General features: G+C 44.1%; 2 protein-coding genes and 1 pseudogene across 9 annotated transcripts in view; 1 reads left to right on the forward strand and 2 right to left on the reverse strand.

Moving 5' to 3' along the window:
* Positions 1 to 6,104: 6,104 nt before the first annotated feature.
* Positions 6,105 to 74,090, reverse strand: LOC106605074 (teashirt homolog 1). Of its 7 annotated transcripts, XM_014200351.2 has the most exons (5): positions 73,955 to 74,056; positions 72,348 to 72,514; positions 71,618 to 72,190; positions 60,130 to 60,209; positions 33,138 to 37,894 (listed from the first exon to the last, which is right to left on the reverse strand). In XM_014200351.2, exons 3-5 carry the CDS (start codon positions 71,686 to 71,688, stop codon positions 34,434 to 34,436), a joined length of 3,612 nt encoding a protein of 1,203 aa, XP_014055826.2. In that variant the 5' UTR covers positions 71,689 to 72,190; positions 72,348 to 72,514; positions 73,955 to 74,056; the 3' UTR covers positions 33,138 to 34,433. The 7 variants fall into 7 exon arrangements, 5 of the variants coding, with proteins under 5 accessions (XP_014055826.2, XP_014055827.2, XP_014055825.2 ...); XM_014200352.2 differs by lacking the exon at positions 72,348 to 72,514 and having other exon boundaries at positions 73,955 to 74,090; XM_014200350.2 differs by lacking the exon at positions 73,955 to 74,056 and having other exon boundaries at positions 72,348 to 72,649.
* On the forward strand, positions 74,058 to 79,091 carry LOC106605076 (prostaglandin reductase 3-like; annotated as a pseudogene).
* Positions 79,092 to 121,498: 42,407 nt separating this feature from the next.
* LOC106605077 (zinc finger protein 407) overlaps positions 121,499 to 144,179 on the reverse strand; it is a 158,443-nt gene continuing 135,762 nt past the window's right edge. For both annotated transcript variants that reach the window (XM_014200354.2, XM_014200355.2), the window contains exon 9: positions 121,499 to 123,799. In XM_014200354.2, coding sequence (XP_014055829.1) covers positions 122,904 to 123,799 — 896 coding nt within the window. In that variant the 3' untranslated portion in view covers positions 121,499 to 122,903. The remainder of the gene's footprint in view (positions 123,800 to 144,179) is intronic.

The raw sequence follows: 144,179 nt of genomic DNA on the forward strand, positions 1-144,179 counted from the left end.
TATACAGGTAACGAGCTGAGATTAGGAGTACACTCTTATTAAAGGGAGTGCTCCTAATCTCAGTTTGTTACCTGTATAAAAGACACCTGTCCACAGAAGTAATCAATCAATCAGATTCCAAACTCTCCACCATGGCCAAGACCAAAGAGCTCTCCAAGGATGTCAGGGACAAGATTGTAGACCTACACAAGGCTGGAATGGGCTACAAGACCATCGCCAAGCAGCTTGGTGAGAAGGTGACAACAGTTGGTGCGATTATTCGCAAATGGAAGAAACACAAAAGAACTGTCAATCTCCCTCGGCCTGGGGTTCCATGCAAGATCTCACCTCGTGGAGTTGCAATGATCATGGGAACGGTGAGGAATCAGCCCAGAACTACACGGGAGGATCTTGTCAATGATCTCAAGGCAGCTGGGACCATAGTCACCAAGAAAACAATTGGTAACACACTACGCCATGAAGGACTGAAATCCTGCAGCGCCTGCAAGGTCCTCCTGCTCAAGAAAGCACATTTACATGCCTGTCTGAAGTTTGTCAATGAACATCTGAATGATTCAGAGGACAACTGGGTGAAAGTGTTGTGGTCAGATGAGACCAAAATGGAGCTCTTTGGCATCAACTCAACTCGCCGTGTTTGGAGGAGGAGGAATGCTGCCTATGACCCCAAGAACACCACCCCCACAGTCAAACATGAAGGTGGAAACATTATGCTTTGGGGGTGTTTTTCTGCTAAGGGGACAGGACAAGTTCACCACATCAAAGGGACGATGGACGGGGCCATGTACCGTCAAATCTTGGGGGAACCTCCTTCCCTCAGCCAGGGCATTGAAAATGGGTCGTGGATGGGTATTCCAGCATGACAATGACCCAAAACACACGGCCAAGGCAACAAAGGAGTGGCTCAAGAAGAAGCACATTAAGGTCCTGGAGTGGCCTAGCCAGTCTCCAGACCTTAATGCCATAGAAAATCTGTGGAGGGAGCTGAAGGTTCGAGTTGCCAAAGGTCAGTCTCGAAACCTTAATGACTTGGAGAAGATCTGCAAAGAGGAGTGGGACAAAATCCCTCCTGAGATGTGTGCAAACCTGGTGGCCAACAACAAGAAACGTCTGACCTCTGTGATTGCCAACAAGGGTTTTGCCACCAAGTACTAAGTCACTTATTTCTCTCATTAAAATGCAAATCAATTTACAACATGTCTCTCATCCTGTCTCTCACTGTTCAAATAAACCTACCATTAAAATGATAGACTGATCATTTCTTTGTCAGTGGGCAAATGTACAAAATCAGCAGGGGATCAAAAACTTTTTTCCCTCACTGTATATCAATATGCACAATGAAAAATATTTAGTTATGGACAGGGTATCCATCAATATACAGACAGACAGACAGACAGACAGGGACGGAGGGAGGGAGAGTACACCGTCTGTCTCAGCCCTATCTGTTACCAAGAGCCTCATCCACCTCTCTGTGGAAAGGATGGAGTCCAAAAAAATGAGAGAATGAATGAGGGATGATTTAAAGGAGCAGGTGTAGTGTCTCGGAGAGGCCTTGTGCCTACTGAGCGTGCCCAACAAGCTGCAGAGAGTGAGGCGTGTTGGATCTATAAGCAAAGTATTTACCCTGCCAGTGAGTGAGAGAGATTAGCCTGTACAATAGTGATTTATACACACACCCAGCAATCCATTACCCCTTACAGTATGTATAGCCACCCTCTACCTCCCTCGGTCTCTCCCTCTCTCTCCCCTTTCTCCCCCCTCTCTCCCTCTATCCATCCCCCTTTCCCTCCCCGCTCCATACCTCCCTCCCGCCCTCTCTCCCTCCCTCTCATACACTCGTTCCCTGTAGGCCCTGTCAGTGGGGCCCCGATTCCCAGTTAGCCTCCAGGTACGATGTTTGATCATAGTAACTACTGACTCTGTCCCCTCTATTTCTTCTCTTTGCAAATACATTATATATAAGGCAGGACAGCAAGAGATTTATGATAGAGAGCAGAGGAATCATATAGAGATGGATTAAAAGCAATGTTGGATAGATAGATAGACCTCCAACCCAAAGACCTGCGTTGGGGTTTATTTGGTGCTTTGACAGGCAGATTGCTTACTTCAATATGGGACAGGAAAGTGATGGAGAGGGAGAGATGGTTTGACACACAAATAAGGATAACACGAGTAGGAGAAGTGTAAGGTACAGGCATAGGTGGAAACTATTTGAAATGTTGAATGTTGAATTACAAAGGCAGAGAAATGGGTGCAAGTGTGAAATTGTATGACAACAAAGGGACAACCAATTAGTTTTCGGGTAATATTTTGAAGTGTAACAAAAATAAAACTGTTGCTGTGGCTCATCTTTGACATAATGTATCATCATCTTGTGTTGGGATCGAGAATTCAAAAACAAACGAAGAGAGGTGGGGGGGGGGCTCCCATGTTGCGCAGCGGTCCAAGACACTGCCTCTCATCGCTCGAGGCGTTGCTACAGACCCTGGTTCAATTCCAGGCTGTATCAAAACCAGCCGTGATGGGGAGACCCATAGGGCGGCGCACAATTGGCCCAGCGTCATCCGGGTTAGGGTTTGGCCGGGGTAGGCCGTCATTGTAAATATAACCAATATGTAGAATTAATTTAACCAACAACTGATATTACTTACATCTGAAATTGTTTGCTGTGGTTAATCCAGATGACTTTGAGTGCCATGTCATCAACAGTTTGTTAGCTACATTCCTCCAGACACTAAGTGATAACCGGTGGGATGTGACAGATTACATGAGTGTCTGTTCATTTCATTGTAAAGCCCCTTCCCCATCTCTTCTGTAATTGGCCAGCCTCACCACAAATACAGTGTGACAGCTAAAAGCAGCAGACAAGTTGGGACACTATGCTAATTGTGAGACGTCATTACATCTTTAAGAGAATGTCTCCTGGGCTTGATAGGAGATGTGTCTAAAGCCATATCACACACCCTAAATCCACCATATCCCCCCTATAAGCCCCCCACTCACCACCATTCCCTGAACCCCCCAGCCCCCGAGCCCTCCAAAAGCCTGGTAATTGTGCAGTCTGACCTAGTTAGCCAGACAGACTAGCAGCATGTCATATCATCTCAACAGGTAATGATGCTCAGTGATGCTAATTCAGACCTTAATTGTGGTGGCAGATCTGGTGTGTGGGGCGGGGTGTGTGTACGTAAAAGAGGGCTGGTGTACTCTCGGATGAGGTCAATGAAAATGACCTGTCATGAACACACACTCAGTGATACTCTGAGACAACCCCACCCTTACAAAGAAATCACATGAAAGAAATCAAATGGCTTTCAGTGTCACGTCCTGACCAGTAAGGGGGTTATTTGTTATTGTAATTTGGTCAGGGCATGGCAGGGGGTGTTTGTTTTATGTGTTTCGGGGTTTTTGGTTTATGTTCTATGTTAGTATATTTCTATGTTTGCTCTAGTGTGTCTATTTCTATGTTTAAGTTTCTTGGGTTGACCTTCAATTGGAGGCAGCTGTTCCTCGTTGCCTCTAATTGAAGATCCTATTTAGTAGGGGTGTTTTTTTCCTGTGTTTTGTGGGTGGTTGTTTCCTGTTTTGTGTATGTTGCACCTGACGGGACTGTTTACGGTCGTTTTGTTGTTTGTTATGTTATGTACGTGTTGATTATGTATCGGTGTGCGACAGGTTATTGTTTACCCGGATTATTGAGTACGTTGGTTTTGGAGTTAGTTTTCTTTAATAAATACTCCATTTTTTACCACTTTGGTTTCTCCTGCGCCTGACTTCCCTGCCACCTACATACACAGATTATGACATTCAGACACTTGAAGTTTCACATGTTTATTTTTCACCACTTCTAGCTACATCCTGGTCCTCCATCCAGGGACCAACCAGGACAGACCCTGCTTAGCTTCAGAGGCAAACCAGCAGTGGGATGCAAGGTGCTATTTTGCTGGAATGAATGTGCCACAACTTGCAACATGAAATGAGGCAGCAAAGCAACATAACCAAAGATAGGGAGAATTGCATAAAAAATGAAAACGACTTTTTTTGCATCCATTTACAGTACATTTGTTCTTACATTTCAAAATGATTTCCTTGCAATATTTTGTTTTGCTATCAATACTTTTGGGTTTATGTTTTGCTTTCAATATCATTATATTTGTTTGCAATACTTAGAATGTTGTTCTTGACTTCAAAAGTTTTGGTTGATATTAATGGCACAAAAGTAACTCACTCACTAGAGGATTGCATCATATAATAACACTATTACTCTCTTTAAGGTGCTTAAAGCGGCAGACCTTCATTGAATTATTAACAAAGTGTTCTCTCTGCCACAGTTTCAGTAAAAAGCTGAGGGATGGGGCAGGAGACATGCAACCACTCTCAAGTGAAACGCTGTGGATGCAAGGACTGACCATCCATGATATCAAAATGATGGTTTTAATCATGTTTTTAGGCTATGCAGTGGTTATTTACATTTCATTTCTTTACAAACAGTGGAGTCAAACAAGCTTACATTTTGGGTTCTGGATGGGGTGACCGTTGAACCAAAATCATGAGACATTTATACGTTATCTTCGTCAAGAATCAATGGGTACATATCGTTAATTGATAAGTCCAAAAATGGATGTAGCAACTAAGAATTGCCCCTTTAACAGGCAGTGACCTTCCTACAGCAAAACTATGCTGCCATTTTAACGTGATTCAATAAACTTGCCCCGCGAAAACGTATTCTACCCACTGTTACCCAAATGTCCCGCAAATCATTCCCTTGTCCTGCATTTGGGCATTTTAGACGTGGTCACCCTAATTCCACCGGTGGAAACATTGTTACTGCAACATGTTAACACCATCTTTCTATAGAGAATAGAACGTGAGATTTTCACGTGAATGTTTTCACCTGATGTGAATTGTAGTTTCACATGTGAAATACGTGGTTTCACATGTTAAAAACGTTCACATGTGAAAATTAGATACTGTATGCAGTTTCACATGTGAACGTTTTTAATATGTGAAACTACAATTGACAATTCACAAATTACACTGTAATAAACCCTAACACATTTACTCAGTCACACGCACAAGCCCATAAATAGGTAGAGTGTTCCAGAGAGATGCACACAGAGAGAGACAGAGAGTGACACACAGTGAAGCATGCAGCATTCATCTCTCCGTAATTTAACCACAGGGACCCCTAACCGCCTTGACCCTTAATAGCAGGAGCTGTCAATACAGACAAGATCAGTGAACCTAGGCCAGCGAGTCAGACTCCCTCAGCACAGGGAGGGAATGTATGTGTTTGTGGGTGTGCGTGCGTGCGTCTGTGCATGCGTGCAGCCATGTCTGTGCGTGTGTGTGTGTGTGTGTGCATGTGCCTGTGTGGGTGCATGTGCATGTGTGTCCTTGTATGTGTGTGTACATGTGTTGCTGCTTCACTCACACTGAATCTCAACAGGAACAGCCATGTGTACCCACTCAGAGGAGAGAAAAGAGACTGAGACTTATCCACGGCTTATCCATCTAACTGAGAAAGAAAGAGGGAAAAGTACTCCCTGTCAAGTGCAGTCAGTCTGTCTAGGTTTCTCTGCCTCTAATTGAGATTAAATTCAATGAAAAATACAAAAAAAAATACAAAAACTAAAAAGAGAATCATCAAGCCGGTAATAGGATTATTGGTTGTTGTTTGTTTGTTATGGATGGCGGATTAAAAAGTAAACCGGGGTTAAATGCAGAGGAGATTAACGCAGCCGTTAGTTATCGCCCGTTTCATAAAATTAGCACACGCAACAGACTGAGAGCTCATTTGCATGTTGAGATAACAGCGCCATTGTTGTACGAGTGTTGGCGCTAATTAGAGGTTGTGCGAATACTGTTATGATGAATTAAACCCTTCATCATTAACACTGAGGAGAACTCGCAAATTATTGGAGGGGAAAAAATATTGAAATCCGAGCTTGAAGGAGTATTTACATGATGTCAAGTTGACTGACATCAAAATGGAGGGAGACGAGGCCGGTTTACCCTTTGAATAATATCAAAGTCATTAAGACACAAGTTGAAATGTTACGTGGTTAAATGACCCTCGTGGTTGACCTATTTTCTGTGTGTGTGTGTGTGTGTGTGTGTGTGTGTGTGTGTGTGTGTGTGTGTGTGTGTGTGTGTGTGTGTGTGTGTAAATGAGGAGCTGCGGTCTCTCGAACTGGTCCTTCAAAAACATCAGGGAATGAATATAACTAACTAGCATTAAGACAGACAGTACAGTATGTTATGCAATATAAAGAGTAGGCTTGCTAATTAAAGCCTTCTCTCTGTCAGTTCTGCTGGATAAACACTTCAAGAACCTCTAGAGACAGTTAGACAGAGAATATGGACATGGAAATATCCTCCGTTGAAACATATTTAGTTAAAGATGACAATGGTGTCAATCTCCAGGAAAAAAATTATTATGTTGATTTGGCTCTTCCTTTGTTTTCAGTTATAGAAGCAAGCCACATAGATTGGATACTGTATTGAGCAGTTGCTTAAAGAGTTTTGACCATAGGAATAGACATATATTAATATTTTTATCATTTGTACATACATCACTTCAATTTACATTTCTTCCAAACAGGCATTCAACCATGTAGGGGTCAATAGCGTAATACTAAACAAAGCCATTATTTGGGTGAGATTTTGTTCTCCTAATTGTGGTCTGGTGTGTTGTTGTAGTGTTACTTCCTTGTCGCTGTATCCATCCAGTCCCTCTATGTTGTGTTAAATGGCCAGATGAGAGGCCGCAGATGTGAAGGCCTTCATGCCTGCAGGCGTAGCTGACCTCCGCTGGCTGCCTGTGACGCCTCTCCCCGCTAACTAGCTCCAGGCTAAAAACAAAGAGGGAAGAGGGGGGAAGAGGGAGAGTTGCATGGGGTAAAGACTTAATTTGACTATTTTGTCACAAAATGTACAAAGGACTGTTCTGCACTGTAACATTTTACACACTGTGTTTAATCCCATTCTGTCATGGCTAACAGGAGGCTAACAGCAAGGGCATTGTTTTCCCTGGAGTGTGGCCCAGTAGTTAGCGATTAGCATTTCTGTTTTCTCACCTTGCGTATGGCCTACACTCTTCTTTATGTGTGATGAATCAATATGTTTATTGACAAGAATATGTTTATTGTCAACATGTTTATTGACAATGTTACGTTCTCTTTGTTTTAGCCATTAGACTGACTGAGCACTGACTTTCTTCTCACAAAATTGGACCTGGTGTAGAAAATTCATTATGTAAATTGTTGAGTTAAACAGCTATACAAAGCCTTCACAAAGTAGTCATACCTCTTGACTTATTCCACATTTTGAATTCAAAATGGATTGAAAAAAATGTTTCTCATCCATCCACACACAACACTCCATAATGACAAAGTAAGAACATGTTTTTAGAAATGTTTGCAGATGTATTGAAAATGAACACAGAAATATGTAATGTACATACTGTAAGTATTCACACCACTGAGTCAATACATGTTAGAATAACCTTTGGCTGCAATTAGAGCTGTGAGTCTTTCTGGGTAAGTCTCTAGGAGCTTTGAACACCTGGATTGTACAATATTTGCCCATTATTATTTTCAAAATTCTTCAAGATCTGTCAAATTGGTTGTTGATCATTACTAGACCACTATTTTAAAGTCTTGCCATAGATATTCAAGCAGATTTAAGTCAAAACTGTAACTCGGCCACTCAGAAACATTCACTGTCTTCTTGGTCAGCAACTCCAGGATAGATTTTGCCTTGTGTTTTAGGTTATTGTCCTGCTGAAAGGTAAATTAATCTCCCAGTGTACAGAGGAAAGCAGAGTGAACCAGGGTTTCCTCTACGATTTTGCCTGTGCTTTAGTTCCATTCCTTTTGTATCCTGAAAAACTCCCCAGTCCTTATTGATTACAAGCATACCCATAACATGATGCAGCCACCACTATGATTGAACATATGGAGAGCGGTAATCAGTAATGTGTTGTATTGGATTTTCCCCAAACATAACACTTAGTATTCAGGACAAAAACTGAATTGCTTTGCCACATTTTTTGCAGCATTACTTTAGTGCCTTGCAAAGAGGATGCATGTTTTGGAATAGTTTTATTCTGTACAGGATTCCTTATTTTAACTCTGTCATTTAGGTTAGTATTGTGGAGTAACTACAACGTTGTTCATCCATCCTCAGTTTTTTCCTTCGTTTTTTCCTATCACACCTGAAATCCCTGAGTGGTTTGCTTCCTCTCAGGTAACTGAGTTAGGAAGGACGCCTGTATCTTTGTAGTGACTGGGTGTATTGATGCACCATGCGAAGTGTAATTAATAACTTCAACATGCTCAAAGGGATATTCATTGTCTTCTTTTTATTATTTTTACCCATCTACCAATAGGTGCCCTTTTTTTGCAAGGCATTGGAAAACCTCCCTAGTCTTTGTAGTTGAATCTATAAGGGAACAAGGCAAGGCCCAAATGCAGACACAGGAGGCAGATGGTAGAGCTCCGATATTTATTATAACAAAGGGAGAAGGCAAAAGGCAGGTTGGGGACAGGCGAGAGTTCATAAACCAGGTTAGAGTCCAAACAGTACCAGACGATAGGCAGTCTCGAGGTCAGGCCAGGCAGGGGTCAGAAACCAGATCCGAGTCCAAAACAGTACACGGGGATAGGCAGGCTGGTAGTCAGTGGTCAGACAGGCGGGTTCGGAGTCAGGACAGGCAAGGGTCGAAACCAGGAGGACTAGAAAAAAACAGAGACTGGGGAAAAATAGGAGCAAGGAAAGCCGCTGGTTGACTTAGCAAACAATACGAACTGGCACAGAGAGACAGGAAACACAGGAATATATACACCGGGGATAATAAGTGACACCTGGAGGGGGTGGAGACAATCACAAGGACAGGTGAACCAGATCAGGGTGTGACAGAATCTGCGTTTGAAATTCACTGCTCAACTGGGGGACCGTACAGATAATCGTATGTGTGGGGTACAGAGATGAGGTAGTCATTAGAAAATCATGTTAAACAATACTATTGCACAGAGAGTGAGTCCATGCAACATTTTTACTCCTGAACTTATTTAGGCTTGCTATAACGAAGGGGTTGAATAGTTATTGACTCAAGACACTTGAGCTTTTAATTTAAGAATTCCACTTTGACATTATGGGGTATTGTGTGAGCCAGTGATTAAAAAAACTCTATTCAATCTAATTTAAATTCAGGCTGTAACGCAACAAAATGTGGAAAAATTCAAAGGGTTTGAATAATTTCTCAAAGCACTGTAGATGTTTTTAGGCTTTGTATGTTCATATCTCATTTTAATATCTTCTTTTTCTGAAGAGGAAGACAGCATCAAATGAAGAAGATGGGAGATCTATGAAGAGAAAAACCCAGGTGTCGATGTTTGAGCTGCCACATCCCCTTTGAGTGACAGCCAACAATATTTCCAAGGCTTCCTAGTGCGACGCCAAGGACAAACTGCACTGCACATCACATGCTGGCTGAGACAGCACACATCACACGGCACACGGCCACTGATCTCAGCGCCGGAGGCCGCCAATCAAGCACATCACAAAGCGCTGACAGCGGCCAGGGCCAGAGACTTAACCCCTCGCCTGCCAGTCTGAGACCACACCACACACACACACACACACACACACACACACACACACACACACACACACACACACACACACACACACACACACACACACACACACACACACACACACACACAGGCACGCATTCACACACACACGCATGCACACACACACAGACAGACACACAGTCTGAGCCGATATGAATCTGTAGTCCATCCCAAACCATGCAAACTGACCATCGTTACAGGGATCGCTTTCCAGGGTGTAGTGATGTTGTCGTTTCCAGCTGGACAGAGTATTATCTCCATATTCCCACACTCAGTACTTTACCAGTACCATTACATAGTAACATTAGTAAGACCACTCATCTAACTTAATTGGGTATGTCAGATAATGCATAATAAGATATTTTGTGTGACACGTACATAGCGTTTAATGGGCCTGATGCTTGATGCAGTGGTCTCATATTGTTTCCCTTACGAGAGGGATTTTTGATGTGTTGCCAGGCCTGGTGTAAAAATAACTGAAGTGACAGGGTTGTCTTGGTTGTCACTGTTGTCAGGCTGGTGCGGATTTTCACAGCCGTGGGTCGTTGGTGTGTGTGCGTGCGTGCGTGCGTGTGTGTGCGTGTGTGTGGATGTGTGTACGTGTGTGTGTGTGCTCATGTTGTGGGTGACATTGCTGATCGCTGTGTGATGAGAACCTATCATTGTCGCGATGTCAGAGTGAGGGTGGTAGAAGGGCCTTTTTGGCATGTGTTTCTCCACACCTTCATCGGTGTCTGTGGCACTCTGTGGCTGGCTGGCTGTACATAGGGAGGGATGAGAAAAAAAGTATCATGTTGGAGCAGTCACATTGGCTGCGTCCGAAATGCCACAGTATTCCTTAAATAGTGCGCTTCTCTGAGTTCCCTCAGACTAAGGCGAGTTTTGTGGTCAGGCGTACTCACCATGGGAACCATTGTCTCTGCCTCTCTGGGAATTGTCAGGTGATAATACTAATAGAAATGTGTCTGTTCAATTAGTTACAGTGTATTACAAGATTCTGCCATTCCAGTAAAGGTAGGTAGGGTTACTTTCATCATTGCTAGCTATCCCCCCCAACCCCACCCTCACACACACACACACACACACACACACACACACACACACACACACACACACACACACACACACACACACACACACACACACACACACACACACACACACACACACACACACACACACACATTCACCTGACAGGGTGAAGTAGAATTACCCAGTAAAAGTGATAGGGACGTGACAAGCAGTCCATTAAATCAAACCCCAGACGCTAGCAGCTCCCCTCCTTCCATCACTCTGGTGATGAGGCCCCCATCAATGTGGCCATTAAGTGGATTGTCTGGCCATGCACAGACAGGCAGCACATATGTTACCAGGCAGATTTATTTATAATGTCGCCATGAGGAGTAGGATATCAACATGGCTCTGAAGAGAGTGATAGCCTTATAGGAATCGTCAGAATCGTCTAATTTGCTCAGATGCAGTTTAAACTCTATTCCTTCTTTGTTCAGACAAATGCAAAACTTTATTGACGTGTCAGAGACAAGGTGGCTTGTCATGGAACAGCGCCACTGTGTTAAAAACGCACGTTTCACAAGTGAGAAGGCAGTTAACCTTTAAACAGATGGATAATCCCAAATGGCGCTATAAAATGAATAGACTCTAAACAACCACGGTGCACTCACGAAACTGACCATTTCTGTCACGGTCTTCACTTTCCCAATGTGTCGTCGTCTCCCCACCTGTGGCCACTGTTTTAATGTACTTTCTGTTCCAAAATAATACTGTCCAAAGTTATGTTTGTCAAAACATCCTGGTAACGTGAGTTATTTCTTTATGTTAAATCTGTAGCTACCAGGGTTGGTCTCAATCCCATTTCAATTCAGTCAATTCAGGAAGTAAACTGAAATTACAAGTCCAATTCCAAACAATGTCCTTATTATCATTGAAATTGACCACAAATGATAGTTAAGCCTTAAAACAGACCGAAGTGTTAAGGCTTACAAAATACCCTCCATACTGTTGGGCAGACCAGCAAATGGAGGGTCACATTTCCTATTAGCTGCTATTATCTATGCTAACATGCTAACAGCAGTGGGCAGGTGCTAGGATTGCGGCCTTCTATTCTAGGCCTCGAGGCCCCCACATCCCCACATCTCTATACATCCAGGGCCTGGGTCTGACCAAACCGGCCCCGGGGTCCCTATCTAACCCAACCTCCCCACCCCACTCCCTCTAATCTGGTTACTGGGGCAACGACAAGGATTAGCCGTGTGACATGGGAGGGGTTTCTCTAATGAGACTGCTCATATGCATAATTCATGTAAACATGATGGTGCGGGAGGGGGGAATTGGGGGGGGGTTGTTGAGTACAGTCATAATGGAAAAATGCGTACAAACACACAGTGATGTCTGAATAAACACTTCAGTCAGTCACTGGAGCAGAGATGAAATAGAGTGAAATAGATTTGGAGGGGAATGGAATGGAATAGTCTGAGGTGTTTTTACAGCAAGGGGTGTATTCATTTTTACATTTACATTTACGTCATTTAGCAGACGCTCAAGACATTCAGAAGGTGCTCAAAGCAGATGATGACCATTGAAATGCAGTGCTCTATGGGGGAATTCTGACCCGAGTTAAGCGTGCGTAACTTCCATTTTTATGTATTAAGTATTCTAACCTTAAATTTAAGGCATGAGAATAGCATGCTATTCACCCACTATTTGTTCGGGGTGGAGATTTAAGAAGGTCTGTCAGAGGTGGGTCTACAGAAAGACGTATTCTTGACTCAATTCCTTTACAATTCCACCACCTTTACCGCGCGATGAAACCATGAATAAGGTCGAATGAACCTGCTGTCAAATAAACATGACATGTACTGTCGAAGGCTATAGTTTTAATCCTAGGCCCTCATCATTTGCAAGGATGAAATTTTGAGACCCAGGCTTTCCACAGTTATATTTTAAATGTTGTATTATGTTAAATATTAGCCACTATCATGAGCCACCATCAGTAATACACACATATATCTATACTGTAACTATCACTTAAGCAATAAGGCATGAGGGGGTGTGGTATAAGGCCAATATACCACGGCTAAGGGCTGTTCTTATGCATAACGCAACGCAGAGTGCCTGGATACAACCCTTAGCCATGGTATATTGGTCATATACCACAAATCCCAGAGGTGCCTTATTGCTATTATAAACTGGTTACCAAGGTAATGCTGTAAAAATACATGTTTTGTTGTACCCGTGGTATACGGTCTGATATGCCACGGCTGTCAGACAATCAGCATTCAGGACTTGAACCATCCAGTTTATAATTTAATGTAAGTTTCCTTCATTTTGTAGCCTACATTTTGCATCATTCCATTCCATTCCGTTTGCCTTTCTTTAACGCGTTCTCTGGAGTGATGCATCACACTTCACCATTTGGTAGTCCTACAGACGAATCTGGATTTGGTGGATGCTACCTGCCCCAATGCATAGTGCCAACTGTAAAGTTTGGTGGAGGAGGAATAATGGTTTGGGGCTGTTTTTCATGGTTCGGGTAGGCCCCTTAGGTCCAGTGAAGGGAGATCTTAACACTACAGCATACAATGACATTCTAGATGATTCTGTGCTTCCAACTTTGTGGCAACAGTTTGGGGAAGTCCCTTTCTTGTTTCAGCATGACAATGCCCCCGTGCACAAAGTGAGGTCCATTCAGAAATGGTTTGTTGAGATCTGTGTGGAACAACTTGACTGGCCTGCACAGAGTCCTGACCTCAACCTCATCGAACACCTTTGGGATGAATTGGAACGCCAACTGTGAGCCATGCCTAATCGCCCAACATCAGGGCTAAATGGAATAAAGTCCCCGCAGCAATGTTTCAACATCTAGTGGAAAGCCTTCCCAGAAGTGTGGAGGCTGTTATAGCAGCAAAGGAAGGACCAACTTCGTTTTAATGCCCTTGATTTTTGGAATGAGATGTTCAAAGAGCACGTGTCCACATACTTTTGGTCATGTAGTGTGTATATATATATATATATAGTAACAAATTGATTTGTCCCCTTTGCCTGATATATGTAGGTCAACAACCATTTGTTTCTTTCATTTGTGAGTTATTTGCCTTTCCCCATGGTGATTGATGACAAAATGAATTTATATGCGCGTTACTTAATTTTTATACCTCAGTGAAACAGGAAGCCATGGAAGGCCACAATACATTTTCTTAAACTGAGAATAACTTTAAAAAGTTGAATGTTAATGCAGATTTTATTTTGTTTGATATTATTTATAAGAATCTTTAGGGTGCCAATAATTTTGATATCTATCTTTTTCAGAATTTTGTTTTACTTAAACAAAGAGCTCTATATCTGATTATACTGTTGTATTAGTATACAACACTATAATTTTGTCATTTGTATTATTTATTTTATCCAGTGTTTTTTGCTAATCTTTATCATGGGTGCCAATAATTTTGAAGGTGAGTGTATATTCCCATGTGTGTGTGTCTTTACGTGTGTGTGTGTGTGTGTGTGTGTGTGTGTGTGTGTGTGTGTGTGTGTGTGTGTGTGTGTGTGTGTGTGTGTGTGTGTGTGTGTGTGTGTGTTTTGTGTGTTTGTGTGTGTGTGTGATTATATGTGGCTGTGCTTGTTTGTGTATGTCGCTTTTCACTGGACATGACAAATGTGTCGCCCCTTCAGTGTGGTGTAGCTACAGTACGGAGATGCCCTCCTGCCACCTCCTCCACCTCACCCCCCTCTAACCTCCACCACCGACCTCACCCCCCACTTTCCCCCACCGCCAACTGCATAATAACCCCCTCTGTCTTCCCTGCCAGCGCCCATGTCCAAACCAAGCACAACAGATCAACAACTCGGCATGCAGATCGTGTCACAGGATAAATGATGTGCAGCGTGTCAGGTTCATATGTGGGCTTGGGCTTGCTGTCCATGACATGTGTCAGGGAGGCCCTGCGTCTCCCTCCGAACGCGCTAATGACGTGACTCCGGGTAGCCTCCCTCCACACCCCACTCGATCCCTCCACCCCCATCAGCACACGTTAGACAACGTGTCACTTCCAGGTGGAAAGGACCCTCTGTTTTGGGGGATACAGACGGACAACGACTGTCTGGTCCACTGTGAGCTAGGGGCTAGTGATGGCTGAGGAACTCCACATATACAACATGACACATTATCCCCTTTTTTGAACAAATCAAACCTTCTCTCTCACACACAGACGTGTGTACACACAGACACACGTGCATGTGCACGCGCGCGCACACACACACATACACACACTACCTTGACTTCCCACACAGGATGGCTGCATCGTTTATTAATGCTCTGCCTCTCATTTTTTTTGCTTTTTGTCTTTGTATGCAAATCCTGTCTGACTTGTCTGAATTATGTGTGTCTGTCCGGGCTCCTCTTTGATTCAGAGTGACTGAGGACTGTACACATGGTGATTGCCTCCACTGGGCCTAGTCTGAGCCTTGCATAAGTAATTGAGATGTCAGTATGCGTTCTCATATTCCCACAACAAACTGTAGGAAAACATGCATTGTTGAAGGTCATTTGAATAATTCCTTAATGGAAGGGAGGCCGTTGTTTTCGGGAATGCATGAAAAAGGAAATGTCAATGATCAAAATTAACCAGCATCATATCTCACTGATGCAGCGGCAGCAGCGGTGATTCCTGGAGCACTTCTCTATTCGCGGGGTGGCGGAGTGAATGGATGGATAAGTGTCTCTGTGCATATCAAACATAACAGAAAGCGCAGTGTTTTCTCAATGGTATTTTTGGTAACACAAATTGGTTTCGAGTCATTTTCTACATTGACCTCCTTGATATAAAATAGGAAGCGACAGGGACATGATGTATCTCATATTCAGAGACCTCTCAAGAGGTCAATGACTAAATCATACACCCACAACAGATAATGGGAAATGCATCATTAAAGATTTACTGTATATGTTTTATACATTTGGGTTTTGACAATGTGTCACCCCGGCACCACTATTTATTACCATAAAAACATCACTGAAATCATGTTTTGTTATTTATTCTATATATGTGACCCGTTTCAAGAAGCTAGGTGTGTGCCCCATGTCACTACTTAACACTACTTTTTTAAATCAAAATTAGTATTTTTTGAGGCAGAAAAGCCTTCTGGAACATGTGAACTTTAATGTGACTTAATAGAAAAATGATATGCCATCTGTAAATATGAATAAAATTGTTAAATTACGAGCTTAATTGGCTGAGATAACAGCTGGGCTGGAAAAGCTGAGAGATCATTTTGGATTGGTCTGCCATGTAGCACACTTCTGTCTATAACATGAGCTGCTCAGTATGAGTAAATATTCCTTGCTACCGCAGCTTTTTTAAAAGATATACCATTAGCCATGGAGATCTGCAAAAGTGGTGCTACTGCTCTCAACAACATTGTTGGCCAGAATTTAGCAGTGGGAAAAAGTTGTGATGGACTACTTTCTGCACACAGTCAGTGTAAACCGTAGTGACTTGACACAACAACGGGCCAAACATGCTGTAGCTAGCTACAAACCAAACGGAAAAGACAAGCTGCCATGAAGCGTTCATCCATGTATATGGGTAAGAGTCTAGCTACATTTTCAGATATCATATGTTTCTAATTTTGACAAAGTTGTTTTCATTGCAAGTTAAAGCTACTGTTCGCTAGCTAGCAAACGTTAGCTTGCTGGCTCGCTAGCTAATATTGCTGGCTTGCTAGCTAACATCACGTGTATGATCTGTGTAGCAATATTATTCATATCTCAGAAATCCATTTGCATTGCTAGTTATAGCCTAATGTTAGCTAGCTATCTAACATTGAACCTAGTTGGTTAGCATTAGCTACCTGCAGATTCATACTCCAGCATTTCCTGCATGGTTACTAGCTATGACAATCTGTTTGTACTGTAGCTATGGGTTGGGATTATGGTTCATTGCTAGCAAGCTGCATGTCTAAACAAAAGACTCCACTTGCAAGAGAATGATTACATGACCCATCAAGTTAGCTAGGTATGTCTGGGGGTGATTACGGCCATCTATTGTATTTCATGAACATGTGTACATGTCTAGACAACAGTGACCCCTCCACTTAGCTAGATTTGGCTGGGGGATGGTTATAGTATTGTCTGGGTAAGCATCATCTAATAAATATAAAATATTTATACAACATTTGTATCTAGACACTTTCAAAGTCAGATTAAGATATAGGCCAAGAACTAGATGAAGTTTATTTTTATCTGGAGGCTACTACTTTTACCACTTTTAGTCTTGAAATCTTTGGTTGTTACTACACTACCTTACTTACTGTGTTCAACACATGGCCTCAAATGTGAATCCTTTAAGAGATGGGTGGGGCTAAGGCTTAAGAGGGTGTGAACGATGCAGAATATGTGTAAACAAAGACGAGCTATCCAGTAGGTGTACCAAAACATTCAAGGGCCATTTTCTCAAAAGTGGGGTTTTACGTTTATCAACTTCCAAAGCAGAATTACTTTCCCATTGTTCATCAACTGCAGTGTATGATATACCATTTTGTAGCTCTGAGTCTCTACTTTTATCCAATGTAAAACACAATTTCAAATGTTGCTACATAAATCCGAATTGAGGTGGTCGGTCACATTTATCTAAATCAAACGGTCAAAATTATTTGAAAAGGAAAAGAAAACACATCTTTGTCTTGTATTACAATTATATTTAAAGAAAGAAAGAAATACCTATTACAGTTTTTGTCAATCGTGTACATGCAGTATTTGGAACAATGTTGTTGATTTGTGTATGATGGCGCCAGAGGGGATGGCTGCTTTTTTATTGTCTCTTAACCAACCGTTCTATTTTGTTTGTTTGTCGCATTGTTTGTAACTTATTTTGTACATACTGTTGCTGCTTCCGTCTCTTATGACTGAAAAGAGCTTCTGGACATCAGAACAGTGATTACTCACCTTGAATTGGACGAAGAACTTTTCTTTAATGAGTCGGACGAGAGGGATTTACTCTAGACACCCAAACAGGCCCTCATCCCCATCATTCGAGAAGAGAATGAGACAGATATTTCGCGGAAGGAGATCGGGGAGCCTTGTGAGGATCAGGCGATGAGTGGCTAATCTGCCTTTGCCATCCCTACTGCTAGCCAACGTACAATCGCTGGAAAATACATGGGACGAACTAAAAGCACGTATATCCAACCAATGGGACATTAAAAACTGTAGTATCTTATGTTTCACCGAGTCATGGCTAAACGATGACATTAATAACATACAGCTGGCGGGTTAAACACTCTATCGGCAGGATAGAACAGCAGCCCCTCTGGTAAGACAAGGGGTGGCGGTCTATGTATATTTGAAAACAACAGTCGGTGCACGATATCTCAGGAAGTCTCAAGGTTTTGCTCGCCTGAGGTAGAGTATATAAGCTGTAGACCACACTACAGAGTTTTCATCTGTATTTTTCTTAGCTGTCCACATACCACCACAGACCGATGCTGGCACTAAGACCGCACTCATGGATCTGTATACTGCCTAAAGCAAACAGGAAAACGCTCATCCAGAGGCGGCGCTCCTCACCGGTGACTTTAATGCAGGGAAACTTAAATCAGTTTTACCTCATTTCTATCCACATGTTAAATGTGCAACCAGAGGGAAAAAAACTCAGGACCACCTTTACTCCACACACAGAGACGCTTACAAAGCTCTCCCTCGCCTTCCATTTGGCAAATCTGACCATAATTTTATCCTCCTGATTCCTGCTTATTGAGGAGTACATCACATCAGTCACTGGCTTCAAGAATTAGTGCATCGATGACGTCGTCCCCACAGTGACTGCACGTACATTCCCCAACCAGAAGCCATGGATTACAGGCAACATCCGCACTGAGCTAAAGGGTAGAGCTGCCGCTTTCAAGGAGCAGGACTCTAACCCGGAAGCTTATAAGAAATCCCGCTATGCCCTCCGATGAACCATCAAACAGGCAAAGCATCAATACAGGACTACACCAGCTCCGACGCTCATTGGATGTGATAGGGCTTGCAAACTATTACAGACTACAAAGGGAAGCACAGACGAGAGCTGCCTAGTGACACGAGCCTACCAGACGAGCTAAATAACTTCTATGCTCGCTTCAAGGCAAGTGACACTGAAACATGCATGAGAGCATCAGCTGTTCCGGATGACTGTGTGATCAAGCTCTCCGCAGCCGATGTGAGTAAGACCTTTAAACAGGTCAAAGCCGCAGGGCCAGATGGATTACCAGGATGTGTACTCGGATCATGCGCTGACCAACTGGCAAGTGTCTTCACTGACATTTTCAACCTCTCCCTGTCTGAGTCTGTTATACCAACATGTTTCAAGCAGACCACCATAGTCCCTGTGCCCAAGAACACTAAGGAACCTGCCTAAATGACTACCGACCCGTAGCACTCAACTCTGTAGCCATGAAGTGCTTTGAAAGGCTGGTCATCAACACCATCATCCCAGAAACCCTAGACCCACTCCAATTTGCATACCGCCCAAACAGATCCCCAGATGATGCAATCTCTATTGCACTTCACACTGCCCTTTCAAACCTGGACAAAAGGAACACCTATGTGAGAATGCTATTCATTGACTACAGCTCAGTGTTCAACACCATAGTGCCCTCAAAGCTCATCACTAAGCTAAGGACCCTGGGACTATACACCTCCCTCTGCAACTGGATCCTGGACTTCCAGACAGGCCGCCCCCAGGTGGTAAGGGTAGGTAACAACATATCCGCCACGCTGATCCTCAACACAAGGGCCCCTCAGGGGTGCGTGCTCAGTCCCCTCCTGTACTCCCTGTTCACTCATGACTGCATGGCCAGGCACGACTCTAACACCATCATTAAGTTTGCCGATGACACAACAGTGGTAGGCCTGATCACCGACAATGACGAGACAGCCTATTGGGAGGAGGTCAGAAACCTGACAGTGTGGTGCAAGGACAACAACCTCTCCCTCAACGTGATCAAGACAAACGACATGATTGTGGACTACAGGAAAAGGAGGACCGAGCATGCCCCCATTCTCATCGACAGGGCTGTAGTGGAGCAAGTTGAGAGCTTCAAGTTCCTTGGCATCCACATCACCAACAATCTAATATGGTCCAAGCACACCAAGACAGTCATGAAGAGGGCACAACAAAACCTATTCCCCCTCGGGAGACTGAAAAGATTTGGCATGGGTCCTCAGATCCTCAAAAAGTTCTACAGCTGCACCATCGAGAGCATCCTGATCGGTTGCATCACTGCCTTGTATGACAGCTGCTCGGCTTCAGAGTGTAGTGCGTACGGCCCAGTACATCACCGAGGCTAAGCTTCCTGCCATCCAGGACCTCTATACCAGGCGGTGTCAGAGGAAAGCCCTAAAAATTGTCCAAGACTCCAGCCATCCGAGTCATAGACTATTCTCTCTGCTACCGCACGGCAAGCAGTACCGAGGCGCCAAGTCTAGGTCCAAGAGGCTTCTAAACAGCTTCTACCCCCAAGCCATAAGACTCTTGAACATCTCATCAAATGGATACCCAGACTATTTGCATTGCCCCCCCTCCCACGCTGTTGCTACTCTCTGTTATTATCTATGCGGAGTCACTTTAATAACTCTACCTACATGCACATATCACCTCAATTACCTCGACTAACCGGTGCCCCCGCACATTGACTCTGTACCGGTGCCCCCTGTATATAGCCTCGCTATTGTTATTTCACTGCTGCTCTTTCATTTTATTACTTTTATTTCTTACTTTTTTTAGGTATTTTCTTAAAACTGCATTGTTGGTTAAGGGCTTGTAGGTAAGCATTTCACTGTAAGGTCTACATCTGTTGTATTCGGCGCATGTGACAAATAAGATTTGATTTGCTTTTCAGAGTCCACAAGACACAAAACTCTGTGGCCTTTTGCAAAACAGTAAATGCATTTTAAAAATACTTTTCAACCGACCGCTGCCCGCACTCACCTGCCCAACTAGCATCACTACTCTGGATGGTTCTGACTTAGAACATGTGGACAACTATAAATACCTAGGTGTCTGGCTAGACTGTAAACTCTCCTTCCAGACTCACATTAAGCATCTCCAATCCAAAGTTAAATCTAGTATTGGCTTCCTATTTTGCAACAAAGCCTCCTTCACTCATGCTACCAAACATACCCTCGTAAAACTGACTATGCTACTGATCCTTGACTTCGGCAATGTCATTTACAAAATAGCCTCCAACACTCTACTCAGCAAATTGGATGCAGTCTATCACAGTGCCATCCGTTTTGTCACCAAAGCCCCATATACTACCCACCACTGTGACCTGTATGCTCTCGTTGGCTGGTCCTCGCTACATATTCGTCGCCAAACTCCCTGGCTCCAGGTCATCTATAAGTATTTTCTAGGTAAAGCTCCGCCTTATCTCAGCTCACTGGTCAGCATAGCAACACCCACCTGTGGCTTTTTTTTTAAATGCATGAAATGAAATGTATGCATTCACTAATGTAAGTCGCTCTGGATAAGAGCATCTGCTAAATGAGTAAAATGTAATGTAAAATGTAGCACGTGCTCCAGCAGGTATATTTCACTGGTCATCCCCTAAGCCAACACTTACTTAGCCACCTTTCCTTCCAGTTCTCTGCTGCCAAACACTGGAATGAATTGCAAAAATCACTGAAGTTGGAGACATATATCTCCCTCACTAACTTTAAGCGTCAGCTGTCAGAGCAGCTTACCGATCGCTGCAGCTGTACACAGCCCATCTGTAAATAGCCCATCCAACCAACTACCTACCTCATCCCCATATTTGTTTTTGTTATTCTGCTCTTTTGCACACCAGTATTTCTACTTGCACATTCATCTTCTGCACATCTATCACTCCAGTGTAACTTGCTAAATTGTAATTACTTCGCCACTATTGGCCCTATTTATTGCCTTACCTCCTTACTTCATTTGCACTCACTGTATACAGATTTTTCTATTTTGTTATTGACCAAACTTTATTCGCTGCATCTCTTTTTAGATTTAGTCTAGTCTTAGTGATTTTGACTCAAATATAATTAGGTCTTAATCACATTTTTTGTCATTTGAATAATGATTTAGTATAGTTATTGTCAAAATGACGAAAACAGTGGGCCATTTTAGTCAACTAAATGCCCTTTCATTTTAGTCACATTTTAGTCACATTACATTTGTAATGCCTCCTTAACCTATAGTAAACACAAATCACTGACTTCTAAACATACATAGCTTTGTCCTACCAACACATTTTTCTGCATAACACCCTATTCTCTTCCCAACAGCAGAAATATGACAAACTTTTAGAAGAATATAGAATAATTATCTGGCCATGGAAACTCCTAAATCAGAATAAATAGATATTGGTAATTAAATACAAACAAGACACACGAGAGAGAGAGAGAGAGAGAGAGAGAGAGAGAGAGAGAGAGAGAGAGAGAGAGAGAGCACAATCACCAGATGGTGCTACAAAGTGTTGGTAAAGTAGTATGGGTTGCACCTCCGTCACTCCGTCACAACATTGCCATTGTTATCAAAGTTCCACAGATGCTGCAGCCACATTGGTGTCCAAAAGTAGAACAGGGGCTAATGACTGTTTCGCCCAGTGATGTAGTCGAATCACTAAACCTCCAGTCCGAATCGAGTCCCAAGTCCCCTGGCTCAAGTCCGAGTCAAGTCACGAGTCCCTACGGCTGAAGTCCGAGTCCCAGTGCTCAAGTCCTGGTCCAAGTGCCCAAGTCTGAGTCAATGGGTCCACACTAACTCAAAATAAAGTTTTTCACTTAGTCAAATATAGTGTGGTTGCAAGAGGAATTTAATCAATAAATTGTTTGCTATCCCTTTTCCATTCTTTCTGTGCCACCAAATGTTTGCTTATAGGCTACTGGTAATGTTACAAAGGCCACATTCAGTTGCAAAACCTTCTCAAACGTTGCTGATAGAAATTCCAATGAATAGATCCAACGTTATTCCTTATTCAACATATCAGAGAGGCATGTTGGTTCTACCTAGCATATTTCTATCTGAACGTTCCAAAACGTTGCATCCTGCTGAACGCACAACAGGTTGTTAGCCATAGAAAGAAAGAAATGTAGCGCTGATGTTACGGGTCACATCATTTGAACTAAGAATCTATAATCAAGCCATTTCTTTTCTGAAAAAAAGGAGGGAGACTTGACTACGATGGCTACAACCTGGCTATTAAATGCATTGGGAAAAGTGAGAGGGAGACTACACATTCAAAGACAGCCTACCTTTTATACTCAAGGGAGAGAAAAACAGAGCTAGACTGTTGTTTTACTATTACACTCAATGCTGCTGTTGTTTTTATTTCGTCAAGCAGCTACGTTTCTTATCCAGCCAATGAGTAGTTCACTACTGTAGAAGGCTGGGGGTGACTGGTTAGCTGCAGGTAAATCAAGAGAGTTGCCTGCGAGAAGGGTAGCTAACTATAAGGCTGGTGGTGACTGGTTAGCTACAGGTAAATCAAGAGAGTTGCCTGCGAGAAGGGTAGCTAACTATAAGGTTGGTGGTGACTGGTTAGCTACAGGGAAGAACGAGTCCCCTGTGCAATGTGTATAATCGGAGGCAGAGTTGGAGCGGAGCCTTTCTCCCCGCAGTTCACCAGCTAATGCAGGCTGTATGTGACAGGTGTGGCGAGTCCTTCCCACTGCAGAACACAACTACCCTGTGTATTTGTACTGCTCATATTAATTGTGATTATCACTGAAAAGCTCTCAATCTCTCCACTCTCCAAAAACTCTTGTCCAGTCCATTTACTAGTCAGATTTTAGTCACCAGCTAGGTTTCCATCCAATTGGCAACTGGCCATTGGCCATGCGAATATTCTAAATTCCGAATATAGAAAATATGCACATTTTCCCACCAGTGGTGTGTTTCCACCCAACAGACTTGTTGCTGATAAAAAAATAATTGTGTGATAACATAGTGCACACAAAATGTACTTTTTTTTTCATGTACTGAATCCAAATCTAAAGTTCAATGTGTTTCCATCGCATTTTCAACTCTGCCGATTAATAGCAACTGGGCCTACTCTGGTCTTGGCACGTGCGTTCTAGCCAACAGCTCGCAGATACAGTACGGGTAGGCTGTGCTGGTAGGCTAGTCTACACGATGAGATAATTATGGATAAGTATTGAGAATATTTGGATTTGTCAAACCGCAGTCAGGCATCGATCATCATGTCATCAGAATAAGAACCTCGATATTTATTGGAATGGAGTATCAATATCACCATGCACTTAAACCTCCCTGTGAAGTTAAACCATCGATAGCCTAATAAACGGCATGGTTTTCGAGTCCACACACCATATAATACCAATTCATTTTACCCACAGAAAAATATCTCACCATGTTGAATGAACAAATTACGGCATCTGTCGGCATTTATACAATTCTACCGAAACTACCTGTTTCCATCACAGCTGTCATGATTTTTTAAATTTATATACAGGGTATGACTTTACTCATTAAACATGTGGATGGAAACGTGGTTAGTGAGATTATTTTGTCTCTTCTCGTTTTAGTCAAGTGAAAGTAAAAATAATTTTTGTTTAGTTTTTTCTGGGTCTATTATTTAGTCAGTTATAGTCTCCTCAATTGCCACTGAAAAATAGGTGTTTGATGAATATTTGAGTCAATATTTTTGTTGATGAAATTAACACTGCATTTCTACAAAATTGTGAAAAAGCATAACAATTAGACAGTCCCTATTGCCTAGATCGTTCCATATATTGTACATAGTATGACACTAGTGGAGGCTGCTCAGAGGAGGACCATCCTCAGTGAATATCCGAAAAATATAAATAGTTAAACATTAAAAAGTTATCCTTTTTAGATAAAACTATACTAAATGTATTCACGTCATCAAATAATTGATGAAAACACACTGTTTTGCAAAGGTCTACAGTAGCCTCAACATCGCTCTGTAGGGTAGCACCATGGTGTAACCTGAGGACAGCTACTTTCCGTCCTCCTCTGGGTACATTGACTTCAATACAAAACCTAGAAGGCTTGTGGTTCTCACCACCTTCCACAAACTTCCACAGTAATTATGATAACTTCCAGAGGATGTCCTCCAACCTATCAGGGCTCTTGCAGCATGAACTGACATATTGTCCACCCAATCAAAGGATTAGAGAATTAATCTAGTACTGAAAGCATGAGCTACGGCTATCTAGCAGTGCATAACATGTGGTGAGTAGTTGACTCAAAGAGAACGTTTTGAAAAAAAAAATATATTTAAAAGAAAGGAGAATTGGGAGAGAGAGAAAGAGAGAGATACAATGAAATATATTTTTATTTCCACTTTCACTTTCACATACTTAGCTAGAGAATGCAGCTAGCTAGTTTAGCCTACTCAAACACCTGGGTAAACCAGAAAGGGATGCTATGTTATATAGCTGGCTATGGCTATCCAACACTTCAAAGTCAAGGTTAGCTTTTGGTTTTATTGATTTATTGCCACCGGGGCCCGCCAGTATAACTGCTAAACTGCTTATTGACTGTGGTGCATGATTGGTTCTAGTAGCTATGTTGACTAAGACGTTAGCTAATATGGTGACAACAATGTAGGCTGTGTGTAGCGGTTAGCGGTTATGATATGAAGGTTTGGCATGGAAAATGTTTTTTGCCTGGTCACAGAATGCTGATGCACTGTGCACTGAAGTCCACAAGTGAATGGAAAAGGTGAGAGGAGGAGAGCGCGTAGATGCGAGAATGAATTATACAATGGCCAAAGGGATCATGCTGTTTGTATGTGGTTGCTCTGAAAGGGAACTGTGTTTGCGTGTGATCAGGGGTGTATTTCTTCCGTCGATACTGTTGACATTTTGTTCTTAAAACAGAAGAAAATGGAACGAAACGGGGATAAACATACAATACATGACCAAAAGTATGTGGACATCTGCTTGTCAAACATCTCATTCCAAAATCGTGGACACTAATATGGAGTTGGTCTCCCGTTTGCTGCTATAACAGCCTCCACTCTTCGGGGAAGGCTTTTCACTAGATGTTGGTGTCACGTCTGTGTGTAGGAACAGACCAAGGCGCAGCGTACGTATCATTCCACATCTTTATTACATAGTGAAACTTAACCAAACAAACAATAAACTATAAACAAACAACAAACCGTGACGACAGAGGTGCAACATGCACTAACTCAAAATAATCTCTCACAAAACCAAGTGGGAAAAACAACTTGATCCCCAATTAGAGACAACGATGACCAGCTGCCTCTAATTGGGAATCATACAAAAACCCCAACATAGAAAAAAATAAACTAGAACACAACATAGAAAAAATAAACTAGATAGAAAACCCCAGTCACGCCCTGACCTACTCTACCATAGAAAATAAGAGCACTCTATGGTCAGGACGTGACAGTTGGAACATTGCTGCTGGGACTTGCTTGCATTCAGCCACAAAAGCATTAGTGAGGTCGGGCATTGATGTTGGGCGATTAGGAGTTCGATGGGGTGGAGGTCAGGGCTCTGTGCTGGCCAGTCAAGTTTTTCCACAACAATCTCGACAAACCATTTCTGTATGAACCTCGCTTTGTGCACAGTGGCATTGTCATACTGAAACAGGAACGGGCCTTCCCCAAAATGTTGCAACATTGTTGGAAGCACAGAATTGTCTAGAATGTCATTGCATGCTGTAGCGTTAATATTTCCATTCACTGGAACTAAGGGGCCTAGCCCAAACCATGAAAAACATCCCCAGACCATTATTCCTCCTCCACCAAACTTTATAGTTGGCACTATGCATTGGGGCAGGTAGCATTCTCCTGGCATCCGCCAAACCCAGATTCGTCCGTCGGACTGCCAGATGGGGAAGCATGATTCATCACGCCAGAGAACGCGTTTCCACTACTCCAGAGTCCAATTGCAGCGAGCCTTACACCACTCCAGCCGACACTTGGCATTCCGCATGGTGACCTTAGGCTTGTGTACAGCTGCTCGGCCATGGAAACCCATTTCATGAAGCTCCCGACGAACAGTTCTTGTGCTGACGTTGCTTCCAGAGACAGTTTGGAACTCGGTAGTGAGTGTTGCAACCGAGGACAGGCGATTTTTACGTGCTACGCTCTTCTCCATTCTGTTAGCTTGTGTGGCCTATCACTTCGCAGCTGAGCCATTGTTGCTCCTAGACTTTCTACTTCACAACAGCACTTACAGTTGACCGGGGCAGCTCTAGCAGGGCAGAAATTTAACCAACTGACTTGTTGGAAGAGGGGCATCCTATGACAGTGCCATGTTGAAAGTCACTGATCTCTTCAGTAAGGCTATTCTACTGCCAATGTTTCTCTATGGAGATTGCATGGCTGTGTGCTCAATTTTAAACACCTGTCATCAACGGGTGTGGCTGAAATAGCCGAATCCACTAATTTGAAGGGGTGTCCACATATATTTGTATATACAGTAGCAGTCAAAAGTTTGGACACAGCTACTCATTCAAGGGTTTTCCTTTATTTTTACTATTTTCTACATTGTAGAATAATAGTGAAAACATCAAAACTATGAAATAACACATATGTAATCCTGTAGTAACCAAAAAAGTGTTAAACAAATCAAAATATATTTTAGATTTGAGATTCTTCAAAGTAGCTACCCTTTACGCAGTGGTCTAAGGCACTGCATCACAGTGCTAGTTGTGCCACTAGAGAGTCTGGGTTCGAGTCCAGGCTCTGCTGCAGCCGGCCACGACCGGGAGGCCCATGGGGCGGCACACAATTGGCCCAGCGTCGTCCGGGTTAGGGGAGGGTTGGCCGGCAGGGATATCCTTGTCTCATCGTGCACTAGCGACTCCTGTGGCGGGCCGGGCGCAGTGCACGCTGACACGGTCGCCAGGTGTGCGGTGTTTCCTCCAACACATTGGTGCGGCTGGCTTCCGGGTTGGATGGGCATTGTATCAAGAACCAGTGCGGCTTGGTTGGGTTGTGTTTCGGACGACGCATGGCTCTCGACCATCGCCTCTCCGGAGTCCGTACGGGAGTTGCAGCGTTGAGACGAGACTGTAACTACTACCAATTGGATACCACGAAATTGGGGAGAAAAAAAGGGGTGAAAATACAACAACAACAAAAGCCACCCTTTGCCTTGATGACAATTTTGCACACTCTTGGCATTCTCTCAACTAGCTTCATGAGGTAGTCACCTGGAATGCATTTCAATTAACAGGTGTGCCTTGTTAAAAGTTAATTTGTGGAATTTCTTTCCTTCTTAATGTTTTTGAGCCAATCAGTTTTGTTGTGACAAGGTAGGGGTGGTATACAGAAGATAGCCCTATTTGGTAAAAGACCAAGTCCATATTATGGCAAAAACAGCAAAAATAAGCAAAGAGAAACGACAGTCCATCATTACTTTAAGACATGAAGGTCAGTCAATTTTGAAAATTTCAATAACTTTGAAAGTTTCTTCAAGCGCAGTCGCAAAAACCATCAAGCACGATGATGAAACTGGCTCTCATGAGGACCACCACAGGAAAGGAAGACCCAGCGTTACCTCTGCTGCAGAGGATAAGTTCATCAGATTTACCAGAAATTGCAGCCCAAATAAATGCTTCACAGAGTTCAAGTAACAGACACATCTCAACATCAACTGTTCAGAGGAGACAGCATGAATCAGACATTCATGGTCAAATTGCTGCAAAGAAACCACTACTAAAGGACACCAATAAGAAGAAGAGACTTGCTTTGGCCAAGATACACAAGCAATGGACGTTAGACCAGTGGAAATCAGTGCTTTGGTCTGATGAGTCCAAATTTGAGATTTTTGGTTCCAACTGCCGTATCTTTGTGAGACGCAGAGTAGATGAACGGATGATCTCTGCATTTGTGGTTCCCACCATGAAGCATGGAGGAGGAGGTGTGATAGAGTGGGGGTGCTTTGTTGGCAACACTCTGTGATTTATTTAGAATTCAAGGTTCACTTAACCAGCATGGCTACCACAGCATTCTGCAGTGATACGCTATCCCATCTGGTTTGCGCTTAGTGGGACTATCATTTGTTTTTCATCAGGACAATGACAAAACACCCCTCCAGGCTGTGTAAAAGCTATTTGATCAAAAAGAAGAGTGATGGAGTGCTGCATCAAATGACCTGGCCTCCACAATCACCCGACCTCAACCCAATTGAGATGGTTTGGGATGAGTTGGACCGCAGAGTGAAGGAAAAGCAGCCAACAAGTGCTCACCATATGTGGGAACTACTTCAAGACTTTTGGAAAAGCATTCCAGGTAACGATGGTTGAGAGAATGCCAAGAGTGTGCAAAGCTGTCATCAAGGCAAAGGGTGGCTACTTTGAAGAATCTAAATTCTAAAATATATTTAGATTTGTTAAACACTTTTATGGTTACTACTTGATTCCATATGTGTTATTTCATAGTTTTGATGTCTTCACTATTATTCTACAATGTATAAAATAGTAAAAATAAAGAAAAACCCTTGAATGAGTAGGTGTGTCCAAACGTTTGACTGGTACCTTATAGTGTACCTGAATTTGTTCAATAGAAACTCTCGTTTGCAACTGTTGGGCTAGTGATTACACCGTAGATCAGCTAGCTAGATGCAGACAAGAGTGTGCAAGGCGGTACTGCACACGTCAATGTCTGTCACCTTGATTACTTAAATTTCTCTCGACCTTTGCATCTACTTTGTAAACTTTCATTCACGTTGTAGGAACCTCATGATGGGTACAGGGGAAATTTGAGTGTCATGTAGTAGCCTAAACCTATCGATGTTACATTGGAATATGTGAATGGAATATGAAAAACAGTCGTCCAATATGCTGTATTAGGAATAAGGCCATGCTCATTCAAAAATAATCCCCTTCCCTCATCTTAGTAAATGGTACCGACCACTGATGGGGCGATTTAGAATTTTGTGTAGTTAGTATTTACTGATTGCCAGAAAAAGTTAACACAATTGAACCCATTTCTCTTCTGATGAAAACAATATGTAAATATTTTATGAAACAAACACGTGACAATTAATTAAGTATTCGCTGATGACATTTTTATTTCAAGTGTTGCAAAAGGTGGTCTAAGGCAAGAAAATGAACAAATGTATTTGAGCATTTGATCATTTAGTGTTCTGCTATAGATACACTGTGCGTTTCAACATAAATCCCAAAATTGCTTGTACGCCATTGAGAAGAAACAACAACACAACCACTTCCCTTCTTAGGAGAAAGTAACCTGCAGTCGGGCAGTATGGAGAGATTTTAGAGGAGGGGAGGATGTTTAATAAAACCACATCCCTCATCCCCAAGATGGAGAAACATTTCATCTTCAGCATTTTGTCTGGGCAATGTGATGGATGAAGGGGCTTGGCGATATACACCTGCAGTCCTCATCCAGGCAGGCTAAGAGATCATAACTAATGACATGGCAGACAAAGATTATCTCCAACATCCGTTATAGCTGCATTTGTCAGCCACCATCATCCTGCAAAGACAACTTTGTCACATCTCCCTCCGACGCCAACATAACCTTGCTTTGATAAAAGGCCCCTGGCCGGCCATCTAAAACAACTGCACTATTTCTGACACTAATATGGCATTTTACAAGGGCGCCTCAGTGGCAACCTGCAGATATCAATTACATCTAGCTGAAGGAAGCAGTGTGACTGCAACATGACGGACTCCATTGAGTTACAACACCATGAAACACCAGGGAGAGTGTTCAGGGTGAATCAATGATACAGAAGACTGATCAGCAGCACAGAAAACATGGGCTCTACATGGAAACTTAAAAGTGAAATTGCAGAGTGAAATTTAATATCATAATCTTGAGCAAACTATTTCTGTGGTGCAATCTATTCAAATTGAAGCAGGTGTGACAAATGTCAGATCAACATAAAATTTGACAATGGAATGAGAAAAGGAAAGCGCATTGTTTAGCCATCTTTCACATTACGCAAACACACGTGGATAACTTCCAAATACAACGTTGACAATAGCTGCTCATATCAGGAGACAAACAGATTGTCCCGTGTTCGTTTCAGATGTGATACAAAGTTGCCTTTTGTCTGTGTTGGTTTTGTTGTGCTGATACTGTCAGGCATTGTTTTGCTGGATTTGTGGTATTTTGGGGGGGGGTATTAAAACGTACGTTGGAGCACACAGAGTTCAAGGCTTTAAGCGACCGGTGGTGGGATCCTCTGCTGCCGCTTGTCTTTGTTTAAGGGGGAGTGACTCTGATCTAACTGCCTGCCGGTAACCACGACATATTCACAGGTAAGACAGTCCATAGACACATGGACCAAAAAGGCACTTGTTTTCTTATCCTACAACTGTAGGCATAGAGGTGTGTGTATGTGTGAGTGTGTGTGTGTGTGTGTGTGTGTGTGTGTGTGTGTGTGTGTGTGTGTATGCAATGTGCAGAATACAAACCCAGAGGCAGAGCTTAGTTTTATAATACACCTTGAAGGGGATTTAATGCTCCTGTGAGGGATCAGATGCAAAGTCATACAGGATATGAAAACATGGCAACACACACACTTCCTCAAGCATTTGAACTATTGAGATCTGATAGAAGTTAGGAGTGACTAATGTTACATACACCTTCACATTTAGGGAACATTTCCCTATACTGTAGGCTACAGTAGGTTATTATTTGTAGCGATTGTTCTTCTTTCATATTTTATTACAGTAGGAGCGGCAGAGAAGTTGATATGTTCCCCTCCATATACTGTTACAAGCCCAGGTAATATTTAGTTATTCTGTCTGTGCCCCTTCTCTACACCCACCTCTGTCTGCTGCTCCTGTACATAATGGTCCGATCCCTGGGAGGAAGTCGGCATTTACTAATACAAAACCTAGAGGAAATCCCTACGAATCCTCAGGGCGCACGTTTCTGCTCGCCCAAAACACAAAAGCTATGCAAATCTGCCCAGACTGTGTTTATCTACCCTTGGTTTCCGTTTGCACCGCGGGAACCAGCATTGTGTCCTGAACTGCGATTATCGCATGTAATTTACATAGAATACGTAGAGGAAACAGTGTGCTGATCTCTAACAAAGCAGGGAGAGTCTCTATCTGCTCAACAGACAGCGATCTGACGGCAGAGCAAAATGACAGGTTTAGCTGTAGGGTATTAAACCGACAAAACCTACAAGGTTTTTCCCTTTTTTATTTCTTGTGTGCATTGAACAGTATCTCCTCAAAGTGTTCCTTGTTTATCTGCTCTGTTTGTTTTATGACCCAACACCCCTTCCAGGAAAACTGCATCCTCATTCCGGTTAATCTTCACTCTCTGTGTTTTCTTTGTCACCGAATCCATGTAGCACATACTAAGGTGCAGCTGGATAGAAAATGTGTGTAATTTTCACAAAGACTCTACTTACTAATGTGTTTGTGTGTGTGTGTGTGTGTGTGTGTGTGTGTGTGTGTGACAGTGATAGACACAGCACACTCTGACAATACAACACGTTTTGAGAATGAGGAATGTAAGACATCACACTGTTGTGCTCCTCTGCTGATACAAAGTCTAGTTAGTAACCAGTCTGAAATCTGAGACCTGAGGGAGAGATGAGAGATCAAATTGTTGATGGTGCCATTTCTCTACAGCTGCTAGAGGAACCTATCTTATGTGAGACTGTTAAACTACTGGTCAAACAAAGGTCACACAAAGGTCACCTCCCACTGGGCACATTTCATTGAAATTACATGGAGACAACTTTGGTTCAACCAGTGTGTGCCCAGTGGGTTAATCTACGATTCATCTTTCTGTCCCTGATCTATTGTATTAACTCTTGTAAAAGTTGGCTGTGTGACATTATCAAGAGAAACTCATATAATAGTATCGTTTCAGTCCAAAAATACTCATTGCGTGACATATTAATGTGTTATTTATTGAGTTGGTCAGTGTCGACAGTCAGCAGTCTGGATCAAATGGAACAGACACCCATCTGACTCGTTTCCAGGAAGACAGGCACAAGCACATTCATTCCCATCATGAAGACAACACTGATTCTTTCAGTGCAGACACTCCAAAGGCCAGTCACAAGCCTAGCATGGGGCTCACAGCACAATAAACACCCTTACGGCTTATCATCACCCTCATCATCATCATTATATGATGATTCGCAGTCATCAGTCCGTGGTATGACACTAGGTTTTTTATAGACTTTTATCGTTTTTTTGTGTTTTTTTTACATCTTTATGTGTATCAATGAAGAAGGAAAGCTAATGTTCTTTTGTGGTACCTTACACGTAATATATCATTTTATGTAATATGTTAAAATATAATGTTGCACCTTATATAACCTTGTAAACACAGAATGTTGTGCAAGGTGAGTATTTAGTTACAGTATTTCATCTGAGCACCTATAAGTGTGTTATTTATTTTTCTTCACCAGAAAGTAGTAACCACAGAGAATTATCGAAGTTAGCCCCAGTCTTTTCACTGTGTCTATGTACTTCCATGCAAAACAAACACACAATCACAAATCCATGACTGTTAACAAGAACTGCGTTGAGATTTATTTTACAATTGAGAAAAAAACTAAATGAAACAAACTAATCGGTGCTAGAAATATTTTTTTTTTTTACAATATCATTGATAAAACATTGAAATGTATAGTCATTGTGCATCGCTTAATTATTTTTCACACCATATCATGCATCAAATTGGATGCAAGTATAATTAAAATCATTTCTGTAAACCAAGCCAAAGAAGCTAAATTCTTATTTCTTAAAAAATGACATTTTTGTGGATCTACAGTATATATCTTTATACACATTTTTTTTTTTTTTTTTTTAATATAAAATGATGATATAAAAGTTAAAGAATGCACACACCTTTAAGTACAAAGAATGTTGAGCTATTGCAAATGGCAAGATATGTCTTATGGAGTATGACATTTCACTGCGAGTCATTTACATGTCAAGGACTGTTCTTTTTATGGTTGAATTCAAAGCGGCAACATTTTAAAAAAGGAGCTTGTAACAAACCATACAATTGGAAAATTACTATAAGTGATACTTCACATTAAAAAAAAGAAGTTTTTTGAGCAAACTTGCATACTGTACGGCCATTCATTTTCACTGATTGATATGTAACCGGAAGCAGCATTTCAATTACTCTGAATGTTTACATTATCTGTTTATTTTTGTAATACACTGACAGATTTCTGAGCAGGCCATTCTTTATCAAAGATGTTGTAGTGTGACAAGAACCGAGAGAAGAAAATAATTTATCTTTCAAATTAAAACAGATTTTGACAAATGCAGAATATCTTAAAACATGTTCTCTTTACAAATAAAATGTTAAATGTCTATAAGGTGCTACTTCAGTCTTTCAAGGGGTTCTTCCATTCTTTTGGTGTGAACAATGAATTTTCACCTTCTTCATATCAAGTATTGTACAGTTTTCTTTTCCCCCTAATTCATTTTCTGGTCACCACTTTAGTCACCATTGAAACAGTAGTCGTTTTTTTTGTCATGAAAAGATTTTAAAAAAACTTGTGTTTAACCTTGGTTCACTAAAATACATGCACAGATCAGACAAATAGCATATAAATACATTACAAAATAAGTGTTAAAAAAAAGCTTGGCAAAACAAATCAAATAAGACATGGTCCAGTCAGGCAGTATCACAACAAAATATAAGACTGATTTCTGGCGGCTCAGTTCGGCCCAGTGCAGTAACTGTGAACAATGTTATCTTAGTGCAATAAAATTCTGGTCAGTTACACAGCCGTCTTTCTGTCTGTTTATCTGTCTCTTCCCTCAGCTCCAGACCTCTTAACTACTTCTCCAGTTTCTCAAGAGCAGTGACGAACACCAGGTGATCTTCTGGTGACTTGCCATGGGTCTTGCTGAGGTGCAGTTTGACCGCGTGCTTGCTGACGAATGTCCGATTGCAAAGCCTGCACTGGTAAACTGAGCCAGTGTCGTCGTCTGGTGCGGTCAGGGATGCCAGGGTGCTACCGAAAGTCATTTTGTCTGTGATCACCTTGGAGGCAGCCTGCTGCTCCCGTAGGTGCTCATTGGACAGCTTGGACAGGTCCTTCAAGCTGAAGCCCAGGTGAGACTCCAGGTGGCCGATGTAGGCGGACGCAGTCCTGAACTGCGAGGCACAGTCACCGCAGAGGAACACAGGCTGGCAGGAGTCCATGTTCTTCAGGAACTTGGTCCCGCCAGTCCGCCGGAGCTGGTACTTGACGTTGGCCAGCCAGTGAGAGATGGTGGTCATGGAGAGGCCTGTGAACTTGCAGATGTGAACCCGCTCTTGGGGGCCGAGGTCCGTCATGGCGTAGCGGCCCTCCGGGGTCTCCCGCAGGCTAGAGCAGAATTGAGCTTGGAGGATGAGGAGGTGCTGGGGGTTCCAGTTGGACTGCCGCCCTTTCCTCTTCTGGACCGGGGAGAGGTCCTCCAGAGCATCCTCGAACGCACTGCCGTCTGCGTCCGACTTCTCTGAGATGGATGACGGGGCGGAGGACTTGGGTGTCAGCCTGCCTGTAAGGTTCTTCACCATGTCTGAGATGTCCATCAAAGCATTCTCTCTCAGAGGAGCAGAAATGTCAGACAGAGACAGGCTTGACATTATGGGTTTGTTACCATTTATGCTGCTGTTGCTGTTGATGACAGTGCTGTTGTTGTTGCTGTTTTTGGACTTCCTCAGGTCCATAGGCTGGTCGTTGTTCTCGTACTGGTAGTAGTGGTTGATAGGCTCGGCTTGCTTGGCTTGAGTCTGGTTGAAGGCCGGTTTCTCCATCACGCTGTTGCTGATCTTGTAGAGCATGGCCAGCGGGTCGCCCGCGGGACTGATGGGCTTGGAGGCCTTGCCCAGATGGTTGTTCATGATTGACTGAAGTGCGCTGAGGGGATTGATGAAAGGCCTCTCTGGTGAGTGATCGGTGATGATGCCCAAGCTGTTGGTGCCGTTGGTGATGGGTGACTGGCGAGTCTCTGGGCCGTTCTTTGAATGGCTGTGGTGGTTGTCTACCAGGCTCTCTTTGGGCTCCTTTTTGCAGACCAGCTCCGACTCTAAATTTCCAGGGCTGCTGTTCCTCACAAGGGGCTTCCCGACAGTGAGGTCATTGGGCGCTGATTGGTGGTCCCTCTGCTCTTTCAGTACAGGAGACGGCGACTTGATAGAGGATGGATGCCTGTGGCGGTCCAAGCTGACCATCTTCTCCTCTTTCTCTTTCTTCACAGCAGCAGCAACAGCTTTCCTTGTGACCTTCTCCACCAGCTCTTCCATGGCAGTAACATTGCTCCTGAGAGAGGGCGGAGATGCTGGGCTCCTGGGGGAGTGGCTCACTGAGCCTGAGTCCTGGGTCACCAGGCCGCGGATCCCGCTGTTGAACACCGGCTGGATCTGCACACTCTGGACCGAGGAGTGCAGTGCTGCATGCTTCATGTGGCCCTGGAGCTGGTAAGCAGCGTGGATGCTGGGGTAGCCACCACCCCACTGGGGCGTGCCCGTCTGGGCCTTGCTGATGGCACTGGACACAGTGTTCTCCAGGGACTTGAGGATGTCCAAACCTCCTTTAGGAGCCTCCTCCAGGTCCTCCTCTGTCAGATACTTATACGACCCAGCGTTCACCTCAGTCTTCTCACCTGGCTCTTCCTTCTCCTCTTTGATCTTTTTCTCCCCGGGTTCATTTGCCTCCATCCTCTCGTCTTCCGGTTCTCTCTTTTCGTCAGAGCCGCAGGAAAGTGCAGGGGAGACAGGCTGAGATTTGACGCTGGGGACAGGAAGCCTGGTGGTGGTGGGTGGCAGAGGGATGGATTGGATCTTCTCCTCCACCACTGGGTCAAACACTAGCTGCTTGCCCTTTTTTGAGGCGGAGTTGGTGACCTTGAGGAAGTGGCCCGTGACCATCATGTGGGCAGTCAGCTGCTGCAGTGTATCGTGGGAGCTCCCGCACTCCATACACTTCAGGATCTGGGCCTTGCGAGCCTCAAACTGCCAAGTGTAGCTGGCACCATTCTGATAGCCGTAGCGGTTGTTGGGTGTGACATAGGGGTTTGTTGTGGACTTGGGGTCTTTCCCAATGTCCCCTTGGGGCATGTGGCCACCGTTACCGTGGACAGAGTCTGGGGAGCATGGGGATACCAGGGCGTCCTGGAGGGCTCTTTTTTTGGCAGAGGGCATCAGTTTAGTGGCCAGGGCTGGCATCGGTTCTTTGAGGGGCACTTTCTGGTAATGCTTGGTCTTGATCATGTGGACGCTCAGGTCCTGCAGAGACTCGAAGGAGTGGCCGCAGTACATGCACTTGAGCACCTTCTGAGCATCCTCTTTGCCCTCCATCTCCATCAGGGAGCGCTTGCGGGGCTTGGACCAGCGCTTGCCCCGCTCTTCCTCCTTGTCCTTGTTGTCGTCACGGTAGTGGCCCGACTCGTTCATGTGGACCGTGAGCCCTACCAGCGTGTCGTAGGCGCCGCTGCAGTCTTTGCAGCGGAACTTGCTGGCGCCGGTGAAGACTGAGCCGTAGAGCTTGTTGTTCTGGCGGTAGAGCTGCACCGTGCTGAACAGGCTGGGCTCAGGCAGCAGTTGGTAAGGGGTATGCTGGAAGGTCTTAGCCAAGGCTGCCTGGTGCCAGTCATAGGCTACAGCCCCACCGTTACTAGCACCACCACCGCCACTGCTGGTGCCACTGTTGCTACAGATGGAGGTAGCTGCGGTGCCGTTAGAGCTGCCACTGCCACTGCCACTGCTTGTGTGGTGGTTGGTGGTGGCAGTACTTCTTCTCCCATTGTGGTGTTGGCTGCTAGCATTGCTGTTCTCACTGTGGTTGTTGTTGTGTGTGGTGGTAGTGGGGGGGCTGGTGGCGGTGGGGATGGGGATGGCGCCAGCAGTAGCAGGCGTGGCTTTCATGATGTCCATGGCAATGCTGGACCAGGAGGCATCTGAGATCAGGTTTGCATAGACAGCTTTCATCTGAGCCAGGCTGTCCCTCAGGGAGAGGCCATTGTTCGGTCCAGAGGGGATGGGGGCTTCCTCCCTCTCATGGCCATCCCTGGAGGAGGTGCTCTTGAAGTCTGTGAGCCGGTCGCTGGCATCGCTGAGCGGGGAGCCGTAGCCAGCGTCTGGGTTGGTGCCGTTGCTGAGTGGAGAGGCCCGGTAGCTGGGCGGCTGGCCTCCATCCTCTTCCTCGTTGCAAAGGTACGCAGTGTCCTCCCCGTTCAGTGACAGCCCGTCATCCTGCAGGTGTTCCTCATCGGCTGCTCCTGCCTTAAACTCGTCCTCTGGTGAGTAAGCTGGAAGAGAGAGCGATAGAGAAGAGGGAAAAAGGAGGTCAGCAAAGTGAAATAAAAGATTCACAATGCACTAACAGGACCACTGACAAAACATAGTGATGAATAATCTGTGGCGGGAAATATCGGCTTTTATCTGTGTGTGTGTGTGTGTGTGTGTGTGTGCGCGCGTATGTCTTTGAGTGTCAAGTGGGGAAGAAATCTAGTTTCATAGAGAAAAAAGACAAAGTGTTAACATTTTCTTTCTTTACTCCCTATTTCATTGCCCATGCCTCCAGTTCCCTAGGATATCGCTAACTGCTTGGCCTTGTTAGCCAGCTGCTTGACTCCCCTCCTTTCCTTCTCCCCCATGCCTTATCTCTACACCCAATCATTCACGCACACACACACACACACACACACACACACCTTCACTTTATTTAGTCATTCACATGGTGAGCTTATGCAACCGATCAGGAGGGAGGGAAACAAAACAATTATTCTGGGATGTTGCAGCATCTCCTTCACCCACACTCATGTGCCAAAGGCCACTCTCACGGAGTTAATAAATAAAATGAGATTAAATACCAGACGGACCTGTCAAGTCATCTCTACGACGTCAAATAGGGGAGTGACACTCCTTGACTGTCTCTGTTACGTTAGACAGCTTATTGAGAGGTGGAAGTGGGTACGAGTCATACTATACATTGTGTTCCGTGTGATCTTCCTTGACACATACAGTGTGTAAACACGTTATCATCAAAAATACAGGGGATGAAACTAAAGAACGTACAGGATAGGTAGCATAATGTAACAGGTACAAGAGCGAGAGCAAGGGAGAGAGAGCAAGGGAAAGAATATGGGAAATAGTGTGAGTGTGTCTGCGAGCAAGTGGAACGTAGGAGAGGCAGGAGAAAGCTGGTGAGCAATAAAGCCAGGGAGAGGTGGGGGGAGGGGGACAGAGTAAAAAGAGGTGGAGAGAGGGAGAGACGGAGCAAGGGAGGGAGACAGGAAAGACGGCCCCCTCAGTTCTCCCTTTATCTCCTTCCTCCATGGTGAGATGTGTGTCCTAGATGCCAGCATCAGTCTCTCCTGATGAAACAGATGTGCTGTCAGCTTCAAACAGCACGCTAACCTGTCATATCATAATCTAAGTGGACATAATACCTGATATATGTACACTGGCACCATTTACTGCTGCCTGAGAGGAGACGGGAGGGAAAAAAGGCGAGCAGCTGCATACGGAAGTGTGTGTGTGTGTGTGTGTGTGTGTGTGTGTGTGTGTGTGTGTGTGTGTGTGTGTGTGTGTGTGTGTGTGTGTGTGTGTGTGTGTGTGTGTCTGCATCGGTGTGTGCCATTCGCATGTTCTCATACATGTATTTTTTCACACGGTAGCTTTCGAACATCAAGGCCCTACCGTTGTCTATAGGTTTGTATTTTCTGTCTATGACTGATATGCCCTTCTCTCCAAAACGAGCCACATACTGTATTTTACTCATTCTCTTGATTCCTGACAGGATTTGGAGGGAAACGAGCGCAGCACAGGAGAACCTGGCTGTGTTTCAATCCCACTGACAGACAGAAGCTGAGACAGTTCCTAAAACTCTGAAAATCCCTAACACAGCAGATTAGCATTAGCTATATACTGTACAAACTCTAACTGTGAGACGTTTCCCCGTTATTATGCCAGCCTTCCCCTCACCAACGGCCAATCTGTGCTTGAAAAGAAAGAGGACTATGAAATCATACAGTAAAATGGCTATTCAGTCGTCACTAGCCTCTGATCAGTTCCAGTGAACCCATGTGAATAACTATGTCCACAACATCGGTGCCAAAAACTGATTTTTGGCAGCCCCGCAAATCTACGGAATGAAAGGGGGAATGGAACGGAAGAAAAATATCTGTGAGTGAATGGCAAAATACAGGCCGAGGCAGGGAGGGGAGGGGCAGGGAATGGTGAACGACAGGACGTGAAGGAAACCCTTTGACGATAACTGTCAATCAATGCTTATCCCCTCGTGTTGTCATGGAAACAACAAAGAGAGGGAAATCAAAGCCTGCAGACAAAAGAACGGCTTAAAACATCTGTAAAATCACAGGTTGGAAAGTGGAAGGCTTCATATGGGATCCTATGATGAAACCCATCTAAAAATTAGGCCTAGGTAGAGAATTGTGAAACATAAAATCTATATCTTTTGACGCTGTGATTAAATCATAAGCAGATGACAACAACCCCCCCCCCCAAAAAAAAACCTACTAAACAGAAATAGGACAGCTTTATCAGTTCAGCCATTCATGAAACCCGATCGAACACAACGACTCAAAATCCGACTGGTGACCGAATCCCGCCTCCTCAATGTGTCCTAGACCTAGACACACATACGAGGGGAGACGGGAGCGAGGGGAGGGGTTTGGCGTGCTGTCCCCGGTGGTTTAGCTTGCCGAGCGGGTGATGGCTGTGAGCGGGGCCATCTGCACGGGCGCAAAGGCGCCTGTCACTTCTGCTCCGGGACGCCTCACCGTCAAAGGGACAGGTGGTGGCGCGGCCAGGATGTGTCCGAGTCCTGTGCTGTCACAAACGGCCGGGATCAAGCCACGCCATGTCACCGCAACACACACACACTAAACGCCACGCCATTTCTGGGCACCACACACGCACACATACTAAACGTTATCAACACCACGGAAGATCTACATTGTTTTGAGAAAAAAAGTGGTTAATGGACAGTCCATCTATATTATGTGCAACAAATTACACTATCAGTAACATGTCGACTGCACGTCTGTGGACATGAAACAGGGAAGCTTTAACTGTTACCAAACAAAGTAAACCCTAGTTTCGTCTCACGTTAGGGGGTTTCAGATGTGTGTAGTCTTGTTGGAGAGTAGACCGACAGACAGACAGACAGACAGACAACAGACACAGGGGTCTAGACGGTGTTATGATTAATGGGTCTGGGATGACTGTGTTCCTTTTCACTCTGTACTGTCTCAACATAATGTTAGGGCTGGAGGTGTAACACACACACACACACACACACAATAGTCTGTTTCATTTGATTTGGGGAATGATAACAAATGAAATGTAATCACATGCGTATCAGCGCTTTAGCAGAGAGTAGGCTCAGCGTCATATCATTTCTTCTCAAACTTTGGCATCTCAGTCTGGCCCTTCCATTTTGTGTTTTTCTTGTCTTTCCGAAATCCGCTAGATGTTAAATGAATTCATCTCTCTCTCTGTCAGGCTGGCGATGCCTCGCCATTTGGCCGTAGTCAAACCCAAACAAAACAGATAAGAAAGGCAGAAAGGCGATGAAACGAGAGAGGGAGAGAGGGAGGGAGAGAACGGGGGGGGTGAGACCAGTCGGTTACTCCGGCGTCCGACCCCATTTCTCGTCCCCGACACCCCTCCTGTTTCCTTACACACATTTCTCTGTTTATCTGATGTGATTTTGGGAAGAGGGGTGCAATCACCGCAGTCATTTGCACCACTAATGTCCAATCCTGGCCCCCTTCACTCATGTGATTTAGGCTGGTGTTGGAGTGGGCTAGTGGGGGTAATGGGGAGCTGGGAGGGAGGTGGGGGCCAGGGGCCATTTAGCCCACGCTCTAATGGGAAACTGGCAGTCTTATTCCTTCCCCTACATTCTGTTTGTCACCCCGCTCCTCCATTACAGTCCTCTCAGCCCTGATGGCTTTGGACAGGAGCTGATCAAAAAGCCATCGCTTGACCTACGCGCCGTGGCAGCCCGACGAGACGACTCGCGCCAGCCAGAGAGAGAGAGGGATGAGTGTATGTGAAGGGGATGAGGAGGAAGGGGGGGGGGTGATAGCTCCTCGGACCGGGACAAGAGGGGAGGGGGGTTGTAAATAAAATGACATTATTATTTATTCTGTCCCGTCATGTAGAAAACCCAATTATGGTAATGTCTGCTGCCGGCCCGCCGTGTCAGAGAGATGGAGAGCAGACAGAGAGCATGCTGGGTTGTGGATTCCTCTGGAGCGGCTAACGTGAGAGAGCAGTGGCCTGCCTGCATGTCGGTCTGCCCACCGAGGCCCTCCCCTCCCCTCCGTCCCGACAGTACACTCTTCGAAAAATGGGTTCTTCGGCTGTCCCCATAGGATAACTATTTTTTGGTTCAAGGTAGAACTATTCTGGGTAACATGTAGAATCCTCTGGGGAAAAGGTTCCATATGAAACCTAATAGGGTTCTACATGGAATCAAAAGGGTTCTTCCTGAAACCAAAAAGGTTCTTCAGTGTTCTCTTTTGGGGACAGCCGAATAACATTTCTAGGTTCTAGATAGCACCTTTTTGTAGACACAGAGGTACACAACAGCAGACCAGAATCTGGGCCTGGCACCCTCCACTCTCCATGATACAGTTGGTTGTTTACAGGACCGTATAGAGTAGGCTACATGCACTATAGATGTGTAAGAAAAAAAACGGATATCTACTGTAAGTGTCTGGAGTTTAGCACCACCGGACGGACCATCTTACCTAAATGAAGAGGTCAAAAATATTTGTAAAATATAGAGAAATCTAAATATATAGGATAATTATCCATTTCTGTAATACATGATTTGTTTCCCTTGCGTCGTCTTTCTAAGTCCTAATATCTAGTCTGGAGGTGTGAGTGATGTAGGTTAATAATTCCTCACCACTGCCAACCCCCCCACCCTCTTTCCACCTCCTCCTCCTTTCCTTTCCTTTTCCTACCCTATCCTCCCTCCCCTGCTTTTCTCTCCCTCTCTCTTGTCCTCCACACTGGTCCAACCACCGACGTCAGCCCCTCCCGAGTGGAAGAATACAGCATATGGCCAAGCACCTACAGAGCCTTAAATAACTGCTGCGCCATTCCGGCTCACCGTACCGATTTATCTCCACTCATTTGAGAAAACCTCCGACCGGAGCAGAGTGGAGGGGTGGCCACACACACTATTCCTGTAGACAGAGCCGGAGCGTGTGTGTGGACATGTTTGACAATACTTGTTGGGGACCAGAAGTCCCCACAACAACAGTAAACAAACCAACATTTGACCAACTGGGGACTTTTTGCCAGTCCCCACAAGGAAAAAGGCCATTTGAAAGGGATTTAGGGTTGGGTTAGAATTAGTGGTAGGGTTAAGGTTAGAATTAGTGTTAGGATTAGAAGTAGGTTAGTTCAGCTAGCCACGGTTAGCTGTCCTCAGCTATCCATTAGCTCGAAAAGCTATCGCCAGTTTTTGTACAGCGCGATTCAGACCAGAGCATACCGGACCTATTCTCTCTCCTTTCCCCCGATTTCTACCGCAGGCTCTGGACATTTACACCTGGATCTTGCAGCTAACTAGCTGCTACCTGAGTGACTATTGGCAACGTCGGTCACGGAATTAACACACATTATTACGGAGCTAGCCAGCTAGCCAGCTGAAGAGTTCCGTCAGCCACTCCTGGGCTATTCATGAGCTAGCCAGCTGAAGTGTCTCCTGGGCTACAACTCACCTATCCTGACCCGTTTTACTGCCGATGCGGAGCCCCATCGGGTCTTCACGACTGGACCACCGACGTTATCTGCCCGAGGGAGTTATCCAACTAGCCCCTCCGTCGCGACGTAACCTGATCGCCCATCTGCGGCCCGCTAATCGTTAGCTGTCTTTTCGGCTGCGATCTGAATAGGTCTATCGGACACTTTTCTTGGGCCACTATAACTAACTATTTTGCCAACTTGGACTGGTCCCCCCTTCCACACGGAACCCCACTAACCCACAGACGGAAACGCACGAGGTGGCTAAAAACAGACCTCCCTCCCATCTTCCACCAGCTTGCTACCTATGGCCCGGCTAGCTGTCTGAATCTCACTGGACCCTTTGATCACTCGGCTAAGCATGCCTCTCCTTAATGTCAATATGCCTTCTCCATTGCTGTTCTGGTTAGTGTTTATTGGCTTATTTCACTGTAGAGCCTCTAGCCCTGCTCATTATACCTTATCCAACCTCTCAGTTCCTCCACCCACACATGCTATGACATCTTCTGGTTTCAATGATGTTTCTAGAGACAATATCTCTCTCATAATCACTAAATGCCTAGGTTTACCTCCTCTGTACTCACATCCCACCATACCTTTGTCTGTACATTATACCTTGAAGCTATTTTATCGCCCCCAGAAACCTGCTCCTTTTTCTCTCTATTCTGGACGTCACAGACGACCAATTCTTATAGCTTTTAGCCGTACCCTCATACTTATTCTTCTCTGCTCCTCTGGGGATGTAGAGGTGAATCCAGGCCCTGCAGTGCCTGGCTCCACTCCTACTCCCCAGGCGCTCTCTTTTGATGACTTCTGTAACCGTAATAACCTTGGTTTCATGCATGTTAACATTAGAAGCCTCCTCCCTAAGTTTGTTTTATTCACTGCTTTAGCACACTCTGCCAACCCGGATGTCCTAGCTGTGTCTGAATCTTGGCTTAGGAAGTCCACCAAAAACTCTGAAATCTTCATCCCTAACTACAACGTTTTCAGACAAGATAGAACGACCAAAGGGGGCGGTGTTGCAATCTACTGCAGAGATAGCCTGCAGAGTTCTGTCCTGCTATCCAGGTCTGTACCCAAACAATTTGAACTTCTACTTTTAAAAATCCACCTCTCCAAAAACAAGTCTCTCACCGTTGCCGCCTGCTATAGACCCCCCTCGGCCCCTAGTTGTGCTCTGGACACCATATGTGAACTGATTGCCCCCATCTATCTTCAGAGCTCGTGCTACTAGGTGACCTAAACTGGGACATGCTTAACACCCCAGCCATCCTACAATCCAAGCTTGATGCCCTCAATCTCACACAAATTATTAATGAACCCACCAGGTACAACCCCAAAGCCGCAAACACTGGCACCCTCATAGATATCATCCTAACCAACGTGCCCTCTAAATACACCTCTGCTGTTTTCAACCAAGATCTCAGCGATCACTGCCTCATTGCCTGCACCCGTAATGGGTCAGCGGTCAAACGACCTCCACTCATCACTGTCAAACGCTCCCTGAAACATTTCAACGAGCAAGCCTTTCTATTCGACCTGGCCCTGGTATCCTGGAAGGATATTGACCTCATCCCGTCAGTAGAGGATGCCTGGTTATTTTTTTTAAATGCCTTCCTCTCCATCTTAAATAAGCATGCCCCTTTCAAGAAATTTAGAACCAGGAACAGATATAGCCCTTGGTTCTCCCCAGACCTGACTGCCCTTAACCAACACAAAAATATCCTGTGGCGTTCTGCATTAGCATCGAACTGCCCCCGCGATATGCAACTTTTTAGGGAAGTTAGAAACCAATACACACAGGCAGTTAGAAACGCCAAGGCTAGCTTTTTCAAACAGAAATTCGCTTCGTGCAACTCCAACTCTAAAAAGTTCTGGGACATTGTAAAGTCCATGGAGAATAAGAACACTTCCTCCCAACTGCCCACTGCACTGAGGATAGGAAACTCTGTCACCACCGATAAGCCCACTATAATTGAGAATTTCAATAAGCATTTTTCTACGGCTGGCCATGCTTTCCACCTAACTACCCATACTGCATTCAACAGCACTGCACCCCCCACAGCTACTCGCCCAAGCCTCCCCCATTTCTCCTTCTCCCAAATCCATTCAGCTGATGTTCTGAAAGAGCTGCAAAATCTGGACCCCTACAAATCAGCTGGGCTTGACAATCTGGACCCTTTCTTTCTAAAATTATCTGCCGAAATTATTGCAACCCCTATTACTAGCCTGTTCAACCTCTCTTTCGTGTCGTCTGAGATTCCCATAGATTGGAAAGCAGCTGCTGTCATCCCCCTCTTCAAAGGAGGTGACACTCTTGACCCAAATTGCTACAGACCTATATCCATCCTACCCTGCCTTTCTAAGGTCTTCGAAAGCCAAGTCAACAAACAGATTACCGACCATTTCGAATCCCACCGCACCCTCTCCGCTATGCAATCTGGTTTCAGAGCTGGTCATGGGTGCACCTCAGCCACGCTCAAGGTCCTAAACGACATCGTAACCGCCATCGATAAGAAACAATACTGTGCTGCCGTATTCATTGACCTGGCCAAAGCTTTTGACTCTGTTAATCACCACATCCTCATCGGCAGACTCAGTAGCCTTGGTTTCTCAAACGATTGCGTCGCCTGGTTCACCAACTACTTCTCTGACAGAGTTCAGTGTGTCAAATCGGAGGGCCTACTGTCTGGACCTCTGGCAGTCTCTATGGGGGTACCACAGGGTTCAATTCTTGGGCCAACTCTTTTCTCTGTATACATAAATGATGTCGCTCTTGCTGCTGGTGAATCTCTGATCCACCTCTACGCAGACGACACCATTCTGTACACTTCTGGCCCTTCTTTGGACACTGTGTTAACAACCCTCCAGACGAGCTTCAATGCCATTCAACTCTCCTTCCGTGGTCTCCAACTGCTCCTAAACACAAGTAAAACTAAAAGCATGCTCTTCAACCGATCGCTGCCTGCACCTGCCCGCCTGTCCAGCATCACTTCTCTGGACGGTTCTAACTTAGAATTTGTGGACAACTACAAATACCTAGGTGTCTGGTTAGACTGTAAACTCTCCTTCCAGACTCACATCAATCATCTCCAATGCAAAGTGAAATCTCGAATTGGCTTCCTATTTCGCAACAAAGCATCCTTCACTCATGCTGCCAAACATACCCTCGTAAAACTGACCATCCTACCAATCCTCGACTTCGGCGATGTCATTTACAAAATAGCTTCCAATACCCTACTCAACAAGCTGGATGCAGTCTATCACATTGCCATCCGTTTTGTCACCAAAGCCCCATATACTACCCACCACTGCGACCTGTACGCTCTCGTTGGCTGGCCTTCGCTTCATAATCGTCGCCAAACACATTGGCTCCAGGTCATCTACAAGACCCTGCTAGGTAAAGTCCCCCCTTATCTCCGCTCACTGGTCACCATAGCAGCACCCACCTGTAGCACGCGCTCCAGCAGGTATATCTCTCTGGTCACCCCTAAAGCCAACTCCTCCTTTGGTCGTCTCCCCTTCCAGTTCTCTGCTGCCAATGACTGGAACGAACTACAAAAATCTCTGAAACTGGAAACACTTATCTCCCTCACTAGCTTTAAGCACCAGCTGTCAGAGCAGCTCACAGATCACTGCACCTGTACATAGCCCATCTATAATTTAGCCCAAACTACTACCTCTTCCCCTACTGTATTTATTTATTTTATTTATTTTACTCCTTTGCACCATATTATTTATATTTTATCTCTGAACTTTCTTCAAACTACAAATCTACCATTCCAGTGTTTTTCTTGCTATACTTTATTTACTTTTCCACCATGGCATTTTTTTGCCTTTACCTCCCTTATCTCACATCATTTGCTCACATTGTATATAGTCTTATTTTTTTTTATTTTTTTTTTTCTACTGCATCATTGATTGTATGTTGTTTTACTCCATGTGTAACTCTGTGTTTTTGTATGTTGTCGAACTGCTTTGCTTTATCTTGGCCAGGTCGCAATTGTAAATGAGAACTTGTTCTCAACTTGCCTACCTGGTTAAATAAAGGTGAAATAAATAAATAAATAAAATAATTAGTGTTAGGGTTAGAATTAGTGTTAGGGTTGGGTTAGAATTAGTGTTAAGGTTAGAATTAGTGTTAGGGTTAGAATTAGTGGTAGGGTTAGAATTAGTGGTAGAGTTAGAATTAGTGTTAGGGTTAGGGAAAGGGGGATACCTAGTCAGTTGCACAACTGAATCCATATAACCGAAATATGTCTTCTGCATTTAATCAAACCCCTCTGAATCAGAGAGGTGCGGGGAGCTGTTGTTAGAATTAGGGTTAGGGGTTAAAGGTTAAGTTTAGGGTTAGGAGTTAGGGTTAGGGTTTTGAGGTTAAGGTTAGGGCAAAGGTTAGTGGTTAAGGAAAATAGGATTTTGAATGGGTATCAATTGTGTCCACAAAGTTGGCGGGGGGGTTGACAGCTGATCGACACAACTCGCAAGGCATAGTTACAGTTACTGTGACGTGGTCTCATAACCTTTAATATTTTTGTTAGCTTAAGTGCTAGCCAAGGGTGACGAGTGAGGCGAAGTCATGTCAGCGGAATTCCTTCCAGATTTTTTCCTATTCCCTTCTGCGTTTATACAGTAGTACCCTATCTTAGTGACTTCACTACATCACAAGAATACAATTATTATTCTTGAGATTCAAACGTGAGATTACGTTGGGAAACAGTGTTGGGCCGTAACAGCTCTTACATGACGAATCTAGAGAACATGGAGAAGAAAACTACTGCCTGGCAGACAGGTAGCACTGTTCTGTGTGACGGTTTAGACATATTGAATGAGAGGAAGGGGAGGTGTGAGGTGTACATGTACAGTATGTGTGTGTAGATACAAGAGGTAGGGTGCGTGCGTGTGCGTGTGTGTGTGTGTGTGTGTGTGTGTGTGTGTGTGTGTTCTTGGCTTGTTTCTCTAAAATTATCTTTGAGTCGGGTATTAATAGACCTGGCTCTATAAATAAAACGGAAGCACCACACACACAGACACACACACACACACACACACACACACACACACACACACACACACACACGACATCATTTCTGCACCATGCACTAACCCACACACCCAGATATTTATTTAGCAACACGTTTGTTGGTTCTCCTGTCTGATTGTAAAGAGGGGGATGTAAAAACGAGTGGATGTTTTGAGAGGCTGAGTTGAGTGAATGCACTTGGTGTAGTACAGCTGGGCTGAACGCGCTGTGGGATCAATAGAGTGAACCAGCAGGGATCGATCGCAATTCATCTTGTTTTTCTTTTTACATTTTCATTCTCACCCACACACGCATGTTACTAGCTTGTTAGGAGAGGGGCAAAACACGTGGGTTCATGCACGTATAGGCGTGCATGCAAACACACACACACATTCAAACACACACACCTGAGTAGCTGAACTAAAGCGATGCACGCACACAGAGGTTCAATAAAACAATATGGAATGTATTTATTTTTATTGGGCATATCAGCTCATCCCCGTCGTCTCCTTTGCATAACAAGCCCTGTATAATTAAACCATAAATTTCAACGCGTCCGTTTAATTACCAGAGACAATGTCAGGAGGCAGGAGAGTAAACAAGTGCCTTTGAAGTGAGGAGTTAAAAACCACTCCAACACAGATGCTGTTCATTTAGGTGGGATGCTGTTTTATATGAAAATGTAATGCTCAAAAGAATGGGTGTGTGTGGGTGTGTGTGTGTGTGTTTTGTATATTTTTTTGGTACTTCTCCAGGAATGCTTGGAAAGTAGTAGGCTGGTGAGGTAGTGGGTACAGGTACTAGGTGTGTGGCGTGTTGATGTGTGTGTGCATGTGTGTGTGTGTGTGTGTGTGTGTGTGTGTGTGTGTGTGTGTGTGTGTGTGTGTTTTCCCTGAACAAACACAATGGACTGAGGGTATAATAATTGATTGGGGGCCACCTCCTTGTCCAGGGTGACCATGGCAACGGACGACAGGGGGACAGACATGACAGTGGCTGGGACGGTCGAGTGGACGCTTCAGGTCAATGTCAACACACACTCGCCGCTTCCAGCAGCTTAGCTAATTACACAGCGGCCCTTAAGGCCACTTACAACAGGTTAGCTAATTATCAAACAACTGATTACAAATGAACAGAGAGGTGTTCTTAATCTCCCACCCCACAGCATGATGACAAACACTAACCGCTTGTAATTAGTTCTGGGTAAAGGGAAGGGTGGTGAGGGCAGGGTTTTGTGTGTCTGCATGTGCTGTTTCGGTAAAGGGACCCCATCGATGTGTCAAACTAACAACAACACTGTCATGATGTAGTTGCCACTTTGTGAAAAGTTCAACGGTCCAGCCACAGTTAACCCAGTCTATGTACCTTCCTATTAGCATAGTGAGTGCCATCGAAATAACATAGGGGTTGAGGGCTAACACAACTCACAGGCCCGGACGGCCATAAGGCTTCGAGTTGCACCTGCCGACAGTTATAAAATCCTTTCTCTCTCCCTCCGCCCTAATTTTCACGGCCCCTAAAACATCCGCTCTCTCGCATGGCCCCAAACGTCCATCTGCCCAAATAAATCCCTTTTTAAAACGTACCCCCTCCCCCCCCCCACCACACACAATTGGCACACACGTCACCTGTGCCTTTTAAGCTGCCCCCCCCCCCCGACACTTCCCTCGAATTCCACCTGCCCCCTTTCAACATCAATACCCCTTCCTCTCTCTCGCTGTAAAGGAACCTGTGACTTTAAATCTCTGTGTCAGGCCCAGCCCGACAATCCAGCAAGCCCAACTTCACCTGAGCACGCCCCCCCCCCCCCGACAAGACAACAGTGCGGCCCAGAAAACGGCCTAGCCAGCCGCAGCTGTCTCCATCGCCTAGCAACGGCGAGCCTGATAGATGACCCCAACGATGGATAATTACCGTAAATCACAAGAGCTCAGACACTAAGGGGGAGAGCTGGGGAGAGAGAGAGAGAGAGAAATACAGAAGAAAGAGGGGAAAATAGAGGGTGAGAGAGAGATTGAGCAGTGGGGAGAGAGAGAGAGAGAGAGAGAGAGAGAGAGAGAGAGAGAAAAGGATAATAAAGGAGGGGTGGAACTGGTCATGCATGCACTAATGCACCTTGATGAGCTCAGATCCCCCCCCCTCCTCCACCCTTGACTCAAACACACACACCAAAACACAAGAACACACACGCACAGGCAGGAACACAGAGGCAGCAGCCTTGTCGCTGTAATCCGACACCCCATTCCCCGCCTCCCTGCAGAGGCGCTTGTCTGTCAGAGATTCACCTCAATACACAGAGGCGCCAATCAAAGGCCAGACAGAGCAGCCCAGAACATTGAGAAAACAAAAAAAGACGCACAACGGGACTGTGGAGAAATGGTGACAAAAAGTCCAAAACAAGTTTAAAAAAACAAAATATTTCACGTAGAACTGTCCAAAGCACAGTTTACTCACTAAAAAGGTTCAGCTTTTTTTTACTAGTCTTACAAACTTCTCTCTCCCTCCTACTTCACTCCTCCCTCTCCACTCTTCCCCCTCCCTGTCTCCCACTGCCTCCCTCCCCCCCCCCCCTTCCAGATATTTGATCTGGTCCTGCGTGTGATAGATTGACAGGTAATGGGGAAGTTGAAGGGGCGATGGAGACAGGAACAGGTGTTCAGCACAGTCTTTTTGGCCGGCGTTAAAGCTGCCATGTCCTTCACTACATCTACACCACCCGTCTACTTCCTTTCTCTCCCTCTCTCTCTTTCTCTCTCCCCATTGCTCAATCTCTCCCTTTCTTTTTCTCTCCCTCCCTCTCTTTCTGTCTCTGTTTGAGAGATGTAATCCATCAACATAGTGACAGGGTTGGACATGTAGGCCTACGGTCGTTCATGGGGAAACATATGTGCAGTGGGGGGGAATAACACAATAAGAGCCTATAGTCCCAGCCACAAAACTACTGTGTAACTGTGTCACACTGAGCACTACTGAGCAAAATAGGTTGTTACTGAGTAACTCGCTCTAACCTCTACTCCACCGCTGCGGGTTGGACTGAACCAACAATTTAATGTCATGTGTACGTTCCAAAATGCAATTATTACAGGAGGGGAGGAGGAGAGAAGAGAGTGGAGACAAAAGGGAAAGAAAAACGAAGAGGAGTGAGATGAGTAGGAGAGAAAGAGAGAGCGAGAGAGAGGGGAGTAGGAGGGGGGATGCAGGCCATAAATCAAAAGTGTGGTGACGGTAAATAACTGCGGCGAGGCTGTAACTACCTGCCATCATGTGACCCCAGGAGAGCGTTCAGCGCGAGGGAAACAGGGGTCTCGCTGATAAATCCCCTCCAACTTTTACTGCATAACATTAAAGGACATGTCACCCTCGCAAATCACTCCGGCTCTGCGTTGGAGATGGAAGTAGGGAGTTCAAAACAGGCTCTATTTGCATGTTGTAGCTCCAACATTCCAGAGGAGTGGATATTGGATAAGAAAATCCCTCTCTGACTTGGGTGTATTAACTTGAAAGTACAAACACTTAAAGACATGCTCCAGAACCTTGGCAAGTAGTAAATCTTTTTTAAACCTCTTGCTTTGGGCTGGATTTCTCAATGTGTAGTTCATACTAGAGGTTGACCGATCGGCATGGCCGATTAAGTAGGGCCGATTTCAAGTTTTCATAACAAATCGGTAATTGGCATTTTTGGACGCCGATTATGGCCGATTACATTGCACTCCACGAGGAGACTGCATAGCAGGCTGACCACCTGTTACGCGAGTGCAGCAAGGAGCCAAGGTAAGTTGCTAGCTAGCATTAAACTTATCTTGTAAAAAAAACAATCAATCTTAACATAATCACTAGTTAACTACACATGGTTGATGATATTACTAGTTTATCTAGCTTGTCCTGCATTGCATATAATCAATGCGGTGCCTGTTAATTTATCATCGAATCACAGTCTACTTCGCCAAACGGGTGATGATTTAACAAATGCGCATTCGCGTCAGGGTATATGCAGCAGTTTGGGCCGCCTGGCTCGTTGCGAACTGTGTGAAGACCATTTCTTCCTAACAAAGACCGTAATTCATTTGCCAGAATATTACATAATTATGACATAATATTGAAGGTTGTGCAATGTAACAGCAATATTTAGACTTAGGGTTGCCACCCGTTCGATAAAATACGGAACGGTTCCGTATTTCACTGAAAGAATAAACGTTTTGTTTTCGAAATTATAGTTTCCGGATTTGACCATATTAAGGACCTAAGGCTCCTATTTCTGTGTGTTTATTATGTTATAATTAAGTCTATGATTTGATATATCAGTCTGACTGAGCGGTGGTAGGTAGCAGCAGGCTCATAAGCATTCATTCAAACAGCACTTACCTGCGTTTGCCAGAAGCTCTTCGCAATGCTTGAAGCACAGTGCTGTTTATGACTTCAAGCCTATCAACTCCCGAGATTAGTCTAGCAATACTATAGTGCCTATAAGAACATACAATAGTCAAAGTTATATGAAATGCAAATGAGATAGAGAGAAATAATCCTATAATTCCTATAATAACTACAACCTAAATCTTCTTAACTGGGAATATTGAAGACTCATGTTAAAAGAAACCACCAGCGTTCATATGTTCTCATGTTCTGAGCAAGGAACTTAAACGTTAGCTTTTTTTACATGGCACATATTGCACTTTTACTTTCTTCTTTTTTTTTGCATTATTTCAACCAAATTGAACATGTTGAATTATTTATTTGAGACTAAATAGATTTTAGTTATACACTGTATTAAGTTAAAATAAAAGTGTTAATTCAGTATTGTTGTAATTGTCATTATTACAAATTTCCCCCACGTGGACCAGCCCCCTAGCAATTCGAGTTCCAGCCAATGAGCTTCAGCTCCTCGCCCTTTGAGTGACAGCTAGCAAGATGCACACAAAGCAGAGAGAGAGAGAGAGAGAGAGAGACATAGAACAATGATGTGGTGCACATATCTGCACAGACAGTATGTGACATAGTAGACCATTTTTGGGGGGACACTTTTGGCTCGTGAGCACTACTTTCAGAACTACTGGCCAAAAAGTATACAAAAGTACCTGAGAAACTCTTTAAACCAGAGATCATAATCATTAGGTAAATATGGTGGACCTCAATTTAAAATCGCTCAACATGGTGGTGTTGTTCGTTTTTTAAAGATAGGGGAAGATACAGGTAACAGAGAAATCCTAGCGTTTGAATCCCTCTGTAACTGCATTGTAATATTCAAATTCTGCACCAGGGTCTTGTTCGTAAGGCATCAACTGGAAGCAAACGGACTGAAACAGGGAGGGACTACCTTGACTTTTCCAATAAGAAAGGCTCATTTTCACTTACTGTTGCAAAACAAGGTCTGTTGAGTGCTCTAATGAATAGGACCCTGCTAATGCAAATTCAGCACCTGCTCTATCTCTTCCAGTTCTACCTTACCCGAGCATGTGTCCCAAATGGCACCTTATTCCCTACATGGCGCACTACTTTATAGGGAATAGGGTGCCATTTCGGACGCAGGCCATCGCTAACTGACTTCACCTGCACTGACTCACAGGGAAACTTGATAACAACCGTCTGTATTTCTTTCCTTGTTGCCCATCATATAAGATTTACACAAGTTAACAATATCACCAACAGAACGACACAGAGGTTCAAACTGGTCACTCCTTGGCAGTTATCTAGAAACAAAACAGTCAATCACACACAATCACCTTGAAACACACATGCTTTCTGTCATTTAATAACGCTCTCTTTCACACACACATACACACACACACCACACACCATTTTCAAGCAGTGTGCCAGGCATCTGCTGTCACGCGACCTGTCTCAGAGAACTAAGCAGAGACAGACACTGTCAACTTAGAGTGCCTCAAATGCCCACCTACGAACAGGCGAGGCAGGAATGAAGGCAGCATCTCCCTCCTGGTATAATTTGAGCTAATCCGCAATAGGAGATAGTCAAGTTTATGGCATATCTGGCTAACAGCGTCAGTCACCGGCAGCTTTTAATCTCATATTTAGACCCGTTTCCATCACGGGCTGACGACAAAAGCAGCCGCACAAAGTGTGATTACCTTGCCTATTTTTACATTTCTGCATGACATGACTTCTGATAATGGCGAGGATTTCAAACAGGAGAAAGAATACACTTAGATTCCCTTCTTAGTGAAGGAAAGAAGGTAAGTTATGGCAGGCGACTGGCTATAAGAGAGGAGTGAAAAAGGAATGTTTAAAATGTGAGCTGTACACTGAGTGTATAAAACATTAGGAAAACCTTCCTAATATTGAGTTGCACCCCCTTTTGCCCTCAGAACTGCCTCAATTCGTTGGGGCATGGAATCTACAAGGTGTAGGAAGCGTTCCACAGGGTTGCTGGCCCATGTTAACCTGTTAGGGCTAGGGGGCAGTATTTGCACGGCTGGATAAAAAAAATGTACCCGATTTAATCTGGTTACTAATCCTACCCAGTAACTAGAATATGCATATACTTATTATATATGGATAGAAAACACTCTAAAGTTTCTAAAACTGTTTGAATGGTGTCTGTGAGTATAACAGAACTCATTTGGCAGGCAAAACCCTGAGACATTTTCTGACAGGAAGTGGATACCTGATGTGTTGTATTACCTTTAAACCTATCCCATTGAAAAACACAGGGGCTGAGGAATATTTTGGCACTTCCTATTGCTTCCACTAGATGTCACCAGCCTTTACAAAGTGTTTTGAGTCTTCTGGAGGGAGATCTGACCGAACAAGAGCCATGGAACGATGATGGCCCATTAGACACCTGGCGCGAGTTCATGTTGGGTACCCTCGTTCCAATACGTTATAAAAGAGTATGCATTCGTCCACCTTGAATATTATTCATGTTCTGGTTAAAAAAGGCCCTAATGATTTATGCTATACAACGTTTGACATGTTTGAACGAACGGAAATATATTTTTTCCCCCTCGTTCATGACGAGAAGTCCGGCTGGCTTACATCATGTGCTAACGAGACGGAGATTTTTGGACATAAATGATGAGCTTTTTTGAACAAAACTACATTCGTTATGGACCTGTGATACCTGGAAGTGACATCTGATGAAGAGAATCAAAGGTAATGGATTATTTACATAGTATTTTCGATTTTAGATCTCCCCAACATGACGTCTAGTCTGTATCGCAACGCGTATTTTTCTGGGCGCAGTGCTCAGATTATTGCAAAGTGTGATTTCCCAGTAAGGTTATTTTTAAATCTGGCAAGTTGATTGCGTTCAAGAGATGTAAATCTATAATTCTTTAAATGACAATATAATATTTTACCAATGTTTTCTAATTTTAATTATTTAATTTGTGGTGTTGACTTGACTGCCGGTTATTGGAGGGAAACGATTTCCTCAACATCAATGCCATAGTAAAACGCTGTTTTTGGATATAAATATGAACTTGATAGAACTAAAAATGCATGCATTGTCTAACATAATGTCCTAGGAGTGTCATCTGATGGAGATTGTAAAAGGTTAGTGCATCATTTTAGCTGGTTTTATGGTTTTGGTGACCCTGTCTTTGAATTGACAAAACATTACACACAACTCTTGTAAATGTACTGTCCTAACATACTCTAAATTTATGCTTTCGCCGTAAAACCTTTTTGAAATCGTAAAACGTGGTTAGATTAAGGAGATGTTTATCTTTCAAAGGGTGTAAAATAGTTGTATGTTTGAAAAATTTGAATTTTGACATTTATTTGGATTCAAATTTGCCGCTCTTGAAATGCACCTGCTGTTGATGGAGTGCACCACGGGGGGGACGCTAGCGTCCCACCTAGCCCATAGAGGTTAACTCCAACGCTTCCCACAGTTGTGTCAAGTTGGCTGGATGTCCTTTGGGTGGTGGACCATTTTAATACACACGGGAAACTGTTGAGCGTGAAAAACCCAGCAGCGTTGCAGTTTTTGATACACTCAAACCGGTGCGCATGGCACCTTCTACCAGACCCCGTTCAAAGGCACTAAAATCTTTTATCTTGCCCATTCACCCTCCGAATGGCCCACATACACAACCCATGTCTCAAGGCTTAAAAATCCTTCTTTGACTGGCTCCTCGCCTACATCGACACTGATTGAAGTGGATGTAACAAGTGACATCAATAAGGAATCCTAACTTTCACCTGGGTTCACTATTTCATGGAAAGAGCAGGTGTTTCCAATGTTTCGTACACAAAAAGTGGAGGTTAACACAGATACACTAACACACACAAACTCACGTGCACAAGAGCAAACAAACACACACACACACACATGCACACGCACCCTTCCTTTTCAGTGCCAAGGTTTACACCCTGTGGTGTTTGCCCTGCGCTGTTGGCCACATGACCGCATGCATTTGAATGTCGGGTGGAGTGCATCCCTCTTCTTTATCCAGAGAGAAGACAAGAACCATAAAAGACGACACACACACAATGAAGACTTTTACCCGAGAGGGACTTAGAGGGGGGTATGCCGGGGTGCAACTCTGGCGGGGGTAGGTACTTTCAGGGCACAAGGCAGAAAACCAGGAGAAAACCAACCTACGCATAACAAGAAAATACCTCCCGACAACATCTGGGAGTGGGGTAAAGTTAACGGCGTTAAAAAAAAAAAAAGAGATGAGGTGCTTGATTTAGTTGACGAGTCTCTTTCTCTCGGTCTCCCCCACAGAGTGTTTTTTTGGTTCGGCTCTTCCATAGAGGAGTGACCTGGGAGAGAGGAAACAGACAAAGGGAAAAAAGGGGAGACAGCACACGGATCCTAATGAAGCCATAAATCAAACGTCCGATGAGAAAAGACTCCGAAGGAGGATCACATCGCCGGGGATCAATGGAGACACATCCAAAGGAGGAGACAACAACAGCCTGGAAACACACACACACACACACACACACACACACATCTAGATGGACACAAACGAGCGCATTGCAAGTACACACAGGCTGAAATACAGCCTCATAAACACACACACACACACACACGAACATACACACACACACACACTCGCTCACCAAGGCCCAGACCAACTGAGACACGTGCTTGTCTCTAATCTATTCAACTTCCTCGCACATTGTCCCCCCCCCCCTCCCTTACTACCCAGGAGGGCTCCGAGTTACACCTCCACGCTCAATCCCTCTCGTCTAAATAATATTGGCCGTGATAAATGGCGCCATAACTCTGATATCCACAATCAATCTCTGCTTTAAAGACACATCCATCTTCTGTAATGCTGATGGGGAGGGGGGAGATCCAGGGGAGTGCGAGGGGGGTGGAGGGGGAGGAGGAGCCGAGGGAAGACGTGACTGTTTTCCTGACCTCCTGGCAGGGGACTAAGGCGGGGGGGACGGCGGGGCCCGGTGGAGGCGGGCCACTGAGTGATGTCTGTCAGCTCACATCTGGCTGGGAAAATAAATTAGGCTTATGAAGACAAATGAAAAGGGCTGTTCCTGCCGCCACCGCCGAGACACGGGGCGAGAGTGAGAGAGCAGGAGAGAGAGAGAGAGAGAGAGAGAGAGAGAGAGAGAACAAAGGGGCAGCGAGAGAGACAGAGAGAGAGAGAGAGAGAGAGAGAGAGGGACTAAATAAAAAAAAGAGCGAGGGGGAGAGAAGCAAAGCAGCCATTAACGTAGTCACGCTGCAAAGACGCAGAGCTCACTTAGTCAAAACCTTGTCCTTCTCTCTTCTCGCCCTCTCTTCTTTTTTCCTCTCTTGTTCTCAGTCTTTGAGTTGCAAGCCAGGAACATTCTAGATGGCAATATGGCCGCAGTACGAGGAAGATCAAAGACAAGACACTGAGTCCTTCCTTTCTACCTCAGTGGTTGTGCAGTGTACACACAGGGGGGGGTCTGGAGATGCATGGGGGAGAGGGGGGGGTGAACTAGGGCTGGGAATCGCCAGGGACCTCACGATAAAATATTATCACGATACTTAAGTGCCAATTTGATATGTATTGCGATTCTCACGATTCTATATGTATTGCGATTCGATAATTAGATTGTATTGCAATTGGATGTTCCAAACATATTGCTCACATATGTCTGCTGCAGAGGGACAAAAGAGAGCCATGATAACGTTTTGAGCAGTCATGGAAATAAAAGACGGAGAACAAGCTATGAAGGAAAAAATAAATGGTGTTTTGGTGCAGGTACTGTACAGCCAACTAGTGCAAAGATAATATTGCGATATTGTCAAAACGATACGATATATTGTCAAAAATAATATCCCGATATATAACTGTATCGATTTTTTCCTCCCCATCACAAGAGTGAACTATCTCTGACCTGACGGAGGGGTTGTCACTCAGCCACGCCACAGTGAATATTCCCCCCTAACGACGTCGCGCGTCTTTTAACGGACGGACAAAAGCAAAGAATCTCTCTCTCTCTCTCTCTCTCTCTCTCTCTCTCTCTCTCTCTCTCTCTCTCTCTCTCTCTCTCTCTCTCTCTCTCTCTCTCTCTCTCTCTCTCTCTCTCTCTCTCTCTCTCTCTCTCTCTCTCTCTCTCTCTCTCTCTCTCTCTCTCTCTCTCTCTCTCTCTCTCTCTCTCTCTCTCTCTCTCTCTCTCTCTCTCTCTCACTCACTCACTCACTCACTCACTCACTCACTCACTCACTCACTCACTCACTCTCTCTCACACGCTCTCTCACTTAATGCTGCTCTGGGTCGGAACTTAATTATTAAACGGAGATGTCCACACAGCCTTTTTAGGTTGTTCTCCTCTCCTCCTTCCTCTTCCAGCACCAGAGAATATTATGCACCTACCACCTAGCCGCTGCTTCTGCTGCTGCTCCAGTCAAAATCTCTTTCCCTTTCTTACCCAAAAATGAAAAAGGTACACAAGTTACATTTACGCAAAGTCATAAGGTGCGCGACTGAGGTTGTTATCAAGCTTTGCCACGGTGTGAGAGCAAACACTTCAATGAATCATAAACTAGGCTTTCAGATTATTTTCGGGGGGTTTTACAGATTAGAAAATGCCACTATCAAAGCCCTGAAAATTACACCAAACCAGTGTGACAATTTGGAAGATGAGTCGCCAGTTTAAAGGCATTTGCGTCCGTTTACGCGAAGAGTTTGTCACGTAACTGGCCTAGCATATGCTTCCTGTTGCCATAAACTTCTATAGCATCACTCACAAGAGAGGGTTGTGACTCAACAAGGCCAGATGTAGTACTAGCCCTACTGTAAACACTATCTGCTATAGCTTAAGTTGCACTAACAAAGCATCAGAGAGAACCAAAGTAGTGCTGTGATATAGTGCAGCATTTTGACAGGGGCCCTCCCACACACCCCAATCTGTCTCTACAATAGAGGAAATGAGAAAGAAAGAGAGCGAGAGATACAGATGCAAAGAGAGAGAGAGACAGAAAGAGTGAGAAAGAAAGGGTGAGAGAGAGAGAGAGAGAGAGAGAGAGGAGAGAGAGATACATAAATAACAGAGAGAGAGAGAAAGAGAGAGCGAGAGAGAGAGAGGGAGAGAGAGATACATAAATAACAGAGAGAGAAAGAGTGAGAAAGAAAGAGTGAGAGAGAGAGAGGAGAGAGATACATAAATAACAGAGAGAGAGAAAGAGAGAGCGAGAAGGAGAGAGAGAGAGAGAGAGAGAGCAGACACCTAAGCCCTGCCTGGTGCGCCGTGTCCCTGCTTCCCTGCCACACCAAGGTGAGTTTGTTTATTGATTCTGGAGGCGTCTGGTGATGGTGTTCTAACCCTGTTGAGGTGGCCGGTGGGGGTAGAAGAGGTGTCTGGTAGTGCTGCTAACCCCAGGGACCTCACTGGGGGATGACAGCCTGGGTAGGAGATAATCACTCTGTCAAACAACTCCGGCAACAGCAGGTAACGAGTGACACACACAAACACAGACGTAAACACACAGACGCACAGAAACACACAGGCACAGCACACACACACACACACACACACACACACACACACACACACACACACACACACACACACACACACACGTAAACAAACACATACCAAAATGAGATACTGGGAGACGATGTTGTAGACCATAACAAGAGACAAAAAATTAAAAAAAAGTCACATAAGTAGTTACTAGTATGTTAGTGACTACAGCGAAGAATGATGTGGGAGGAAGGGGGGCAGGCAGGGCCAAACCATGCTTAGCACTAGTAACAGTACTTTAAACCTTGAACAACAACAGCAACAACCCCCTGAGGAGTTACAGTGAGACACACACACATACTCCACAGCTGAGTACAGGCAGGGCCCCTGTGTGTGTGTGTGTGTGTGTGTGTGTGTGTGTGTGTGTGTGTGTGTGTGTGTGTGTGTGTGTGTGTGTGTGTGTGTGTGTGTGTGTGTGTGAGTAGTGCAGCGTTGGTGTTGGGAAGACAGAAAACATTACAGGACCTTTTTTTGGCACCAGGCGAAGCGAGGAGAGCGAAGGGGTGAGGAAAGAGAGAGAACGGCGGGGGCGGAGTGGAGACGTAGAGGGGGATGGGGGGGGGGAGCGTTGGAATGAACTCTCTCAGGCTTTGTGGTGCACGTTTCCCAAGGCCCCGGCCTGGCCCCTTTGATAAATGACACATGTCATTCTGTCAGCCCGTGACACTGCAGCTGGGAGGCCCTGTGATGTATGGCTCTGCTGAAAAAGGAAATCAACTTTTTTCCCCTCTCTCTCTCTCTCTCTCTCTCTCTCTCTCTCTCTCTCTCTCTCTCTCTCTCCTACCTCTCTCTCTCTACCTCTCTCTCTCTACCTCTCTCTCTCTACCTCTCTCTCTCTACCTCTCTCTTGTCCTGGGCCGAGTGCATGTTCTTTTTTTTATGAGGATTTAAGTTCTTTAGCCCAGTAAGCCTCCTCCTTTTCTCCCCCCCCCACTGCTCTTCTCCCTTCTCTCTTTCCCTGACACAGGCATGCTCAGAGACAGCTAGGTTGGGGCCTGGCTTGGTTCTCACTCACACAATGACACAGCTTATAATGATGTACTAATCTAGTAACTCGAGGAAGGGCACTGCAGCGTCTGAGGTGAATCGAAGATTTATGACAGCGAGGAAGTAAACAAAGTACGAACATAGCGGGGCCTTAGCACATTCCGGTTATTCAGGATGACTGTCTCCCTACTGGGTCCTCTGTCATGCATCTGTCTATGAAAAGAACAACGCTGTAATAAACGTGATCCCACAGAATGAATATACACCGCATGCAATAACTAATAGCTCTGTATATCTGTTTGACGATCACAAAAACTCTCTCCCTCCCTCTCTATCTCTCTCTCTAACGGCTGACCTGTTATCAGTTCTCTGGCGATTTGACAGCCAACAAACCCCATCGTTTCAATCAGCTGTGACAGAGGAAATGTTTGAGTGTCACCTCTCAATCGTCATGCGACCAAAAGCCAGTACAGAAAAACAAAGTGGGCGGGAACAAACTTAAAATATTGACTGATTCAGGATCAGTAGTTCAGTAGATATCATCCAACCATGTGGCTGACTGAAAAAAAAGACAGACAGATAACGTAGAGGGATCCTTTGACATCCTTCCTGAATGATGAGGTAGAGTGAGAAGTGACTGATAAGAGATCAGTTCGTGTCTGTCAGAAATGTCAGGAATGAGGAACAGGAGAGGACCAGATTACAGGCACCAACGCAGGGTATTCATCAACAACGGATTCCACGCATTATTGGTCCACTGAACCACTACAACATTAAAAGAGTTCACAATGTGTTGCTATGGGGACCAGCTACTTTGACTGAGGGGGGAGGGAGAGAGAGAGAGAAGAGAGAGAATAGATAGTTAAAGCACAGAGAGATAGATAGATAGATAGATAGATAGATAGATAGATAGAGAGAGAGCGAGAGAGAGAGAGAGAGAGAGAGAGAGAGAGAGAGAGAGAGAGAGACAGAGAGAGACAGAGAGAGCACAGAGCTAGAGAGAGCAAACAAAAACAAGAGTCGTCTAGCGAGAGGGCCCGGGCGGGCCACCACCTTGGAGGTCGTGACCCACGGATGACCCCATCAGATGTGCACTCTGGCTGGGTGCTAGCAGGGAGAGGGGCGGGAAAACAAGGCATCATTAGGGCTGAGTGATGAGCCCCTTGCCATGTTTGACCTCCTCCTTCAGTGACTACGGGGCTGCAACGCTCCACCACAGGACCACACTGCATTTATAAATACCCGAGGGCCTTCTCTCTCACACACACACACAGAGGGAGAGAAACAAACAATGCCTAAGCACACATAAACACAATTCCTGAGCAACACGCTACTGAGACTGACCCCACACACCCGTAGCAGCCCTGCTAACAGCATAGCATGCCTGTGTGACCCGCCACATATCGGCTGTTTTTCCATGAGGCACCACCTCTGACCGTCCCAACAAACACCGTTGCCTTTAGCTAGCATAACGTCATTCATACGCCCAGTGTGTTACGGTTACAAACACACTGAGGCCATTGTTAACATTTTGTATTTGTTTAGTTGTTTTTTTTTGTGTGTGGGGGGGGGGGGATTTTTCACTTTTAATCACAGAAGAGGAAGTGGTGGGGAAAGGAAATAGAGAAAAAAATGAAACAAAAAGGCTAGTGTATGCTGGTCGCACAGTTCAGAGTGCGTATATAAGCGACCGTACAGGGGCAGGTCGCTAAACGACGCAGTCCACAGTGTCAGACTCCATGGTTGATCATGGGAGGCTAAACATAACCCTAAATACACATCATGGGCCCAGCGTTGCTGAAAGTCCTAGCAATAGAAATCGACTGATTTCAGTCAAAGTGCCTTAGTTTCAGGTGCTTCATCCCGTCTAGTAATTATATTTCTGTGGTTCCCGGTACCTCTGCTCCCTGAGCCTCCGTACGCTGTGTGTTTGCCTCAATTAATCATCCCAGTGGTTATACTGTGGTAATAATAAAACAATCTCCATGATCACACACACAAACAACATTTCAAATTGCTATCATCCATCTCACCTACCCCTTTAAGAGCAGGGGGTTGTACCTCGCACCCCCCTGACTAGGCTGGCCGCTGGAAAAGATGATGGTAAAAAAAAAAAAAATGTGACTCGGCTGCCAAAACGCGTAAAGGCGCCGGGATCAATGCACGGCGGACCGCCGCGACGGGAGCAGCTATGTAAAACACTGCCTTAAGTCAGCCGCATCCGGTTAATATTTAATCCCTCCATCCATCTCGGCGCGAAGCGCTGCTTCCCTTTAGCTTTAGCTCTGCCGTTTACTTTGATTACACACAACCGTTTGGGGGGAGAAAGTGATAAGAGAGAGCACATCCGATTTGCATGGGGATGGAATATGGAATAAAACGCAAGTTTGATAATAGCTTGGAGCAGTCTGGGGCCAGTGTGAGAAATGGAGGGAGATAGAAAGAGGGAGAGGGGAGACGGTTAGAGAGAGAAAGAGAGAGCGAGATAGAGAAGGGGGAGGCCTGAGTAGGAAAAGGTGAAGCACAGAGGCTATAAAAAAAGCTAGCATTTCACTTGGAGGGGAAGCCTTCTTTAAAACAATGAGATATGCAAATACAACAGAATGGAAAAATAACAGTGATAGTATCGTCCCTTTCCCAGTTATTTTTTTATGGCAAATGATTTCTAGGGAGGAATTTCCAAAGGAATCAACTCCCACGTGAGCATGTAAATCTCCATAACTGAATATTCCCAGAGTTGTCTCAGCTCTCTTTCGACTTCTTCTCTTCTGTCACAGATTGTCTATTCCATGAAGGCTGTTTATAAATGGTTTTAGAATATTAATATTCTATATCCCATACTAGGTGTTTAACTGGTTTGACAATACTGTGTAATATGTATGTGATACATACTCAGTCTCTCGACAAACGTGTATGAGACTGTGTTGTGATCAAATATTTTTTGGGGGGGAAAACAATCATTCAGAATGTAGTAGAGGTGGTACAATACAAAATGACATTCACACACCTACAGTCATACTGTTCAGCTCCCACTTTCATCTATATTCTCCTCTCCACACACACACACACACACACACACACACACGCGCGCACACGCACACACACACGCCTCCAGCTAAACTATCCCAATGACAAACAACACACTTCTCTGCAACCCCTACTACAAGAGCTGAGCATAGTCAGCGAAGAGGGCCTTTTACCAGTCATGCCAATGACATAATTTCCTACAACTCCCAGCAATGCCCTCAGTAATGATGAGGTGGAAGCAGTATGGGTCTCAGAATGACTTCCTCCCTCCCTGTCTTTCAAACATCCAAATACTGTACACTCAACTAAACTCCTGCCAACAGTTGGGGGAAAAAATCTGTTTCTTTAACTTTTTTTATTTTTTCTATATATACACACACACACACACACACACACACACACACACACACACACACACACACACACACACACACACACACACGTGCCAACCATAGTGAAATGGATTGGGACGAGCAGTGGGGTGTGTGTTAGATGTGAGTTAAAGCATCATTTAGGGAGGAAATAAGCCTTCACGACTGCCAATGACAAGTGTTCATTTTCTCACTCATTGAACAGAGCTAGCCACTTTACAATGTGTGCGACTGTGAGATTAGCCTGTCCTGAAATAGAGAGAGGGGTAGAGTGGGAGAGGGGGGGGGTCAACAAAATAGATGGTGAGGAGGTTTAGTCGCTCTGTCAGAGGGAAGGTTTGCCCGTCTGACTTTGGTCCCACAGGTACTCTACACACGATAGAGGCCACCCGGGCCGACACACATCCCTCAACACACACCTCTCCCAACTACCTCGGTGAGGCCTGGTGAAGAGGAGGATCATGGGAAGTCCTTATCTCTGGCTAACATCACCCATCGGGCGCCACAGCCCTCCACGGACCGAAGGGCGCAATAATTACTAATACAGCACTTTATCGATTGGCGCGCTCGACGGCGCCCCTTGTTTTCGGGGGTCTCCTGCTAGGGGGGCTAACCAAAGTGACACGGGTAAAGTGTTGCTTCTTTCACATGCCGACAGCTGGGCGAGAGAGGAGGGGGCCGCCCTGGCCCACTCCACCCGGCAGTAATTCTTAATTGACACCTGTCAGGATAATGGCGGCAGTCACAGCTGCTGCAGGAGAATTTGTCCATCGTCCCGTTCATCTGTCAGCTTTAATACCCGTCCCGTGGAACTGCCCCCCTCCAGCCCTGTTGCTGCCTGCCTAGCTAGTAACTACCCCCCCCTCCTTCTTTCCTCTCCTCCTCACCCCTTTTCTTTCGTTCTTCCGCTCCCCCTGCGTTTTGCCGCCGATCTACATACTGCCTTGTTTTAAAAAGTAAAATAAATAAATAAATAAATAAATAAATAAATAAAGGCTATCTGAAGGGTGGGGGAGGTTTGAGTACTGCCCTCTCGCATACTCTAAACGCAGGGCCCAACAGAAGGGAGACACTAGAGTGCTACAACGACTACTCTTGGCATCAGCATTTATTCCACCAAAACACACGCATGTTCCTATTCAGAGGTTACGGAGAGCTTTAACTAACAAGGTTGAGAAAAGAGGAGAAGACACAATGAGAGAGAGGTATTTGAGCTAGTAAGATAGGAGGGAGTGTGAGGGAAGCATGTTAGAAAGAGGGAGGGGGCAAGAAAGATAGGGGGAGAGAGATAAGATGGACGTGAGAGAAACAGAAAGAGGGAGGAGGAGGACGAGCGCGAGGGTGTCCCTGGGTAGGATTCGGCTCCTCTGTAGTAGGCCCATCTTGTTTGTCTGTTTGTTTGTTGGCATCAAAGCACTTGCCTCTCGTTCTCCGTGCTCGTCCCCTGCTAACTGATGTAATGAGTGGGTAAGCTACATGTTTTTCTGCGCCGAGAAATTCAAATACTTATTAGACAAAATATTCTGTAATTGCTCATCTTTTATTGATGGCAGAAACATGTTCAATTTGACTGGTACAGACTTCCCATAGCACTGCCAAGCCTCTCGAGGAGGAACACTACCACTGATCAAGAGAACAAATGTACTCACTGGAAATAGTATACTTTACTTAACTACATTTCGGATATCAAAAGAATACTTTCATGTTATTGGACTTCTCTCAAATGATGAACCAAATAAAGCGGCAACAATTTTACAATAATTTGCTGTTAAAACCACCTAGCCCCGCTGTAACTACTACACGGAATACAATAAGTCTACTCAGCATTAACTACTATCTACAGAATAACACATGTAACAAAACGTGACTTTAACATCAAAAGAAACACAAATGCATTTAAATATTTATTAGTACAGTTCCTGTGCTGCATTTACTCTTGTTCTCAATCCAATTAAAATTCCATACAAATAACATTACTAAAATACTTTAAATGTAAAAAAATAAAAAATTTTTAAAAGAAGTAAAAAGTAGAATAACGGTGACAGAGCAAACAGAGAGGACTGGGCTAGTGAATCCAATCCCAGAGGGTTGCCTTCTCTATGTTTGACGTTGTTTTCTTTTCTGTCCCCACAACCCCACTCCGAGAGACATTTTGCTCCCGAGCAACAAAGCACATCTGGCTGCTTTAATGATATGATTTCCCATCATACTAAGCCACCCCCATTATGACCTCCCACCGTGCCACAGTGTGTGTGTGTGTGTGTGTGTGTGTGTGTGTGTGTCTACAGTGCAGAGAGGGCGACATTCTTCTGATGGTAGCTTCGTGCCCTGAGGGCAGCTTAGTGAAAGAACGAGAAAGAAAGAGAAAAAGACAAGATGAGCTTAAACATGATATGAAATGTATCCTCAGCTTCACACATACAGTACTGAATCAATACACACAAAAATATGTATGGTTGTATGGCTTAAAACACTTACAAAATATATTCCCAAAGTCTACTACTCTCATATGCCTTATATCTGAAATATAGTTGTCACTACTAAACACACACACACACACACACAACTCCAGCTATGGCAGTAGAGGTTGGGCGACTGAAGGCGTTAAAAAAAAGAGAGCTGAGCATGTTTGACCTTTGACTGGCTCAATTCCCAGATGCAAATTTAACTATTAGCCTCAGAGGGTGGCAGAAGAGCAAAACTGGCTATCGACGAAAGAAATCGATGCCACCTGCTAACGACACAGGCACTCCAATTAAAGTAACCTCTAGTGAAGCAGAGAGAAGAGAGCCTGACCGCCAAACACACACTCAGGGAACTGTTACACACACACACAGAGAGCACAGAAAACCCCCCTACTGTATATCACTGTACATTAGTGATAAGTATGTGACGCTTGTGTGTCCTAGTTAGCTTGGAGTCCTTGTGTTACTAATATGGTAAACAGAGTGTCAATGTACTGCCCTCTCACATACTCTAAACGCAGGGCCCAACAGAAGGGAGACACTAGAGCGCTACAACGACTACTCTTGGCATCAGCATTTATTCCACCAAAACACACACAACAGCACACGCACGTTCCCATTAAGAGGCATTTAGGCATATCTTTGCACTCACAAATGTCATATTCACATCTCCTTAGAAATGTTCGGGGTACACAAAAACACACAATTCTAACGACGACAAACGTTTGACGTCTCAGTCGACTTCAGAGAAAGCGTGTGAAACATTATCGCTTAACATTTCCCTGACCTTGACTAAATTGTCCACTACATTTGCACGCACCTCCAAAAACAAATCTTGATGTTCTCCGGGCTTCCAGATTAATATCATTTTCAGATTGCTCCCAAAATATATTTTTTGCCAGACAACTACAGGGAAATAAAATGGAAAAATACACCTTGTGTAAGACGGTCCTCCTCAGGCCGTTGATTTAAGAGTGGGCCACATAAATCTCGGCATGCTGATTATTTCGAGGGCAGAATATCACGTAACAGCATCGTCAAGTTAGAGCACAAAGGTCGTTGTGTAATCTTAGCTACCCCGGGCATGCTAAACCATTAATCCCAGGGCACTGGGCTTCTTAACCCACTCCAAATATACTGGGAGATTTTTTTTTTTTAAACCCGGTTTCTAGAATGCCCCTAAACACAAGAGCGGGAGAGATACATTTCCCACACATTAAGACTAAGGCTATACGTGGTTTAGACATGAAGACGTTAAAAGGTGTTGTGTGTGTGTGTGTCTCCCTCACTGTGCTGCTTCAAAACGTTTACAAAATGTACCATCAAATTAAAACGCCTACCAAATTAAAAGCTATACTTTGCATACTAGAATTATTTTGCATAAACATATTAACGTATTAATATCATTTCATTTTACACCGACCAAATTTTGTGCAAAAATAGGCCCCCCCCAAAAAAATGTTCTGGAAAACTTAGCTACATTTCCCGCATTATAAACCTTCACAAACTCTCAAAACTAGAATTTTCTTCTTACGCACAGTAACAATCCTATGGGATATTAAGAAAGACAATTACAGGAGTATGACGGTTATTCTAATATATAAAGGGAAACATAAACATTGCACCGCCATTTGATGCAGGAGTGTAGCCGACATGTGACGACGCAGCTGATTTTGGTTCGGTGTGTCTGGCCTTTATTACGTCGTTAAAGGCAGAGGATTAGGGAGGTCATTAAGAGGTATTGTCTCCTCCGACATGATTAGTCAGGTAGCAAAGTCCATTTGTCACCTGCACGAGCAAATTGAGTTGATACTGCACTAGGGGCTATGGGGACTGTATAATATCAACTTGATTACATCAAGGCAGCTGCGGACTTGACACCTTACTGAATTTGTCAGCATTAATCGTTAGGGCCTGTCACAAATCCATCAGGTTTACAGATAATTAGGGGCCTTCTCTAATGAAGCCCAGAGAAGAAACCTTATCGTTTCTCTCGGATAATGAAGAAGCCTCTATCCCTGGGAAAAAGAGATGTTTTTCTCCCCAGACTACTAGCTCTGACTGGCTGAGACGCACAACCCTCCAATTTAATGAAAGACAACGTCACTCTTCTCTTTTTCTTTTTCCTACATCGCTCCTGTCCTCATCACCATCAAGTGAAACTGATATTCAAGGACAAAATGAGGCTTGAAATAAAGTGACAGATATACACACTCTTACCAACTGCCTTAAATACACTGTAGGATATAAACCGTAGCTCATCTTAAATGACAGGATATCTGAAATAAGTGGAGTAGATCTTATGGTTTTCCCATGACACTACGTATACTGTATATGGCCCCATTTATAACCGTTAAAAGTTCTCTCACACACACACAAACAAACCCACACAGAAAGTAAAAGGCCCTATATTAAATGTCGCTCTATTCTACCCCCCCAACACTAGTGAAAAATAAATACAAATAAAATTTGTCCAGACATGTCTCCTCGTGGTGCTCCGTTCAGCCCTCCTCTAAAAAGGTCCAGTCCTGTACCCCTGGGGTTCCACATTTGTTTTGGTTGAGCCTGGCGTCAACCCTCTCAGTGAAAATATAACTCACAGCAACCTCTTTTCCCGATGGTCGCTCGAGTACTCATTCTCTATACCTCTATTACCATGGTACTACCATGGCGATACTCCCTCGACTCACCCTCTCTACTTCCTTATAGGCTACAGAGTACCAGGCATGGTTCAGTAGCTACTAGCTAGCATTGAAACACTGGACCATCATGCTTTAGCTGAGTGTGTGTCAGTACTTTTGTTAAAGGGGAGGGTTGGAGGGTGCTGTTATTTCCAACAAATTGTCATGATCATGACAGAATGGAAACACTCCCGTCTGCCAAATTGTGATTGACCATTAAAAAGGGCCATAATGTATAAGCCGGTCAATGACAGGCAAGCAGATCAATAGGGCCATGTTGAGGGGTCAAGGTGATGGCAATTTTCGTGTAAGATCTGATCTGTTGGGAACAGCCTATATGCGATCCTATAGCCTGCTACCCAGATTTTTTTTGGTTGATGTGATACAAGACAAGAGACGAATCAGATGCTACTCAACAGTGAGTATAAAGCATAAGACTGCTATTCAACACTGTGTGTCGGAAGCGTACGAACTGTAGAGAGAGGTACTAGTTGAATACTCTTCCCAGTCAATCCAGGCCGACTCCCCGTCATTTGGAGCCTATTTAAAATGATAAACCTGCCGAGTTCAAAGTCTTCGCTGCCCGGCCCTCCCGTTCGGTCCGCTTTACACCTCATATTTCAGAATCTCTTTAAAATTCTATAACGGTCTTTTGTTCACTCCACTTGTTAGTGCCTAACTTCAAAGGCTGCGCCTCATTAGCACAGAGGTGGAAATCCCTGTCACTCATTTACATTTGTTTAAAAGCGGCTTGAAAAAGAGATGAGAGTCGAAATCCAAATCACTAGACCTCAACCTTGTGTTTCGACATCTGGTTTATCAGTGGTTGTTAGATAGTAAATACTACAGTCCTGTGGATATAGACAAGGACTGCATTGGTAAAGTGTTCTATAGGATGAGAGGAGAGTGTGCATTTGGATAAGAAGTGCAAACCTCCTTGTCTTTTACCCAGACCAGGGTTACTGTTGGTAGGCTAGTTCAGGTGCCCTAATTAATTAGGATTTAGGCCTTTCTGTGATCCTCAAAACACTTCCACCCCCTCCCTCTTCCATTTCCTTTCTTTCTCTTTCTTCCCTCTAGTATTTTCTCTCGAAAACAATAAAGAGATAAGGATTTCCCTCATTTTAAAAACTTTTTTCCTTCCCTTTTTTTTTAAGACAACAGGGGGGGGGGGGGGTTGTCCTTTGAGTGGCTAAATCGGTAAGGAGCATGCGTGTCTCCATGGAGAGATGAATTGATGTTTATCAGGGATGAATAGATCAAAGGCTGCCACATGACAGGCGATCAATCACGCATCAAATCAATGATGGCAATCCTCTAATAAAACCGAAAAGAAAGAAAACCGGCTCTGGCCAGTTTTTTCTCCCCCTCTTTCGAAGTCAATTATTCATTATTACTCGCTCTTTAACACTGGAATGAACCCCAATAGAAACTCTACCTCTAACGTTACGTTTATCTAGCTACCTAAGTAGTCGACTTTTCTGGCAAGTGAACACATTAGGCCTACCGTGTCACTACAAACGTACCGTGGTTTACTGAAATCATACGGCAAAATAGAAAATAATAATGCTCAACTAATGAAGATGTGTTGAAGGTGAAACTTATTTTTTTTAGGCTATTACATATGCATAACAGGAGAAATGGAAAATGGAAAAATAAAACTTTTAGTGAATTAAAATGTAAAAAAAAGTCCAACATTTTATCTCCATTTAGTAAGAGACGGTGAAAATGAATGTATGTGTGCGCTCGTGCTTACCTGCTGATCGCCTGGGTTCTTGCTGCTTTCTCCTCGGCATAGTGACCGTCACGTTCCACCGTACTTTTCATGCAGGAATCAAAACAATAAGTCTGTCAGTGGAGAAAAACCATCCCGAAGCTTTTTTTTTTCGGAAATAACTGTCAACAGTTTTTCTATTAGAATGGTTTGGTTCTTTTGTAATTGTGGGCTTATGCCAGACAACCTGAAACGGCCACAATATAACTAAATATGTCCTTTAGGCCTACGAATAGAAACAAATGACTGAAGATAAAGGACAAACGAAAAAAAGGGTTTGTGTGATATCAAAACGATGCACGAATTTCGCCAGCTCATAACATGTCTATCAAAGATCATCTTTCCTCATCTCTGTGTGTCAGAAAAAGAGGCAGACATCGATGCCAAGTTTCAGTCACTCCCCTACTGCCATAGGTGGCTATATGGCGGTGTTGGGGCTACTTTGTATCGCCTTCACTCCAAAATAAATAAACTCTGATGGTAAACAAATAAGTCCAGTGTGAGCGAACACCTTTGAAATGTATTTCCGTGGAAGGCTGCGCTTCAAGCTCAGATCTGAAACAAAGCAGAATTGAGAGAAAATAGACAGGGATTAGATGGTTAATGTCAGTCCGTCACCACGCCACCTAGTCGGATCAAGCCTCGCCGTCAGCGGATACTTTTCTCCCCTCTCTAGTTTGAGTCGGGGTGGTAAGTTAGGGATTCTACTTACATTTCTAGTCGTGAAAATAATTATTATCAGGCGCCGAACAAGGAATGTGCAGGTGGTTGATGTGGTGCGGAGCCTGCGACTAAAGAGAAACAAACAAGGTGCAGGCATCCACCCTCGCGGAGAGAATTTTTCTTCTGTAAACTCCAGGGAGTGAACCGAGGTCTCGTCTGCTCCTCCGGAAAAAAAATGAAACACAGGGAATCGAGAAGCGTTTCAGACAGTCTCAACTGATAGACAGACGCATCGAGTGGCTTTTCCTGCTTCATTTTTACTCCTCCCCTCGCGCTACAAGCGTCACCCTGACAGTAGAACCCACCTGTCAATCTTTTTAATTGTCTTGTTTTTCCGCTGATTAAAATTGAAATGACTGACAAAGGAATGCTTGGATCAGTAGGCTAATATCAAATTGTTGCTTTGAAATATTGATCCATAAACTTCATGCGGAATGTTATTATGTCAATTAGTCAATTATTACAAAACTGTTACTAGGTTAGGCTATATTACTACAATTAGCTAATCATCATCATCATCATCGTATGAAATAAACTTACACCAACTTTATTTTGCCTGACATATGCTATCCTATGCCAAACCCAACATGGCAATGGTTTGGACTTGCATATTTTCGGAACATTCGGACTGAAGTTTCCTAATGTGAGAGCGCCATCATTTACGCATGCTTGAGGAGAAAATATATTCTGCAGATGATAGCCTTTTAATGGTGCTTGTTAATACCTTGAATGGTTGTGGTTGGCACTGGCTGTATTGGCAATTCTTTGGCTTTTTTTGGTGTACAATCGTTGAGGATATGTTTGAGACTACGATTGATTTGTTTCACCTTACTAGGAAGTGTGTCATGTCCAGGAAGGGGAGGGACTCCAAAGAATACAAGCCGCTACAGTGACAGCTTGGCTGCTGCTACAAGGTTGCGCCGTGCTATAGCCTAGTTATCATCAAAGCAAACATTCCAAAAGCACGTTATTGCGTGTCGATCTTATGCGACAAAACTGCGCCGGTAATATTGTTTTAATTGCAATGCATCATTGCATTGGCGTGGCCTACCCTGCTACGTGAAGAAAGCCTAGCATAGGCTAACGATAAGCATATTGGTATCAATGCACAGCCAGTGCCCGTGAACTTTGTCACATATACCCTCCCTGGTGCAATGTCCACCTCTTTCTTATTGAGAAACGGTAAGAGGGTGTTTTCAGTAATCGGCGGGGGGTGCAGAGGAACCGATGCACTTTCTAGAGTTCATTTCGTATCGCGCCGCTTCATTATAGATTTGTCATACTCCACGCACTTCATGGATTTTAAAGGTTCCTCGATACCGAGCTCCATGAAAAAGCTGGTCGTAACGAAGCTTAGCCAGAATTTCAGACGCCGTTGCCTTGCAAACTGTTCCAGTCCCGACACCCGGCGACGGGGACTTGCTTGTCAGAAATCGGTAAGTTTTGGTTAGAAATTGGATACAGAAGGTTCCCATTTTCCGCGGGTGCGTAGCCTATACCCTATGGATAGACTATTCCAACATTGGGCACATTTTGGAGCCAGTATCTTTGATAAACTATTTGGTATTGTTTTCAAGTTATGAAAGGGTCTCTTACCTCGGTTAGAATAGCCTTATCCATCCCCATCGATATTTGTAGCTTACTTGCGACCATTTCAGGAGCGAGCAAAATACGTGAGAAATATTTCCAAGTTCCGCCCCTACATTTGTCTATCAATCCATCTCGGCATCTCGCTCTGTCCTGTCTCCTTACGTCACGAACCTGCAAACAGAAAGTCATTGGGGGGGATAGACTTGCACGAATAGATGAGGAGATGGAGAAACAGCTTTGCATGGCATTTGGGGCTGCGGCAGGATCATCATTTTCCGCTGCATAAAACCAATGCGTAAGACTCAATATATGTCTGTCTGATTCAAAGCAAGATATTTACAAATGTTGATTACATTAACAGGTTACTGTAACAGAGGAATGTTGACTACTTAATCTAACCGGTTATTTACTACAATTTAAGTCAAAGAGATATTAAAATGCTGGTGTAGCCTATTAGAGCGTTGATCAGTGAAATAAAGGCAGGGTCTTGCGTTATGGTTGAGACCAAGGACGTAGTAGCATAATCTAAAGATCAAATAGCTTTTAACGTTTACATAAATGGTCATATGTAGCCTAAAAGTTTTTCACAGGTTTGTTTTGTGTGCGTAATTTTGTATGCGTAATTTAGGAAAAAAAAAAGTGTATTGTCTTGTATGTCATTTATAATTAGAAAATGTGTAACATTGAATTATAAATACAATTTGCCATGGAGAAATAGCCTCTCTCTCATCTTGGGAAAGGGAAAGAACTGTTGATGCAGTGGTAGGTTATGTGCTTTGCCCTCTCCCCCTCCCGAAACTGTATGGCATCGCATATTGTTCAATATTTTAATGTAGGCCTATGCCCTTATACCTTTTTAACAATTCTTTGTTGTCTGTAATGAATCACTATCATATGAGTTGGCCTGGATTCATCAGCTGTGGTCCTGCTGCTAATAACTAGGCCTCAAGCACCTTCAACTGAAGAAAAAAAAACAAGTTAAAGGGCCTAGTTATTAAGGCATATTTCTTGATATGGCTTATATATTTGTTAATAACTACATCACGAAGGCAAATTCAATGGTCTCAATGCAGAGCTCGGAATTAGCAGAAATATCTGTGATGTCGCATTTAGGCCTATGTCGGCCTTGTATTGTATAAGGCCTGCTTGGTTAAGTTCTCTGAGGTGGGAAGACAGTTGCACAACAGCCCACTGTAGTCAAAGGTAATTTAATTGCACATATAGCCTTCTTTTATGCATTATTAACCAGAATTTGTTTGACTAATTTTGAGATTAAATTGAGATATGCATTAGTATCATGTTTCAGTGAGCGAGATTATTGTGCATTCAAAGTTGCACATTTTTAAATCAAGCATCTATAAGAATATCAGCCCAGTTCATTTTAGTTTTGACCTTTGAACTTGCTCTTCTTTAATGCATGGTGTTTCAGTACTGTTGGTCCATTATGAGAGATTCAGGTTCAAGTCTTTACTGGTACGGAATAATTCAGAAGGGCTGGAAAAGCAATTTGGAAAGTATAGTCAAACCTAGATGTTTTCCTATATTTAATTGGAGCCATTTATTTGTAACTAAACCGGGCTGGTACATTTAAGTGCTAAAAATGCAAATGTGACATGCACAATGATGAGTCGCAACAAGGATTCTTCTGGAGGATAGAAAATTATTTATTTATACATTTCTTTCACACAAGGATTTTTTTCTCTCTCCATGTCATCAACTGAGATGAAAACAGTTGTATTTTTTCATGTCGCGGCAAAGAAATATACAAGATTTAAAAGTGCAGTTTGTTCTTGTGTGTCTCTCAAGACAATGAATCATGACATCATGCAATGTGTTGTGTGATACAAACCTCGTCCTGTCAGTGTAAGGTGGGTGTTTTTTCCAAGACAAATGGAATTATTGCCAAAACAAACCAATGTTTCCTTCCCGAACGATGTCACAGATATTTTCTAGAGAATGGAAGTGAAATATTTACCTTCGCAGACATGACTGTAGGCATTCTGAAGTGCTCCTCTTATGTTATTATAACATGAGCTACTATCATGTTATTATCAAAATTCCGACAGAAGAACAACACTAAAGTATCCTATACCGACGTTAATTGATTTTAATGCTATGTAACAATTGTTACTCATTCTGAACTGTCATTCACTTATATTTTTCCTTCTCTGTTCCATTCCATGCAGATTTGTTGGAATCAATGCCTCGGACATCAACTACTCAGCAGGCCGCTACTACCCTACGGTGAAGCCACCGTTTCACGCCAGGTTCGAGGGCATTGGCGAGGTGGTCGGACTCGGCCTGAGTGCCAGCGCACGCTACACCATTGGCGACACCGTGGCCTACTTTGCCGATGGGGCCTTTGCGGAGTACACGGTGATACCCATGATCAAGATTGTACCCGTACCCGCGGTGAAGCCAGAGTTCCTCACCCTGCTGTTAAGTGGTGCCACGGCCTATATTGCCATGAAGCGGCTTGGCGACCTGGTGAAGGGCGAGATGGTGCTGGTGACGGCCACTGCCGGTGCCACGGGACAGTTTGCTGTGCAGTTCGCCAAACAGGCCGGCTGCCACGTTGTGGGCACCTGCTCCTCCAACGAGAAGGCTGGCTTCTTGAAGACCATTGGCTGCGACAGGCCCATCAACTACATGTTCGAGGACCTGAGTGCCACGCTGCCTTGAAGAGTACCCACAAGGCCTGGACGTAGTCTAAGAGTCCATAGGTGGCAGAATTGTTGACATGGAGGTCAACAATCTGGCCAATAAGAGTAGGCTGATCGTGATCGGGATCATCTCAGGGTACCAAATGGCATCAGGGGTCCCAACTGTTAAAGGAGGGACTCTGCCCATGAAGCTGCTCCAGAAGTCAACTAGCGTGAGGGGGTTCTTCCTACCTCACTTCCTGTCTGACTACAAGGAGGCGATGGGAAGCATGATGCAGATGTTTGCTAAAGGGAAGCTGGTGTGTGAAGTGGACTGCGGCGACATGGCCCCCGAGGGCCGTTTCGTGGGGCTGGAGTCCGTCTTTAGGGCTGTGGACTACATTTACGCTGGGAAAAACGTGGGAAAGGTGGTGGTTGAGGTGACTCCACCCTCGCTGGACAGCAAACTGTGATTTGCCTTAATGTGAATGCACTGTAATTCTCGAACAAATCAAATGTATGTATGTACAATGAAATGAACAATGAAAATACATAATCTAATGTATGTATGTACATTGAAATGAACAATGGAAGTATATATGTTGAAGGCAAATTACCCGAACTGTGACAATCTACAGTACTCTGAATTTAATATATTTTTGAACAGTTTATTTCACCTGAGTATATTTAGATATTACTAAAATGTTGTTCTGTTAGAGACAGTTCCTTGTTAATGTCTTAATGATTAGCTGTACTTTATTCAATACAAAGTCCCAATAAATGGGCATAGTACTTGTAGAGCGAAGATTGCTGGTGTAACAACAAAGGTTCTCTCAAGAAAATAATGCTGTACCCCTCTAGATCAAATGCCTCCCTCGTTCTCGTGCTATCTCGCGCACACACTCGCCTGTTTAACTTGCTCTGTGCTCAAGACTAGAGCTCACTAAAATGTAATCATATTAACATTTGTATTGACAGTAACTAGACCCGTGGCTGCATTGACTGTCCACAGCTTACGCATGATTACTGCACTCCAGACAATGTAGCAGCCTATCAGCTGAACTTGTCCCTCTGTTTACACAGCTGAGGACAATATTGCATAATGATCACGTTTAGTGTTACCAGTTTAAACCTCTGTCATACTTTTGGAATATAGGCTTTAGCAGGCCCAGAGCAATTGACCCGTTAAGTCCCACACACACGCACACACACGCACACACACACACACACACACACACACACACACACACACACACACACACACACACACACACACACACACACACACACACACGTACAGTATACATAAACAGATTACACATTCATATAATTCATAAATTATCTTAAATCAACAGAAAATATTGCACATTTCTCGATGTATTGTAGATGTACAGTAGGTTTTAAAATGGCTAATTTTGAGGAGTAATTACATTTATCATGTGTAATTAACACTCAAATATCTAGATTACATTATTTATCTCACATTCTTGATTTTAGAATCACATTTTGTTGTGTTTTGTTTTAGTAAAATCTGTATATACTTGTCGGAACTAAATGCAGCATCAGGTGTGCTTGGTATTTTATAGCATGTTTGTGGCTGACAGAAACAGCGTTCATATAATCCATCTTTCCATTCACATGCCCCAAGCTGCCCATAATAAAAAATTAGTCCAGCTAACCAGAACTTGGGGTTGAAAATACCATTCGTTTTTCCCACAACAAGCAGAAACCCACTTATATTGAATGTATTGTGGAGTGCCCTCTGAGGTAGGCCTATTTTTTTCTTTCTTTCTTTCTTCTTACTTTTTTTTTTGTTACCGTGAGGAGGTTCCACTTGATGTTTTGGATTCTCTTAAACCAATTCACTCATTTCATTTTTTTCTAATTTAAATATAGAACCCTTTTAGGCTAAATATGTCGCCTATGTTAGAGGCGAGGGTAGATGGGATACTAGGTGGGATACAATCGCCATGGAGAAATGCCTTATCTTACATTTTCCATATTAATTCTAAAACTATTTACAAGTTAATGTGGGTGTTATTCTGTGGCCTTTTTTTAAGAAGTGAAAAGAGGTAATTAAAACATCTCTAGGACAATACTATCAAGCCTAGGAACACAAAAACAAACACCTGTTTCCACCTGGGAGGGACGTCTGTGTGTTCATGCACTGTGAACATGCAATATCCTCCTCCAGGTGGCCACTCAAAAAAGATCTCAGTGTGAAATACGTTACAGGTGTGACCCCAGCGTGCAAAGCCGCTACCTTCGCCAGGCAGGCAGCTCAGGAAATCAGAAACATACCCACCAGCCTGAAAACCATTTGTACCTGCACCAGTGTGTCTCACACACACACCCATATGTGTTCCAGGAGAGAAGTGGTCTATGTAATGCATACAGTGTATTTTTGTAGATTGGTTCTTACTATCTTTAGTATTTTATTTTATTTGAAGGTCCTCTTTGATTTCTACCCCTGTGTTAAATATATAAATGAAATGATCCATCTCTGCACCCAGCATTGTAAGTGTTTGATAACAGTGCCACTGTACAGCAGAAATGATTGTGAGCGACCTGAAAGCTATTGTTAAGGCAGATGCTCTTACCGCTCATAAAATGTATTGTTCACTCAGTCATTCTAATGCAAGAGCACGCTCTCACACGCTAGTCACACAAAGGTGAGAGAGGTGATACAATTGAATGTTCACTTGAATTTACCATGCTTGAGTACTGTTGCGTGCGTACTCTGGATAGAGGTACGGACTGTCAATGTGTATCTGTCTTCAATGACCAACCGAGGCCTCACTCTGGTCCTCCGGGGCCCACCTGTAGCAGCCATGATTAGTGCGCATTCACAGTCCAATTAAAAGCACAGGACAACCTGGAGAAAACAACTCATTTTATTTAATTGGCTTGTAGCTGTTAGCAGGCTCTTAACAAACCATATAGACACATACCTGTTGTAGTCACCTTCTGAGGTATATGACAAATGTTGGTGGAGTGACAAACATGTTTTGGAAAAGTGTAGCGTTTCTCAACGTAGTTTGAGAATATTAGTTATTGTTTTTTTTTATTGCTTCGACTATAGTTAGGGTTTTTGAGATACAGTATATTACATCCACCTTTAACCTGAGTATAGCCCTTAAACCCTAAACGTAAGATTGAAAAGATTAGAATATGGTAAACGTGAAACAACCACAATTATGTGAGAAAAGTATAAATGTCCAAAAGTGCATGTCATGAATAGTTGTGATACTTGGTTTGCCAGAGGTCTGTGCTTTGTGCATTTCGGATACACACCCAAAATGGGATCTGTGACCTTTTTACAGCTTTACTTTCAATTCAATTGAACCATATAACTGTTGATTAAATTACTACATTGAAAATACTGTCAACAGCTTAGTGAAATGCCAGTGTTGTAATACATCAAATCAATTTGATCAGCTGGGTACTCTATATATTCAATCAACCTCAGTGTTACTTTAGGCTCTGCAATCCATGTTCCTATACTGGCACACCTAACATAGACATCGTTCTGACTGTGTGGTCTGGTATAACCTGGTGCCTTAGTGGCTGACTCTGTCATGACTCAGGTCCACTCTCAGTTACGAAGAGTCACTAAGAGTCACTCAGACCCCTCAACCACCATCATTCCTCCCCCTGTTACAAAACCCCAGTGAACGAATTAGTCGATGCACACCCAAACACTGTAAGTTAAGGTAAAACAGGTGACTTTCCGATATATAAAAAAAAAATATAGTAATATGTTACTTTTACTCATGTTGTATTGCATAGAAATAAACTCAGCGAAAAAAAGAAACGTCCCTTTTTCAGGACTCTGTCTTTCAAAGATAATTCGTAAAAATCCAAATAACTTCACAGATCTTCATTGTGAAGGGTTTAAACACTGTTTCCCATGCTTGTTAAATGAACCATAAACAATTAATGAGCATGCACCTGTGGAACGGTTGTTAAGACACTAACACCTTCTAGACAGTAGGCAATTAAGGTCACGGTTATGAAAACTTAGGACACTAAAGAGGCCTTTCTACTGACTCTGAAAAACACCAAAAGAAAGATGCCCAGGGTCCCTGCTCATCTGAGTGAACGTGTCTTAGGCATGCTGCAAGGAGGCATGAGGACTGGCCAGGGCAATAAATTGCAATGTCCGTACTGTGAGACGCCTAAGACAGCGCTACAGGGAGACAGGACAGTCAGCTGATCGTCCTCGCAGTGGCAGACCACTGGCTTGAGGGCTTGTAGGCCTGTTGTAAGGCAGGTCCTCACCAGACATCACGTCGCCTATGGGCACAAACCCACCGTCGCTGGACCAGACAGGACTGGCAAAAAGTGCTCTTCACTGACGAGTCGCGGTTTTGTCTCACCAGGGGTGATGGTCGGATTCGCGTTCATCGTCAAAGGAATGAGCATTACACTGAGGCCTGTACTCTGGAGCAGGATCAATTTGGAGGTGGAGGGTCCGTCATGGTCTGGGGCGGTGTGTCACAGTATCATCGGACTGAACTTATTGTCATTGCAGGCAATCTCAACGCTGTGCGTTACAGGAAAGATATCCTCCTCCCTCATGTGGTACCCTTCCTGCAGCTCATCCTGATATGACCCTCCAGCATGACAATACCACCAGCCATACTGCTCGTTCTGTGCGTGATTTCCTGCAAGACAGGAATGTCAGTGTTCTGCCATGGCCAGCGAAGAGCCCGGATCTCAATCCCATTGAGCACGTCTGGGACCTGTTGGATCGGAGGGTGAGGGCTAGGGCCATTCCCCCCAGAAATGTCCGGGAACTTGCAGGTGCCTTGGTGAAAGAGTGGGGTAACATCTCACAGCAAGAACTGGCAAATCTGGTGCAGTCCATGAGGAGGAGATGTACATTAAGTACTGCAGTACTTAATGCAGCTGGTGGCCACACCAGATACTGACTGTTACTTTAACCCCCCCTTTGTTCAGGGACACATTATTCCATTTCTCAAGGTTTCTCTTGTGAGCATTTTCCAAACTAATGTCATTATTTTGCACTTCTCAAATTTTTTATGCTTCACTTTTACAAAAAAAAAAGGGTTTCCCTAGGCTGTCCCCATAGGAGAACCATTTTTGGTTCCAGGTAGAACTCTTTTGGGCTCCATGAAGAACCCTCTGGGAAAGGGTTTTACATGGAACCCAATAGGGTTCTTCAAAGGGTTCTCCTATTGGGACAGCCAAAGAATCCTTTTAGGTTCTAGATAACACCTTGTTTTCGAAGAGTGTAGGCTAGCAGTGTGTGTGTGTGCATGCGTCAGTACTGCTGGAGAATCTGTCTGTCTGTCTGTCTGTCTGTCTGTCTGTCTGTCTGTCTGTCTGTCTGTCTGTCTGTCAGGGTCACAAGGACTCAGTGGGACATAAATTAGAATATGTGGCCGCGCCACTCAAGTCTCACTAAGGAGGAGGAATAACTTTCTTAATCAAGTTCCCCTGGTTAATTGTAATAAAGGTGTCATCAATAAATGTGTCCTCCTGATTGAGTAATTTGAAGACAGTAAGCACATCCCTGGTAATTGGGGTTTTACAGTGGGGGGGGGATGTAACAGGGAGACACGGCGACGACACAAATAGATCCTCAGTGCGCTGGCAGTTACCCTCCCTCCAGGACAGCCTTCGCACAGCTGACGGTCATGAAATACAATTATCAGTGTGATCTGCTTAAGAATTCATCAGCGACTCCACTGCCCAGTGAAGACATTCACCGAGTTGGAGAGAAAAAGAGAGCGAGAGAGAGGAGGGGAGGGTGCCAAAAGGAAAGGGAGGCCTGACTGATTAAATGAGGTTTCATTTTGTACAGGCCGAATGTTCCTGTGATGGTATACTATAAATTAATGTATTGATTCCTCCCGCATGTTATTTCACGTTCCAAATCAATGTCTTTATCCCTCCCATTTTATTTCAAATGTGAATGAAAAACATCCAGGTGCCTATAAACGTACTATATATATGTGTTAAATACTGTTCAGATTGCATTTCAATATCACACACCAGTCAAATGCATATTGGTCATACGATATGAGTAACAGAGAAAACAAATGTATCCAAATGTATCTGATGTTGGTGGCAATATACAAAGTAGCGGACCTGAGCCACGTAACAACACAGTGCAACTGTCCGGAAAGGCTAGCCTGCGATCACTGTGTCTGATGTCATGCGTACAGGTGAAAGTCAAGGGCAGTAAGTATTCATACAGTGGATGGATGATATTATCAGCACACCATGCCGGGCGACAGCGTCACAATTTCATTGGGCAGTGTCTCTCCACTGCAGACGTAAAGATCGAAACACCCAGTCCAACCCACCCCTGTGAATGACGGACAAGTCCTCAGTTAGCTCAAACACCAGGTCCCCCTGTCCCCATTCTTTACCCGCCAAACGTCACTGCAGCCAAGGACACTGGGGTGTCAGCAGCGAGGCATCTGGGCGACATCGTTCATCAGGGCGCATCGGTAATGGGAACCTCCCGGTGACAGTGGTCATCAGGACACAAAAGCAAAAGGGACCACAAACATGGTATGACAGATGGCCAGGGGGACAAGCTCCGACAGGGAGGGAGGGATGGAGAAAGAGAGAGCGAGAGATGAAGTGAGATAGTGAGAAGGATAGAGAGGAAGAGAGATTTTATGCTAAAGTGTTTGATGTTATGAAAAACAAATATTCAACCCCCGTATGATAACTATATAGTCAATGTCAATGGTGAAGAGGTGGACTGGAAGCATAAGATAAGTGCTGCATTGTCTGTATCATAAATGCAATGGAACCCCTTCTCTTGGTTCCATCAAAGATGAAGTCATATAGAAGTAATTATGTCTCTCCCTACTCAATGAATAAGGTAGGCTAGCTACATTTAGAAAAGCAGAGCGTTCAAAGCAGAAAATCGTTTTTTTTTTCTTAACATCTCTTCTTTTTCTTTGTTTTTTCTCTCTCCTCTCATCAGTTTAACGAGCTTGCATTTGTTTCAGTTTGTTTACCATCGTGTCAGCGTTGACATCAGCCAATTAGTACAGTGAAACCGTTTAACATGAGCTACAGTATGTCGGGGAGTGAAGGCACTGTGAGAGGACGGAGAGAGATGTTGATTTAAGAACGCACAGACAAGCACCAGGTTTTTATTTAAAAAAACTGGGACAAACAGGCATGATAGCTACTGCAGGACCTAAAGCTGCTAGCATCATACGCTAGCTCAGAAGTTCTTCAGATATTGCCTCCCTGTTCCTTTTAAAACAAACGAGGAACCAATGGGGGGGGCAGAATTGAGACAATCTGGATGTTTTAAATTGTTTTTGTTTAATCAAGGTCCAGGAAACTGGGCCCTAACATTTTTGCCTGAAGTGGATGGTGTTTTGTAGTAAATCGTGGTGAAAGAAGTTTGAAGTGAACGTAAAAACAAAGGGATAATTACGGCGGTGATAGCAATGACAGAATGTGAGAAACAAACAGGTTGTGTGAAAATGAGGTGAGGCAGGGATGCTGAGGGTTGTCAAGAAATGACTACTTGTTTAAGGTCCCAGAAGAGAGAAGACATCGTTGTGTTAACAACATCCACATCACCTCAGGACTCACATATTGTCTCGACATTCTTATATGAGGTATTAAAGAAGGTGGCATGCACAGCACGGCGACATCCAATAAAAAGTGCTCTATAGGCTACCAGCTGTCTTCTTCTTGTTACTGTTCTTGTTCTTCGTGTTCTTACTTCTTTGTTTGTTCGTCTTCTTCGTCTCCTTCGCCAAACCGGAGCCAAGCTGTGGACAAAGACGTGAGCTTATTGTTCGGTGGAAACAGTCTTGTCTGTTAATCGTCATCCATCCATCGACCCCTGCACCTGTATATAGCGCGATAAAATTACAATATCCATCACTCCACCGTGCCGGCCGTCACTTTGATTGATGGATTACTCACAGAATCCCTCCGTTTTCACAGAAGTGTGTGGTTCTGGAGTGAGAAGTGAACAATATCTCCGCCTGTGATCAGATTGAGAGTGCATATTCCATCCAAGAGTCTATTTGGTTCAGCGATACACAATCCCCTACGGGGCAGCCAAGCAATACTGCTGATTGAGATCTAATTCCATTAGGCGTTATGGTTTGTTATGTCTGTGATTCGTGTGGTAGGCCACTGACGTACTCAGGCAATAGTGTAACACAATGTAACGCCACAGAATCTCATTCTGTGGGAGTCCTTCAAGTCTGTCAACGAGCGGCGTCACTGTCAAGGATGTTGAGCAATATCAGAACAAGCACTTGGTAGTATGAGAGGTATGCTTAAATACCAGACAATCTCCCTCAGAAAGGAATCCTTCAGTAAATACTATAAGAGTATAATCTTCCCTCCTAGACAGAGGTTTTGAGTAACAGATTTGAGCGAGCATGGTGAGCCAGCCTTGCCTCTAGAGAGATTCACGCAGAGCATGAGACAAAAGAGACACAAATATGAACTCTATTACAGCAAACAATTGAACTAGCACTGTAGCGAAGGCCCTCCTTTCCTCCCCTTCCCAAGGACTCCCTCGTCATTGTAACCCAAGGCAAATGAATTTGTCATTATTGTTTTTCCGTCCCATCCCTAATTTGTGTAGCTCTAAGTGTCTGCAGCACCTGAGCAGGGACGTGTGTGTTTGTGTGTGTGTGTGTGTGTGCGCGAGCGAGTGCTGAGAGAGGCTTTGACGCGGCGACGACAGGAGACCTAACGCTGCAGGATGGAGAAAGGTGAGCAGGAAACAGAAGGCGCCCACGGAGGAGGTATATGACATCTGTCAGAATCCAGGGTGGTTGGGGGGACAAAGCCCCTCCCTCTCCGGCCAGGGGTCACATCTCACACTGCAGTCGCTGAAGTTGTCACGACACCGCTGACACTTCTTTGGCAATGGTGGCCGAGGACCTGGACAGGCACGGCGTTCAAGGCACACTTATTTCTGAGTAAATGTATCTGAGGGCATTTGTTCTGCTTTTTTTTCTCTCAAGGACCAACAGAAACGTCAGGGTTTTCTTTTTTGTCGGTTGTGGATGCAGGAAGGTCACCTGACATGGCAAGGTCGACAAACAAACAAACAAATAAAAGGAATTAAAATGGAGAAAAACATAACAGGTGAAACAAGGGGGAAAAGGATTAAATGTTTATTTTGAACCTGATGGCATGTAACAGGCATTACTCTCTGTGCTGTCCTCTGCCCCCCATTGGCTACGACACCACCTCCTGGGCTAACACAAGGGTCGTCCAAACGTCCAATCACGTCAAAACCAGCGGTCCAACTTCAACTAGAGAACAGATTCACTATTAGAAATCATGAATACATTTGAATCATTACTTTTGTTTGTGTACCTGCAATTGTTCTGACAAAGTATGACTGCAGTATCAGTTAGCGATGGCCTGACAAGAGAGAGAGAGAGAGAGAGAGAGAGAGAGAGAGAGAGAGAGAAAAGAAAGAGAGAGAGAAAGAGAGAGAAAGAGTGTGAGTGAAATAGAGAAAGAGATAGAGACTGAAAGAGAGAGAGAGAGAAAGAGAGGGATGGAGAGAGATAGAAAGAGAGAGAGAAAGTGAAAAGAAGTGCATAGAATCCAGGGTGATATCATTTTAAACCATCATTATTGGTTTCCATTTTTACCTTTATTTAACTAGGCAAGTCAGTTAAGAACAAATTCTTATTTACAATGAAGGCCTACCCCAGCCAAACCCTAATCCGGACGACACTGGGCCAATTGTGTGCCGCCCTATGGGACTCCCAATCACGGCCGGTTTTGATACAGCCTGGAATCAAACCAGGGTCTGTAGTGACACCTCTAGCACTGAGATGCAGTGCTTTAGACCGCTGTGCCACTCCGGAGCCCCATTAACAAAAGCTACATTGAGAAAGCTAGGACATGCACTTGAGCAGTGGGTTTGTATTGGGCATGCATTGGGTTAGAGCTGATGATATAAAATATAGGCCTTCTACAAGATCCGATCCATCACAGATCTGTATGCAGGGTGCTGTCTTAAAAAGCATGTTTCCTTTGTTTATTCTTTGCGTTGTCTTTTCCTTTCTCTGGAGTTTTGACATTGGATATGACAGGTGTCTGTGGGGAGGAGAGAGAGGGAGGGAAAGGGGGAGAGAGGAAGGAGGGAAGTGCTGGTAAGAAAGAAAACAATCTTTGACTGCCTGTGGGTGAACGTGGGTTCCTCTAGGCAAGGCGGCCTTCAGCGTTTAGCTGGGGGCGCCGTATCCGAATCACAGCCACTGCTGTACCCCTAAGGCTCTAATCTCAACCAGTTACCGTCAAGTGTTGCTCTTCTTTATATTTTCCTCCGTTCCTTACTATCTCTCCATCTTCTTTGTTATTTTCCCGCTAAACCATGCCCAAGTCACACAAGTCAGAGAAAAATGACAGCTTGAATAGATACGAGGGAAGACTTCTTGCATCTTAAGGCAAGCATCGTTTAGCTTTATTAGCAAAAGAAACAGGTAAAATATTCCAAACAGAGGATTTCTTTCATGAAGTGTGTAGGATATGTTGTTGGACAAGATATCAACAAATGTCGACGAGACCTCGCCGTCATCCAGAAGGCTTGATTGAAAAGGTTTGTCGTTTAAGCTGCAGAGAAGTACTAATTCAATAAGTGTTGACTGTGAGGAAAAAAAGGGAAACGTAGGAGGAAAAAAACCTCAAAGATTAGCTGATGACATGTTCAACTGTGCGCATAATAAAAGGCTTAGTTAAAAACGCACATGCTGTTTGTCAATTATAAAAATAAAAAAACTGGAAATTAAGTCCAGGTAATCTCATGAAGTGTAAATAACATTATTTCTTATGGCAGCTTAATTGAATACATTTCACTCCATTTAGAAATAACAGAATTACATTCACTTTCAAAGATCCCCTATACCGTCTGTGAAATGGTGAAAAGGAAACAAAAATACACTGCTTCTTTGTCAATTAATTAATTTACAAAGATAGCGATCACAAAGAACCTGAATTCATCTAAATTAAATTGACTATGATTTAAACTATAGTAGTTCCCTCCAAAACGTGTCTCCCACTCTCTTAAAAGGATAGTTTACCCAAATTACAAAATGACACATTGGTTTCTTTAACCTGTAAGCAGTCTATGGACAAGGTATGACAGTAATCCATGCTTTGGCACTGTTTCCAAATGCTAACATTTCAGCATTTGTGCCCACTGCACTGAGGCTAGGAAACATTGTCACCACCGATAAATTCACGATAATCGAGAATTTCAACAAGCATTTCTCTACGGCTGGCCATGCTTTCCACCTGGCTACCCCAACCCCGACCAACAGCTCTGCACCCCCCGCAGCAACTGGCCCAAGCCCCCCCCTCGCCGCTTATCCTTCAACCAAATCCAGACAGCTGATGTTCTGATAGAGCTGCAAAATCTGGATCCCTACAAATCAGATAGGCTACACAATCTGGACCCTCTGTTCCAATGTTTATCCCCCGCCATTAGTGCAACCCCTATTACTAGTCTGTTCAACCTCACTTTCGTATCGTCTGAGATTCCTAAAGATTGGAAAGTGGCCGTGGTCATCCCCCTCTTCAAACGGGGAGACACTCTACACCCAAACTGTTACAGACCTATATCCATCTTGCCCTGACTTTCTAAAGTCTTCGAAAGCCAAGTGAACAAACTGATCGCCGACCATTTCAAATCCCACCGTACCTTCTCTGCTATGCAATCCGGTTTCCGAGCTGGTCATGGGTGCACCTCAGCCACGCTCAAGGTTCTAAACGATATCATAACCGCCATCAATAAAAGACAGTACTGTGCAGCCGTCTTCATCGACCTGGCCAAGGCATTCGACTCTGTCAATCACCGTATTCTTATCGGCAGACTCAACAGCCTTGGTTTCTCTAATGACTGCCTCGCCTGGTTCACTAACTACTTCTCAGATAGAGTTCAGTGTGTCAAATCGGAGGGCCTGTTGCCCGGACCTCTGGCAGTCTCTATGGGGGTGCAACAGGGTTAAATTCTCGGGCCTAATCTTTTCTCTGTATATATCAATGATGTCGCTCTTGCTGCGGGTGATTTTTTGATCCACCTCTACGCAGACGACACCATTCTGTGTACATCTGACCCTTCTTTGGACACTGTGTTAACAAACCTTCAAATGAGCTTCGATGCCATACAACTCTCCTTCCGTGGCCTCCAACTGCTCTTAAATGCTAGTAAAACGAAATGCATGCTCTTCAACTGATCGCTGCCCCACCCACCCGCCCAACTAGCATCACTACTCTGGAGGGTTCTGACTTAGAATATGTGAACAACTATAAATACCTAGGTGTCTGGTTAGACTGTAAACTCTCCTTCCAGACTCATATTAAGCAACTCCAATCCAAAATTAAATCTAGAATCGGCTTCCTATTCCGCAACAAAGGCTCCTTCACTCATGCTGCCAAACATATCCTCGTAAAACTGAGTATCCCACCGATCCTTGACTTTGGCAATGTCATTTACAAAGAACCTTCCAGTTCTCTGCTGCCAATGACTGAAACGAATTGCAAAAATCGCTGAAGTTGGAGACTTATATCTCCCTCACTAACTTTAAGCATCAGCTTTTTCTGCTCTTTTGCACACCAGTATTTCTACTTGCACATCCTCATCTGCACATCTGTCACTCCAGTGTAAATTGCTAAATTGTACTTACTTCGCCACTATGGCCTGTTTACTTCATTTGCACACACTGTATACAGATATTTCTATTATGTTATTGACTGTACGTTTGTTTATTCAATGTGTAACTCTGTGTTGTTGTTTTTGTCGCACTGCTTTGCTTTATCTTGGCCAGGTTGCAGTTGTAAATGAGAACTTGTTCTCAACTGGCCTACCTGGTTAAATAAATGGGAATTAAAAAAAATTAAAAACTGTGGCACAAATCCCATTCAAGTCCTGGTACCGATACTAGCATTTTTCGTGCATCATGTCCAAATAATCCAAAAGTATCTAAAATTGATTGTGAAACTCAAAAGATTTATATATATATATATGATTTGAACATGATGTGCTTAAAATGCTAATATCGGAACCAGGATTTGTATGTGATTTGTGCCATAAATCCTAAAATGTTAGCATTTGAAAACTGCTAGGAAAGTGCCAGGGAAACTTAACCAATGCTTGGATTGCTGTCATACCTTGTCCATAGACTGCTTACGGGGTAAGCACATCATGCTCAAATCATATATATATGAATCTTTAATTTTAGTGAACTATCTCTTTAAGGCCATATTATCATCAAACATTTCATTTGCCCCAAAAAAATAGGAAACTTCCTTACAAAATGGTACCCTGAATGAGGATGATTCCCTACATAGGTTATACACATAGCAACAGACAGACACAGTCACACAGACACAAGACCCATGACACTTGGGGAGTGTGGATGTGTGTGTTTATGTGAGTGACTGAGGGGAGGGAGGGAGAGAGGGAGACAGAGAAGGAAAAAGGAAAATGGAAGGATTAGATAAAGGCTGTGAGTGCGTGTCATCATCTCTGACATTCTGTTGGGCTTGACCTTAACAGAACAGATCATGTCAGAGAGAGACGGTCTCATCATGGCCGAGGAACACAGACAACCCTTCAGAAATCACTACTGACAACAGGAGCACTCAGGACACACACGTACACAAACACGCAGAACTGCACGCCCACGCACACTTGGCGGCACACACACACACATACTCAAACACACATGCAAACACATACTGTATACACATGCAGAAAACACATGCAGGATGCACGCACGCACACACACACACACGCACACACACATGCACAATTCAACACACACGCACACACACACACACGCACACAAATGCACCTGATTCCTTTGGAAATATAAGTCACATATTCTACCCTATTCATGGGTTGCACGTTTCGTCACAATATTATTTTGCCCATCTGAGCATTCTAATCTATGCCGTCTCAATAGGTGCTGATGAAGACTTAGTCTAAAGTGCATTACTGTCGCTTGGAAACACGATGACTTTTCAAAAGGAGGCAAATAATTAGTAGGACAAGCTTTTGTCATCTTTGTGACGTCACCAGAACGACTTTAGATGCAATACAACTTTAGTTAGCTAGATAAGATTGAGGGGAGATCACCAACATTTTAGCTAGGTAACGTTAGCATTGCTAGCTATTTCTGACAAACTCAGGGCAACATTGCCGTCTTTCTAAAGTAACTTGACGACATCATAATGATGGCAAAGTGGTTTTCTACTAATCTACTTTAGCAATGTCATCGTATTTCCAGGCCACTATTGTAATGTTGAGGAAACCCGTTCAGAAAGACTGAGCATTAACCATCAGTCAGACTTCAATATGCTGCAGCATCTGTGGAACATTGATAACAATGGCGACGACGCGGGCCGAGTGACAGAGGTGCAACCCGTGAATATTAGTGTGTAATACCGTAGTATAAACTTTATCTTCTCCACCTCTCATCTTCCCCCTTCTTCATGGCCAGATTTAGAGTTGGCCATCGGGCTGCTATTATAAAAAATATGGTTTGACCTTTGAGGACCAGAGGTAGTTTAGATCAGAGGTGGTTTTTCACACAGCTGTTTGGACAGCCTGCTCTTCTCACTGATATGAACATATGCCAGTCTCCCTAAATGTTCACAGTCATTCTATTAAAAATCTTAAGTACATCAGTATAATTTTTATTATCCCCATAAAGGAAGCGCTGGCTCACATAATTTTTTTCATTAACAGTGAACTTTCGAAGGGAACTCCAATGGGTTACATAATTCATTTCTGCTTTCTGTTAACCCAAAGCTATATATTTCGGTATGTTTCTCTCTTACTCTTAATTTTAACCCTGGCTTTTTGGCATGTCTTTGATGAGATATTGGAGAAAGCATACAAAATGGTTCTCTCCCTCTCTCTCTCCCTCCCTCTCCCCCCCTCTCTCTCTCCCCCTCCCTCTGTCTATCTGTCTATCCGCCTCTCCGTATGCCTGTCTGTCTGTATGCCTGTCCGTCTGTCTATCTATCCAGCTCTCTGCGAATGCAGTGTAGCCGTCTGCAGCGTGGTCTGTTTCTGACCCATTGCTTGTCTCTGATTTAATGATGCCGAGGCCTCCATCAAAGTGGGGACCCCCTATGGCTTCTGGAGGCCCCTGGGCTGAACAAGAGCGTCGTTCCTTCAGTCTTCCCCTCACTGCTAAAGGCTTGTCTGAGTAATGAGAAAATGAATTTAAACAAAATGAACACACATACTCCATACCAGAACGGCAGGCACATACTCTGTGTTCAGCTTGAAGTATCAAAATCAAAGATTGGTTTAAAAAGAGGAGTTCAAAAAGACTGGGCTCCTTTTATTTCATATGCCGTTCTCTCTCTCTCTCTCTCTCTCTCTCAGCACAGAGAAGGGGATTACGCTGAAATGTTTGTGCACATATGGATTGGTATGTTACAGCCTACTGGACCGATACGATGTGGGGAAAATATTGATTTCTTGCCAATACGGTTCCGTGGGAGCTCAAAGCGACGGTTATTTCTATCCCTCGGGAAAAAAACCAAAAAAAAACAGGCGTGCCACACTTGTTTTGCCAGTCGCCATGGCAACCGGGATCATCAGAGTCAGGGGAGGTCAGTTGCCGTAGCAGAGGGGATTCTTGGTTCAGAGAAATCAACATTACATGAATTGCCCTCCAAACCCTCTCTCTCTCTCTCTCTCTCTCTCTCTATCTCTCTCTCTGATCCTAGTATATTTGAGAGTGCTGTATGTTGTGTTTTGGGTTAGCCCCTAACAGGACTGGAGCTCTCTTTCCTCTGTGTTGTTGTTGATGGATTGAGTTTGTTACAGCGTTTCCAGATGCACCGCCTCCACCTTTTTGGGTAGCAATACTATTCCGTATCTTATCATCGCGCACTGTAAGCCGCAGAGCTCATGTGTGGATGATTCTAAGCATGTGGAAATTGGTAGTTGCCCACCTCTCAGGTGGTAATTGGCCTCTGATACAATACTCACCTTGTGTAATTAATCTCCTTCACTGACATCGTCTTTCCACTGCTTGCTGTGGAACCAATAAGACCTTACAAGTGTTCACCTGCTGATGTGTGATGAAATACACTGTGTTTACAATCCTATCAAAACTAGGAGCTACACAGTGGGAACGAAGCAAGTGACTCCACTATGCGGGGCTTGGCTCATTACACATAAGCCTTGTTCACACTGCAGGCCTTAATGCTCAAATTAGTTATGTTTTTCAAATCCGTTTTGGAATACTGACTGTGTGTTTAGACAGCAGTCATTAGCTGACATGGCTATGCTAGTTGTCATAGTAATGGCAGTGTGTGTTGGCTGATTGGTGGTGATGCTAGTGCCTACTGTCCCTCAGAAGTTACGTAGCAAGCTAAGATGATAACAATGCCTGCCATGGACATTTCCCAGTCGTTTTGAATGTTCAAAATCATAGGGTAGGAACACTTTTAAAGCCTCAAAGGACAAGATGATCAAAATGTCAAAACAAGTCCTTTTTGGCTAGCCACAGCAGTCAACCTGCTAGCTAGGTAGCTGTTTAGCTTTCTACCACATTCACTAATTTGTTTGTAAACAATTAACAAGCTAGTTTAGCTACCACATGTTCTTGTCAAACTGTCAACAGAGTCGCTAGCAAGCAACAAGATAATCTAAAAATCACTTGAGGGCAAATAAATCAGATTTGACCAATCAGACACAAGTCGCATATCTGATTTCAATCCACCTACGAACGTGCTTTAAATGTGGCTTGAAATATCCGATTGTATGTGCCTTTTGGCTGTTCAGACTGCAGGAAAAATAACAGATTCGAATCGGATATGCAAAAAAAATGGATTTGAGTCACATCAAACTGACAATATGAACAAGGCTTTAGAATACAATTTTACTTGATATTATATTCATTATATTCCAGCCAGACCCCATTTTCAATTTTTGGGGGGGAGATATCGGAATTCACTGGAGATATAAGAAGTCCGTTATTAATTTCTGTCTTAGATAAGGAATTGGAAAAATCCCTCCCAGCTGGGGCCATGATAAGTAACCCAACAAACAGTGGGCCTCAAATATTGTGTTAATTTAACAACATGTCCTCTGTGTTCAATTAACACAAGACAGTGAATCTGCTGCCTAACACCTTAACAACAGAGAGCGAGAGAGAGAGAAAGGAAGAGAGAGAGAAATATAGAGAGACAGAGAAAAAGAGAGATAGAGACAGAGACAGAGAGACAGTGAGGTACACTACCGGTCAAAAGTTTAAGAACACCTATTCATTCAAGGGTTCTTCTTTATTTTTACTATTTTATACATTGTAGAATAATAGTGAAGACATCAAAACTATGAAATAACACATATGGAATCATGTAGTAACCCAAAAAATGTTTAACTAATCAAAATAAATGTTATATTTGAGATTATTCAAATAGCCACCCTTTGCCTTGATGACAGCTTTGCACACTCTTGGCATTCTCTCAACCATCTTCACCTGTAATGCTTTTCCAACAGTCTTGAAGGAGTTCCCACATATGCTGAGCACATTCCAAACCATCTCAATTTGGTTGAGGTCGGAGTATTGTGGAGGCCAGGTCATCTGATGCAGCACTCCATCACTCTCCTTCTTGGTGAAATAACCCTTACACACCCTGGAGGTGTGTTGGGTCATTGTCCTGCTGAAAAACAAATTATAGTTCCACTAAGCCCAAACCAGATGGGATGGTGTATCGCTACAGAATGCTGTGGTAGCCATGCTGGTTAAGTGTACCTTCAATTATAAATAAATCACAGACAGGGTCACCAGCAAAGCACCCCCACACCTTAACACCTCCTCCTCCATGCTTTACAGTGGGAAATAGGCATGCAGAGATCATTCGTTCACCCACACTGCGTCTCACAAAGACATGGCAGTTGGAACCAAAAATCTTCAATTTGGACTCCAGACCAAAGGACACATTTCCACCGGTCTAATGTCCATTACTCGTGTTTCTTGGCCCAAGCAAGTCTCTTCTTCTTGTTGGTGTCCTTTAGTAGTGGTTTCTTTGCAGAAATTCGACCATGAAGGCCTGATTCACAGTCTCCTCTGAACAGTTGATGTTGAGATATGTCTGTTACTTGAACTCTGTGAAGCATTTATTTGGGCTGCAATTTCTGAGGCTGGTAACTCTAATGAACTTATCCTCTGCAGCAGAGGTAACGCTGGGTCTTCCATTCATGTGGCGGTCCTCATGAGAGCCAGTTTCATCATAGCGCTTGATAGTTTTTGTGACTGCACTTGAAGAAATGTTCAAAGTTCTTGAAATTGTACATATTGACTGACCATGTCTAAAGTAATGATGGACTGTCGTTTCTCTTTGCTTATTTGAGCTGTTCTTTCCATAATATGGACTTGGTCTTTTACCAAATAGGGCTATCTTCTGTATACCACCCCTACCTTGTCACAACACAACTGATAGGCTCAAGCGCATTAAGAAGGAAAGAAATTCCACAAATTAACTTTTAAAAAGGCACACCTGTTAATTGAAATGCATTCCAGGTGACTACCTCATGAAGCTGGTTGAGAGAATGCCAAGAGTGTGCAAAGCTGTCATCAAGGCAAAGGGTGGCTATTTGAAGAATCTCAAATATAACATTTATTTTGATTTGTTTAACACTTTTTGGGTTACTACATGATACCATATGTATTATTTCATAGTTTTGATGTCTTCACTATTATTCTACAATGTATAAAATAGTAAAAATAAAGAAAAACCCTTGAATGAGTAGGTGTTCTAAACCTTTTGATCGGTACTGTACATAGAGGGAGAGACAAACAGACAGAGAAACAGACAGAGAGACATAGAGAGACAGAGAAAGACAGGGAGAAACAGAAAGAGAGAGATACAGGGGCCCCACCAAGAGAGACCAGTATCACTTTATCCCATGTCCACCGATAAACCCCAGCTGTTTCCATCCAAACCAGGGGGCTAGTCAGCCCGGGTGGTTGTTAACTTATTATATGTTCTATCTACTTTGTTTTCAAAAAACCTATATTTTTGATTCCTCATGGCGTCGGAAGGGAAGCAGGCTTTGTTCTCTGTCTGAGCTGTGACTCCCCTACGGTGGCTTTCATTTGACTCCCAGTGTGCGCCTTGTGTTAATTAGGTAAATGCTATATGCACGTCGCTATCCGGCCTGCCGTTCCAGCGCGCTCCGCCGCCATCGCCAACAAAGGGCCTACCAGCGAGGGTAAGTTTGTGATTAAAGAAAAGGGGGACTTTATCACGAGGTGTAACAAAAAGCATACAGCAAGGCTTTGAAGCTTATTTATGGAGCGCCGTCTAATTCCCCCTCCTGTGGCTGTGTAGGAGATATGTATGTATTATTCATACTAATGTATGGTGTCGACTTATGCAGATTCAGGGGGAAAAAGACCAGGAACAAAGGCAAACTTTCTTTTTGTGTTTCGTAAATGGCCAATTATTTTCCTTTCAAGTGATCTGTTGTGGTCAAATGATAAAAACGGAGTTTGATGTCAGGAGACTGATGTTGGCTTTGTCAGTGCTCTGTACTGTAAGAGCTTGATTACACAGGATGACTCTACCAGACAACCAATGGTAAGAAACCCTATCTTGTTTTACTTTGACAAAAGTTGAGACTTCGCACGGCTTCCAGAGATGCAGGTGTGTCACTACGAATATCAAGTATACATTTTGTTTAGTATTTTATGTCTTTGAGTATCTTATTGAAAGGGGAGCAGGGGCCAATGGAAGCAGTGTCACATGCCTGTAAAAAAAAAAAAAAATACATTTATATATATCATTATATAATAGTTATACTGTGATATATCGACACGATATATATCGTGATACAACCTACTGTATTCAGTGATCCAAACCAGACTGATGAGTTGATCTGAACTCAATCCAGAGTCACTCATTGAAGGGGTGTCAGTTGGTGAGGAACCGCTCAGGGTCAGCCTCACTCGACAGTGGATAAGCAAGACAACCGCATATTGTCATAATGGCCAGTGGCATACCGTACGACACACCACCATCCTGTGCTAACAACACACTGGCTCTACTCCAGGTCTGTAAATCAGACTGGTAAGGTGGTAGGACAGTGCTTACGGATCTTATACCCAAACTAAGAGGCTTTAACAAATATATACAATCGTTATTAAAATCGATAATGGATGAGGGAAGACATTAGTGAGAGAAAGCTATTTACGATTTGAGCAGCAGACATGTGACTAAATGAACTCTCTCCCTCTCTATGTGTGTTCTGGAAGTGACAGTTGAGGGGCACTTTACAAAAGTGTTGGCAGTGAAGGATCTCCTGTACCACAGACACAGGGCCTGTCAGTCAGCACAGAGCTGTCACCCTCTGCTGAGATACAAGGGACAGTGTGTGTGTGTGTGTGCGTGTGTGTACGAGTGTTTCAACGTGACAGGTCTGAATTAATGAGAGGTGGGTGACAGGGGTAGAGAAAGACATTGAGGAGTAGGGAGGAGGGCAGAGATGGAGGGAGGAGGGCTTTTGTAAAAATGCCCAGGATTGGGCCAGACTACCTGTAAAAAAGCAGAGGTGGGGAAAAGGAGACAGAGAAGGCCCAGTAGAAGATCCACAATGTAGTGCCTGCATTTCTGGCTTTCTTTTCTTTAGGCGGGCAGTGTTGGGGGTTAAATGATCGTCCTAAATGTGGCTATTGTCGGCGGTTGTCTTATCCACCTTCATTGAGCACAGATAGCATGGTCAAATATAATCTCTTGTATTTGCACCTACGTGTGTATGTGCACGCATGTGTGTGCCAGTTTCCCTCGACTGAAGGAGAAAAACAGCCTGCGAGAGTCTATCAGCATGGCACCTGCTCCAGAACATTCTTGATGAAGCAAAGGTTGTCTTCATTAGATGCATTAATATTCATGACGAATGGTAATTTTGACACAGAAAAGGTCTCGGTAACCTTTTCTTGTGCATTTTTTTCACTTCTCAAGGAAATTACAGTCCGGCAACGACTTAATTAATGCTTGGTTTCCTCGCCAGTCGTTTGAGGGCCTGTCACTTTGGGGCTGGGGTATCTGTCACACAGACAGGATTGAGGGGAGAGAAAGAAAGAGGAGCATGCTGGGAAATCAGAGAGATAGAGAGGGGGGACAAGATCACTGAAATGCACTCATAGTCAGAACTCTTCGCTGGCTTATTTACCATTATATCCCCTGCTCTGTTTTCCTTTACCTTTTGTGTTTGCTCTTTCTCTATCTTTCTTTCTTTCCGTCTTTCGTCCCTTCATCGTGTGCTGGCTGTGCAGTGTGTTGCTGGTATATGGGGGTTGTCACCCTGAAGGGCCTCCAGGCCTCACATCTCAGCCCGTATGTTCATCAGAGTTGACAGGATGTGACTTTTCACTTTGCTCTCTTTATCATCTCACAGATCATTGTGTAACCGGCATTCATTGCCTCAGAACGGGGCACTATGACAAATGTACCGGTGACAGTGAGACACATAGATACTGTAGATCCAAACAAACTAAATAAATACACAGTATTTCATTCGTAAATTAGAATGGGATAATGTTGATTGACTTGTTGTTTTTGATTCTGATAGCTTTCTTGGAATATCTGTAAAAACACATACACACACGCACGCGCACACACACACACACACACACACACACACACACACACATGCACAAGCAATGTACTCAATCCGCCTCATCTAGACAGTAAAATATTTGAACATAAGGCAGCATTTCTTTTATCATGTCCCATAAAAATAGTAATTTGCCAGAGCCCTTGTAGCACAATATGGAGGCAGTGTGTTTTAACTGATAATGTAGAGATGACAGATAGTTCCATACTGGGAGGTTTTGGTTGAGTCTGGATACAGATGTAATAAATTACACTGAGGAGTGAGGTGGGGGCAGAGAGAGAGAGGGAGGGAGGGAGAGAGAGAGGGGCAGAGGGAAAGAAGGGAGGAGAGAGAAAGAGAGAGAATGAGAAAAAGAGGGTGGCGGGAGAAGAAAGGAGAGGAGGAGAGGGAGCAAAAGAGAGTGTACAGAGATAGAAAGAGAGATGGGCGGGAGGAGAAAAGAGAGGAGAAGATAGAGTAAGAGAGGGAACAGAAAGAGACAGAGAGGGAGGGATAGAGATAGACTCTCCCTCTCGCCATCTCTCTATCCCTACAAAAAAGCATTGCCCGTCGGTCAGTGAGCAGTCATTATACGGCTCTGAAAATGTGGGATTAATTAGGATGGTTAGAGAAAGGCAACCCTGTCTCATTACCGCCTCACTAGCCCTCCTCAAAGATATCACCACTCAGACAGCCACGTCGCTAATACCAGCAGACAAAGTCCTCTCGTTTTCGCCCGTCACCCTTATCATCTTATTTAAGGACACTTAAAAGAGGGCCCCAAAGGTGCGCCACCCCACTACAGGCACTTTTCATTGCCACAAGTGACCACTTTAATCAGGCCTACTCCTCTCACCTGCTACAGAGATGCAGATATTCAAATAAAATATGTGTGTTTTGAATAAGAAAGCAGGTTTTTTTTAGATTAGTGTTAAACGAGAGAAAGGGAGAGTGTTCCAAGTGCCGCAGACTGCCTGTGAGAGAGGTGCAGTAATTAGTCTATGGAGAGTAGCTATACTGTCGCTGTGTTGTTTTACCGCTTAGTCCTCGATCTTTAAAACGTGGCAAAACTTTCCTTTGTGGTTGTGAAGCTTTCTTCAATTCAAAGTTCAATTTCTTTGTAATGAGACTTGTTTGAATAAAATACATTTAAGATTTGATTTAGTAATATTACAGAGTCAACTAAAATATTACTAGACAAAATATGTGTAAAAAAGGGATTTACTTCATCACGTTACATTATTATCCTTTTACAGCAATATTAATTTAATGCTCAGACTAGTAAAAAAATTTAGCATCTCTTTACAGTTAAGTTTTTTAAAGATCTTTGTCAATTTTACATGCCCATTGACCACACAATTTCCACATTATTTATTACAAGATTTAGTTGAGGTGTAGGGTTTAGTGACTGATTTGTCCCAAATAAAAGGCTTTTAGTTTTAGAAATATTTAGGACTAATTTATTCCTTGCCATCCATTCTGAAATAACTGCAGCTCTTTGTTAAGTGTTGCAGTGATTTCACTCGCTGTAGTACAGTGGCTTGCGAAAGTATTCAACCTCCTTGGCATTTTTCCTATTTTGTTGCATTACAACCTGGAATTAAAATAGATTTTTGGCTGGTTTGTATCATTTGATTTACATGCCTACCACTTTGAAGATGCAAAATATTTTTTCTTGTGAAACAAACAAGAAATAAGACAAAAAAAACAGAAAACTTATTCACCCCCCCAAAGTCAATACTTTGTAGAGCCACCTTTTGCAGAAATTACAGCTGCAAACCCTTGGGGTATGTCTCTGTAAGCTTGGCACATCTAGCCACTGGGATTTTTGCCCATTCTTCAAGGCAAAACTGCTCTAGCTCCTTCAAATTGGATGTGTTCCGCTGTTATACAGCAATATTTAAGTCATACCACAGATTCTCAATTGGATTGAGGTCTGAGCTTTGACTAGGCCATTCCAATACATTTAAATGTTTCCCCTTAATCCACTCGAGTGTTGTTTTAGCAGTATGCTTAGGGTCATTGTCCTGCTGGAGGGTGAACCCCCGTCCCAGTCTCAAATCACTAGAAGACTGAAACAGGTTTCCCTCAAGAATTTCCCCGTATTTAGCACCATCCATCATTCCTTCAATTCTGTCCAGTTTCCTAGTCCCTGTCGATGAAAAACATCCCCACAGCATGATGCTGCCACCACCATGCTTCACTGTGGGGATGGTATTCTCGGGGTGATGAGAGGTGTTGGGTTTGTGCCAGACATAGCATTTTCCTTGATGGCCAAAAAGCTCAATTTTAGTCTCATCTGACCAGAGTACCTTCTTCCATATGTTTGGGGAGTCTCCCACATGCCTTTTGGTGAATACCAAATGTGTTTGCTTATTTTTGTGTTTAAGCAATGGCTTTTTTCTGGCCACTCTTCCGTAAAGCCCAGCTCTGTGGAGTGTACGGCTTAAAGTGGTCCTATGGACAGATACTCCAATCTCCGCTGTGGAGCTTTGCAGCTCCTTCAGGGTTATCTTTGGTCTCTTTGTTGCCTCTCTGATTAATGCCCTCCTTGCCTGGTCTGAAAGCTTTGGCAGGTTTGCTGTGGTGCCATATTCTTTCCATTTTTTAATAATGGATTTTATGGTGCTCCGTGGGATGTTCAAAGTTTCAGATATTTTTTTATTACCCAACCCTGACCTGTTTGGAGAATTCCTTGGTCTTCATAGTGCCGCTTGCTTGGGGGTTCCTCTTGCTTAGTGGTGTTGCAGACTCTGGGGCCTTTCAGAACAGGCATATATATACTGAGATCATGTGACAGATCATGTGACACTTAGATTGCACACAGGTAGACTTTGTTTATCTAATTATGTGACTTTTGAAGGTAATTGGTTGCACCAGATCTTATTTAGGGGCTTCATAGCAAATACATATGCACCCACCACTTTCAGTTTTAAATTTTTTTGATTTTCTTTAAACAAGTTATTTTTCATTTCACTTCACCAATATTGACTATTTTGTGTATGTCCATTACATGAAATCCAAATAAAAATCCATTTAAATTACAGGTTGTAACGCAAAGAAAATTGAAAAATGCCAAGGGGGTGAATACTTTTGCAAGGCAGTGTAGCTGACGTGTATAGTGTTGAGTCATCCACATACATAGACACCATGGCTTTACTCAAGTAAAGTAAAGATTGAAAAAATGAAGGTACCTAGACATCTGCATTGGGGAATTCCCGATTCTACCTGGATTATGTTGGAGAGGCTTCCATTAAAGAACACCCTCTGTGTTCTGTTAGACAGGTACATTTTTATCCACGCTATAGCAGGGGGCGTAAAGCCATAACACATACGTTTTCCCATCAGCAGACTATGATCGATAATGTCAAAAGCCGCACTGAAGTCTAACAAAACAGCTCCCACAATTTTTATCATCAATTTCTCTCAGCCAATCATCAATCATTTGTGTAAGTGACGTGCTTGTTGAATGTCATTCCCTATAAGCATGCTGAAGGTCTGTTTGTTTACAGTAAAATAGCATTGTGTCTGGTCAAACACAATTGTTTCCCAAAGTTTACTAAGGGTTGGTAACAGGCTGATTGGTCGGCTATTTGAGCCAGTAAATGGGGCTTTACTATTCTTGGGTAGTGGAATTACGTTTGCTTCCCTACGGGCCTGAGGGCACACACTTTCTAGTCGGCTTAGATTGAAGATATGGAGATAGGAGTGGCAATATCGTCCGCTATTATCCTCAATAATTTTTCCTCCAAGTTGTCAGACCCCGGTGGCTTGTCATTGTTGATAGACAACAAAAAATGGTTCACTTCTTCCGCACTCACTTTATGGAATTCAAAATTAGAATGCTTGTCTTTCATAATTTGATCAGTTATACTTGGATGTGCAGTGTCAGCGTTTGTTGCTGCCATGTCATGCCTAAGTTACTAATCTTGCCAATAAAAAAAATAATTTAAGTAATTGCCAATATCAGTTGGTTTTGTGATGAATGAGCCATCTGATTCAATGAATGATGGAGCTGAGTTTTCCTTTTTGCCCAAAATTTCATTGAAGTAGCTCCAAAGATTTTTACTATCATTCTTTATGTCATTTATCTTTGTTTCATAGTATAGTTTTGTCTTCTTTTTATTCAGTGTGGTCAGCATTGCAAAATAAATGTACACATACATGTTATTCAATCATTTCATCCAAACTGCTCGCGTGCGTCAACGAGTGTCTGCGTAACCAGGCGCTAAAATAGAACTTGGTTCTATGGGCTTTAACTTGGTTCTATTTTTGATGTGTGATACACTGCAAGTCCTGCCTCTCCCATCTCCTCATTTGTTTTTAGGAGCATATACCCACGTGTGTGATTGAAAGATGAACTGAGGTCCACACTCCAGTCCAGTTGGTGGTGGTAATGCACCTTAAAAGTTGGTTGCCAACAGGCATATAAAGTCCGCAGAAGAAGAAGAAATCTGAAGATTACTAGAAACTAACTAGGTTTCCCCTTTTATCTGTGGATTAATTGTCGGAGTAGAGAACACACAATTTTGTGTGACACAAAATTCGACAAAGATGCAATGTTTATATCCCAGGACAAAAAAGCTAACAGCAAACTAGCTAGCTAAAAAGGCCATGATTGTTTAATGTGTTTAGACCTAGCGCTAAATTATTACAGTTGGTTCAGAGTTCCTTATGATATTTCAACCTGCGTGTCCTGATTGCATCTGGTGTGGATGGACAAAGTAAACATGTGCGTTATGGCGCACTGGACACACGTGCGTGGCCGTTCTAGTCAGCATGTTACACACCGCAGACCAACAAATATTCTTCACATCAACAACATAGGAATCACTACAAAAGTTATTGTATGACCTCTTATACACTATATTAGGCCCAGCCTTTGGAACTTTGGTGTTCCTACATATGGCTACTATATTGTGATCACTACATCCAATGGATTTGGATACTGCTTTAAAGCAAATTTTTGCAGCATTTGTAAAGATGTGATCAATACATGTTGATGATTTAATTCCTGTGCTGTTTATAACTGCCCTGGTAGGTTGACTGATAACCTGAACCAGAATGCAGGCACTAGTTAGAGTTTGAGCTTTTTCTTGAGTGGGTAGCTTGATGAAAGCCAGTCAACATTTAAATCACCCAGAAAATATACCTTTGTTGATGTCACATACATTATCAAGCATTTCACACGTTATCCAGATACTGACTGTTAGCACTTCTAAAGCAGCTTCCCTCCAGAATGGGCTTTATGTGAGGCAGATGAACCTGTAGCCATACTTCTTCTTTAACATGAGGTCCTCTCTAAGCTTTACAGGAATGTGGTTCTGAATATGAATGGCAACACATCCACCTTTGGCATTTCTGTATTTTTTGGAGATGTAATGCAACCACTATCATCAAAGGTATTATCTAAGTGCGTTTCAGAGATTGTCTGAATATGAATGCCATCTGTTAGTAGCAAATTATTGATTTCATGAACCTTGTTTCTTAAGCTACAGGAGGGTAGCTCTCCAGGAACAGGGTTGGACAGCCCAGCTCTAGATGTTGGAACATCGCTGCAGGGACTTGCTTTCATTAAGCCACAAGAGCATTAGTGAGGTCGGGCATTGATGTTGGGCGATTAGGCCAGGCTTGCAGTCAGCATTCTAAGTCATCCCAAAGGTGTTTGATGGGGTTGAGGTCAGGGCTCTGTGCAGGCCAGTCAAGTTTTTCCACACCAATCTCGAAAACCACTTTGTTTGGACCGCACTTTGTGCACGGGGGCATTGTCATGCTGAAACAGAAAAGGGCCTTCCCCAAAATGTTGCCACAAAGTTGGAAGCACAGAATTGTCTAGAATGTCATTGTATGCTGTAGCATTAAGATTTCCCTTCACTGGAACTAAGGGGCCTAGCCCGAACCATGAAAAACAGCCCCAGACCGTTATTCCTCCACCACCAAACTATACAGTTGGAATTGCATTCGGGCAGGTAGTCTTCTGGCATTCACCAAAACCCATTTCATGAAGCTCCCGACGAACAGTTTTTGTGCTGACATTGCTTCCAGAGGCAGTTTGGAACTCGGTAGTTAGTATTGCAAGCGAGGACAGGTGATTTTTACTCGCTGCGTGCTTAAGCACTTGGCGGTCCTGTTCTGTGAGCTTGTGCTGCTGAGCCGTTGTTGCTCCTTAACGTTTCCACTTCACAATAACAGCACTTACAGTTGGCCGGGGCAGCTTCAATATATTCACATAATTTGCCATTCTCATGATGCCATCTATTTTGTGAAGTGGACCACTCCCTTCTGCAGCAAAGCACCCCCACAACATGATGCTGCCACCCCCATGCTTCACGGCTGGGATGGTGTTCTTCGGCTTGCAAGCCTCCCCCCTTTTCCTCCAAACATAACGATGGTCATTATGGCCAAACAGTTCTATTTTTGTTTCATCAGACCAGAGGACATTTCTCAAAAAGTACGATCTTTGTCCCCATGTGCAGTCTGAAGTCTGGCTTTTTTATGGCGGTTATGGAGCAGTGGCTTCTTCCTTGCTGAGCGGCCTTTCAGGTTATGTCGCTATAGGACTCGTTTTACTGTGGATATAGATACTTTTGTACCTGTTTCCTCCAGCTTCTTCACAAGGTCCTTTGATGTTGTTCTGGGATTGATTTGCACTTTTTGAACCAAAGTACGTTCATCTCTAGGAGACAGAACACGTCTCCTTCCTGAGCGGTATGACGGCTGCGTGGTCCCATGGTGTTTATACTTGCGTACTATTGTTTGTACAGATGAAACTGGTACCTTCAGGCGTTTGGAAATTGCTCCCAAGGTTGAACCAGACTTTTGGAGGGCTACAATTTTTCTTGAGGTCTTGGCTGATTTCTTTTGATTTTCCCTTGATGTCAAGCAAAGAGGCACTGGGTTTCAAGGTAGGCCTTGAAATACATCCACAGGTACACCTCCAATTGACTCAAATGATGTCAATTAGCCTATCAGAAGCTTCTAAAGCCATGACATAATTTTCTGAAATTTTCCAAGCTGTTTAAAGGCACAGTCAACTTAGTGTATGTAAACTTCTGAACCACTGGAATTGTGATACAGTGAATTATAAGTGAAATAATCTGTCTGTAAACAATTTTTGGAAAAATTACTTGTGTCATGCACAAAGTAGATGTCCTAACCGACTTGCCAAAACTATAGTTTGTTATCAAGAAATTTATGGAGTGGTTGAAAAACGAGTTTTAATGACTCTAACCTAAGTATATGTAAACATCCGACTTCAACTGTATATAGAGCTCTGGAAAAAATTAAGAGACCACTGCAAAATTATCAGTTTCTCTGGTTTTACTATTTATACTGTAGGTATGTGTTTGGGTAAAAAGAAAACATTTGTTTTATTCTATAAACTACTGACAACATTTCTCCCAAATTCCAAATAAAAATATTGTCATTTAGAGCATTTATTTGCAGAAAATGACAACTTGTTAAAATAACAAAAAAGATGCAGTGTTGTCAGACCTCAAATAATGCAAAGAAAATGAGTTCATTTTCATTTTTAAACAACACAATACTAATGTTTTAACTTAGGAAGAGTTCAGAAATCAATATTTGGTGGAATAACCCTGATTTTAAACCATAGCTTTCATGCGTCTTGGCATGCTCTCCACCAGTCTTTCACATTGATGTTGGGTGACTTTATGCCACTCCTGGCACAAAAATTCAAGCAGCTCAGCTTTGTTTTATGGCTTGTGACCATCCAACTTCCTCTTGATCACATTCCAGAGGATTTCAATGGGATTCAGGTCTGGAGATTGGGCTGTCCATGACAGGGTCTTGATCTGGTGGTCCTCTATCCACACCTTGATTGACCTAGCTGTGTGGCATAGAGCATTGTCCTGCTGGACAAACCAATCCTCAGAGTTGGGGAACATTGTCAGAGCAGAAGGAAGCAAGTTTTCTTCCAGGAAAACCTTGTACGTGGCTTGATTCATGCGACCCTGTCATGGCCAGCCCAATCTTCAGACCTGAAACCCATTGAAAACCTCTGGAATGTGATTAGTATAAACACTATTGGCCTATTTATTGCCTTACCTCCTTGCTTCCTTGCTTTATTGACTGTACGTTTGTTTATCCCATGTGTAACTCTGTGTTGTTGTTTTTGTCGCACTGTTTTGCTTTATCTTGGCCAGATCGCAGTTTTAAATGAGAACTTGTTCTCAACTGGCCTACCTGGTTAAATAAAGGTGAAATATTTAAATGTTATTTTTAAACGAGAGAAACTGATAATTTACCAGAGCTGTATATATATATATATATATATATATATGTGGGGGATTGGAAATGATACAGACAATTACATTGATGGAAGCCACAATCGATCTGCAATATTTAAGCTGATCTTCCCCCTAAAATAAATAAAATAATACAATTTTAAAAAGTTTTTAAGTGTAATTAATTAAAGTGTGTTGTGTTCTGAAGTCCCCTTTGTGTTTCACAAGGTTAGACCAAGGTCAAGGGTCAGGGCACAACATATGAGGAAATGGTTGGGCTAGCAGTGTAGCCTATGTATGATGCTTCGGTGTGTGACCCCCAATGTCCTCTGTAATGTGTAGTTCACAATCCAGCAATATCATTCCTCCTAAGTGCAACCAACACAAGATGTACAATATCGTTGTTAAGTCATTCTAAAGCCTACAGGTATATTACACACCACTTGCTGAGGTAATATAATTATACTTCTCGTCAGGATTGAGTTATTCCTAACAGACATGTTTTTCAGCTTGATTACAAGTTGCGTTTAGCACACTAATTGACTGTGTGTGTGTCTTTGTTTGTGTGTGTGCATGTGCGTTTGTGTGTTGCATATGTAAGCTACACGTTGTGAGCCATCCATCACCCCCCCCAAATTCTGCACAGGTGCGTTCCTCACAAATAGAAACAGCTTGGATATGTGGGGCCCAACTCTGGCGTATATAAGCATTGTGAGACTCTCACCTTGACAGAATCCAATTTAGTAGCACGTAATTACCCATGGCACTCCGCAATGACACGTCTCGTCACTTTATTCACACACAACTCAATGAAGTAATCAATTATATTCGCTGCATGCTTCTTTCACGTAAACATTTCGATGGTTCTGTACATCATTTCATTGTCAATTAAAAGTACTGTGTTTTTCTGCTGATGTCGTTCTGGTTGACTTGACAGGTTCTGGAGGAGTTTGTTTGTGTTCTAAAAAGGAGAAAGAAGGCTCCCCTCGCATTCGGAAAGGCTAGGCCTGAGCATGGCGCTGTCAGATTTTCTAAGCTTCGGCACTTTGATGAGCAGTTGTTTTGGGATGCAAGGTGATTTGTAGATCAGTGATTCGGTGCAGGTCATTGCACAGACCAATCCTATCGGTGTGGAGAACTATTTCAATGGACAATTCAATCCTTCATAGAACCACTGAAATGTTTACGTGAAAGTAGCGTGCAGCCGAACATAATTTATAACTTCATTGAATGTATTACTTAACTAGGCCCTAGCTCATCTCCTTGGTGTGGTCTCTATAGTGGCCTGAGAGCGGAGGACCAGGGTTTTGTGGTCTGATGCAAGCGTTGCTATGTCCTGGAGTCAGAGCCCTCCACATGTACGGTGTACATTTTAGGATGCAGGACTAAAATAAGCTTTAAGCCTCATCCCTTCTTGAGTCAATTGTCAGCCCTGAGGGTGTCCTAAAATGTACACCGTACACCTGACCCCCAGAGCAGCTGCCTACCACATAAGGCTAAGGTCACTGGATGTTATTCCACTAGGATCTCTCCTGGGCCCACACACTGATGAGAATCACACACACTGATGCCTGAGGCCTCGGCTGCCAGCCACGCCCGGCTGAGGCAAGACCTTCTCTCTGTCTCTGAGGGTTGAAGCAATGGTTCATACGTGTTGCCATCATCCACCATTGGGAGTATAAAGACTGTGTCAATACTTATTTTATATTCCCGTATGTTAGCGGAGCAAGGTCAGTTACAGTACGATCCAGAATGTGACATCACCTGAAATGTATTTGGGTCCTTCCATCAGTTTCCAGTGTGCGGCGGCTTCTGCATAAGGCCCCTATTGTATAGCTCAGATGTAACATGTTAGTATTCAGCGACAGATTTGAGTCATGCCCCATTTTCTCTTCTTTCTATTTTTGCCTGTGTGTAAGATTAAGTGTTCCTTTTACATTTGACATATCTTCAAATTTTTTAACACATGGCCTTGTGTCAATCATACTTCCGTTATCAAGGCCTCAGCGAAGTGCGAGGTGACACTGCCATCGTTGAAAATGTATTCATGTAACATCATTTGGTGAAGGTTGAACAGATTGTGTTTCTAGGCCGACCAATGGACTGACGCAACACCACAGTGGAGGGGTGGATTCTCTTTAGAAATGTGGAGTCAAAGGAGAGCATTGTGATGTAGCTGAAGAACTTGACAGAATCCTAAAGGGTGTAAATACAAAGCTGGGCACATAAGCCTGGAAAACACCAGCTGTATTCTTGGGGTCTAACCCTAACTTGAAGGGTAGGAGTGGGCTGTGGGTAGGGGGGGGGGTGCTTAGGTGGTGGGTTCGCGTTGGGGTAGAAGGTGGGGTGTGTTTGTGTGTAGGGGGGTTGTAACGAGATACAAAAATTGATTACAGGGCAGAGCCGTGGCCTTGGGGAGCGAGGCGGAGCGGCGAGCGGAGGACTGGCTTAACTCGGAGTGATGTCAATGGCGTTTAAGATGCAGAGGACCGGCCTCTCTCTTTCTCGCTCTCCCCCTTTTCCCGTAGCTGTCAGCGAGCAGGGAGACTCTGGCAGACTGTTGTGTTTGTCTTGGACGTCGACCCACTGCACTTGACACTGAACAGAGCCGTGGAACACTGCAGCCCGCAGAACACCGGGCAAATGCAACAACTGGGAACCCAAAGCCTGCTGGGTAAAGATCTAACACGTGTCCTAAATGGCACCCTATTCCCTTTATAGTGCACTACTTTGTGCCATGGGCCCTGGTCAAAAGTAGTGCACTATAAAGGGAATAAGGTGCCATTTGTGACGTGCCCTTAGTGAGACAAGGGCTGGTGATCAATCGCTCATATCCTAGTAAGGAAACACTTTCCCTTTAAGAAATTGAATAAATATTAATGACAGTAAAAGTGGTTGCTATCGTGGGATTTGTTTTTAATCAGTCCAATAAGTATCAACAAAAGGCTGAAATCACATGACGTGCCTAAGCTGGCCTGCCACACACACCAACAGGCCTCTGTGGGGGGAGAGGGGACATGCGAGGGGACTGACTTGGGACGCAGAGGGGTGATGGATGGGCAGTTCAGGATCCATGGGGGTAATCAGAATGGCATGACACGGCTCCTCTCTCACAACCATGTCATCTAAAAATTAATGGCACCATTAGCATAGCACATATTACAATTATGACTCCTAAGAGATAATTCATAATTTAGAGAATTTGCAACAAAGCTGACAAAGATGATTCGTGTTTGACTATCGTTTTATTGTATGTATTGTGTATATTACATTCTGACACACACACACATTTTTCTCCACACTGTATATACACACACACTGACACACACGCACGCACACACACACGCACGCACACAAACACGCAGAGACGGGGGCTAATTACTGTAGCTCATGCGTAACTGATACCATCTCTTCTTTTCCTCCCCATGCATGACTAATGGTTTTGACAGTAAATGAAGAGTGCCTGGAGGGGGGCATTTTCCATGTGACACATTTAAAAAAACGCCAACAAACATGTGACACAGGCGTGCGCATCCACTCTCATGAGTGTTGTCAGCCAGTTTAGTTCTGAAACAGTTTAGAGAGTGTGTAGCTACTTATCAGTGAGAGTGGTGTGGTTCTTTAGGTTATAAGATGTGTGAGCTCCAGTGGTCTCCCTGTCTCTCTGAGTGTCTCTGCCCTGAATCAGGCTCTCATTATGGGGGAAGGATCTCTTGAGGGCCCCCTCTCTAATCTGACATCCATTCAACTCTCTCTCACCTGCAGCTGTGAGCGCTACAGCCAAGGGCCCCTCGCAATCTGTCCCTCTTTCTCCTCTTTATCTCACTCTCGCCATCTCTCCCATCCATCTATCTATCCCTCTCTCTCTCTCTCCCATCCATCTATCTATCCCTCTTTTCATCTCTCCCATCCATCTATCTATCCCTCTCTCTCTCCCATCCATCTATCTATCCCTCTTTTCATCTCTCCCATCCATCTATCTATCCCTCTCTCACATCCATCTATCTATCCCTCTCTCTCTCCCATCCATCTATCTATCCCTCTTTTCATCTCTCCCATCCATCTATCTATCCCTCTCTCACATCCATCTATCTATCCCTCTCTCTCTCCCATCCATCTATCTATCCCTCTTTTCATCTCTCACATCCATCTATCTATCCCTCTCTCACATCCATCTATCTATCCCTCTCTCCACGCAGGTGTCTGGCTCTAGCCTTTCTCTGAAGCACCCGCCCGACCTGCCCCCCCCCCCACTCACAATTAAAAGCTTTAAATTTGACTCCCTTTGAAAAAACATGAGAAACTTCTCTCCATCGTCAGGAAATGTCCTTTCATTACTACACTCCTTTCATTTTCTCCCTCTCTTCTCTTTTTTTAAATGTCTTTTTCTTTTCACCCCACGTTCCCTCCCTTCTTCTATACCTATCTATAGTCCGGCAGATGCTGTCCCATTTGTACTCTCCCCCATGACATTCCTACGGGGGATTGCTTAAGGATTTAGGAGCCACAACGCTCATGGATCACACTGACACTTGGTCAGCATCAGCAGATTATGAACTATGGGCGCCTGACACACCGCCATTGTTCCTCCATCTAAATATGAACAATAAGGCCCATCCAATGCCGACGCTGACAGCTTATTCGCTCTTATCACTCCTGTGGAGCCACCCGGCATGATCTGTGCGCCCCCCCCCCCTCCTCACCCCACCCCCCTCAGCTGAGCCGCAGGAATGGAGGGGCTGGAGGGGAGAGGAAGGGGGAGAGGGAGGTGTGGGGGGGGCGCACAGATCATGCCGGGTGGGTTGAGGCAGGTTGGTGGGTAGCTCCCTCCTTCCATGGGTCTATACTTGCTTGGTATCTCTGCGCCTTGTCTCTGTCACCGACTCTCCGTCACCGCTCGCCCTACCTGCCTGTAATGAGACCAGCTGATTCCCACATGGCAGTACACCTTTTTGACTACATTGCAGAGTTTTATGAGGATGAAGGGGAGTAGGAAGGAGGGGAAAGAACAGGAGAACGAGGGACGGAGGGAAGGAGGAGGGGAGAGCAGTGGTGAATATCGAGAGACTCTCAGTGCAGCTGAAATTAACTGGGCCCCAGGGAGAGCTGGATCAGAGCTGAAGTCCCCTGAGAACACTTACCACAGGGGCCCCCCACGCTTGTTACAGCAAGGCAGGGGCCACCAGGGGCCACTAAGGACTACACTTCACAAATTTGAGCTCAATTCACTGTGCCGTTTAAAGAGAACCTCCTGGGGATGAAATGTCTGCAATTATTTAAGACTTATACAAAACTTCAACCTTATCCAGAGCCAATGGATTTATAACCAGTTCAGATGTTTAAGATAAAAAAATATATATATTATAAGAACATATTCCTTTTTTAATTACATTTATATTTTAAAGGCCAAACCAACAAGCAGACTTAGGATAAAAATTATAACCAAATCTTTGGGAATGAGGGAATTAGTGTGTATTATGAGTCTTTGAATGACACAAACACCACCCATTGGTGGAGAATCAACAGCTTAGGCACAGGTCTGGTTTAAAGACACAGTAAGACACAGTCAGTCATATCACATCTAATCCAATATCAACAAAACTAATGGACTACCCTCTAAATGAGCTCACTCAGGGAGATGCCGGGACTGGGAGATTTTGAAAATATGTATTTTTAGTTGAAAAGAAGTTGAAAAGACATTGTAAATACGTCTTTCAACAAATTTTGCTCACTGGGTGGAACTGGGAGCTTCGCGTGCCTCCGCCTCATGTCCTCTCCCCACCCCCCATCTCATGGCCCACATAAGGAGGGGAGAGCAGAAGACGTGAGAGGGACCGATTGGGAGGGGAATGTAGTAGGGTTTGATGAGTCCCGGTTCCCTCATGGAAGAGAAGCATCCATTCTAGTGTAATGGAAACATTTAGAAAGAAGAGCAAGAGACATTTTAAAAACTAGACATCCACAGTCGTGGCCAAAAGTTTTGAGAATGACACAAGTATTAATTTTCACAAAGTCTGCTGCCTCAGTTTGTATGATGGCAATTTGCATATACACCTGAATGTTATGAAGAGTGATCAGATGAATTGCAATTCATTGAAAAGTCCTTATTTGCCATGCAAATGAACTGAATCCCCCCAAAACATTTCCACTGCATTTCAGCCCTGCCACAAAAGGACCAGCTGACATCATGTCAGTGAATCTCTCGTTAAAACAGGTGTGAGTGTTGATGAGGACAAGGCTGGAGATCACTCTGTCATGCTGATTGAGTTCGAATAATAGACTGGAAGCTTCAAAAGGAGGGTGGTGCTTGGAATCATTGTTCTTCCTCTGTCAACCATGGTAACCTGCAAGGAAACACGTGCCGTCATTGCTTTGCACAAAAAGGGCTTCACAGGCAAGGATATTGCTGCCAGTAAGATTGCACCTAAATCAACCATTTATCGGATCATCAAGACCTTCAAGGAGAGCGGTTCAATTGTTGTGAAGAAGGTTTCAGGGCGCCCAAGAAAGTCCAGCAAGTGCCAGGACCGTCTCCTAAAGTTGATTCAGCTGCGGGATCGGGGCACCACCAGTACAGAGCTTGCTCAGGAATGGCAGCAGATAGGTGTGAGTGCATCTGCACGCACAGTGAAGCAAAGACTTTTGGAGGATGGCCTGGTGTCAAGAAGGACAGCATAGAAGCCACTTCTCTCCAGGAAAAACATCAGGGGCAGACAGATATTCTGAAAAAGGTACAGGGATTGGACTGCTCAGGACTGGGGTAAAGTCATTTTCTCTGATGAATCCCCTTTCCTATTGTTTGGGGCATCTGGAAAAAAGCTTGTCCGGAGAAGACAAGGTGAGCGCTACCATCAGTCCTGTGTCATGCCAACAGTAAAGCATCCTGATACCATTCATGTGTGTGGTTGCTTCTCAGCCAAGGGAGTGGGCTCACTCACAATTTTGCCTAAGAACACAACCATGAATAAAGAATGGTACCAACACATCCTCCGAGAGCAACTTCTCCCAACTATCCAGGAACAGTTTGGTGACGAACAATGCCTTTTCCAGCATGATGGAGCACCTTGCCATAAGGCAAAAGTGATAACTAAGTGGCTCGGGGAACACAACATCGATATTTTGGGTCCATGGCCAGGAAACTCCCCAGACCTTAATCCCATTGAGAACTTGTGGTCAATCCTCAAGAGGCATGTGGACAAAAAAAACCCCACAAATTCTGACAAACTCCAAGCATTGATTATGCAAGAATGGGCTGCAATCAGTCAGGATGTGGCCCAGAAGTTAACTGACAGCATGCCAGGGCGGATTGCAGAGGTCTTGAAAAAGAAGGGTCAACACTGCAAATATTGACTCCTTGCATCAACTTCATGTAATTGTCAATAAAACACTTATGAAATGCTTGTAATTATACTTCAGTATTCTAGTAACATCTGACAAAAATATCTAAAGACACTGAAGCAGCACACTTTGTGGAAATGAATATTTGTGTCATTCTCAAAACTTTTGGCCACGACTGTAGAATGTCACAAAATAAATCAATAATTGTTGTGTTGCGAGAAAGCCTATTTCAATTGAAAAACAGCTGACAATATTTTTGCTTTATATACCTAACATTGTACTGTTGTATTCATGAATCTACACATTTATTTTTGCAGCAGAGGGGCGTTTTTGAGTGAACCCTCTGAACATATATTATATACCATTAAAGAGATGTTTTCATCCAAAGCAATTTATGTATTTTACATATTGGGAATCGAATGCATAATCTTAGTGTTACAAGCGCAACGCCCTACCAACTGAGCCACACAGGACCACATACTGTACCATACTCAATTATCCTCCATATGGTGAAACAATATCCCAATAGCTTTTGAAAGAGAATAAATAGTGTTGGCTCAGTGAAAATATAGCAAACCTATTCTGTTTCAGGGGTAGCATGATCTCTTTAAGTGTGTATCTTTCTCTCTAAATGGTAGGAAATGAAAACTGAGAATGTTAAATTACATAATTTAAGCAGAGAGATGTAAAACATCATCAAATCCAAGATGGCGTAGCAATGCAGACGTGGTTTGTCGTCCTCTCGTTCACTTTTTGTATTTTTCGTCTTTTTTTGTATATATTTCAATTGATTTAAAATCTCTTTTCTATTTTTAAATTAAATATACCTTCCGGTAACCCGTCTCACTCAATGTGACACGGATCCGCAATTGTTTTTGTTTTACCTTATAACCAGTACCTTCATCAGAGGCTAGCCATCAGAAGCTAACCAGCTACTAGCTTTTTAGTCATTGTTAGCTACTAGTGTCCTTTACCTTCTGCACAGGCACCAACCGTATTTATTTAGCCTGGATAATACCTACCAGCCTCGGACTGTTTTTCTCCACTACAACGGCGGATTCCTGCCGTAAACCCTGGACCATTATTCCTGATCATCACAGCTAACTAGCTGCCACCGAGTGACCCAGCCTCGAAGCTAGCCCTGAGCTAGGCCCACTCTGTGATCACCCGGCTATCCAGCCAATGCCTCCCGGACACGGCTAGAATCTACTACTCCTACCGGATACTTGCCGTAAGCTCTGGACCTTTGCAGTGTATCATCGCTGATAGCTAGCTGAAGCCCCTACCCCGAAGCTAGCACTAGTTAGCCGCGAGCCAGGCGCATCTCCCGGCTAGCAAACGAAATTACTACAACACCGCTTTCGCCATCTGGCTCGGACCTTTTGTCGACACGACGCCCTGCCGTACCACCACGACTGGTCCGCAGACATAATTCCATCCACTGTGCCCTCAACCGGCCGTTGCCGGACGTCGGAGCAGACGCTTCTACTTACCCCGGCCTGCTAACTTTTAACGCCGTGTCTCCCATGTGCTAGCGTAGTAACAACTACGCCGCGGCTTCCCTGCTCCATCTATTGCTGTTCACTGGACCATATAATCACTTGGCTACATAGCTGATGCCTGCTGGACTGTTCATTTATCACGGTACTCCATTTTGTTAATTTTATTTATTTATTTATTTATTTATTTGTTTTATTTTTTATCTGCCGGCCCTAGCCCCGAACTCAGGCCCTGTGTGTAGTTAACCGACTCTCTCTGCCCATTCATCGCCATTTTACCTGTTGTTGTTGTCTTAGGTGATTAGCTGTTGTTGTCTTACCCGTTGTTTTCTTAGCTAGCGCTCCCAATCAACACCTGTGATTGCTTTATGCCTCGCTTTATGTCTCTCTCAAATGTCAATATGCCTTGTATACTGTTGTTTAGGATAGTTATCATTGTTTTAGTTTACAGTGGAGCCCCTAGGCCCACTCAACATGCCTCAGATTCCTCCTTTGTGCCACCCCCCACACATGCGGTGACCTCACCCAGTATAACCAGCACATCCAGAGATGCAACCTCTCTTATCATCACTCAGTGCCTGGGCTTACCTCCACTATACCCGCACCCCACCATACCCCTGTCTGCACATTATGCCCTGAATCTATACTACCACGCCCAGAAATCTGCTCCTTTAATTCTCTGTCCCCAACGCACTAGACGACCAGTTTTGATAGCCTTTAGCCGTACCCTTAGCCTGCTCCTCCTCTGTTCCTCGGGTGATGTGGAGGTTAACCCAGGCCCTGCGTGTCCCCGGGCACTCTCATTTGTTGACTTCTGTAATCGAAAAAGCCTTGGTTTCATGCATGTTAACATCAGAAGCCTCCTCCCTAAGTTTGATTTACTCACTGCTTTAGCACACTCCGCCAACCCTGATGTCCTTGCCGTGTCTGAATCCTGGCTTAGGAAGGCCACCAAAAATTCGGAGATTTCCATACCCAACTACAACATATTCCGTCAAGATAGAACTGCCAAAGGGGAAGGAGTTGCAATATACTGCAGAGATAGCTTGCAAAGTTCTGTCATACCTTCCAGGTCTGTGCCCAAACAGTTTGAGCTTCTAATTTTAAAAATTAATCTCTCCAGAAATAAGTCTCTCACCGTTGCCGACTGTTATAGACCCCCCTCAGCTCCCAGCTGTGCCTTGGACACCATATGCGAATTAATTGCCCCTCATCTATCTTCAGAGTTCGTTCTGTTAGGTGACCTAAACTGAGATGTGCTTAACACCGGCAGTCCTACAAGCTAAGCTAGATGCTCTCAATCTCACACAAATCATCAAGGAACCCACCAGGTACAACCCTAAATCTGTTAACATGGGCACCCTCATAGATATTATCCTGACCAACTTGCCCTCCAAATACACCTCTGCTGTTTTCAATCAGGATCTCAGCGATCACTGCCTCATTGCCTGCATCCGCTATGGGTCCACGGTCAAACGACCACCCCTCATCAATGTCAAACGCTCCCTAAAACACTTCTGCGAGCAGGCCTTTCTAATCGACCTGGCCCGGGTATCCTGGAAGGATATTGACCTTCAACCTGTCAGTCGAGGATGCCTGGTCGTCCTTTAAAAGTAATTTCCTCACCATCTTAAATAAGCATGCCCCTTTCAAAAAATTTAGAACTAAGAACAGATATAGCCCTTGGTTCACTCCAGACCTGACTGCCCTTGACCAGCACAAAAACATCCTGTGGCGGACTGCAATAGCATCGAATAGTCCCCGCGATATGCAACTGTTCAGGGAAGTCAGGAACCAATACACACAGTCAGTCAGGAAAGCAAAGGCTAGCTTTTTCAAACAGAAATTTGCATCCTGTAGCTCTAACTCCAAAAGTTTTGGTACACTGTAAAGTCCATGGAGAACAAGAGCACCTCCTCCCAGCTGCCCACTGCTCTGAGGCTAGGTAACAAGGTCACCACCGATAAATCCATGATAATCGAACATTTCGATAAGCATTTCTCTACGGCTGGCCATGCTTCCTCCTGGCTACGCCAGCCCCGGCCAACAGCTCCGTCCCCCCCACAGCTACTTTCCCGAGCCTCGCCAGCTTCTTCTTCACCCAAATCCAGATTGCAGATGTTCTGAAACAGCTGCAAAACCTGGACCCATACAAATCAGCTGGGGTAGACAATCTGGACCCTCTATTTCTAAAACTATCCGGCGGCAATATTGCAACCCCTATTACCAGTCTGTTCAAACTCTCTTACGTATCATCCGAGATCCCTAAAGATTGGAACGCTTCCGCGGTCATCCCCCTCTTCAAAGGGGGTGACACTCTAGACCCAAACTGTTATAGACCTATATCCATGCTGCCCTGCCTCTCTAAAGTCTTCGAAAGCCAAGTTAATAAACAGATCACTGACCATTTCAAATCCCACCGTACCTTCTCCGCTGTGCAATCCAGTTTCCGAGCTGGTCACGGGTGCACCTCAGCCACGCTCAAGGTACTTAACGATATCATAACCGCCATCGATAAAAGACAGTACTGTGCAGCCGTCTTCATCTACCTGGCCATGGCTTTCGATTCTGTCAATCACCGTATTCTTATCGGCAGACTCAATAGCCTTGGTTTCTCTAATGACTGCCTCGCCTGGTTCACCAACTACTTCGCAGACAGAGTTCAGTGTGTCAAATCGGAGGGCTTGTTGTCCGGACCTCTGGCAGTCTCTATGGGGGTACCACAGGGTTCAATTCTTGGGCCGACTCTTTTCTCTGTATATATCAATGATGTCGCTCTTGCTGCGGGTGATTCCCTGATCCACCTCTACGCAGACGACACCATTCTGTATACATCTGGCCCTTCTTTGGACACTGTGTTAACTAACTTCCAAATGAGCTTCAATGCCATACAACACTCCTTCCGTGGCCTCCAACTTCTCTTAAACGCTAGTAAAACCAAATGCATGCTTTTCAACTGTTCGCTGCCAGCACCCGCCCGCCCAACTAGCATCACTACCCTGGACGGTTCTGACCTAGAACATGTGGACAACTACAAATACCTAGGTGTCTGGCTAGACTGGAAACTCTCCTTCCAGTCTCATATTAAAGATCTCCAATCCAAAATCAAATTTAGAATCGGCTTTCTATTTCGCAACAAAGCCTCCTTCACTCACGCCGCCAAACTTACCCTAGTAAAACTGACTATCCTACCGATCCACGACTTCGGCGATGTCATCTACAAAATAGCTTCCAATACTCTACTCAGCAAACTGGATGCAGTCTATCACAGTGCCATCCGTTTTGTTACCAAAGCCCCATATACCACCCACCACTGCGACCTGTATGCTCTAGTCGGCTGGCCCTCGCTACATATTTGTCGCCAGACCCACTGGCTCCAGGTCATCTATAAGTCTATGCTAGGTAAAGCTCCGCCTTATCTCAGCTCACTGATCACGTTAACAACAACCTCCCGTAGCATGCGCTCCAGCAGGTATATCTCACTGGTTGTCCCCAAAGCCAACACCTACTTTGGCCGCCTTTCCTTCCAGTTCTCTGCTGCCAGTGACTGGAACGAATTGCAAAAATCGCTGAAGCTGGAGACTTAAATTTCCCTCACTAACTTTAAACATCAGCTATCTGAGCAGCTAACCGGTCGCTGCAGCTGTACATAGTCCATCTGTAAATAGCCCACCCAATCTACCTACCTCATCCCCATATTGTTTTTATTTACTTTTCTGCTCTTTTGCACACCAGTATCTCTACTTGCACATCATCATCTGCTCATTTATCACTATCATTTATTTCGCGACTATGGCCTATTTATTGCCTACCTCCTCACGCCATTTGCACACACTGTATATAGACTTTCTATTTTTCTATTGTGTTATTGACTGTACGCTTGTTTATTCCATGTGTAACTGTGTTGTTTGTGTCGCACTGCTTTGCTTTATCTTGACCAGGTCGCAGTTGTAAATGAGAACTTGTTCTCAATTAGCTTACCTGGTTAAATAAAGGTGAAAAATAAAAAATAAATGTAATATTGTCAATCTAAATGGAACAACATTTAAGGATGTTTTGCCACTCTTTTACTTCAACAAAGCTTTCCTAAAGGTTTTTTTTTTTTTTTTTAACATTGCATGCTGGGGAAGGAGGGGAATCTCTTTCTCTCTCGTGTCTAATTAAAAGCACTTACAGTTGTTTCTCGTTCAAGGTTGAAATGACAGTTATTTCGGTCACACCGCTCTTCATAGTGAGCTAATCGGATCGTTTTTCAATCACTGCTTCTCTTAATGAAGTGTTGAGAGCGGCGCATGTCTGTGGGCCCGATGTGTTTTCAGGGGTGCTTGTGTGTGTTTGTGGACATGCTTGAGCGTGTGTGTGTGTGTGTGTGTGTGTGTGTGTGTATTTCGCAGTGTGTGTTTGGGGGGGGGTTCTGTGGGGGAAAGCCTGCTATGAGTGGCTCAGGAATGGAGTGGGGTTGTCAATGTATGTCAGGCGCTGAGGTAGGTGTGGCAGTGGTCTATGGCAGGAGGGTGGGGGGTGGGGGTGCTAGCGCTGGATCAGTGTGATCAAAGACAGGGATACGGGGGGGAGGGAGATGGAAGGCCCCATCATTCCTTAAAGAGATGAACCAGACATGATGTGTTGCTGCCGCATTATATAAGCTTTCATAGACTCCAGAAAATACAGTTCAGTTAAGAGTACTGATACAATGATTGACTAGAAAATATAGAATTTACAGTACATCTCTTCAGCTGCCTTCACGTTCCAGGTACAAGACCACATAACATAGAAAGTAGACCACAAACAAACAGGTCCCTTTAATAGAATTGTACCTGCATGCTGTCCCCAGGACACAACACACAACCAGAGTCTATCAGTATCAGCGAGAATGCTAATACTGCCAAAGGGGCCGCAAAACTAATAGCAGAGACATTAAGAAAATGATCCACGGGCTGATATGTTTTCTATAGACGGTGAACTAAACAGAATTGCCAAATTTATCATACTCAGAGAGATCCCAACCCCCTGTCCCTCTCCTCTCGCTCTCACGTCTGCCCCCACAGAGTGATGGAAAGAGAGGGAGGATAGCCGCCCTTCCACCAGCCCTCTGCCCTTTTCCGGCTCGCCAATTATGCTGCAGCGGCAGGTTTCCATCAACCGTCTGCCCGTCGTCTCTAACGGACTCAGGCGAACCGGGCCTGTCAGGAAATGAACTCATCACTCGGTGACAGCTGCTAATTTCTCCCTCTTCCATGTCACACGCACGGCCTGCTGTAGCTAATAATGAACCACCCGTCTCTGATTAGGAAGCCGCACAGGGTGGAGAGAGTGAGACACACGCCGCCCGCATGCACATATATAAGCATATTACACGTACACACAACGCGCAGAAATACACACATAGAAACCCACACACCATGGTGATTCACGTGATCTAATTGTGTTAACTGTGTGTTAACTGGGAGGAGAAAGTGTGAAAGGAGACAGCTAGGATTGCAGGTTTTAGCTGAGGCAGGGTTCTGTGCTATAGTCCTGTGTAGCAGAGAGACATACAGCACGCCATGTGAAATTACAGGCTCACCTTCCAACAGTGGTTATGAGGGGGGATTTCTCTGCTGCTGCTCGTCTCTCACCTCACTCACTCAATCCAGCTGTAATCCACTCCTCTCAGCCAGCCCACAACTCTCTCTCTCTCTCTCTCTCTCTCGCTAACACACACACACACACACACACACACACACACACACACACACACACACACACACACACACACACATATACCTGGCTGTGTGTTACATTAAAGGGATGATCTCCTGATGGCCCCTGTGTGAAAGCTAGTCTTTCTGCATTGTGTTCATAGCCGTCATGCTGGGCTCCCACTCACTCAATCAGAGCCCAGGCTGTACTACGGCCCTAAGTGAATATTGATTCCCTCTTCCAGCTCTTGAATACTGTGAGGAGAAAGAATGTGTGTGTTCTGTTCAACACAATGGAGGGAGAGAATAGGAGGCTGACCGCGGGAGAGGCGGATTATGATTAGGATGATGGTGATCATGATGATGGTAATGACGGTGATAATGACAACGGTGATGATCATGATGATGGTGATTGGAAACACACTTGGTCGAAGCTCCTATGCCAGTTGATGCATGTAAGTTCATGTGGTTTATGTGAATAGGAGATTGTATCACTGTCATAGAAAACTTGAGGTGAACAAACACCCCTCCAAATGAAGATTGAGCTTTATTGTCATTACTCAAACACCAGTATCATTACAATTTCATTTACAGAAACATATATTTACATTAACTGAGAGCAGTAAAACCAATAGAAAAAAAAAGACTTGTCAACTTGAATTGAATTATGATTATCATAAACTCAGCACCATGCCATTTTGAGAACATCCTGAAAAACAGGTGGACTGCCCCTGGATTCAGACCAATCAGCATCCTAACCATATTGAGCAATTGCTGAAAAAAAAGCCAATCATTGGACTGCCCCTGGATTTAGACCAATCACCAGCCTGGATATTTTCGATGCCCAAAATGCTATTGGTCCTAGATTCAGCAAGGTACGATAGCAAGTTGTAATAGCCTGTCTTATCAAAACATGACCTATTAATGTACCTTTTAAATGAACAAACAAAAAATAATTATTTAATTTACAATTGCAAATGAATTCACTACTTAAAGGAACACTCCACCCAAAAAGGATATTTTGGTATTTGTTTCATTAGTCCATTGTTGATATAGTACAGAAATGTTTTGCATATCAGCAATCACGTTTTCAAGATATATAACTTTCAAAATACAGAAATACAGCTGGTATGATGCATTTTGCACCATATGATGCTACATTTGCACCATGACGCAAAATGCATCATACAGGCTGTATTTCAGTATTTTGAAAGTTATATATCTTCAAAAAGTGATTGCTGACATGCAAAACCTTGTGGGACTGTATCAATAATGGACTAATTAAACAAATACCAAAATATAGTTTTTGGGTGAAAATTTCCTTGAAAATAAAGCTGTTATTATTCTCCAACTTTCAATAAAACCAAATCATGCAACTTAAAGATTGTACGTCTTTATAGATAACGTGAAAATGTCCTGCTGGAAATGTAATCTTAAAATGATCATTTTTGCAATTGAACACACTTCAAAAAATATAACCATGTGAAAATAGCCTATGTATTTCCAGTCTTACAGTCATGACTCCAAAAACAAGTGGTAATTCTGGCATTGGCCATAAAATGATGCAGATGTTAAATAATGTTAGCAATAATCTTCGCCCCTCACTATAACTCCATAGATGTGAAGGTTATCCTGAGTAAATCGTTACAAAATGGAGATAAAGCTATGTAAAAAAAATATTTCATTTTCCATGAAAGAGACAAAGAGAAAGACTCTTAAGGGCTTTAATAAGCTGGACATTTGTTCATCACACAGGGAGAGTCTCAATTGCATTTCCTTGATTTCTTGCATCCTCTCTACTCGCCTCCTTCTCAAAACCCAATGGATGAAAAAGTCAGAGGTCACTCCCCTATAACTTCTTATCCAACGGCTTTTGAGAAGGAGGCGAGGAGAGAGGACTCGAGGAATCAAGGAAACGTGCCACAGTCACTGACTAGTCCACCTCCACCTTCTCCAGAACCACGTTGTGTGGAGCTCCATCCAGGTAGTAGACCATCCTCTCCCCAGCCTGGCCCTCTGAAACTCCCTCACTCTGCTGGTCGTCCTCCCCTCCCTGGTGCTGGGTGTACATGGTCCCCTCCACCTGGAGAGTGTTGTCATCCAGCTCCGTCACGATGTAGTGGGTACCCTCATCGTTGACGATCACCTGTGTCAGGCCCTCCTTCATCATCAGCTGGCTGGCTGCAAACTGCAGCACCTCCTGGACCACCTGCTCCTCCTGCACCTGCTGCTCCTCGCACACCTCCTCCTCCGTCTTCACCTCCACCTCCATCTCCTCCTCCTCCACTCGCTCCATGACCTCTGACACAACCTCCTGGGTCATGACCTCTTGGCTGTCTTCTTCCTGCTGGCCCATCTCACTGACGGCACTGAGGAGGGCATCCAGAGCCGTGGATGACTCCGACACCATGTGGTGGTGCATCGCCCTTCCCCCATGACCTCCACCTCCGGCTGCAGACCCACCGGACTCCAGCAGGACGTACTGGGTGGTGCCTCCAGCCAGGTGATGTGCCCCGCCTGCAGACACCTCCCTCCCCGAGGAGATGACCTGGCCGTCCTCGGTGATGTGGAGCACCTCGGCCACCTGGCCCGCCATGGCCAGGTCCCGCAGGGTGGCAGCGGCTGACTCTTCCAGGGCCTGGTCGAAGGCCATCTCCCCATCGCCGTAGCCCTGGATGATAATCACCTGCTGGACACCCTCCTGGCCCTCCAGCCCCTCCATGGAGCCCACCCTCCGCACCGGGAAGGCCCCGTCAAACGCTGTGTCGACCTCCACGAACGTGGCTCCCTGGCCCTTCAGACGACACTCGAACGACTTGGACACGATACCTGGAAAAAGCACAGAGATATGGACCAGCGTTAATGGCAAAGCAGTATGATGTGCATTGGGTTTTGATAACATTCTGTCAATGGACATTTTAGTAATTAGGAGCGTTTATTCTTGTAGAAAAAAGATACTAGGTGTTGTCCAATGACTATTAACTATTCTGTAACCACGCCCTCATGTCTTCAATCAGGGTTGATGGGAAAATGCTTTGTTCAGAAGAAAACATTGTATTATCATATCTTTGTACTCCCTGGTGGCCAAACAACCGAAACACGTCAGATTTAGACATTTTTGTTTACAAATAAAGGCATTTTTATACATTTTATAAAGAGTGCCTTGGTCCTCCTTTCTTTTTAATGTCCATTCATTCTATTGGCCAGGGACATGTCGTCTCCATGATTTTTTCTTTATTCCTTTTTAAATCAAGTTCTGCAGGGCACTGGCAAAGTTTATGTATTAGCAGAGCATAACATAAAAATATATATATCTAAATACTCCATTAACTTCATATGAAAAATAATCGAGCGCGCATATTTGTTAAAAACAAATAAATACACATTCATTTTTTTCAGAAAAAAATGAAAGATATTACAATGGGCGACAAGAAGTGGTGAGGCATCAGATGGTGCTAATTGATCCACACCATGCCCTGGCAGACCACAGGTTGCTATGGAGTTGCCAAGGCGATGGGAACGGTGTTAGAAATGCCATTGTTTAAGGCTGAGAGCAGCTCCGAGGATTCAGACGTGCACAATCTATCCAGAGAAAAGGGATTTGGAGAGGATCAGGAGACACTCGCTCACATACACACACCAACACAACACGCCCTCACACCAGACCTGGGTCAAATATTTTCTAGGCAAGTGTGCTTGGTTCCATTGTACCGGGCTAAACGTAAATCAGAGAACAAAGTATTTAAAAGAATCTGACCCAGGTCTGCTTCACACACAACAATAAACTCATCAATCATTTATTTCTCCATTTCTCACCGTCATTTCTATTTCTATTTGATTTAACTCTTATTTTACCAGGTGGGTTGACCATTTGATGGTAAAGCTACAAAATGGCCTATGATGACCAGTGTAATACACAGTGAACATACTGTAGCTACACCATAGTCAACTACACCTAGATCGGGTACATTGTGTATCCCAGTGACTAGTGTAACCAACGCTAGTATGTCTGTGTGTCAACAAACTGACCAGCGGTCAGTTCTTCATAATCACAACTCGCAACACCCTCTGCCAAATAACAGTCCATCTCCATCCTCCACTGATATGCCTTTGCAAAATAGGTCCCCCATCTTCGCACAACCTCCCATCTGTGATTGCATGGGAAATTGTTGGGGGGGGGGCGATACTTTGTGCATTCCCCCATGAATGACGCGTAACATCAGAGTGAAATGTATGTGTAGATGACTGTGCCAAGCGATGCCGGTTTCATTCCAGACAGAGGAGAGGAGAAGAGGAGAGCTGTATCAGTCGCCCACTCCTCTTCGTTTATCAGAGTCGACCCTATATCCTACCACTGTTTCCCTCTTTCCATGTCTTTCTCCGTCTCGTTCTGTCTTTGTCGCTCATCTCTCTTCCCCTCTCCTGTCTTTCTATTTCCCTCACTCTCTGGATGGATCGCATAATGTATTTAAGCACAAACCTGTAACAATACATTTCCAAAATGAAATGCAAAATCTCACTAATCTCCTGAAGTACACGGTAGGTAGGCATTATCGCAATAGAAACAAACATTCAACTTTCATGAGAAGTATAATGACACAATAAGAAACCAAATCTCCATAATTCACACATTAAAAACCCATAGTCATGAATACTTCAGTCGGAAACACTATGGTCAGTCTTTGGACAGTCTATAGAACAAGTGCTGTGACAACTAGGACCCCTGTCCCTCTGTATGGGAGGCTGACATTTAGAACAGCAGAGGTTACAGAGACCCACTAGCCACCACTATACTGCTAATGGTTTATGCCAACGCTCAACTGTTAAGAGCCGAGAGGCCGACTGGAGAGGACAATAACTCAATGCTGTGATGTTTATACATTACCATAAAACGAGTATGTGTACGTGTGTGTGTGTGTGTGAGTGTGACTGCGCTTATGTGTGTGTGTGTGTGTGTGTGTGTGTGTGTGTGTGTGTGTGTGTGTGTGTGTGTGTGTGTGTGTGTGTGTGTGTGTGTGTGTGTCTATAGGAGGCATCGCTAGTGTGTGTCACATTATCCACGGGGTTCTGTCTGCCGGGCCTAGCAGCAACCTGCCTGCCCGCTGAGGTTTATGGGGTGTCACTCAGTCGCCGCCGCCGCGAATCAAGTTAATGTTGCACATCCCATCTCCTCACTTGTCCCCGCGCTCCCGGTGGAAGAACAACATTTGAACAGCGTGATTTGGCCCCGGCGAGAGGCTGATGCGTGTTTAATATGTGTTTTGAGTGTTCTGAGTGACTGATTCCTTTAAACAGCGAGTCGTGAGGACAGAGAGAAGCACACTGCATTATTTGAAGTGATTCCAAACAAGATGGAGGCTCGGCGAGAATAAGATAAAAAGAAAGAAGGGGAGCGATGGAAGGGAGGCTCTGATGTCGTTTCTCCAGATGAGAGTGGCCTCCCTACAGAGAACGAGGGAAAAGCCACAACAGAGATGGAATGGTGAGATAATAAAGTATACGAGAATTATAGTGTCAGAGACACAGAAGAATGCAGACGGACAAAACGACAGACAGCCAGTCAGACACACAGCCAGTGTGCTTGCATACTTAAAGACCTTGAAAAATGAGAAAATAGCACTGTTTGTCCATTTTGAGATGTCGTAGGCGGTATACACTTCCTCAAAATAGTCCGAATTAATCTAAGATCACTCAAGAAATCTGGCATTCATTTTGAATTTTTTTGCAGAAGAGATCTTTTTACATCTAATTTTTTCGCAATTTTACATCTAACTAATGTACTGTTTGGTGCAGTATTTCTCAAGTGGAAAAATGAGCACGAGGACAAGTCGTCTCTCGTTGAAGGTAACCCGTTCATCTGTACAAACAATAGCACGCAATTATAAACACCATGGGACCAGACAGCCGTCATACCGCTCAGGAAGGACACACGTTCTGTCTCCTAGAGATGAACGTACTTTGGTGCGAAAAGTGCAAATCAATCCCAGAACGACAGCAAAAGATCTTGTAAAGATGCTGGAGGAAACAGGTACAAAAGTATCTATATCCACAGTAAATCGAGTCCTATATCGACATAACCTGAAAGGCCGCTCGGCAAGGAAGAAGCCACTGCTCCAAAACCGCCATAAAAAAGCCAGACTACGGTTTGCAACTGCACATGGGGACAAAGATCGTACTTTTTGGAGAAATGTGCTCTGGTCGGATGAAACAAAAATAGAACTGTTTGGCCATAATGACGGTCATTATGTTTGGAGGAAAAAGGGGGAAGCTTGCAAGCCGAAGAACACCATCCCAACCATGAAGCACGGGGGTGGCAGCATCATGTTGTGTGGGTGCTTTGCTGCAGGAGGGACTGGTGCCCTTCACAAAATAGATAGCATCATGAGGATGGAAAATTATGTGGATATATTGAAGCAACATCTCAAGACATCAGTCAGGAAGTTAAAACTTGGTCGGAAATGGATCTTCCAAATGGACAATGACCCCAAGCATACTTCCAAAGTTGTGGCAAAATGGCTTAAGGACCACAAAGTCAAGGTATTGGAGTGGCCATCAAAAAGCCCTGACCCCAATCCTATAGAAAATTTGTGGGCAGAACTGAAAAAGCATTTGTGAGCAAGGAGGCCTACAAACCTGACTCAGTTACATCAGCTCTGTCAGGAGGAATGGGCCAAAATTCACCCAACTTAATGTGGGAAGCTTGTGGAAGGCTACCCGAAACGTTTGACCCAAGTTCAACAATTTAAAGGCAATGCTACCAAATACTAATTGAGTGTATGTAAACTTCTGTCCCACTGGGAATGTGATGAAAGAAATAAAAGCCAAAATAAATCATTCTCTCAACTATTATTCTGACATTTCACATTCTTAAATAAACTGGTGATCCTAACTGACCTAAGACAGGGAATTTTTACTGGGATTGAATGTCAGAAATTGTGAAAAACTGAGTTTAAATGTATTTGGCTAAGGTGTATGTAAACTTCCGACTTCAACTGTAGCACAGCCTGTGGTGTTGGGTAGAGGAGGGGGGGTTCTAAGTGGCACTATTTCAGGGAGGAGAGGGACGTCGCCTGGGAAGCGGTCAGACGCCACTTACCAGCAGTTGGAGGAAATAACCTTAACACCGACATGCAGCCCCCACCAATCAATTACACCAGTCAACCTTAACATTGTCTGAACTGCCTTAACACTGAACTGAACATACAGCATTTAGAGGGAATACAAATCAACCTGGGTATAGCGGACAGTCGAACCTGGATTGGACATAAGCATAAGCCAGCTCAGTCAGTTATACTGTATCAAACATGACGGCACAATGACAACACTGTGAAAAACACTTGGGCTTTAAGATCAATTCGTTTCAAACAGAATCCTTTACAATCCCTCTACGCCCACGATTACGTAAAATTAGAGATATGAACCTGGATGCTTCGAACGGGGCGGTGCGAGACCACTAAACCCCAGATATTTTATTTTTGAGGCCGATTTTACAGCTGATGCACAAGCAGGATGGGTGTCAGTGGTGCTGTTGGGGCGTTGACACAGCTAAGTAGTTCAAGTGTCAGAGAGAGCTAGTATCCAGGTCACCAAGGATGGGCTGTGGGGGCTGGGGGACTCGAGGGGGAGGGGGACATGGGAGGTTAGGTTAGGGGGGAGGGTTAGAAGAAGGACGTCCCCCCCCACTACAAGGTACAGGCTACATGCTCGAATGTAGACCCCCCCCCGTGTCCCTCAAGCCCAGGCAAGGAGAGGCGGGGCAGGGACAGTGGGGACCAACAGGTCAGCCGTCTAGGGAGGTGTTCTTGTCACCTGCTTTGTTCCAGCTGAAAGGGACTGAGAGGGACCACTGTCAGCTTTACAAGCTCTATGAATCAACACCAGGGAGAGAGAGAGAGAGAGAGAGAGAGAGAGAGAGCGAGAGAGAGGGGGGGACTGGCCTGGTGACCCCAAAAAAAAAAACAAGCAATTACACCAGGACGAGACTGACACTAGGGGGACAGACGGATGAGGACGGGAGAAAGATGAGAGAAGGATAAGGAGGAGAGAGAAGGATGGAGACACACAGCACAGTACACACCCCAAGGACAAACAGCCATACAAAGGGCGCACTGATCTTTCTAGGTCAACCGTACATTCAACAAGAGAGGGACATAAGTTATATTCTTCAAGAATCAATGGGTTTAAATCATTAATTTAAATAATCATAAACAATCTTAGAAATCACAGAGTGGGCCTTTAAGGACATATCGTTAGGGCATAGGGCTGCCAGTCAAAGGAAGAAGGCATACAACCAGGGTTTGGTACAGTGTTGGTCACCCACAATGCATAGAGCCAGATCACTATCCTCCTCTCTCAACCCTGCGATCCTCTCTCTCCTCCCTGCACTCCTCTACCTCCCCTCAGCTCCTTTTCTGCTGACTCTCCCCTGGCCAAGACTGGCTGACCCCCTGGTCACCCACGCCTCTGCCACCAAGGGACGGAGGTTGTGGAGAATGTGGAGGGTAGGGAGAGGGGGTAACCCTTGATAAAGGTGAGTTTTGTGGGGGGGGGAGTGTCCGACCCTTTGTCTCATTGACCTTCCGTATCTGACCACCCAGGAATTGGAAGAGGACTGGACGATTCGTTCAGAGGAATCCCAGACACACACACATTTCACTGACTCTTGGGTGAATTACCACCATGGTCCAAGCTGCTTTCTAGCTGAGTTTCCGTGACATTATACATGTGCCCCATAAGTCACCATGGGTTCTCTTACAGAGCACCGCTGAGAAAGCACATGTACACGCACACGCACACACTCACGCACACACACACACACCCTTCCACTGGGGCATAGCACACTGACTTACAATATCTGTGATAGTTAGCGTCAGATTGAAAGCTTGATAAAGGAGCTAGGGTTAGTTAGGCCTGCATGAGCCTCCGCTCAGAGGACTGACACACGGAATCATCACAAAGAGCCCAACAGTACAGACTGCTTCAGTCACTCCTCCACTCTCCTTCCTGCCCTTCTCTCACTCTCCCCATTATACCTCCCTCTCTCCCACTCGCCCTCTCTCTCTCTCTACCTCGCTCTCTCCCTCTCTCTACCTCGCCAACTCTCGAGAGGTGGACCTTTGATTGCTTCCTTAATTAGCCATGTCAGATGGCTCCATGGATTTACTGGTGATGTCTACATTCTGAAGATAATTACACGCCTTTCCCTTTCTCCTCCTCTCTCCATTCCTCCCTCCATCCCTGCATCCCCTCTCTATCCCTCACACTCTCACATGACTTAATGATTCATTATGAATTTGAAGTTGGGAAGAATAAAGCAGATTTTTCCCCCTAATCAACATGGAGATTTCCACTGTAATTAAACGTAAAAGTTTATATTTCTTTGTTGCTTTGCTGTGTTGCTTCAGAGAGAGAGAGAGAGAGAGAGAGAGAGAGACACAGAGCTACTATGTTCTGAAAGTCAGATAGTCAGACAGACAGAGCTACTGTGATCTGAAAGTCAGATAGATAGACAGAGCTACTATGATCTGAAAGTCAGATAGACAGATAGACAGAGCTACTATGATCTGAAAGTCAGATAGACAGACAGAGCTACTATGATCTGAAAGTCAGATAGATAGACAGAGCTACTATGATCTGAAAGTCAGATAGATAGACAGACAGACAGAGCTACTATGATCTGAAAGTCAGATAGTCCGACAGATGAAATATTCAGCCCTCTGTGAGTAATGAAAAATATGGGGCGGCAGGTTGCCTAGTGGTTAGAGTGTTGGGCCAGTAACCGAAAAATTGCTGGATCGAATCCCCGAGCTGACATGTCGTTCTGCCCCTGACCAAGGCAGTTAACCCACTGTTCCCCAGTAGGCCGTCATTGTAAATAAGAATTTGTTCTTAACTGACTTGCCTAGTTAAATAAAATAAAAAAAATATGAGCTGCTTACTTCATGTCTAAACCAAAGAAGATAGAGAAAGACAGAGAGAAACAAATAAAGACAGAGACCGAAAGACAGACAGAAACATTTGGTAGCGCAAGGCCTAGCAAAGTCGAGGCAACAGGCCTGACCAAACCAAACCCAAACCTGCTGCGTTACATCCCTGTTGTTACCTCTCGACGACACAACGTTCTGTTTACGTTACCTCCAGATCATCCCTGGTCGTATTTACCTAACAGAGGCATTGCGGAGATATTTATCGTGGTGAAGGGGCTAAATATAGAGCTGGGGAGACGGCGTGAGGCGACCATGGTGGGAGGTTTCCCTCTAATCTCCATCTGCAGGCTGACAGGCTGGAGAAAGCCTAATGAATGGCCCTTTTCATCTGCACTGCCTGTGTGTATCTGACAGTATAAATATTTAGCAATATCGGAGTCAGCTTGTGATTTTACACAGATGGAGTGATTGATGCCTCTCGGCGGCTGACGCATGCCAAAGACAATCTCCGGTGTTATGTAAACCACCCCCCCCCTCTCTCTCACTCTCTCTCACTCTCTCCTTCGTTCTCACTCTTTCTTTCTCGCGCACGCGAAATCGCTCCTCTTTGACCTTGTCCTCTCTTGCCTCTTTCGCAGCTCGTCTTCTTCTCCCTCTCTCCTCCTCACTCTTTGTCGCTTTTGCAGTTTGCTGCCACCTGAATTTCAATCTCTGTCCTTTCAAGGTACTGTAGGTTTTGGATATGGACTCAAGCCAATAATGAAGGAACGCTTTACAAAACCACTTTAACAGCTTCACAAGCAGTTGCGTGTTTGTGTAGATCTCATGTGAACAGATGACAGTGTGGGCAGATTGAGAGGACTTCACACACAGCTGTCACCCAGCCCAGAGAGACAAACCAGACCAGTCCTTCTCTCCCCCTGCTACTGGATCTCTATGTGTGTGTGTGTGTGTGTGTGTGTGTGGTGTGTGTGTGTGTGTGTGTGTGTGTACATTAAATGTACGTGTGTGTGTGCGCACAAACAAGCGCGCGCGCGCGCGCGTGTCCGCGCAGCCACTACAGAGCCAATTAAAGAAGTTGAACAGAAGAACACAATTCCAGAACATACATACTAGGGGAACTTTAAGGGAGGATGTTGAGGATTTATTGACCTTGTAATTGCCTGTAGAAAATATGCCCTCCTAGTAATGCCCTTTCTGGGCTTTAATTATTTTCTTTAAATTAGGGAAAATATCTCCCCTTTTTCGCCATGTGTTTTTTTTTTTCTTCTCTAAATTGCATTTAAAACTCCAATCTCAAACGCGCCCAATTCCTTCATCAGAGAGAAGAGCAGATCTATTAACCGAACTGTCCTTTATCGAAATTCGCATTCAAACCTGATCGGTTCCACTGCGCCGCCCGGCCTCGGGTTTTAATCCCGGGCGGAGGGGGGAAGTGGCCTTCGTTGCAGTAACTACAGTGTCTTTCAAGACCACTCTCTCCTCTATTTGAGCTCTGCTGATTTACAGTTGCTCCTCCGTAATGAGAGCAATTAGTATTTCTCCCTCTCTCCTTTATCTAGCACTTTTGAGTTTGCGTTCTCTTCTGCAAGACCAGGTGAGTAAAGCTACCGTTGACCCCCCCCCAAATCTAGTCCACACTTTACAAGCCCAACTGGAAGTTGCTACTCTGATATGGGACTAAATTCTAAAGACACAGAAAGACAAAGAAATCCCATAAGTCCCAGTTTCAACTCTGTCCTCCCACGTAGAGTGTAGGGTAGTGCTGTTGACTGGCTGGCTGACTGGCTGGTGTGGGAGTGATCGGTGGTGCCTTAACCCATATAAAGTGTCTTATTGACACAGTGATTTGTGACTATGTGGCTGTGTGCGTGTGATTGTGTGCGTGCGTACATGTATTTGATTGCGTGTGAGTGTCCGATGGTGCGAGTGTGTATGATACCGGGCCTTATTCCTGCCTCCCTGTCCCTCCCTCAGCCCCATGCAGCCGATGAGGAATGAACCGTCCCAGGCCTCCATTTCTCTTCTCCCCATGGCTGAGTCTTACTTACCCTAATGATGTATAATAGCCTGCAACTGCACTTAACCTGGGCTCTAGCGTGGCAGAGACCGAGTGGGAGATCCACGCTCATTACAATGTTTACCACAGGCTCAGGGGAAGGAAACAACCCGTCAACTCCGAGAAATGAGGGACGTTCAAAATCACACTCAATCAAATCCAATCGAATAATACTGACAGCGACAACCCTCCCATTTCAGCCTGCACCTTATCGACCGGCGGTAAAAATTTGGTGGAACAAATGCAAAAACCAGTTCCTTCATTTGTTACATGTATAATGAAAATGGCCGAATCGTATTCGTTAGGGCACACCGTTTCAAAACGTTGGACAAAGAAAGGCTCAGGTAGTCTCTCCCTGTTTCAGTCCATTCTCTTGCGTTTGGTGGCTAACGAACACAGTGGTGGCTAAACTAGTCAAACGGCTCCTTCAAATACAACCTTGAGCTTTTCACACTCCGACGATCATATCAACGGACATGAGTGCAACCCTATCTCATGTGACTTCTTACACTTACAAAATACTAAGTGAACGCCGGCTCGCTCACTACGAATGTGTAACCCGGGGTACAGTACAGACACACAGCGGCGACGGTAAATAATACAAGCCACGTGACGCGGCTATGAAACCTCAGATCAAATCAATAGGGCGGGAGAGAGGAGTGCAGGCGCCAGGCAGGGGGTCACCACCCATCACTCAGGTCAACAACAGCACGGGAAAACACACAGGCGCAACATACAGCGCACACACACGCGCGCACCACAAACACACACACAGGCTAGTGTTGGATGACGGACTGCGCGTTCTCTCGTAAACCTGCAGCCCTCAGCGCCAGTCCATCATTCCTTTACTCAGAAGAAGGAGAGGAAGCGGGTCGATCTGAGACCTGGTGGCATTCAGGTCCGCTCTCTAACAACACTCACAGCCCGGAGAGGAAGAGGACAGGAGAGGAAGAGCAGAAGGGGAGAGTAAGAGAGGAGGGAAGTGGGTGAGGAGTAGGAGTAGGAGTGGGAGAGGAAGAGGAGGAGTGCAGAAGACAAGAGGAGAGCAGAAGAGGAGAGGAAAAGGAGTAGGGAGAAAGAGTAGAGAAGAGGAGGCATTATTGAATTATTGAAGGTGTAGAGGATAAAATCTTCCGTGGAGATGCCACAGTGTTGTCTGCGGGTAGACACAGACAGCCCACCACACAGCCAGGCTGGCGTGACGAGTGCAGGCTTTGACTCGCTGACCTTGGGGTTGTTAAAACAAGCTCTCCGTCAGCTTTTCTGCAAAATATGTTTACCTCGGGCCGGACGGAGAGAGAGAGAGGGAGAGAAAGAGGTAGAGAAAGAGAGACAGAGGGAGAGAGATGAGCGAGAGAGGTAAGAGACAGGGATAGACAGGGTGAGGCAGAGAGACAGAGAGAGAGAGAGGAGAGAGATGAGAAAGAGAGTGATTTAAAAGGTGGGAGAGCTAGAGAGAGAGAGAGAGAGAGAAAGAGAGAGAGATTGGCGACTGTGCTGACAGTACACAAATAAATACTGCGACTCCATCAATTCTTTCCGGTTCGGAAAGAGAGAGAGTGGCAAACAAAAAGTACTAGCCGTCTCGCGTTGGTCACACAACCCTTAGAGGTGATCAGTACCCCAAAAGAAAAGATTAAACGTCGGGAAAAACAGAAGCATTAGAATGCTGAGAGAACACCAAATAAACAGTTGGTTAAAAAAAAATGGCTATATGTTTCCATTCGAGGTGTAAACGAATCAACCAACAAATACTGATGTTTATCTATTAAATAAAAAAGAGACAGATTATCTGTACATGCATGAAGACATACATAACAATTCCTTGTATTCCTTCCAGCAGAAAGATTTTCACTGTGCACCGCAACACATTTTTATTTCAATTATTATTTCTATATCTCTTTTAAAGATAGGAAAGGACCGTTTCTCTCTTCCCCCGCCCTCTCGTCTGAAAGGTAGGCTTGCTAGAGATGTGTGTGCGTGCGCCCGACCGTCCGTGTTCGTTTGTGTGTATGCCTATGAGCTTGTGTGTGCCTGCTTGCGTCCGTGTGTATGTGTGTGTGTGTGTGTGCATTGCATCTTGTGGGGCTCTACCTTTGCTGGGGCGTTCCACTACTAGCCAAGGGGGGGGGGGCAGCCAGTCTTATTAACATCATCAGTCTGAGTCATTACAGGGCTGCCTGGTTTGGGCAGGTGCTATGAGAGAGAGTGTACCCGTTACAAACGACCACAAGAAACTCTCTGGAACTCCGGCCCCTCTCCCATCTCCCTATCAGACACCTCAACACACACAGGCCCATATTTCTAACTCTACGGCCCCTCACATCCCCAAAAGGGACGAGGGCGTCTACTATACTAGGCCCACTCTGTCTGTCCGCGGTGGTTTGGTTTGCACTGGGGGGGACTGGCTCAATCCATCCTGATGACAGCACTGATACAGGGAGGGGAAAGGGGACAGGGCTGAGAGAGAGAGAAATTGTCCTGAAAAAGACCAACAAGCATAGACACTGGTATGCACACACACAAACACGCATACAGAAACACAATAATAACGTCAGCATAGTATTTGACCTGGGTATGAATATCGACAGGTGGATATCTATAACAGCATAGTGAATGGAGATAAAATGGTCACCAGAGTTACATGTAACCAGACACGTAATAATTCCCGTCAAAGAGGAGACCCGGTCTATTACCCAGGCGCCTCTATGGCTCCTCCGATGACACCAAAGATGTGTCAAAGAGATACGCCCCAAATGGCACCCGATTCCCTTCGTAGTGCACTGCTTTTGACCAAGGCCCATAAGGCTCTAGTCAAAAGTAGCACCCTATGTAGAGAATATGGTACCATTTGGTGCACACCCATCCAGCACTACCTTGGCCAATTACTATGGATTGTGTAACGTGTTCAATTTAGATGTACAAATGAATCTGCTGTACTATTGGCAAATCATTTGATGTTAGCCAAGGTAGTGTCTTCATAACATCAAGGACAAGGTCAATCAGGGAAATTTGAATTGAATGTCATAGTCATGGTATTTATCAGTGTTCCAAATGTAGTATATCACTCCAAATATCATCCATATAAGTCACTATCTATACTTCACTTCATTCATTATGGGTATTTTTCAGAAAAAATCTATGGCATTTTTTCTTGGGCAAAACTGGGCTTCTTGTTCTTTGCTTTTCAGGTTTTAATAGTGTAATTAGTTGGAGTTAACACTAATTAACAAATACATGGACGCCAACCACAAACTGTCCATGTAAGCTTGAGCCTCAGTTTAGGAAGGTATGCCTCCATGTGCCTGTCTTAAACAGATACATTTACATTAGAGCAAATGTTGAGGAACATTTTGACTATAATACAGGGACACAATGAAGATTGTGTCTGGGACCACATAAAAAATCTAAACAAAACAAATATAGAAGCCACATGCGTAACCTGTCTAACATTGGAAACTGTAGCTGGTAGGAATTAATCCTCTTGGTTTGTTAGTGTTGTTAATTGGGCGTGCTGAATTAGAATCTTAGCATATTCGCTAGGACCAAACAAGGCCCATTGTTTGACCTAGCCGAGCGTTGCTTTCGGTGTACGCCCTCCCTGCTTCCTCCCATTCCCTCTTATTCCTCGGCTTCAAGTGTCTCCAAAACTAATAAAACCCCCTCTGCGAATCCCCCCCGTGAAACCCTCCGTATCAACCATCACATTAATAACACTGTGGCGGTATTCAAATTTTCTGTCGAAAAGCTAAAGAAAGATTGAATGCCCCGCTGTCGCGTGGACCAAAGATTGAAGACGTGTCTCATTGACATTGTTAAAAGTTTATGAAAATATATGAATTCTCAAACGTGGCGGACTGCTTGGCCCTCTCCACTCCCAACAGTACTGTTCGAGATCTTGGCTTTTAATCAAAATGATTGAATACCGTAAGTTAGGATTCGGGAATTCTAATGGCGAGGACGGATAAAGTGTCACGGTCCTGAACCAAAAAACTAGACGCGCTCGTACATGCGTGCATAAAAAAACGTTATGCTTTTGAAAGAAAAATATATTTATCATTCTTCATATCGGCTATATCTTGTTTTCCCCTATATGTATGTGAGTGTTTGGCTAAATGGCATGTATAGTGTAACTGAATTTTGGTGTCTGTCACTGGGCTGGGTCCGATCCTCCATGTGGGTGACTGTCACTGGGCTGGCTCCGATCCTCCATGTGGGTGACTGTCACTGGGCAGGCTCGATCCTCCATGTGGGTGACTGTCACTGGGCTGGGTCAGATCCTCCATGTGGGTGACTGTCACTGGGCTGGGTCAGATCCTCCATGTGGGTGACTGTCACTGGGCTGGGTCAGATCCTCCATGTGGGTGACTGTCACTGGGCTGGCTCCGATCCTCCATGTGGGTGACTGTCACTGGGCTGGCTCCGATCCTCCATGTTGCTGGAACTGATATGATATGAAGCCATATCTGGTAGACGAAGCATATGGTGCTGACACACGTTCCATACAGCATGTTTAACAGAACAGCTGTTCCCGCCGTCAGATGTGTGTGAGTGTGTGTGAGGGGGGGGGGGCCCTTTGGAGTGACATGCAGAGGTATCTGCGACGGCCAACACGGTGGTGGCAAGGACCCAACGGTGCGCTGTGGCGGCCCACCCGGGAGAACGCCCGCCGTCTCCCCCCAACCTTCCCTCAACGCCGCCCACCCAGCCTGACACACACAGGCCTGTTAGACTAACTCCCTCCGCTCCTTCGCCAAGCAGGTGGTGTTTTTCTCTCACTCCGGGAGGCTCTCCAAACAAAGCGCTTTATAGCATGAACTTATCAATCTCTCCGGTGACACTTTGAACAGCTGGGGACGGGAGGGCGCGGAGAGGGGAAAGGAGACGGTGCGGTAGCACTCATACTGTCGAGGAGAAGGTCTGAGTGGACGCAGAGAATATGGCACTAAGTGAATTAGTCAGTTACGGTGCTGATTAACATAACGGTAATGACTCGTTTTGGTCCGAATGTCTGTCATGTGGATTTGAGAGGCTGCAGGTGGGTGAGGAGGGTGCGGATGGTTCTCCAACTTCTTCTTCCATGGTACCTAGGGTAAGAGCATAAAGACCCACACCAACTAATATCAACGCTTACAGAGCATCCAGAAAGTATTCAGACCCCTTGACTTTTACCAAAATGTGTTTTCTTACAGCCTTATTCTAAAATTGATTAAATAAATAAAAAATCCTCATCAATCTACACACAATACCCCATAATGACAAAGGAAAATCAGGTTTTTAGAAATGTTTGCAAATGTATTAAAAATAAAAAACTGAAATACCTTATTTACATAAGTATTCAGACCCTTTGCCAAGAGAGTGAAATTGAGCTCAGGTGCTTCCTGTTCCCATTGATCATCCTTGAGATGTTTCTACAACTTGATTGGAGTACACCTGTGATCAATTCAATTGATTGGACATGATTTGGAAAGGCACACACCTGTCTATATAAGGTCCCCCAGTTGACAGTGCATGTCAGACAAAAACCAGGCCATGAGGTCGAAGGAATTGTCGTTAGAGCTCCGAGACAGGATTGTGCCAAGGCACAGATCTGGAAAAGGGTACCAAAATATTTCTGCAGCATTGAAGGTCCCCAAGAACACAGTAGCCTGTATCATTCTTAAATGGAAGAAGTTTGGAACAACCAAGACTCTTCCTAGAGTTGGCCGACCGGCCAAACTGAGCAATCGGGGGAGAAGGGCCTTGGTCAGGGAGGTGACCAAGAACCCGATGGTCACTCTGACAGAGCTCCAGAGTTCCTCTGTGGAGATGGGAGAACCTTCCAGAAGGACAACCATCTCTGCAGCACTCCACCAATCAGGCCTTTATGGTTGAGTGGCCAGACAGAATCCACTCCTCAGTAAAAGGCACATGACAGCCTGCATGGCATTTGCCAAAAGGCGCCTAAAGGACTCTCAGACCATGAGAAACAAGATCCTCTGGTTTGATGAAACCAAGATTTAACTCTTTGGCCTGAATACCAAGTGTCACGTCTGGAGGAAACCTGGCACCATCCCTACGGTGAAGCATGGTGGTGGCAGTATGATGCTGTGGGGATGTTTTTCAGCGGCAGGGACTGGGAGACTAGTCAGGATTGAGGAATGATGAACGGAGCAAAGCACAGAGAGATATTTGATGAAAACCTGCTCCAGAGTGTTCAGGACCTCAGACGGGGGCAAAGGTTAACCTTCCAACAGAACAACGACCATAAGCACACAGCCAAGACAACACAGGAGTGGCTTCAGGACAAGTCTCTGAATGTCCTTGAATGACCCAGCCAGAGCCCGGACTTGAACCCGATCGAACATCTCTGGAAAGACCTGAAAATAGCTGTGCAGCGACACTCAACCTGACAGAGCTTGAGAGGATCTGCAGAGAAAAATGGGAAAAATTCCCTAAATACAGGTGTGCCAAGCTTGTAATGTCATACCCCAAAAGACTCGAGGCTGTAATCGCTGCCGAAGGTGCTTCAACAAAGCACTGCGTAAAGGGTCTGAACACTTATGTAAATGTAATATCAGTTTTTATTTTTTATAAATTTGCAAAAATTTCTAAAAACCTGTTTTTGCTTTGTCATTATGGGGTACTGTGTGTGGATTGATGATGACGTTTTTTTTTCAATCCATTTTAGAATAAGGCTGTAACGTAACAAAATGTGGAAAAAGTCATGGGGTCTGAATACTTTCCGAATGCACTGTATATTTCCTTTTGGAGAAATTGTTACTGTAAGTTGAAGCAACATTGTCTTGTAATCCCATTACCAAAAACCCACATACCTTTAACATATTTTATAATTACTCTCTCCCTCATGAGGGGGGAGGATAATGAAAGCTCACAGAAGTAACAAGTAATGGCAGACCTACCAACAAGTCATAGGGATTTTACAAATATCAAATTTGTTTATGAATTATTAAGTGATTAAAACTTCCACAAGATATAGTTCCGACACAAATCTAAGGTTTCTACCCAAGCTGGCTGGTCGTTAGTTCTATCATTTCGGTTGCAAGAGACGCGACCCAGTCATTAAGTATTTTTGTTTTGTATCAATGGACGTGACCCAGTCATTTGTTCTAAATGCTCCATTGCCATACTGGCTGGCAACGTTCTCATCCCTTGCTTGCTTGCTGGTCAACTACGGCTAACTTACAGTCACGTCAAATAGTGCAGCCAGAATAACAGCAAAGTAGCTGCATTTGTTTACGCTGTTTTCTAGTGACATTTATTTGGATACATCCATAACAATGAGCTAATGATGTGCGATTTCGCCTGGTATAGAAAATGTGCTCTCTCGTCAGGACACTGTTGTTCAGAGGAGCTACCTAACAACACAGCTACAGTAACACAATCACTTCAAACTGAAGCTGGAAAGACGGCAAACTAGCTGCATTTCGGTTTGTTTTACCAATTTTCTATTGACATTTCTTTGTATATATCCATAAAAATGATGCCAACTGATTCATGATTTCGACTTGCTGAGAAAATCCATGTTGCAAATGTCGGAGAGACAGACAGCAAGGTTTATACAAATCTCCGCTGTTGAAAACCAAATGCTAGTCTAAAGGAAATGGGAGATAATGTCCAGATGCTTTTTATAGTGGAGGTCAAGTTTATAAATTGCCTGGCTTAGACCCACCCGTTGTATAATGTACTGTACTCTACTGTACTGTACTGAACTATACTCTACCCTAATCTACCCTACTCACTCTACTCTGCTGTATTGTACTGTACTGTACTGTACTGAACTATACTCTACCCTAATCTACCCTACTCACTCTACTCTGCTGTATTGTACTGTACTGAACTATACTTTACCCTAATCTACCCTACTCACTCTACTCGCTGTGCTGTATTGTACTGTACTGAACTATACTCTACCCTAATCTACCCTACTCACTCTACTCTGCTGTGCTGTATTGTACTGTACTGAACTATACTCTACCCTAATCTACCCTACTCACTCTACTCTGCTGTGCTGTATTGTACTGTACTGAACTATACTCTACCCTAATCTACCCTACTCACTCTACTCTGCTGTGCTGTATTGTACTGTACTGAATTCTCTACCCTAATCTACCCTACTCACTCTACTCTGCTGTATTGTACTATACTCTACCCTAATCTACACTACTCACTCTACTCTGCTGTGCTGTATTGTACTGTATTGTACTATACTCTACCCTAATCTACACTACTCACTCTACTCTGCTGTGCTGTATTGTACTGTACTGAACTATACTCTACCCTAATCTACCCTACTCACTCTACTCTGCTGTGCTGTATTGTACTGTACTCTACCCTAATCTACCCTACTCACTCTACTCTGCTGTGCTGTATTGTACTGTATTGTACTATACTCTACCCTAATCTACACTACTCACTCTACTCTGCTGTGCTGTATTGTACTGTACTGAACTATACTCTACCCTAATCTACCCTACTCACTCTACTCTGCTGTGTTGTATTGTACTGAACTATACTCTACCTAATCTACCCTACTCACTCTACTCTGCTGTGTTGTATTATATTGTACTGTACTGAACTATACTCTACCCAAATCTACCCTACTCACTCTACTCTGCTGTGCTGTATTGTACTGTACTGAACTATACTCTACCTAATCTACCCTACTCACTTTACTCTGCTGTATTGCACTGTACTGTACTGAACTATACTCTACCCTAATCTACCCTACTCACTCTACTCTGCTGTGTTGTATTGTACTGTACTGAACTATACTCTACCCTAATCTACCCTACTCACTCTACTCTGCTGTATTGTACTGTATTGTACTATACTCTACCCTAATCTACCCTACTCACTCTACTCTGCTGTGCTGTATTGTACTGTATTGTACTATACTCTACCCCAATCTACCCTACTCACTCTACTCTGCTGTGCTGTATTGTACTGTATTGTACTATACTCTACCCTAATCTACCCTACTCACTCTACTCTGCTGTGCTGTATTGTACTGTACTGTGCTCTGCTGTGCTGTATTGTACTGTACTGTGCTCTGCTGTGCTGTATTGTACTGTACTGTGCTCTGATGTGCTGTATTGTACTGTACTGTGCTCTGCTGTGCTGTATTGTACTGTACTGTACTGTGCTGTATTGTACTGTACTGTGCTGTGCTGCACTGTACTGTGCTCTGCTGTGCTGTATTGTACTGTACTGTACTGTGCTGTGCTGCACTGTGATGTCCAAACGTGTGAAACATGAGGGGAATGATATTCATATATATAATTATGCCCATTACTGTAATTCTGTTACCGGGTATAAATCCTCTTTACTTTCTGTAGTTCAACAACCAAAAGAGATTTTTTCAAAGTCAAGGTACCATGTCATAGCTGACACCCCACTCTTTCTGCAGACATCTTTAAATCTTAACTTGGAGCAGATATTTAACAATGGTTTTGGAAAACGTGATGGCATAAAAACCGGAGAGAAATCTGACCGTAATTCCATTACCATAGTTTGCATCTGCACAGTTCTTCCACAAAATGTCTATTTTTGCACCGAGATCTATGGTTTGTTAAACTTTGAAATCAATGTTTTTTGTTTGGCAATCATTTCAGTAAAAAGTAAAAAACTGAGTCAAAGCATAATTATTTTACAGTGGAATTGCCCAGGTCAGGGTAGGTGTCTCAGTAGGATCCAGCTGGCAAAATACTGTATGTAAAGAGTATATTCAGAGAGGTAGAGCCAGGGGAGTAGTAAAATAGCTTTATAGAGGCCCCCAAAAGCACCGCCCCCACCCATACCCCCGCCCCCCTCTCAGTGACAGGCGAGGTACAATAAAATAATATAAAAACTCCACGTCAAGGCTCTGGCATGATCTCCCTAACCCCAAGACAGACAGGCAGACAGAGCTCTCTAAAGAGGCTCTGGATTCACAGCTATCACTCTCCCCCCTTCTTCTCTTCTCCCCCTCCCCCCTGTCATTATCTCCCGAGCCAAGACTGGAGAGGTCTGAAGAGGTTTTCAAATCCAGTGAAGCCTGTCACATTACAAAAACATGTCGCTTTTAAACTAAATGTAAAATATCAGTAATTGAAGCGATAAATCCGCTGTTGTTTTTTTCCTTCTCTTCTACCCCTATCCTCTCTTTCCTTCCCTAACCCTCGCTCCCTCTCTCTGTCTTCCTCTCTCTTTTTTTTGTGAGAGTACCTTTGATGAGCGGTAAATTGGAAATTATTTTGTGTTGTAATGCCACGCTGAAACGTCTTCCCATTACCATCCGTCAGTCATCGCCGACAGAGAAATGACTCAACTGTCAATCTGGCTATGAAAAGAGGTGGTGGGGGAAGGGGGGTGGTGAGATTGATCAATAAAGAGAGGGGGGTGAAGGGAGGGGTGGAGGTGGGGTCCATCATAATGCTTCTGTTGTGATTAAATAAATCAAAGCTGTAGTGGAATTTAGCTGTCACTAGCATTCGTATTACCCTCACACACACCAGTGTGTGTGTGTGTGTGTGTGTGTGTGTGTGTGTGTCATTATCCTCCTCACAGGCACCATCTTGCAAGGGCAGCAGCAAATTATACATAATTGAAGATAAGGGAAAGTAAGAGGGAGAAATGTAAAGAATCAAGCAAATGTAATTGTTCCTTTGTAAGGCTATAATTTAAGGCCTAACTATGGGACGTGAAACCTAACTGAAAGTGTCAATTTTGTGCATGAGAATGAGCGTATGTTACAAAGCATGCCTGATCCCTTAAGGCAGGGATCAGGCATTTTCCTTGAGAGTATGGTCAGGGTGCCGGAACAGAATTACAAATAATTTATAGACTGCAAATTGATCCCAAACAGATATAATATTTGAATAAAACATAATCATTACAAACTTTGCTTACATTTGTATACGATCACAAATACTGTATCTCTCCATTATGCGTGGGAATACTTTGGATCAGATTTCCAAAATTAAAATACATTGTAGCTGAGTGAACAAAACATTAAGAACACCTTTCTAATATATATATATATTTATATTTATATATATATATATATACTTTTTTTCTTGTTATAATTTTTGGGGCCCAGAAAACTTGGGGGGCCAGATAAAATCACCCGCGGGCTGCCAGTAGGGGGAACCCTGCCTTACGGGATTAGATGACACAAACAAACATTACCATGATTCTTACAATGATACTTCCATTGTTCTGCACAGTACGCACCACATAAAGA

The sequence above is a fragment of the Salmo salar genome, chromosome ssa05 (assembly GCF_905237065.1).
Source record: "Salmo salar chromosome ssa05, Ssal_v3.1, whole genome shotgun sequence".
Classification (NCBI taxonomy): domain Eukaryota; kingdom Metazoa; phylum Chordata; class Actinopteri; order Salmoniformes; family Salmonidae; genus Salmo; species Salmo salar.

Bases quoted from the DNA above. Each gene is read 5' to 3' on its own strand.
- LOC106605074 (XM_014200352.2), bottom strand. From the start codon at position 71,688: ATGAAAAGTACGGTGGAACGTGACGGTCACTATGCCGAGGAGAAAGCA. The intron at 60,210-71,617 runs GTAAGCACGAGC...TCTCCTACCCAG, and splicing joins AGAACCCAGGCGATCAGCAG to GCTGTCATCCCCCAGTGAGG. The intron at 37,895-60,129 runs GTTAGAACACCA...TCTCTCTTCCAG, and splicing joins CCACCGGCCACCTCAACAGG to CTTACTCACCAGAGGACGAG.